This window comes from Mytilus californianus, unplaced genomic scaffold (assembly GCF_021869535.1).
Source record: "Mytilus californianus isolate M0D057914Y unplaced genomic scaffold, xbMytCali1.0.p SCAF_9, whole genome shotgun sequence".
Lineage (NCBI taxonomy): Eukaryota > Metazoa > Mollusca > Bivalvia > Mytilida > Mytilidae > Mytilus > Mytilus californianus.
The window spans coordinates 62,814,076-62,958,254 of NW_026262745.1; the positions used below are offsets into that span (position 1 = coordinate 62,814,076).

General features: G+C 32.9%; 4 protein-coding genes across 9 annotated transcripts; 1 reads left to right on the forward strand and 3 right to left on the reverse strand.

The window, feature by feature from the left end:
• Positions 1 to 27,068: 27,068 nt before the first annotated feature.
• LOC127716399 (myophilin-like) lies at positions 27,069 to 49,855 on the reverse strand. Its single transcript, XM_052222589.1, has 6 exons — positions 49,712 to 49,855; positions 37,575 to 37,644; positions 36,786 to 36,866; positions 35,979 to 36,052; positions 34,678 to 34,882; positions 27,069 to 32,969 (listed from the first exon to the last, which is right to left on the reverse strand). The coding sequence occupies exons 2-6, from the start codon at positions 37,623 to 37,625 to the stop codon at positions 32,787 to 32,789; spliced, it is 594 nt and encodes a 197-aa protein (XP_052078549.1). The 5' UTR covers positions 37,626 to 37,644; positions 49,712 to 49,855; the 3' UTR covers positions 27,069 to 32,786.
• A 2,833-nt stretch (positions 49,856 to 52,688) lies between these two features.
• LOC127714736 (replication protein A 14 kDa subunit-like) lies at positions 52,689 to 56,529 on the reverse strand. The gene is made up of 4 exons (XM_052220783.1): positions 56,349 to 56,529; positions 54,569 to 54,643; positions 54,085 to 54,196; positions 52,689 to 53,239 (listed from the first exon to the last, which is right to left on the reverse strand). Exons 1-4 carry the CDS (start codon positions 56,433 to 56,435, stop codon positions 53,160 to 53,162), a joined length of 354 nt encoding a protein of 117 aa, XP_052076743.1. The 5' UTR covers positions 56,436 to 56,529; the 3' UTR covers positions 52,689 to 53,159.
• Positions 56,530 to 62,251: 5,722 nt separating this feature from the next.
• Positions 62,252 to 80,692, forward strand: LOC127714662 (L-aminoadipate-semialdehyde dehydrogenase-phosphopantetheinyl transferase-like). Of its 4 annotated transcripts, none has more exons than XM_052220735.1 (6): positions 62,252 to 62,364; positions 65,434 to 65,596; positions 70,607 to 70,820; positions 72,433 to 72,554; positions 73,295 to 73,528; positions 80,531 to 80,692. In XM_052220735.1, the coding sequence occupies exons 2-6, from the start codon at positions 65,441 to 65,443 to the stop codon at positions 80,684 to 80,686; spliced, it is 882 nt and encodes a 293-aa protein (XP_052076695.1). In that variant the 5' UTR covers positions 62,252 to 62,364; positions 65,434 to 65,440; the 3' UTR covers positions 80,687 to 80,692. The 4 variants fall into 4 exon arrangements, with proteins under 4 accessions (XP_052076695.1, XP_052076694.1, XP_052076697.1 ...); XM_052220734.1 differs by having other exon boundaries at positions 62,252 to 62,338; XM_052220737.1 differs by having other exon boundaries at positions 62,252 to 62,338; positions 73,295 to 73,510.
• A 9,084-nt stretch (positions 80,693 to 89,776) lies between these two features.
• Positions 89,777 to 108,664, reverse strand: LOC127714657 (zinc finger and BTB domain-containing protein 17-like). Of its 3 annotated transcripts, none has more exons than XM_052220723.1 (7): positions 108,550 to 108,664; positions 104,241 to 104,362; positions 102,958 to 103,138; positions 102,291 to 102,422; positions 99,885 to 99,946; positions 93,901 to 96,546; positions 89,777 to 90,309 (listed from the first exon to the last, which is right to left on the reverse strand). In XM_052220723.1, the coding sequence occupies exons 2-7, from the start codon at positions 104,343 to 104,345 to the stop codon at positions 90,019 to 90,021; spliced, it is 3,417 nt and encodes a 1,138-aa protein (XP_052076683.1). In that variant the 5' UTR covers positions 104,346 to 104,362; positions 108,550 to 108,664; the 3' UTR covers positions 89,777 to 90,018. The 3 variants fall into 3 exon arrangements, with proteins under 3 accessions (XP_052076683.1, XP_052076680.1, XP_052076682.1); XM_052220720.1 differs by having other exon boundaries at positions 102,291 to 102,425; XM_052220722.1 differs by lacking the exon at positions 108,550 to 108,664 and adding an exon at positions 108,190 to 108,434 and having other exon boundaries at positions 102,291 to 102,425.
• Positions 108,665 to 144,179: the final 35,515 nt, after the last annotated feature.

The window sequence follows — 144,179 nt, forward strand, 5'->3', positions numbered from 1 at the left end:
TTTCTAGAATTATCCTGAATCAAAACAAATAAATTTAGGTGACGTCAACTGATAGCCACACTAATATTAGTAGATTTTGAAAACAAAATGTATGATCATTAGCAATTCAAACATAATATCATGTTTTCAGATTATTATTTTTTTTTTCAACATTTAATTTTTAATTTTTCTGTAATGTACAGGTTAAAATAGTCCTGTTTATCCACAGATATTTTAGTCATGTTGAAAAAATCTTATAAAGAGTTGCCACATATGCAACAGCATTTATCATAAACACATTTCTTATACTAGTACTCTCTATAACGATATTCATAATGTAACTGTAATGGCAGAATCGTATTGCTTAGTCTTACAGTTGTATGTTTTTTCGGTCTTTTTTCTTTTGCCATGGCGTTGTCATTTTATTTTCGACTTGTGAGTTTGCATGTCTCTTTGGTATCTTTCGCCTTTCTTTCAAAAGCACTGGAATAAGGATGTGACTTCTTAGAAGAGTTACAAGTCTTAAAGAACAAACAAATGAAAATGTCTTTAACAAAATGTAATGTCCATGAAAACATTACATGTCACTGCTTACAAGTGAACTAACATTGTAAATTTCTGTTCTGCACATTGGACAGCTTTGCACTGACGATTTACATCTATCTGCGCATCCCCTGCAAAACTAAAGCGACTCCACCGAAGCAACCCTACATGATTTATTATCGCAATGTAAAGATGCAAGGAAATAAGAGTCTGTAATAGAAACACACAGATCTGGTGCACTTCTTTCACATTTACATTTGATTCGAGCGTCCCTTTTGAGTCTTTGGTGACGAAACGCGCGTCTGGCGTAGACAATTTCAATCCCGGTATCTATGATGAGTTTATTCACTTGATTAAAGACTTCTGCGTTTAGCAGGGGATCTTAAATCGCTTTAGATACGACTTCCCGTGTCAACCTTGCATCACATTTCCTGCAAATACAATAATCTTCTTTTATGGTATGATTCTCAACTACATATTTATATTATGCAGGTAATTTATCCCTTTTCTGGCACATATGAGCATAACGCTTTGAATCGTCTGGATCCCTACCACTGTCTACTAAGCTACAATAGTTTTTTGCGTCATAGTGCAAAATAAATCATTAAACTATCAATAGCAATCAAATGCCACCTACAAATACTATTTATGTATTTATTTATAATAACAAGTGTGGACACAGATCAGTGTGGATAGAATGATTGGATGTTTGACAGTGTTTTATATGACAAAAGGAGTTCTATGTTTTATGTTTTCTATGTATTAACTGTGTTGCACAATGACAACCAACATGAGCATTAGGGGTGTTGTTTATGTAATATTTAGTTTTTTATGTTCAACACAGGCATGGAAGAGATACTAATTGCATTAATTACCAAATGATTATGATAGAATATATATGTTCCACATCTTTGATTTTGGATACATTTTGTAGCTAGGAGAGGAACACATAATAGGTTTATTTTTTTCTTAATGTGATTTTTTTATATGGGAGATGGTATCTGAGAACACGTATTTGCTTACTATTTGTATGGTTCTATTTATATTACTTTGTGGGGGATTGTCAGTATCATAAGTAAAAGATTTCGGTTAAATGTGGAAATTGTTTCTCAGTTTAGAAGACATCTAATGTTTTTTAGTAATGACAATGCCTGACATGATGATTGGGGCTAGATGAGCTAGAAAGTGAATTTCTGTGTTATTTTTTATTAATTCTTTGAAAATATCTCCTCCAAAGCTGGTCAAAGCAAAAAAACGTTTTGACCAGTATGAAAATAATATCAACAAAAGAACCTTTGTGATCATGCTTCAAAGACTCATAACTACAGAAGTCACATAATAAAATGTCAAGTGGATATTATGAACATCCACTTAATATGTCTAAATATCTAAAAAGTTTTAGTATTCAATATGAAAAAGCTATTGCAAAAGTATTCTCTTTTCAGTTTTTTTTGTTATATGGATACAAATATAAGTGATACCAATACAGTAAGGCAGTTTTGTTATGGTATGAAAGTGTAGTAATTAACATTTACTGTTAATTCACACAAATTAAGAAATAAACAAATGAATGATAAATGTTGAACATGTACAATGAAATATATTTTAGAAATCAATTAGGCCAGATAGGCCTTATAAATTTTGGTCTTTTTCTTAACATACTGAATGACCATTTACACTCAGGACTGAGTCGCCAGTAGGCAGTACAGATGTAAAAAAAATAAAGTGTAACAAAAGAACCTAGCATCATATTGCTAGTAGCGCCAGTAGCATTGGTTGGTGAATTTGTGCTTTTTTTTTTAGTTTGGCTAATGGACAAAAAATGTTTGGTTCAGATCTAAATAAAATGCTTTTATCTCCCTATTACTTACATTGTACATAGAATGGATACTACTTTGACAATTCCTTGTACATGAGAGTTGTCTGTCAAATCTTTATTTCACAAAGAATGAATTGCATAACGATGAACTGAGCTCAAAGCAAAGCACTTTAATAATACACTTAGACAATGAGCTCAATCCAGTGATATACTTTGTACTACAGGTCCTTCATGAACATCCTACTCGCCAAAACCATATCTCACAAACATGCCATACTACATGGTTGGATCAGAAGTCCTGAAAAAGACGAACTTTATTAACATATTTTAAGTATATACACCGGTTAAAACTTTAACAAATTTGTGGTAAAATCATTCAGTATCTAGCAACTATCAATCGCTTCATGCACAAATTGATATAGGTTGAGTACCACTCTGTCAGAAATAAGAACATACCTCCACCTAATTTTAGTTAACTGATGAAGAAACATTCAAAACTATAAATGTTATCTAATAGACTAGCTGCAATGAAATCCCAGTTTTCTAAAATGGTAGGTGGAACCTAAAACTCAAAAGATTTTAAACTATGCATTCTAAATATTGCAAATATACATGCAATAATAATAATTCTCAAAAATTCACTATATTTTTCCTTATTAAGTCTTTTGTTCGAGACTGTATATTGACCTCTAGATGTCTTTCAATTACATCCAGTTTGGCGTGGGTTGATGTTTGATTGTTGTACATGTTATATATCGACGTGGGATTTGTTTATATAAATTAGGCGTGAAATAATTTTGGTTAACTGAAATCCTTTAACTTGCTTCCAAATAAATGTTAATACTGAGGGAAAAAATTACAATGCTAAATAACCACTTTAAAACACATGCAAACTTTTTGAGAGGAAGTCATAATGCATGTAACATCTATTAGATCTTTTTTTAAACCGTTCTAAACTACTGATAAGTGATAAAGTTTGTTAACTGTTACTTACCTTCAAAAAGGGGGTTGCATTCACTTTACTACATATACATATAAATATAATCAACAATACTGAGTGCAACACCTAGGATAAATAGAGGATTGTTTTGTAAGAATAGTTGCTGAAATAAGCAGGCAATATTCAAAGTAGAATAAAAAATATTACAGGACTGTGTTTTAAAGTAATAAGCATTGTGCAGGGCTCACGTTACCATGCTACTGGGGCGACAAAGTCGCTTTCCCGGTCGCCACTTCGCTTTGACCGACCTTCAAAAGCGAAATCTAGCCGCCCTGTTGTTTACGATACTCAAATTCAGTCGCTTTTGTCATCGGCAATATTCAACATTTACCAAGTCGATGAAACAGCAATTTTTCATTTGAAAGTAAAGAAATTCAAAGACATAAATGATTTATTTTCTTTAGGAGGTTAAAGCATTGATTTTAAAGTTGGTTGCATGTTATTTTCATAAAGACAATTTTTTTATCACTTCTAGTACTTGTTACTCAAGCTTAGATAAAAATCATTCTTTAGGCAAAATAAGCTTGTTACTTCATTAGAACGTGATGAAATTAAAGATTTCTTGCTGTTGTGCAATACACTGTGCTGTTGCGCAATACTTAGTAAATCTGTCGTCAGACTATAAACAAATAAAGTTCAATTAATTCCCAGTCATATTAGAAATTTATAAAAATGTAAAGGGAGCTTGCATCAATAGATATAAACAATCACTTAAGTTTCATGAGAATTGCTGACAGCATTTTTGAGCTATTGTCCGAAAACTGGAAAATCACCCCTTTTTTAATGAATAAAACCCTATCACTCAGAAATGTAAATTGTAAAATTTATAAAATTCTAAACGGAGCTTACATCAATATAGATATAAACAATTCACCAAAGTTTCATACAAACTGCTGAAAGCATATTTGATTTTTGTCCGAAACTGGAAAATCCCCCCTTTTTTCATGAATAAAACCCTGTAACTCAGAAATGTAAAATCTAAAATATATAAAAATCTAAAGGGAACTCATGTCAATAGATATAAACAATTCACCCCAATTTTTTGCAAGTTGGTGAAAGCTTTTATTGTCCGAAAACTGGAAAATCCCCCTTTTTTTAATGAATAAAACCCCATAACTCAGAAACGTAAAATTTAAAGTTTATAAAAAACGAAAGGGAGCTCATTTCAATAGATATAAACAATTCACCAAAGTTTTATGCAAATTGGTTAAAGAGGTTTTGAGTTAATGTCCGACATGTTGACGACGGACAGACAGACGGACAACTGTATACCATAGTACATCCCGTAAACGGTCGTATAAAAATGACAGGGTGTCATACCACACCAAAACCTTCTGAAGGAAACACTAAGTTGGCAAACAAATTTTTTTTTTCATTGACAACCCTGTATAACCTTGCAGCAGTATCGAGTCTACATGCATTACTTTGTATATTTCATGTACATTGAACTTAAAAATATGTGGTCATTGTCAAAGTTAGTTATGTCAGTTATAATTTACACATTTACTGAAACATGCCAGAGAAGTGCATGTACAAACTTTTGAATTTGATCTGCAAACTGGGAAAGCTATCCTTTTTTATGAATAAAATTCCACAATTTATTAAATTGAAAGGGAGCTTGCATCAATAGATATATGTAAACAATTAACCAAAGTTTCATGACAAATGACAACTGCTTAAAGCATTTTCAAGTTAATGTCCGAAAACATGGAAATCCCCCTTTTTGAATGAATAAAACCCCTTACATTGTAACTGGATAATGTAAATTCTAAAATTCCAAAACAATCTAATGGGAGCTCACATCAATACATGAATACAATCCCATATAACTCTGAAACGGGAAACCTAAAATTTATAAAATAATCAATTCAAAACAGTTTCATGCAAATTGGTGAAAGCGTTGAAGAGTTAGTGAACAAAGCATTTTTAGAGTTAATGGGCCAACACCCTCTGAAGGAAACACTATAAGGGAGCTTCCTTTCCATTTTTATGGGGGGAAAAGGGGGGGGGGGGGGGGGGGGTTAGGTTGTGGTCATTGTCAAAATTATAATTTACAGATTACTTTTCCATTGCTTTCAATTTAAGATTAGGGCATTTTTGTCATTGGAATTGAGTTTTGTAGTCGGAGATTACTCTAACCTCCAACGACTGTTTTGCGACACCAGCTAGGGCAGTGGGACTTCAGCTGGTCCCATATCAGATAGATGATATTTGCCCGTCCAAAGTGGATGTGCTGCTTCGTTGCTTCTGGAGGCTACTGGATCCATATAAATCAAGCCTCAATTTATTCATTTTTCTCTTCATTTAAGTGTTTGATCAACCTGCCACCCGTTATCTTCTCATATTTGGACAGTTTTCACATTGACCCATCAATACTGGCATTTTAGAGGGTATGAATGCCCTTCACCTTCAGGCGTCAAACGGTCAATACGGCTACCGTTAGCGTCAAATATGTTAACATTTTACCGTGATTCGTCAACATATCCTTAACGTGATTCGTCAGAGGTCTCAAGTAATTATCGTTACCGTTATTTTTGGGAAAAAATTAACGTGATTCATAAAAATCTATCGATTTTTTTATCGTCTTGAAGAAAGTCTTCATTTTATCGTCATGCACCAAAAATTACCGTTAACGTCATTTGGCAAGATTTATTACCATTATTCGTCATGAAGGTACCCCCATTACCACCCTCATTTTAACTTTCACTTTGTAAGAATGTCACATGACCAACATTATGAGAACTGATTTGTGCAAATGACCCTTATCGAGCCTCAATTAGTTCATTTTTCTCTTCATTTAAGTAAGTTTAATCGACCTGCCACCCGCTATTTTCTCATATTTGGACAGTTGACACATCAATACTGGCATTTTTACTTTTAACTTTAAAAGATTGTGACATGACCAGCAGAAAAAGTAATTTACAATGCATTACGAGAGCTGATTTATGAAAATGACCCTTATTCAATAGGAAAACATAATCTAACACCTCGTTCATTTATGATGCAAATAAGCTGAATGGCCGAGTGTGTTCAATTTGAAAATAAAGAGTTAAAATGCCGGAATCGCAAAAACTGATGTTGGACATCAGAGTAATCTCGGACTATGAGTATGAGTTTTGGGCAATGTGTAGGGGGGGGGGGGGGGGGGGGGGGAGGGTTCAAGGGAAGCAAATGCTCTTTAAATTATGCATGTTTCAAAAATTGGGGAAAAATTACACAAGAGAATTGAGTCATTTTTGTATTCATTAAATAATGACTAATGTAGACTTACCTTCTAATCCTATAAAAAAAATTCACAACTACTGAACAGGAACAATCATGGTACTTTTTTGTCTATGAAACTACACTATGACATCTGATCTGCAAAACCTACAAACAGACACAGAAATATCATCAAATAGTGAAATATAAGATTGATTGCACCTTGTTTGGATAGTTCCGACACGTGTTACATGGGGAGCCCGTTTGTTTACAAATAATAATGTCACGTGATCACGCACTGACCGTCACAAATTTTTATCCTCCGCCATTATTCATTACACAATATTACTGTACTTACACAATTCACAAATGCATAACCCATTTATCTTGCGGACATGCAATGGGAATGTGCACGGTTATCAAAAACTACAAAAAAATTGCATGTACAGTTAATGAAGAAGTTATTTCATCAAATAGATAAGATTTTAGCTCATGACACAAATCGACTGGGTGTCATCGCCATTGGTGATAATTGATAAATGGGATTAAATTGACCGCCAAGAAGTTGTAGAGAACCACCTCTGGAGAACCTTAACATTGATAAGTAATACTCACCAAAATTTCTAGATAATTAACGCTATTTTCTGTTGGAAAATTTCAGAAAGATGCTGATAAACTTATTTTGTGACACAGATTATTTTCTTGTTTTGGCGCGAAATAAATTCTTACTCTTAAGAATTATATTTAACTAAAGCTCAGCGTAAATATGCAGAAGCATGACAATACATTAATGATAAAATGTGTAAATATTTCTGTAAAAGAATATAATTTTACTTTACCAGTATACTTCACTTAGAATTACATTTGAGCGCAAGAAAATCTCTATGTGAATCGGCTGAAGGTTACCTCGGCTGAATCCCGGGGTCGAAGTTCAACATATCAACGGAAATTTTTGCGTGTGCTTGCGTTGCTTTAGATCGAGGCCACAGCTTTTCAACCAATCGGGGAATGTTTACTTGGGGCATACATCTATTTTTACTGCAGGTTTCGACATGTTTAAATCGGGATTATAGAAAAATGGAATGTTGTTGGTAGATACAAAACAGAAAATGATGAACACTTTTAGCAAAAGATAAATTGGATCGGGGGTCTGTGAATTCACATTATTTGTACAAATCTCCTTACTCTTGGGAAGCGTGTGCTTTACATCGAGGCTTGCATTGCTTTACATCGACGCCATAGTAGTTCAACCAATCGGGGAATGTTTATTTGGGGCATACATCTATTTTTACTGCAGGTTTTGGCATGTTTTAATCGAAATTAGAGAAAAATGGAATGATGTTAGGAGATATAAAACAGAAAATGATAAATATTTTTAGCAAAATATGAATTGGATCGGGGTTCTGTGTATTCACATTATTTGTACAACTCTCCTTACTGATAGCAAAAAATGGAATGTCCGTGACCTAAATGGTTCGCGAAAATTAATATTTTTATATATATATATATAGTAAATACAATTAAAAAAGAGAGACAACCACGTATTAATATGCATGTATGTATATCAATGAACGGGCTATAAAGCGACCTAAATCAGTTGAATTTACACAGATTTTTGTTAAGACTGACAATAAAACTCAAAAACTCGCCTGTGCACTTCGTAGGTTTTATAAAGTTTGTTTTTACTGTTATTAGTATTGTATATATAGAAATATAATGAAGATATTGCTACTTTTTACGCCCCCGCTGTCTGTAGTCACTTATACCATTCTCGAATATGCCCCTTTATAATTGGAAAATTTGCTGAAATTTTCGTTTCCGTACTGTTCCTTTACTTTGCTAATTACAATAAATCACAGATCAAGTTTGAATTTGTGTGGCGTCACTTTTACGTTCTCTAGTTATGTCCCTTTGTTATATGAAAGCGGGGGGCATCATCTGTGTCCCATGTGAACATTCTCCATTCATTTCTGAAAAAAATTGCTTATACAAACCTCCGTGAGCAGTCCTTTTTAAAATCAACGTGGTTATGTAACGATTGCTGGTAGCGTGTAGCAAATTATATAACAGTAAATGTCATTGGATTATCCGTATTGGACCCATTGGTGGCCTTGGGGTGTGTTTTGCTCTTTGGTCGGGTTGTCTCTATTCTATTAGTACTGTATGTTTCAGTTAATTTAATGTTTTAATTTCCTAAAGAATGGGACATAGACTGTGAAGAAAAAAATACAGGTGGCACTGGTTATTGGCGTGAACATTTTACAAACTGGTACTTGTTTTGTGTTGACCTTTATTTGTCAAGTGCAGGCGTTAGTCGTTTATCTGACATGTAGATAAAAATTGTGTTCCCGATTAAATAAAGTACAGTTTTCGTCAAGTAAACTGAGGGTCCGTTACCAGAGGAAATGTTTAGTAAAATTAGGTTTAACATAATTTTATCTTTCAATTGTCCGGCAAAACATTGATTGGACCTGGTTGCAGATTCAATCATTAGCAATCATTAGGGAAACTAAAAACAAATCTATTCCATAAGCATAGAAATGGGAATTAAAAAGAACAAGTTTCATACTCTCCTTGACTCTACATGATCTGATTAATGAAAACGTTGGTTGTTTTCAGGGACTTAAAAATGATCTCCCGGTCAAGTCTATATCTAGATATGATTTATATATCTTAAGATTCCATATTAAAGTGTTTTGTCTCGAAAATCCATTTTCTTATAATTGTCTTGCGTCCATTGTGTCTTAAAATAAGTAAGGAGCTGGCCATTTTTTACGCTGCGATTGCTCTGCGTCAGGTTCGAGTACACGCTAATAACGTTCGCGATTTATATGCGATGTAAGACCATCGCAAAGTAAGATTGTTTTTATGAAATGGGATTTTCGCTACGTGTGCGATACGTTAGGTTAACGATCTCAAACGTACGATAACGGATGTTTAAATTTTATGAAACGGCAGCCTGAAGCTTCCTTAAACTCGGCAGCAGGACCCTAAAAAGAGTCATTGGGTGTTAAGCAAGCACCAATCAATCAATCCAGTGCAGGTTTAATTACCTCATCTTGGTCGAGAAAGTTTACAAGCCATGGATCGCTGGGGTGTCGAATTATTGTCACCTAGATTTCTTCCGATTCTGATTGGATGTAATAAAAAAAAACGCAGCCACGTCCTGTTGAAATGAGGACGTTGTTTCGTGTCTATCTTTTATACATTAAATAATAACTTGCACTCATGACATTGGTGGCTATAACAATCGATTCTCTGCATTTAGGAACATCGTTGTCAATATAATGGAATTTGATGCGACTGTCATACAAGTGAGAGGTTTAGCTAGCTATAAAACCAGGTTCAATCCACCATTTTCTACATAAGAAAATGCCTGCACCAAGTCAGGAATATGACAGTTGTTATCTATTCGTTTGATGTGTTTGAGCTTTTGATTTTGCCATTTGATTAGGGACTTTCCGTTTTTAATTTTCCTCGGAGTTCAGTATTTTTGTGATTTTACTTTTAACATGAATAAATAAATTATGTAAACAAACGATGATAGCCATTTTCCACTTAATTACTTTGATAAAATTTACATGAGTACATTTCGTAATAAACTAAAGTACATATTGTTTTGCTCTTTTAAGAAATAAATTGTGTAACAAAAAGATATCAGACATGGAAGTTTTTCCTCCCAATTTCAATCGGTCTTAACCATTAAAAAATGTGCATCCGTATATCTATTAATCTTGTAATGCAATTAACTATTTAGACAACGTAGCACACGTCAAAGGCGTAACGTCATAAAACAAAAAACCTGAAAAAGTATAATTCAAAAGAGCGCAACGTTTCATAAGTAACTAGTGAAATGTTTATATTCTTACAGCAAGTATGAATGAATATTAGTTTATACATTCAGCAATTAATGATAAATAAGTAAACAACATATTACAGTAACTATAAGTTTCATTTTATATGAGGTAAAGTTCTTTAGTTCATTGTTAAAAGTCAAAAATAAACTTCAAGGGTGACTGGGGAATAGAAATGTGGTCACTACAGGTCTTCTTCCGACCGACATTAAAACCTTTGCCAAAATGGGGCGTCCGTCTGGCTGTGCGGGATGTACAAGTACGCAGCCACGTCCGGTCAGAATGGGGACGTTAACTACGATGCCTCCTGTAAAGAGAGTGCCACGCTCTATGCACGTCAAGAACGCTTGTAACAACTCTTTGAGGGGTCCGTATGTATCCTGGTGCAAGGCTCAATTTCTGTCCCTATCTTATATACCCTCTCTTAATCCAGTGGCAGTCTAAATTATCATGACCTTCATCCCGGACGCCCTCTATTACAGGACCTACCTATTGTATTTATTATTAATTTTATCTCGTCCTAAACATGCATGAAATATTTGCCATGGGACGTTTAGCAACCAACAATCAATCAAATCAAATTGAATTTTTTGAAGCATCTTTTAAAATTCCAATTTGTTTTTCGAACATTATTATCCTGTATCATGTAAGCCCGTGTGCAACTGGATTCATTCAAGGTCTGATAAAACATAACATCAAAAACTTGTTTCGTTATTTCTCTACCTATGAAAATACGATGAAAAAATGAGCTTTTTCAACAAAGTAAGACCTTGCATCAACTTGAAACATATCCTTATAAGTAGCCGTCTATGTGTTCTCCTTGTTCGACACTTTCTTATAATACGCTTCGTCAATAACCTTTTACCCGACCTATAGCAAATAAGATTAAAGTTCCTGAATTTTAGCATGTTTATTTATTATCTCCCGTTATTTCCCCGAATCGGAAGCTGACGACTCTAGAACATAACATGAAAGAGGGTACGGATGGTGTTTACTGGACATTTAACAGAATAAGCGTTAATTTTAAAAATAATGAAAAATGCCCCTTAATTTTGAATTTATACCCAGACTTCTGTCTGAATAGACAACACACAAAGTTTGACCATCTGTTTCTATAAGGAAGCAGCCTTCTTGATAAAAAGTTGGCTTTATTATATTGACAGTTTTTATTTCGTTGTCAGATCCATGCCTCACCCTAGATTTAATTTCATCCAAGTGGGCTAATTTCTACGTTCAACGACATAGCCTATCTCTAATTTCAAAATATTCATGGCAATCGAGTGGCAGTATAGACTGCTACCAGTAAGGGTATCGACGCTAATATCTATCAAATTCTATTTTCCTCGTTTGATAACATTGCAAAAAAATCTTCCTGTCCCGATTTTCGATGTCTATAGTATTAATATTTCTTGCGTTATATGACGGGTCCCTTGCAAAATTGATCGACACGCATCATGTTATATACAAGCGTTGAATTGGTTTATTTCGTAAGAAATTTCAGTGATATTTAGCCTATACCATAAAACCTGTAATGAAAAATTGATAAACTAATGTTTCTGGTTTGTTTTAATGCGTTGTGTCATATTATCGAGAATGTTTTATATGAAAAAAATAAAGCATTAATATATTTTTCATAATTAAAAACAATGCTTTTCTATACGAACATTTGCACTCGTATAAGACTATAACTATAGCACTATCATTCTTTTAAAGTGGTTATGACATATTAAATTCGAACACATTTAATATCCATTCCACTCTCTTTGCTTTATGATTGTCGTAGTCGTAGAAATGTTGATGAACTTATCTAGACTAGGGTATTCCGACTTTTTGCCGAATAAGTTTATTATTTAAAATGAAATTATATGGTTTATCAAATAATTTTTGTATTATTTACAGAGCCACTTTCAAAACAAAGCAATGTGTAAAGATTATTAATATGTGCAGTTATTACGAAATTATGTTCAAAGGAGTTCCTCAAGGTTTTATACTAGAATCTATGTTTTTTCTTATATTACAATTAATGATTCAGTCTGGGAGAACATGATTTATTTATTAGAAGTTATTGGCTTTGAAATACCGAATACTATTTTATCGGTGTTTTGTATAAAAAGAAGATGTGGTATGATTGCCAATGAGATAACTCTCCACAATAGACCAAATGACACAGAAATTAACAACTATAGGTCACCGTAGGCCTTCAACAATGAACAAAGCCCATACCGCATAGTCAGCTATAAAAGGCCCCGAAATGACAAATGTAAAACAACACAAACGAGAAAATTAACGGCCTAATTTATGTACAAAATAATCAACGAAAAACAAATATGAAACACAACAACAAACGACAACCATCGAATTACAGGTTCCTGACTTGGGACTGGCACATACAGAATGTGGCGGGGTTAAACTAGTTTGAAGGCGCCAACCCCCCCCCCCCCCCCCCCCCCCCCCCTAACCGGGGACAGTAGTGTAACAGTACAACATAAGAACAAACTATAAAAATCAGTTGAAAAAGGCTTAACTCATCAGATGGATACAAATAGAAATACATCCAGCAAAAACACAAAGTGGACGTCGACGGGTACTTGTACATCCCAACAACAAAAAAGACACTTAGCACAGATCTGAGAGTACTCGCAGTTACTGACAACTTGTTCAAAGCCAATAACAACTAATAAGAAAAATCATGCATCTAAGACTAAATTATCAATCAGTACACATCCAATGGATTTAGTGCAAAGACGTCTTAAACAGTCAGAGAAAAACATGACCTTTTGCAATGCCAAGATACAGGTATCGACTGATTGTAGAGCCATGAATGTGCATATGTATATAACAATAATATTTAGTTTGATTTTAATTTACTGATAACAAAATCAATATTAATACCAATAAAAACAATATTCAAAGATCTAATTACAGTGTTGAATTGGTAACCTCTTCGAACAACTTTATTTAAAGGATCGATAAGTTTACCGGGATCGTTTCTAAATTTCCGGGCTCGAAAAATAACATCTCCGTATAAATGAGGAAGTGCTATCCCGTTTGAAATAAGTTTTCTACAGGAACAACCAAACTTCAAAACCAAATCTTCATATCTATGGAAGAATTTAGTAAAGGTTTTAAGTAATTTGTGGTAACGAAATCCCCGACTTAATAATTTACCAGTTATACATAGATTACGTTCATTAAAATCCAAAACGTCACAACAGACACGGGCATAGCGAACGAGTTGTGATATATAAACACCATAAGATGGTGTCAAAGGAACATCACCATCCAAAAGAGGAAAATTAACAATAGGGAACGAAAAATCGTCCCTTTTGTCGTAAATTTGTGTCTTTTATTTATTTTATGCGAGTTGTGTTTGCGCGTCGTAACGATCTTTTGAGTTACGCCAATTCCAGCTGATTTTAACAGTTATTTCTTATGTTGTGCTGTTACATCGTTGTCCCAGGTTAGGGGTAGGGTTGAGCGCTCATTTAAAAACCCTGCCACATTCATTATGTGTATGTCCCAAGTCAGCAGCCTGTAGTTTAGTTGTCGTTGGTTTATATCTGTCATAAAATAATATGTTTTCGTTACAATTGTTTTGTTATAAACTAGGCATTTAGTTTTCTCGTGTGAATGGTTTTCATTCACCGCGAGGTAGCGACAGTGAACTAGCGGTGGTTACGTGAGAGTTTTAATTTTGTTTACAAATGGATGCGATAGTCACACGTGGACAAAAAGGGACAAAAATCCATTTACCTTTCTAAAACAATGCAACGCAAACAACATAGACTCGGATATGTCCTGATACAACGAACAATAATATAAGTATAAAAGACTGAAAATAACAAAGATATTACATTAAATGACTACGAAATTTGCATTGGATACGGGAAAGACAAAACTAACTTTGAAACAAATTGAATAGAATGCAATACATGTAGATGCTAGTGACATTGTTCCTGTGCAGGTATGAATTATAGAGACTATTCAATACACAACATACCATATAAAATACTCGTGCATTTTGCATAATAAAGAAAGAAAGCATATTTGAGAGAGCTTCAAACATCACTGAAAAATGTGATAATCAGCCAACAAATACAAACATGATATATCCAACCTCTCAAGTCGTCACTGTAAATACTATAGATGAAATCTCAAAACAATTTGGTAATACTAGTCCTGAACCAAAATCAATGAAGAAGATGACAGATTGTATACTAGAACTTATTGTTGGCAATATCAAAGACCCAGAAATGTGTAGTAGCCGTACAGATATCAGAAAAGAAAAGGGATCAAATAAATTCAATTTTCATATAAGCTTCCCTTAGGAGGGGTTGCCCTCTATTTACCATCTAAAGAAGAAAAGAAAAAAATCAGACAGAGATGCTTTAGAAATATTTGGAGAAAAAAGTGTTGCACATAGTCCAGTTAATTACTTTGAGGACCATATCGTAATAGGTTTTTCTAAAAACGAACCATTGTCACAACTGTGGATCAAATTCCTGTTCAGAAATTTTCTGTACAAAACCAGTTACATGCTGAAATTGAAGGATATCATGCATCTTCATCATCTCACTCGTTAATTCAGTTGTTTTATCAACCAACAGAAATTTAGAAACTGCATTTAACCATTTAAAGTTATTCAAATACTAGACTCGATGAAATTTATGAAAAATATAACATTGACATCTTGTGTATAAATGAACCATTTGAAGTTGAAAAATGTCCACTCTCTTTTCGCGATTGGAAAGCTATTACTCATCGATACTACATAAAGCAAGCGGAGGATCTGCTTTTTTTAAACCAAAAATCCATTTTATATGACAAAGAAAGAAACAATAGGAACTGAAAAAAACACGCATTGAAATTGTCAGTATTGAATTAAAATACAGCAGAAATAAAACATTTCACCTTTGGGTACCTTATATACTACCCCGATACACCAGATGTAATGAAAAACCATGTGGAACAAAAAGATTTAAACAATCTAATATCTGGTGATGTAAATGCTAAATCCTTGGAATGGAATACTGCAAAAATAAACATGGAGAACACCTCAAACAGTGTATGACAACTGGTAAGCTAATATGTGTGAATGATGAACAGGCTACTGGAAGACAGTGTAATTGACTTTTTTCTAGTTTCAAGAGAATTATATAATAATGTTAAAACATGTATAACATAAACCCACGATAAAGTGCACTCAGACCACAATGCATTATTACTTGACATTAATGCTGGAAATCGACATGACGAAAACATAACAGAAGAAGAATATTGGAATATCAGACCAACTAAAAAACGCCTTCTTTAAAAGACATCATGTATAGGCAAATAATTTTGATCTACAATACTATAATAATATCAAAGAACAATATATCAATATTGGCACTTCTAATCATAAAGAAGATACAGAAAATACCAAATATGATAGACTAATTTACAATGGAAGAGTGTAAATGATCCATCTTCAAATTAAGAAAAGAAACAGTTCAAGGTCTAGATTTCTTCTTCACAGACATGTTCATTAATAGTGGAACACAATAAAAAGCTAAAAGATCACTAGGAATCATAAGAGATGAAAGGTATAGCATTGATACCAAATAAAACTCTGGTACAAATTTATGTTATAGAGAAAGTCCAAATAACTGTCCATTCCTGGGAAATAATGGAGCGGAGGCCCATAGGGCCGACGCCCATTATTTCCCAGGAATGGACAGTTAGTTGGACTTTAGCTAACTTAAAATACACCTTAAATATTAAGAACGAATCTTTAGATTATAACATTTTAATGAATTTTATTTTATTTTGTAATGGTTTTCTTTTCATTTCCCCGTGTGTACCCAATAATCCACAGGCAAAATTTAAGATCAAGCTGACCATCTTCTCACTTAACGAAGTATTTATGAACAGTAGAATAATTACTGTAAAAAGATCTTGAATTAAGTTCATCCAGATGTATGTTTTAAGCCATTGGATACGCACGTCTTTCTTGTAGTGTGATTGAAAGGATATTTATTTGTGTCTTTAAGTTGTATTTCGAGAGAGAGAAAAAAACTAGTATTTATTCATATCTTTCTAAAGGATTATGTGTGTTTTTCGTTTGATAAATCCTGGATGTAGAATTGTCTGATAAAAATCACTTGGTACAACTAGAATAAATTTCCAGGTATGTATATAACACTCTAGTATAGATTAGTTAACTAATGAGGGTGTGCTCGATTATAAGTCATATTTGAAACAAAATATGATTCGACATTTCAAACCATTCTATTAGATAGCAGTGTTTCATGTTTCATGCATAACCCAACATTGTTTTCCCTTTGCTCATAACAACGAAAAAAAAATTATGTTAAGTCTTAAATAGCAAAACAATACAAGCAAACTGAAAATATTTTTCATTCTTCCCTATTATCAGAAAGGAAAGCAAAAAGTTTTAGAAAAAAAACCCGCGTGATTAAAAACATTTCTAGATTACGGGCCTCCGCTCCATTATTTCCCAGGAATGGACAGTTATTTGGACTTTCTCTATAACTTATCTCCACGGGTGAACACTTTTTAAGAAAGTGCCCATGGAAATATCCAAAGGGCAAAACGTCCGGATGAATAAAGATGAACAAAAAAAAAAATAACTCTCCATTCCTGAAAAATAATGGAGAGTTTGAACAAAAGATTTACGTCACAGGTATATTTTAAGAAAGCTTAGTATGTTCTATTTTTAATTATGCTAGTAGTATTTCGCTAACAAGCAACTCGTGTCATCTAGACAAATTAAACAAAATTTAAAGAAGAGGTTTAGTAATGGGCTTATAAAATAATCCAGTTTTAACCCACCATTTTCTTCGGAAAATGCCTGTACCGAGTCAAGAACATGGAAGTTATGTTACATTGATTGATAGCGTTTGATTTTGTCAGTTTTTATGGACTTCCCCTTTTTGAATTTGCGTTGGAGTTCGGTATTTTTGTTATCCGAATCAATGTGGGGCCAAATGATATACATATATAAAGTAAGAAATATGTTATTTTGCAAATGTACAAAATTGTACGGCCACGGCTTGACAAAGAATGGGAATGCCGAGAAACATAATTGGCAAGTCCCTACCTTGTTGTCCATTATTCTTATTCCTTATTTCAACATTATTGTTATTCCTTATAATGTCATTTCCTTATATCAACATAATATCCTTATTAACATTATTGTTATTCCTTATAATGTCATTTCCTTATATCAACATAATATCCTTATTAACATTATTGTTATTCCTTACAATGTCATTTCCTTATATCAACATAACTAGAACACACCCGCAAAATCGCGGGCATTTAGAGCGTTGTTGATGGTATGTAACTTGTTGTAGGATGAATTTTTGTAACAGATTTTTATGACTGGAGTATTTCAGGAAAGTTATCAAAAGTCAAAAGTACTTGGGGACAGTACAATTTTTTTTAGCCCTCCCCCTTTTTCCAAAGTCCGTTATTTTTTTGTTGTTTTCTGCTAATTTCAATTATATTAGCGTTTTTTTCTGTACACTATGAACATACATAATAACATATACTATATAAATACAGTTTATTTGGTATTTATTATCAATCCATGGAATTAAACTTGGAATTGATAGCAAATAGCAAATACACTGTATTTATATAGTATACATGTATGTTTGTTCATAGTATACAGAAAAACGCGAAAATAATTGTCCTGTCCTGTTGTTCCTATGAAAATAATGTGTAAGTTTAAGTCCTAAACGGAAGTTTTATCTATGACTTAAAACTCAGTCCGAGGACGGAAACAATATCCGGACGTCTTATTTTTCGTTTTTCTCCCAAAAAAACCCAAACGAAATATTTATAAGCGAGGATGACAAATGCGATTATGCATGGTACCTATAGGACATAAAAGCATGATGATTGATTTAATGTGGAAGGAAGAGAAGAGACACACAAAATAAGGTCTTCTTATTTAATAGTATAGATATCCTTATTAACATTATTGCTTCCAAAATATATCGGATGCTGGCCCTGGGAAACAGAAGCTCAGCAGATACATAATTCCATTATAAGAAGCATAATATATGTGCATATGGTGTGTCGCTATTTTCACCGATTGGTCAAAGTCTTTGTCTGAAGCCGTGCATGGCTAAGGATTGGGATTTCAATCGAAAGAAAGCATCAATCATTTAAACCTGGAAAATAGAACAAAAACAGCAGAAAAACGAACAACATGATATAACATATATACATATTTGTTACACTTTTTAAAATATAGTGGTGGGTGGGTGGGTATCTTTGAAACAATATTTGTTAATTCATACAGAACCCAATTTTTACGTCTTCTCTCTGCTGCAGTTTGGAAAAAAGAATGACGTCACAGTAATCAACGTTAAAATAATCAACGTCACTCATAATTCTTTTATTCCACCAAAGGCAATAGCGGGATAAATCCGGCAAATTAAGCCCACTTTCCTCCGATAACCGGATTTATTCTTCATAGGAATAAATCTTATTATACTTTTTTACAATCTCATTCAAGTCTTGAAGCTTTAGGAGTCATAAGTGAAACATTACCAATAGATTTAAGAAGAGAAGAAAGGGCCATCAAAGAATTGGGTAATATAAATTCCTACAGCAAAAATGTCCCAATTTAAAAAAAAAGAAATTTGGAAAGAGGAAGAAGTCCATTTTTCATGCGATATCTGTTTTCAATCGCAATGGTGAGTATAAAGATAGTTGTTAACAAACACGTGGGACGATCGACATGGAAGTTCTGAAGCAGGTGCGCGATTTAATATGTCAATAAAAAATACCATTACCGAGTATAAAATTAAAATACTTTTTTTAATTTTTTTTAACAAATGTTGACAAGTTGGATTTAGGTTTACTCCTGGCCCACATTTAATTATACCAATTATATATTAGTAAAGAAAGAAAAACGACGAAAGGCTTAATGAGCATACAATTGTATAGTCTGTTCCAACTTTATAGATGTATAGTTTATCTGGGTTTTTTTCTATATATTCGGGAAATTTTCGTTTTATAATTCCATTTTTATTTGTATATATAAATTTTAAATAAATGAAATTTTTTTTCTCAATAATTTAATATAAATTAAACTGATTTATTTAACAAACAACTAATGACAAAACAATGGCATTCATTTATAAAAAAAAAGTGTCTTTATAATGCATCAGTTTCTAAAGGATTATGATTTAGACACACCAATATATGATAAAGTTTTCTTTTATTGAAAATATAATTGATATAATTTATGAATATAATTTATACATGCATTGCAGAAGGAAATAAATAAAGCACTATCATGGTAAAAATAAGTAATATGGGGAACTATATGTATAATGATGAAAAATACAGCATTTTATATATAAGTCACAAATAAATATTTTATTTACAAATTCACAAATCATTATATTCACAAATCATTATATTCACAAAGTCACAAAACATTACATTCACAAAATCACAAATTACAATATTTCACAAAGTCATTCATTTCAAATGAAGGAGATACGATGCTGCGTCATAGTAGTCTATCACGTTTATGAGTCCTTGTTGTTATCTGTCTTTCAGTAGTTGGTGTCTATAACTCTGTATCGTCGTCTTTTGGTGGACGGGCTCCTCCAGCTGCATACTGGATAATGGTACATTCTGTTAGTGCCTAGGTCTTCTTGGGTAACTCGATGATCTCGTAGATGTTGGGTTGGGCATAATGGAGTCTCCTATTAATTGTGTGCCATCCTTCCAGGTGGTTGGTAGTGCGAGGTCCTTCGGTGAAGTAGTGGTTTCGTAAAAAGCGATATCCTTCAAACCAAAACTCTGTCATGTAATCAGTAAATGATGTAGCGGGTATGTTGTCAGCTTCACAAATTTCTTATAAAGCTTGGCTGCTGAACAGTTGCATTTATATTTTATTTGTTAGTATTAATTATTTTTTTTATATTAAATTTCAGAGTACAAATGTATTATAAAAATTAAAAATATAAATAAGGTGAATAAATAAAAAGGAACTTTAAATGTGACACTTATTTTATTTTTAATTTTCATTATTTTATTTTTTTACCAAATTTACCAAGTTTAAAAATTTTGTTGATAACTTGTCAAAAATATGAAAATTTTTGTATATATTTTTTTAATATTATCAAATTCAATACATTATCCTGGTAAATTTATAAATTATTTTTGCACATTTTCGTTGATTTAATAGTAGAATTAAGCATCTTTATAATCTTATAAAATTTTACAGATGAAATAAAGGTGAAAAATATGTCTATAATTCAAAAAAAAAACTACAATTGTAAAAACAACAAAACATCCTTTTTTTTTTATAAACCTGCAATTAAATGTGGGTAAACCAGGATGACACCTGATTATTTTATTTTTCCTTTGATTTCATTAATGGTTTGGTGGTAGTTGTCACTTTTTCAATTTAAAGATCAGATGCCTAATGAAGTTTGAATGTCCAAAAAAAATAGAAGATAAATTTTCAGTAAGAGATTATGAAATATTTTCGGTATAATCAAGTACAATTGTTATTGTTTTAAGTTCAGCAAGTAAGATTGATACATTGTTAGATACAGGTCTTTTTATTGTTTCTCCTCGGTTATTCATGGAAATCATAACTTCTGGATTTCACAAACATGACCCATCTGTAAAAGCGACTGCTGTACTTGATATTTGGGATTGGAGTCGTTCGGATATAATTTTCTTTCCTTTTCCTATTTGGTTTTTTGTCCTGGTTTCTTGGATTTTGAACTGCCGATATTTCTCCAATAATAAGGGTCCCTAACAAATGATACAAGACCTTGGTATTTATATTGAGGTTTTATTTTCTTTAGGTCAACCATTTCTGTATTTTTCATGTCCTCTGTTGGTACATTTTGCCCCAAGGTGAAATATATGTTTTTGACTGTTCTTCGTGCATGAAAAATAGACACTAGGTTGTCTGAAGATGTACAAATGTCCATTATTATGTTTTCACAAATGCCCGTGAAGACATCAACAAAGAAATGAACATTGCTAAGGCAAGTTGTCGCCGCATGTTGACATAGAAGTAAAAAATTAAAACGCTACCCAACCACAGATAATACAGTGGCGTCACCTGACGTACACAATTCCGTGGATGGAAACCATTGTTTTACATTTTCCATGTCGAGGCATTTTATGGCCCACTTTAAGGTATGGGTCTCTTAATTGTTGAAGGCCATATAGTGACCTATATCCACTTGTTTGAACTCAAAATTCTAGTTTGGTTTGATTACAATTAAATAAAAGTAAATTAATCCAGATAATTTCAAGATCTGGCAATTCATAAGCATAGTTTTAATCATGATATTGTCCGTGACATTAAGGTAATAGAATAAAGTGTTGAGTGTGTAAATGATGTCAAGGAGTTGCATTAGAATACAATTCAAATCTTGACAAAAATATGCATGTTGTATTTGAGATTTGTAAAATGGCCTCTCGTCAACTCAATGTTCTGAAACGTATTGGTAGATATCTAAATTGGTCTTTTAACAATTATTTATTATTCTTTTATTTTGTCTAATCTTAATTACTGCCCAACAGTATTCTGACATTTTTGTAGAAGAAAAAACTACAGTTGAATTGAAAAAAAACTTACGACTTGTTTATGAAGATCCTTTACATACTAGTACACCAAATCTCCCATCTCTTAAAAGTCAGAAGATTACAAGCAATACATGAAGAAACATTTACAATTATAATCTAAAAAAGAGTCCATCTTGCTTGTGTGATTTTGATAAATGTTAATTTTTACAAATATTCTTTCAGACCAAAAATGTAGCTGAACAGCAACAGTTAAGAACAACAAGCTTTGTCATCAATTGCTTTCGTTACAGATCTGCAAACATTTGTAATTTGATAGTCTAACAGTTTAAGAGAAGAACACAATTTGTATCAATTTTCAAAACTTATTTTTACCTGGTTTGATACTAGTAGTTCATCATTGTTCATGTCAATAAACAATCTCATCATAGATACCAGGATAAATTTTCTACGCCAGACGAGCGTTTCGTCTTCTAAAGACTAATCAGTGACGCTCAAATCAAAAACATTTAAAAGGCCAAATAAAGTACAAAGTTGAAGAGCTTTAAGGACCCAACATTCCGAAAGGTTTCATCAAATATAGCTACAGTAATCGATTCCTGGGTAGAAATCCTTAATATTTCGAAAAATTCAAAGTTTTATAATCGGGTAATTAATGATTAGGACCATATCAGTGATCGTTCATGCCAACAACTGTGATATGCCTGCAGATAGTTAATGCTATAGGGCTTTTTCTGCTTTGTGTGCCTTAACTGTTAGTATGTGTTTTAAACGACTTTATCTGATTTAAAACTACAGACTCAAAAGAGCCTGTGTCGCTCACCTAGGTCTATGTGCAATGAACATTTTCAAACATAATGAACATTGTAGACTAGAAAATAATTCATGACTATAATCTCTTTTTTGTTGATTATTTTTTCGGTTTCAATTTCTCCCAAAACACATAAAGGGTAAAAAAAAATCATTTAGAGGAAATTAATCTTAGAAGAACACTGACAATTTCATCAATGCTGTTCCATTTGCAAATTTTGTCTTGCTGATCATTTTTGCTTATTAAAGTTTCTATCTATCTATTAAAGTTGTCAAGATGATAGACACAAAATTGATAAAAATCATCGTTTGAGAGCAATGACTCCTATAGGGAGTCAGTCAACTGGCGATTTCAGTAATATTGGCTGATTGGTAGATCTTGTCTTGCTGACTGTTTTATGTTTAAAGCTGTTATCTATCTATTACAGTTTTCAGGATAATAGGCAAAATGGTAAAATTCGTCATGCAAGGGCAATAACTCCTATAAGAAGTCGTCTGACATTTTTTTATGTAAATATACAGTAGATAAAGCTCAACATTCTGAAAATGTTTGCTCGTCAGATTGTTTTCTTATCAATAGCGGTTTTCAAGAAAATAAACAACTTGCAGTTTACCCCAATCTAATTAAAATATAGAACTCGGATTTCTTTATACTACAAACGAGTAAGTAGTATAACGAAATCCGAGTTCTATATTTTAATTAGATTGAGTTTATCCTTATGTTCTATTTTCAGCCATGTCGGCCATGCTGGTTGGCAGGTGAGGTCATCGGACATTGAACAAGATACCCCAATAATGAGTGTGGCCAGGTTTAATTAAATTTGGCTCAGTAATTTCAGAGGAGAAGATTTTGTAAAGTTAACAGACGATGACGGACGCCAACTGATGGGAAAATCTACCACTGGCCCAAAAGCTAAAAGTGAATACATTTTCCCCACAGACATTTATTTAATGTTCAGAAATATTGACCACTCAAGTCCTTGGATGCTTGGCATGGTCAGTGGGTGTAGACGTGAAGGAGACGCAATCATACAATATGAATAGAGCCGATACGGGCTATACAGAGCAATGAGACCGCTACCCTATATGACAGTAAACTGTGGATACAGATATGTGTCCTGCCTGTTTGTAAATTTGATATATAATGCAAATGTTGGAATTTGGAATTAAGATGGCAACACTAAAACATGTAAACTATGCAATAACATTAACGGTACAAATTTTTCTGCACCAGATGCGCATTTCGACAATAAATGTCTCTTCAGTGGTGCTCGAGGTCAAAATATTTGAAAATCTAAAGCTTAATAAAAAGGAGAAGAGCTATAATCCAAAAAGGACAAAAAAGAATAGCCAAAGCCGGGCATGGAATCAGAGCTTTCCATGAGGGAGATATATTCCTCAATTTAAAATAATTTCTAAAAAATTTTAACAACAAATTTTAATAACAAAAAATCCGTATTTCCATGCCAGTACCGAAGTACTGGCTACTGGGCTGGTGATACCCTCGGGGACTAAAAGTCTATCAGCAGTGGCATCGACCCAGTGGTAGTAATAACATTAACGGTACCAGGAATGTTTCTGCACCAGATGCGCATTCACAAATTAACTTTAAAATGTCAATGAACGATGGTCCAGGACGCAGGGCAAATAAATATCCATGGAAATAAGATAGATGCAAAACTAAGGCTATAACAACTGCATAGCAAATATCAATGACTTATCATTTATGGTTCCCCTTTAACTAACCATGATTTGTATTAGTTATTGGCTTTGAACTAGCATTCAGTATGCGTCTGTCTCAAGTCCGGAGACATTATTTTAGTAGTTGTTGTCATTTTGGAACTTTTTATAGCTTTGCTATGACTATGTGGTATGAGTTGTGCTCATTGATGAAGGCCGTAGAGTGGCCTCTAGTTGTTAAAATCAGCGTCATTTAATGTCTGTTGGATAATTGCCTCATTGTCAATCATACAAAATCTCCTTATTTTAAGCTTTTAACGATGTAAACTTTGCCGAAGTTTCAAAGTTATTGAACCATGGCTGAGGGGGCAGGCCGTATCTCTATGGAAATGAAATGCGCTAATTCTTATACATTTCATGCTGATATCCAGTTGCCAAAAATAAACAAAGTAAGTGGAACTCTTTACTAGAGAAGGTAAGCATGGCCAATAAAGTTGGTATATTTGAATTGTTTACATGCATCTGTTTCGATGGCCTTTACAAGTTTATTTTAAATGCATAATTAAGGACTGTTTGCAACTAGTATACGTGTTTATCTCAAATTATAGTGTGGAGCTTTGGGATATTTGTATACATTTAAGTTAAAGACATATTTTCACAAAACAGATTATGGTAGAGGCAAATACCTATCATTAACTTACAAAAGAGAGGCGAAAGATACCAAAGGGACATCCAAACTCACAAGTCGAAAATAAACTGACAAATTAACGCTATGGCTAAAAAAAGAAAAAAAGACCAACAGACAAACAATAGTACACAAAACACAACATAGAAAACTAAAGACTGAGCAACACGAACCCCACCAAAAACTGGAATGATCTCAGGTGCTCCGGAATTTATGGTTCCCTTTAAACTGACCTTTTCACAAAGATTAACAAATTGCTAAAGCCGTCACCTGAACCAGATAGCCTAAAAGAGGGACGAAAGATACCAGAGGGACAGTTAAACTCATAGTTCGCAAAACAAACTGACAACGCCATGGCCACAAATAAAAAGACAAACAGACAAATAATAGTACAGATGACACAACATAGAAAACCAAAGACTAAGCAACACGAACCCCACCAAAAACTGGGGGTGATCTCAGGTGCTCCGGAAAGGTAAGCAGATCCTGCTCCACATGTGGCACCCGTCGTGTTGCTTATGTTATTACAAATCCGGTAAATAGTCTAATTCGGTAAGTCACATTCGTGAAAAGGGAGGGTATTGTAGTTACGACATAAGGAACATATCCGATATCATCTGTGAAACGATTATTCCATAACGGTCAACCAACTCATGATGGCGTCCGTAAAATTTACGAAGGGATGACTTCAACTTCACCATTTGGAACTCTTGGTTTAATAGCTTCCTTGTGAGCAGCAATCCTCTATCAAGGAAATCATGATAGGAAACACAAGCCCGGGAATATCGTATCAATTGGGAGATATATACTCCGTATGCAGGCGCTGCTGGAATGTTGCTACATAGAAATGGAAAGTTCACAATTGGAAAGCTGAAATCATCTCTTTTGTCGTAAAGTTTTGTTTTCAACCGACCCTCATTGTCAATTTCTAGATGTAAGTCAAGATATGAGGCAGACTTAACTGTATCTGTAGTATCCTTTATCTCCAGTTCGATGGGATAGATTCGTTCAACATAGTCACCAAATTTTGTATTATTTAGTGAGAGAACATCATCTATATAGCGGAACGTAGAGTTAATTAAAAGGATATTGCTAACTTCTTATCTTTCTTCCTAAGAAGTTCCTGTATGAAGTCAGCCTCATAATAATAAAGAAAGAAGTCGGCAAGAAGAGGGGCACAATTGGTTCCCATTGGAATTCCGACAGTTTGTTGAAAAACACGTCCTCCAAACGTAACAAATATGTTGTCAATCAAGAAATCAAGCATCTTGATAATGTCAGTTTCAGAGAATTTTTTGTTTGAATCAGAGGGATTCTTTACAAAGTAGGATTTATCCCTCCCCAAGACAAGATACTTGTATCTACGTTCGCCATTCTTTTTAATGAAACAAAGTAATACCAACTCTTTCAATTTGTCTTTTAGTTTGGAATGGGGTCTCGCCTACACAACTTTGAGGTGAGACAAAAAACCAAAAGGATATATATATATATATAAGTCTAAATTGAAAACAACGTTCAAAACTATGATTGCGTTGGATAAAAACCGCAATTTTTATACGTGTGCATGCAAAACAAATTTCTTGGTAGACGGGTCTAAATACAGCACAAAGAACATTTTCCAAAAGACCAAAAAAGTGAAAAAGTATATTTAAACAAAACGCATTTGACTAACAGGTCGAACAACAGATGTTCTTAAACCCTGCTGACCGCCATATATATATATATATACATAAAAGGTCATGGTTTTTTTTTTTATTTAAAGTTTTTGATATTTTCCTCAATTATTATATTAATGGTTTACGACAAGTTTAGTCTAAATTGAGATCAATTTTTAAACTTTTCAACAAACAGCAAAATGTTATAATACAGTGGAAGTAGGCCAACTAACCCTGTAAAGTAGAAATAAGTAAAAGAATATTAAGTGTGTATATAAAATTTATTAACAATATGTAAAATTTCAATAATGAACTAAAATTGTTGACCATGATGCATATGGATATATAAACTTCAAAACAAAAGGATTTGTATACACAAAATTGGTCCCACTATCATACATAAGCTGCAATTGAAATGAAAGTCTGCTTTTTCAAAGTGGCACATAATATCAAGACATGCATAAATCATAATATTTGGCAAGAAGAATTAAAAGTATGTTAAAAATTTGAAGAATGTTTAGTATGGACTCTGCTATTCCTGTAAAGTGATATATTGTTGGCTAGTTCAATAAAAAAGCAACCAATGCTATGAGGGTCTGAATGGGGCCCTTCATTTCTGTAATTTTTTAGGCCATTTTTCTCTATTCTTTATAATTTTTGCCCATTATTCTCTATTCTTTATATTTTAGCACCTCATTATTCTCTATTCTTTATTTTTTGGTCCATTTTTCTCTATTCTTTATATTTTTTGCCCATTATTCTCTATTCTGTAAACCCCCATCCACACCCTCATGCTATCATACAAAGAAAAGTATTCAATAACCAGTCAAGCATTAAATATAGAATGAAAAGTTTGCTGAAATGTGTTGGATACATGCACAAATTTGTATGGATTTCATCTAGACAGACTAAACTAGAGGCTCTCAAGAGCCTGTGTCGCTCACCTGTATTTACTGATGCTATTGAAATCATGTAAAATAAGGTTAAAATCATAATTAATAGTATTAGATATTAGATATTATAATGATATCTAAGATAATAACAAATAAATGTGGATAGTGTCCACATGTGGACACAGATGATACCCCCCCTTGCATATCATATAGTTATAAAGGGACATAACTGAAGAACGGTAAATTTCGTACTTAATCTGTATTATGTAGTAATAAGCATTGTGTATAAGTTTCATAACATTTGGTTGAGGCAAACTAAAGTTAGAAAACGGAAACAAAAAATTTGTACTTGATTTTTAAGTTTTGTGGGAATGAATATTGTGTATATAGGTTTCATAATGTTTGGTTGGGGCAAACTTAAGTTACAGAATGGAAACTAAAAATTTTGCAATCTTTCGATTTATAAAGGGGCATAACTCAATAATGGTTAAAGTGACACTACCCTAATTCAACTTGATCTGTGTTTTAACAGTGGAAGTCAAAATTAAACATTGAATTGTATAAAGCATTGATTGTAGTTGATTCAACTATAATCATGGACAAAGGAAGATAACTCCAATTTTAAAAATTACTTGAAATTTAGAAGAAAATACAAATTTTGCAATTTTTCCCTTTATAAAGGGGCATAACCCTAGAACGGTTAAAGTGACGCCACCAAAATTCAAACTTGACCTGTGTTTTGTGGTAATAAGCATTGTGTATAAGTTTCATAACATTTGGTAGAGGCAAACTTAAGTTAGAGAACGGAAACTAAAAATTTGGAAATTTTTCCATTTATAAAGGGGCATAACTCTAGAACGGTTAAAGTGACGCCACCAAAATTCAAACTTGATCTGTGTTTTGTGGTAATAAGCATTGTGTATAAGTTTCATAACATTTGGTTGAGGCAAACTCAAGTTAGAGAACGGAAACCAATTTTGGGACGTACGGACGGACGTACGTACAGATGGACAAGGGTAAAACTTAATGCCCCCACCGCTACGACGGGGGCATAAAAACTTCAAAATTTTTGTAAAATTACTAACTCAGGGGCAGCAACCCAACAACGGGTTGTCGGATTTGTCTGAAAATTTCAGGACAGATAAATCTAAATCTGATGAACATTTTTGCCACCTGTCAGATTTGCTCTAAATGCTTTAGTTTCAGAGATATAAACCAAAAACTGCATTTTACCCCTATGTTCTATTTTTAACCAAGTCGGTCATGATGGTTGGAAGGCGGGGTCATCGGACAAATTTTTTAAAATAGATACCCTAATAATGATTATGGCCAAGTATGGTTAAATTTGTCTCAGGAGTTTCAGAGAAGAAGATTTTTGTAAAAGATTACAAAAATTTACAAAAAATTGTTAAAAATTGACTATTAAGGGCAATAACTCCTAAAGGGGTCGACTGACAATTTTGGTCATGACAACTTATTTGTAGATCTTACTTTGCTGAACATTATTGCTGTTTACAGTTTATCTCTATCTATAATAATATTCAAGATAATAACCAAAAACTGCCAAATTTCCTTAAAATTACCAATTCAGGGGCAGCAACCCAACAACAGGTTGTCAGATTTGTCTGAAAATTTCAGGGCAGATAGATCTTGAACTGATAATCAGTTTTACCCTGTGTTAGATTTACTCTAAATGCTTTGGTTTCAGAGATATAAGCCAAAATCTACATTTTACCCCTATGTTCTATTTTTAGCCATGGCGGCCATCTTGGTTGGTTGGCGGGGTCATCAGACACATTTTTTAAACTAAATACCCTAATGATGATTGTGGCCAAGTTTGGTTAAATTTGGCCCAGTGGTTTCAGAGGAGAAGATTTTTATAAAACGCTTAAGACGACGGACGACGATGAGGACGACGACTATGGACGACGGACGACAGACGCCAAATGATGAGAAAAGCTCACTTGACCCTTCGGGCCAGGTGAGCTAAAAAGGGTACATTCACAAGTTTCCACAAAATTAAAGGACACTGATCTATTCATGCAGTTTGTTTTCAATTTATATTTTTTTCTAATATCACATGCCTTAATGTAGAAAGGCCACTCTTTACTGCATGCATAATTCCAGTTAATAGATATAAATTCTCTTAAGCCTAAAAATATTTTCCATTTATTGTGACATATTTTTTATTACATATTCTTCTGTGTACAAATCTTCCATTAATGATTGTCCTGAATATGCATGAAAAATTGCATTTGGTATTAAGCCTAAGCAACAATCAGTCAATCCTATAATGACCACATAAAATTTTGGTCATTTCTGAGAAAATTATAAAAAAATATATTTAATGAATAAGTTACATACAGGGATAGAGCTAAACCAGTGAATGCCACAATATCACAACTTGCATAAAAATGGTAGGCTCAGAAATTTTCTTTGCCAACACTTTCACATACAGTACTATTAATAACTTCAGCTGTCAACAATTGTGAATCAATACATTTGAAATTTTACAGGAATGTTTGCTCAATCAAAAATAATAAAATTTAGATTAAAAATAATAATCATCAATATTAATTGCAATAAAAGAGTCAAAATATTTAAAACTTTTCGATGTCGCTTCATGATATTGGTTAAAGTATCTAAAACAAAACAATAAAAGAATCCAAACTTTAAAAAAAGAATAATATTGAAAATTCATGTTTTGCTTTGATGTTAATGTACAGTATTTTAAAACCTTTATACAAAGCAATAACTACCAATGTTTAGTTTTATTCCTCTAAGTTTAATTAAAAACAAAGATAAGAACTGGATTAAAAAGTTATTCTTTTTTTGCAAGACCGTACATGAAAATTTATTATGTATGATTTTGTAGCCATCTTGCAAAAATGCATCCGAGATTTTTATTTTGAGATTCTATATATATATTTGTAAAAGCTGAATGATGCAATAATGTAGTAACAATACTAAAAAACAGGACTTAAATACCTGAATTACAAGAGTTTTCTCCCCCAGAAATACAAAAGTTAGAATTCTATAGAATTGCATACAATATTTGAATTGGTTCACACATAAAAAACATAATCAACAGAAAAAATCTACATTTGTACAAGATTGCTCAGTACACAGTTAAACATCGAGTGATACTTGGCAGTTTTTTTTATAAATTGAAGAATTACATTTTAACAACTTTTTTTTATAATTTGCATGCATGTATAAGCAGATGAGCACTTTTTTTAGTGTTTACATGTTCAATGGAAAGCCCGTATAGATGGTTTAAAATATTTTATTCCTTACAGAATTTAAAATAAATAACAAGTCACAAGAAACAAAATGAAGCCAGATTTTTTTAATCTAAAATGAAACAATTTGGTAGATCAAATTTCTTTCAGAAACAGAACGTTAGCTAGTATATAAAAAATGAATTTGTCAAACAATAATAGTATGTGATTTTATTTTTCAAACTTCAAAAACTAAAATTACTAAAAGCAAATACTGCAGATATATTTCTACAGTAAAAGGCAGAGAGTACATGTAATTAAAAAACAAAGCTGTAACAAACATTTACATGGTTAAGGTACAAGACAGATCAATAAGAGTTCAAATACATTAGAAAAATCTATTAAGCACATGCATTAGAGCATTTAAACAAAGGTCTTTAACACAATGGTTTGGTTGTAAAAGAAAATAAAGAGAAAGCAACAGAATTGTTGGTATAGACTGATTAAACCTTTGGAAACTGGAATAGTCAAAAATTGCTTTTAATAATCTTAATAAACTGTTAACACAGAGATATGTCTCGCCTATTTGTTATTTTGATAATGCAAATGTTGAAATTAAAATAGCAATACTTTAACATGTAAGTTATGCAAATATTCAAAGTCAATGAACCATGACTGAAGGTACAGGGCTAAACAATCTCCATGGAAATGAGATGTGCCAATGCTAATACAACTGCAAACCAAATACCATTGACTTTTCATAAGTCTTTCCCTTAGCTTTAAACAAACCTAAACACAAACATAAACTTGTAAACTATGTAAAAGTTTCAAAGTCAATGAACCATAATTAGGGGGTTGGGTTATTATTATTATAATCTCCATGGAAATGAAAATTGCAAATGCCAATACATTTGCATACCGAATATCATTGACTTAACATTAGTGGTTCATCTTAAACTGACCTAATCACAAACTTATACATGTAAACTAAGCAAAAGTTTCAAAGTCAATAGACTATGACTGAGGGGTAAGGACCAAATATTCTCCATTGAAATGAGATGTGCTAATGCTTATACAACTGCGTACCAATTATCATTGACCTACCACTAATGGTTCCCCTTAAACTGACCTAATCACAAACTTATACATGTAAACTAAGCAAAAGTTTCAAAGTCAATAGACCATGAATGAGGGGGGCGGGGCCAAATAATCTCCATGGAAATGAGATATGCCAATGCTTATACAACTGCATACCAAATATCATTGACCTACCACTAGTGGTTCCCCATAAACTGACCTAATCACAAACTAATACATTGTTGACGCCGCCATCGTCGTCGTCATCGTCACCGACGCCGGAAACAGCATACCTATGTCTCGCTTTTTGACTCCGTCAAGGCGAGACAATGATTATCATATTGATTCAAAATTATTAATATCAATCATAATAATCATTTGTTTATTTTTTGTGAGGTAACAATGCATATGCAGTAAATACTATGAATATATTTTCTTTGATGGGGAACCTGATCTTGTGGTTAATCAAACCAACTATTAAATCTAAAATCCACCAAAAGTTTTTGGATTATTTAGTCTTGTTCAAAATAAATACTATGAAATATTTTCTTTTATGGTGTACCAAATCTTATGGTTAATCATAGAAAACAATATCCAACAAATCATTTTGATTATGTACTTCTATTTTGTTCATGCCTAAAACCAAGATTAGTTATCTTAGTGAACCAATGCTTTGAAGAAATCCACCAAAACTGAAATAGGCAAACAAAAACTCTTCAATAGCAAGTGATTTTTCTGCATATTTCACATTGTCGAAGCAGCTTTTTATATTTCATTTATACTAGTTAATTAGTCAATAATTGACCGAGTTTTTCCAAAATTCATGCCAGCTTGTGAGGCTACTTTATTTGTTCCTGCTTGAAGTCCTATAACAGTTTGTCCTGCTTTTAATTTCTCTTCTGAAAAATTCCTAGGATTGGATTCTGATTCCCTAACACCCAAGACTGGTCCTGTGTAACCGTTTTTCTGGGCCTGAAATGTTCATAATTTGTATTAAGCAATCATCTATCTAATATTCTTTGTGAGTTTATTTTCATTTTATCTCATTTTTTTATTTGAACAAATATTTGAAATAATGTCTAGCCTGCTTTATTCGAGCATCACTGATGAGTCTTTTGTAGACAAAACACAAATCTGATGTACAAAATTATAATTATAAATAAGAAGATGTGGTATGAGTGCCAATGAGACAACTCTCCATCCAAATCACAATGTATAAAAAGTTATCAATTATAGGTCAAAGTACGGCCTTCAACACGGAGCCTTGGATCACACAGAGCAGCAAGCTATAAAGGGCCCCTAAAGGACGAGTGTAAAACAATTCAAACAGGAAAACCAAAGGTCTAATCTATAAAAAAAATGAGAAATGAGAAACACTTATGAACCACACGAACAAACGACAACCACTGAACAACAGGCTCCTGACTTAGGACAGGTCATAAAAATGCAGTGGGTTTAAACTATTTAATAGGTGCCAACCTTCACCCTAATCTGAGACAGTAGTGTAACATTACAACATAAAAAGCCTGGTTTGTTTGATGAGTCTTTTTTTGCTGATTTGAATCCAAGTGGAAAGTCTAAAGTTTTACTACCATTACCACAAAAACATCACATTATCAATAAACTAAAGAAAATGAGGTCATGGTCAGATGAACCTGCAAGATGGACATATGTACCTTACAATCATTCTATACACCAAATATAGTTGAACTATTGTTTAATATATCCAGGAGACAGATCTAACAAACAAAACTGAATATTGACCAATGAACCATGAACATGAGATTTAATAAGGTCAGATGAACCCCACCAGACAGACATGTTTACCTTGCAATCATTCTATACACCTATTCAGCTTATAGTATCTGAGAAACTTGCCTAACAAAAAAAACTTAACTAATTTGACCAATGAACCCTAAGAATGAGGTCAACTGGTCTGATTAACCCTGCTAGATAGAAATGTACACCTCACTATGTTTTCACACAACAAATAACCTTGACATTTTTCTTATATTATCCGCCTACATTTCTTTAGCAGGACAGGATACTTTTTTCAGAAATATTTATCAAATGTTATAAAGGATAAATACCGAATATGAATGAGCTTTTAACTTTACCCTAATGTCAAACATTAAAAATATCTTTTTAATGAAATGAAGATTTTTATATTCATATTGCCTTTTGCCTACAAATCTGAGATGCTTCCCCTGCCTTGTCTATTTCCCCTTTTCAAAAATATAGTTTTACATAAACATAAAATTCTTTTCAGATTTTTTATTTTTTGACGCTACCAATGTTTTAGTTCACCATTCGTTTATTTATATTAAAGATTTGAAGTTACATTTCACTAGTCCTGAATATTCATGAAATATTAGCAACTGGATTTTAAGCAAACAGCAATCAATTAATTTAAATGTTTTTGATGAAGGCTAATCCATAAAAAAAAAACATCAGTAAATTTATTCACAACTATTTAGATTTAGGGTGATTGAGAAATTGACATACTGTTTTATAAGACATATATGTCTATTGTAATACACCCCATGTTTTCTTTTAGATTTTGCATTTTTGTTCCATTCAACTGCTGTTTTATTGTCATACACTGAACATTCAAACATAGCATATCTAGTATGTTTGATTTTAACAATTTAATTTTGGTAGGCAAAACAAAATTACTTACTTTTCTGCCTAACGCATGTATTGCATTTACAACTTGAACCATATTTTGTCCTTCATATAAATCTACAGTTTGAAATAAATCATGACGAGAGACACCATATTTTTCTATAGCTGTTAAAAAGTTTGAAATATTTTCCATCATTTTAAATGCCATTTTCCCCTCATTCAATTTTTTCACAGCACCTGGACTTAATGTATTTATTAATCTGAAAAAGAAAAGAAATGGTTATAACATATCTAAATAATTGCTTCTTTTATTATGACTTATTCATTTTATTTTTAAAATCAAGGGTAAACACTGTTACTTTACATAATTTTTGTAGTACTAAAAGTCCTTGGATCAAACTTTACTCAAATCATCTTCTTAAATACCTTTGAGATGACCCAAATTTTAGATTTTTAAACAGGATTATTTCCCCTTAAGAGATAAAATTACAGATTGTACATTTGTTATGTTTTCAAAGGAAATCATACAGAAATAGATAATGATCATAAAACCTAAACAACTTTTATATTATTTATCTGTTCTTGCAAGCAATCCTGATGTTTTAACCTTTGTCAATCATATTTATTGAACAGAACAAATATTCATCAAAATCAATTATGTTGTACATAATTTAGATCTATGAAGCACCACTTCATTTCACAAAAGAATATGGGTTTTTCTCATTGTTGAAGGCTGTATAGCCTATACCTATAGTTGTTAACTTCTACGTCATTTGGTCTCGTGGTGAGAGTTGTTTCATTGGCAATCATACAACATCTTCTTACATTTATACTATTAGGAGTAAAATAATCTAGTCTTGCACACTTCAGTCATTGTCAGTATACCAGTAAACAATCAAATTTTATCAGAATATTTTTTTTCAAAGAGCAGCCATACTAATATATGTTACAACTTCAACTCTGCAAAACCTGGCTTCAGAAATTAACCACATATGTAAAACAAAACATCATTTTTCACTATACACAAAATCTGATATAGTACAACAGAAACATTTTAAAACCAATTCTAGAAGGAACTCTTTCATACTCAATACAGTTTTTTTTTTTTTAGTTGGTATATATTTGAAAATCAAACTACTTTTATTTTTTTTTATTTTGACAAGTGACCTTATCATCTTCTGGCAACCTCTGTCCTGGAAAAATGATGTTTGGCCATGCAAAAATCTGCAAGGACTATCAAGAAAAGTTCTCTTAACTAGCCATTTATAATCATTTAGCAATAAATTTTTGTTGTAGATTGCATTCCATCTGTAAATTAATGATTTTTTATTTCATGATACAATATAATTTACTTACTGACATAATATTTTACCATCTTTCAAACATTGTTGAAATTCACTTTGGCCTAGTGCTTGATTTGGATCTGCTCCCTGTTCAAATTAAAAAAAAAACATGAATAAGATGAACCTTGCTTTATATGGGGAGATAACTCAGATAACTTAGTTTTATAAATTAAAAAGAATTATCTGTAAATATATCTTTGGTGTTTTATATGGCAAATTAAAATGAGTATGATATGATGACCCCACTTTTCTTTTCTGAAAACATTTTCTAAGAGATATATTTTATATTTTTATTTAAAATTCTATCATTAGATTTCTTTCTAGTAACATAATGCGTATTATACTGTGTATAATCCCTATAAAATCTAAGAAGTTGCACAACATATTACATGTATAATTTGAAAACAAGCTTAGTGACATATTTTTTTCAATATATATTTTCAAAATATTTTGAAGTTTATTTTATAAAAAAAAAACACTCATTCTATTTAGACTCCTGAGTGATCTCTCCAATTTATTTACCCAACAAAGATTGTTTAAAAAAGATCACATGTGGCTATATTTTCTGCCCAAAGTCCAACATACCCTCTTGATTTACTGTTCTTGGCTTTTCCTGAACATCCATGAAACCATGATTTGCCACTGAATATTAAGCAAATAATATTTTCACCCTATCGATCTTGTTATATTTATAATTACAATCTTTTCCATCTTTTTTTTTTTTTATCATACTGAATTTACAATATATTCAATCTTATCTGTCAAGTCTTGTTTAAAATGACAATTGTAAAAACAGTTTTTATTCTACAAAATAGGTCACCTCTTTTAACTCTAATTGAAGGACATCTTCAATCCAGATTCTGGCCTCTTGTTCTAAATTTATATCATATTTCCCTTTAATCTAAAAACAAATAAAATATTTATATTATTGTCTAGAAATTCAAATTATATAATATATATGTAATTTAATAGAAAAGTTAATCGTATCTGACTCAAAACATGTATTTGACCTTAAACATCCTGAGGATTTATATACCTATCATGTATTCCTTTAAGTCTATATACTTATGCAAAGTGTGCATTTCAAAATGATGACATACTTGTATAAATATCGTTTATCTACACCTTTTGAAGTTTAATCATATTTTTCGTCTATTATGTCAAAGTGAGCTAGAAAACTGATAGCTCAAACAGGAACAAAAACTTCCTTTTTAAGAACAAAAATAATAAAAAGAAGGATGTTTATATGTTGATGATTTAAATGGATTGAATGTGTACTTTTGTATTCAAACAAAAACTTGAGAAAAGTTCTTGCTTCATAAAACATGGGACCAAGACTGTGCATGTTTCTATCCTTTTTGTATTGACTAAATGATAAATTCTTTTTTTTTTCTTCAAAATTTAACTGTTTCTCAAGTCAGACTAATTGTACAATTGTTTTATGTTTACTACTGTTCATGTTTTTTTCAATAAAAAAGACTGATGAGAGAGTTACCCAACAAGACGTTTAAATAAACAAGATGTATGCAGAGTTCTTTATTTCAGTCCTGTATATTAAATAAAAAAGGTATTTGGTATATAATTATTTGAAGGCTTCAACACCACAAACCTTTCGTTGAACTTCTCCCGTCAGACCATATGCCATAGGTCTATAGGCCATCACGTTGATTTTTCTTATTCTGAAACATAAGAACAAACTTATACTAGATATCATTGAGATGGGAGCCATCTCTGTGAGCCCCGCTGTGAATAATTTGTGGTAAAAAATTTGTATCTTTATCATTGGACATGGGGTTGTCAACTGAAACCAAAGTTTTTGACCTTGACCTTTGACCTAAGAAGTTGTACATAAATTATGACACACCCTCTGGTGTTGGTTTATATACATATCAAGTATAAACTTTGAAATCATAACGGTTCTCAAGATATAGAGTGGACACGATCTTTACCATAGGATATGGGGTTGTCAACTAAAACCAAAGTTTTTGACCTTGACCTTTGACCTAGGAAGTTGTACATACATTATGACACACCCTCTTGTGTTGTTTTATATACATATCAAGTATAAACTTTGAAATCATAACGGTTCTCAAGATATAGAGTGGACATGATCTTTACCATAGGACATGGGGTTCTCAACTAAAACCAAAGTTTTTGACCTTGATCTTTGACCTAGGAAGTTGTACATACATTATGACACACCCTCTGGTGTTGGTTAATATACATGTCAAGTATAAACTTTGAAATCATAACGGTTCTCTAGATATAGAGCGGACACAATTTGTTAAGGACGGACGGACGGACGGACGGACGGACGGACGGACTGATCACTATAGGGCGTCCGCCTTTCGGCGGGGCCCTAATAATTTCATATATTATTTTCCCCCTTTAACTCACCCCATTCTATTATTTCAGGGCAAGATAATGTCTACAGAAATCCTGAAAAGTACAGTTAGTGGACCAAACTGAATTTGTAGTTTAAAAAGAGAGGCGAAAGGTACCGAAGGGATATTAAAACTATGTCAAAACAAGATTGTGTCCACAGTACACGGATGACCCACTCTCACTACCATTTTCTATGTTCAGTGGACCGTGAAATTGTGGTCAAAACTCTAATTTTGCATTAAAGTTAGAAAGATCATATCATAGGGAACATGTGTACTAAGTTTCAAGTTGATTGGACTTCAACTTCATCAAAAACTACCTTGACCAAAAACTTTAACCTGAAGCGACCAAAAACTTTAACCTGAAGCGACCAAAAACTTTAACCTGAAGAGGGACAGACGGACGAACGGATGGACGGACGAACGGACGAACGGACGCACAGACCGAAAAACATAATACCCCTAGGTGAGGCATAAAAACGATCAAAAGACAAATAACAGTATACAAAACACAACATAGAAAAATTACGACTGAGCAACATCAATCCCACAAAAAACCGATGGTGGTCTAAGTTGTAAGGTGAACAATGTAAGGGTAAGCAGATCATGCTGCACAAAAAAGGTGCACATATTGTACCTGTCGTGTTGCTCATTAAAATGAGGTTCCTCAATGACAAAACACGATAAGTACCGTATATCTGGAAATTTTCGCGATGTTCGCAAATCTATTTTATGGTGAAATTTCCCTTACTCAAAAACTCTACTGTTCATTTTTTAAAATGCATTGAACAAGGTCGTGAATAATACAGTGATGTGATGGTCCCAGGTAAAACGGACGTCTCTCGTCTGGCAGTAAAGCTCTTGCTAAAGTGGGAGCCCGGACGTTATTTCGGCTGTGCGGTATGTATAAATACGCAGCCACGTTCAGTTGGAATGGCCACATTCAATTCGATGTTGTGTATATATGGTGAGCGCCACACTCTCTACATGTTAAAGAAACCTTGCAACAACTCTCTGAAGGGTTCGTATATAGGTGACCTTTCCAAATTTTCCAATATTTTAACATACCCTCATTTTCCAGAGGCAATCAAAATTTACAACTTTTCATTTCAGTTGACTTATTTGTTAGAACCTACACATTGCATATATTAATTGTTAATTTGTTCTTGTCTTGATTATGCATGAAATACTTGTCAGTGGACGTAAAACAAGCCATGATCAATCAATCATATAGATTTTGTAAAACGTTTTCATCCGAGAAACAAAAGGCAGTAACAATATATATCATTCACCAAGTCACAATACTTTTCTCACACATTTTAAATATATATTATTATATACAATCCGCTTTGTTCATCTTAAGGTAAGTTTTAACTATACTACAAAGCGAGGTATCTATAGTAAATGTTTGTCTAATATGCATCCTATGTATCATTTATCAAACCAAATTTCTTTTTAAGTCTACACAATGCTTTCTCCTCAAATGTCTACTACAGTTAAAAGTTTAAATGGCACAGTTTACAATAGAATGATTTTATAATTCAGAAAAATAATAAAGAAGGTGGAAAATTATAGTCCTTTACCGTTTATCAACGATCAAATTCTCGAAGAAGTGGTAAATTTAAATATCAAATCACCTTTTATATATATGTACAAAATTAATGTAGTGTGTGGAAAACAGACCGTAGCTAAATAAACGTATAGTATAGTTGAAATTGCAAATGTAAGACGAGAGCGGGGAGTTATATCTACAGTCCGATAAGAATTTGTCACTCACGATCGAGTCAAAAGAAATAATGCGGTCGTTGATTTTTAGAAGGGTATGGTATAGCGTGATGGACCTCAAACAAAGAATTCTGCATGAACCAGATACTAGGGGCCATCTTGAACTTGCAATGTGGTGCGAGTTTTTGCTCCATGTTGAAGGCCTCACTGCGACTGAGATGAAGAACCATTAAACACGCTGTTCTGTGATGTTTTGTTTTTAAACTTGTGCATGTAGTGATTTTGTGACACTATAATTGATAACACAATATTGATCAAATCAAACATGAATTTCAGGACATTGCTACATTATCTCTTTCCATTTGATTACTATAATATACGCACATGCAATGTACTGGGACCGCCTCGGTGGTCTCATGGTAGCGTGTTCGCCTCGAGTGCGGGAGTTCGTGGGTTCGAACCCCGGCCGGGTAAACCGAAGACTTTAAAATTGGCATTTGCTGCCTCTCTGCTAAGCACGCGGCAATAAGGAGTAAGAGCAAAGACTGGTCGGCTCGGAGTCAGAATAATGCGTCCGGGTAAGGTGACATGTCTTCCTACTGACTGTTACCTGGTGAACTAGCACGTTAAAAATCCGGCTCAGCGTGTCGGTCTAGTACAAAGCAGGGTTAATATTCATATTACATAAACATGTTCTCGTCCTGAATATGCATATTAATTTGCCACTGGACGTAAAGCAGCCATCCATCGACACCATGCAATGTACTGGGCGTATGTGAAACATTTGAACAATTGAGGACCGCTACAGGTTGTATTGTATCCTGTATAGCTTGTATCACAGGATAACTCTCGTGCATATTATGTGACAGACAACATTTGCTCGTGCTTATCCTATACCAGATAACATTCATAACATTTTCTCGTGGGCATCCTGTACCAACCAGATAATATTCTCTCGTGTATATATTGTACCATATAACATTTTCTCGTGTTTATCCTATACCAGACAACATTCTCTCGTGCTTATCCTATACCAGACAACTTTCATGTTTACCAGATAAAATTCATAACATTCTCGTGTGCATATCCTCAAAGAATATACAATTCCTTGATATCCTGTACCAGATAACATTCGCTCGTGCATTTATTGTACCATATAACACTTCCCTTTGCATATATTGTACCAGAGTAACTCTCATTTATATATCTTGTACCTAAATCTTGCCTGATCCAAGTCGATATTCGGCATAGTTCCTTTTTAAAACAATATTAACGATAGTCATCCCTTTTCATATTCCTATAAATTATCTTTTCGTGTAATCAATACAACAAGTTTAATCAGTTGCTATTAATTCTGATGATTTCCAGGATGTACGATTGTTTTATTGGAATTTTATTGAACGATCTGATGTAATTACGGCATTTTAATTTGATACGAGTCGATATGGTCCTCAGTTTTATTGCGGTTATATATGTAATGATCCTACAGCACGAATTAGAATGGTACTGTATTCTATGTTCTGTTTGCGGGTATAACTAACTTGAGGTTTGCGTAGACCGGGATTGCTCTAACGTCTCGTGGCCTTTTTAGTATTTGCTGGTGTCGTGAAACTCGCTGAATAGTGTTTGCGAAGATGCTAAAGCGAAGGCTTCAACCATGTACGTAGTTTAGCCTGTTAATCATGGGTTTCTGAAAGTTTTAATAATGATTGTGGTCGTGCAAGGTTTCTTTAGTGTTCGTCACTTAAGATTGTGTGCACGTGTTTGTACAGCTTTGAACAAACTACATGCCTTGGTATTTCTAGAAATTTTTGTACAGTTTAAACTTTAGTAATTGTAACGAAGCACTAATACTCTCGTGAAACTATTATTCTTAAGAAAATGGATTCCTGACTTGTGATATGTAAGAAAAGTCACAATTCGTTAGTACTAAGCTGATATCGTGAATCCAACAACAAAACCGTATAAAGTCTCTCACTATGCAGTCGCAATTACGATACTGCAGTATAACTTTGAAGTGACAGGATTTAGTGCTCTAAAAAGTATTTCAACCATACCACAAAATAGTGTGTCTGTCCCAAGTCAGAAACAGGTTGCAGTTGAGTTTTATCATTAATAACATTGGTTTTGATTTTTGATGGCAGATCTTTGACTGCTTGATTGTTGCTTGACAAGAACAAATTAATAACTAATACAATAGGTAGCTAAGTTTTGTAAGGAATGAAGGGCGGGAAATTTGGACTACCACTGGAAAATGAGGGCCGGTTGGATAAAGGTGTACATTTTTCCTTGAGGTATTGCTACGGTTCTTAAAACGTGCAGATCAAGAGCATAAAAGAGAGGCAAAGGATACCAAAGGGACATTCAAACTCACAAGTAGAAAATAAACTGACAACGCCATGGCTAAAAAGAAAAAGACAAACAAACAACAGTACACAAAACACAACATAGAAAATTAAAGACACGAACCCCACCAAAAACTGGGGGTGATCTCAGGTGCTCCGGAAGGGTAAGTCACAGTCACACTACATTGAGCATCGGATTCAACGTCCCCATTCCGACCGGACGGCAGATATTTGATGAACATGTTTCCGAGACCACTTGTCTCTCGTTGAAAAGTCTATTGACCTCTATAGGCTTTTGGTTATTCGGTGTTGTCTTATTGTTGTCTCTGTGATATCTAAACCAGTCGGTGTTTTTATTTTCACATCGCAAACATGTAAAAGCATTACCTTAAAGTTTACTCTTTTCCTGCATAACAATTAAACATTAAATATTCATCGTATATGGAAAATGTTACGTCGACTGTACTATAAATCAACACGAACATAAAAATCGCTATATTACCATTTAATATAAGCCAATGTAGTAAGAGATTAGCCTTTTCATATATCAACCAAAAAAAAACATGACAGGGAAATATTTCAAATAACATGTGTTAAAAGTGTGATGTAAACACGTTCCAAAAATGTGAAATTTTATAAGTTAATTTATGGAAACGAAATAACATACACAAATTCGTACCGATGGTGCACGGTGTTCTACTTTGGAGTTCGTGTTATACAAGTATGTTATACATTCTTATTCGATCCCAAGCCACACCGGTGCATTTAAACAGTTACCAAAGTACTCTTTAATTCGTAATGTTAGCTGTTATGTCGCGAACATCAATAACATTTCTCTATTTCCTCTAAAAGGAATTTTAGATATTAACACTCAGTCCCCTGATTATGAGCTATGGTTAGGCCTTCTGATAATATGTCGTATTTTGTTTCTGCTACCAAAAACTCGACTGCATGTTTCTACTGATACTGAAGGTGAGAAATAAGATTTTGGGAAATTCTGGTATTGAATCATTTGTACTATACCACTGTATTTAGTTATTATTATTTACTAGCACTGGGTCAATACCACTGACGGTGGACTGTTATCGTTAGCTCAGTAGTAAGTGCTTTGGTACTGACATGATTTATAGCATTCTTCAATTTTCCTAGTTTATGAAGTAAGAAATTATTAAAAAAAACTAGGTTCTGAATCCCTCGAGCAGAGTTTAACTTGGAACCATTCGGGCCCTTCATGTTCTTTTTAGTCATATAACACCTGATGTTTAAGGTATTCATAAACCCTGGCTTTCAAATGTTTAGATATGAGCGTTCCTGAAGAATGTAAATCCAGAAAAGTCTTCGAATTCCGGACGCACGAAATTTAATTTGTATAAAGTGTTATTTCATTTATTGAAACGAATATAGTCGTTCTGTTCGTACCAGATATTCCCAATTTAAGCACTGCATGGTCGATCCAGGAGGGAATTCATGAAAAATTAAATAGAATTAACCTTATCATAACATTTAATATTAATGGTATACAAATAGCATACGAAAATCTCCTTAGTTTGACACCAGTATCAAGTGTGACGCAACAAGTAGATTTATGTATATTAAAATGACTTATTAACTAGTATCAAAGTCATTTTTATCAGGCTAATTAGTTATTTATCATAGTAAGTTCTGATATGCAATCTTAGTATAACCTAGAAACGTACTGTTTGGAATTTTATGGTGTAAGATGACAAATAACTGTGCAGGTCTATCCACATGAAGTCGTGAAAACTTTACTTTCATTCAACACCCGTATTGCATGAGTGAATGAAACACATAGGCTGCTATTCACATGAAGTCGTGAAAACTTTACTTTCATTCATCACCTGTATTGCATGAGTGAATGAAAAAATAAAGGTTGCTTAAATACTTACATCTCTTATTAGGGTAGATAGTAAGCAACATGAGGAAAATAAAGAGGAAAACAGAGGTCGAGGAAAGAGTTAAGGGATGAATGGGAGAGGTCGGGGAAAGACTTTTTTCTGTACCCCTTCTGTTGAAAGTTTAAAACTTTTACTATCGTGGGTAAAATAGATGGATGGATGGATGGCTGTTTAACGTTCAGTTGCAAATACAATACATATTTTGAACGACAACACGTTAATATGATCAATATGAATATAAAACCTGCTTTGTACAAGACCGACACGAAGAGTAGTATTTTTAACGAGCTAGTATCAAGATAAGTGTACACAGAAAGCATGTCACTCTACCTGGATACATTATTTGGACTACGATCAGACCAGAGAAGCAGCAACTACCAATTTAAGTTTTGGTTTGATCTGGCCTTGGATCGAACCTACAACCTCCCGCACTCAAGGTGCACACGATACCAAGAGACCACCGAGGCAGTTGGAAAAAAAATGGAGAAATATATATATATATATTGAGATAGGACAAGATATTTGATTGTCGTTTGCTGAACATCCAGTGGCAAATATTTCAATTGTTTGTACTTTGTATCTTATTGTTCTTTTTTTTTTTATCTTAAGGTGGTACCTAACACTACAGGGAGATAACTGTAAAAATCAGCTAGACGTTTTAATTACGATGTATTGTTTAGGAAATATTAAGCTTCTCAAAGATCAAAATAAGTGTTTGTCAAACTGCTACATACCCAATGAAATTTTTCTGATAAAGTGGTTGGTTGAAATTTTTTGAAATTTTTATATTTTTGTCAAAGGGTCAAAGTAAACATTTTGTCAAAATTTTATGAAAATTAAACGAGCCAAATTAATATTAGTCAAGGTGTTTGGTACCACCTTAAATAATGTCTGATACCATATTGTACTAAAGTCCTTGTGACCCCATTTAGTAAGTGGAAGATATCTTGTTTCCTGTTTCGTGCCGAGTAAACAAGAAGGGAAGCTGATACCAAGAACCCCCCACTTCGACACATCCTCAATACTTTTAGTCCCGAATGCTGATTTAAACAAAGGTTTTTAATACATGACAAAGCGATCAACTTGTCATGTTACTTACTCTAGTATTATGTTGGTCTGTAAAAATAACATCTTTTATCTAATCCACATATTTTTACAATGAGTACAATAGTAACACTATATGGTGTATTGACCCATTCGTGACCTGAAGTACTTGCTTAGGAATTAATATTCTCAATTTACATTCATCAAGTGGAATTTGGAATACTGTCAACCATTTTAATTTCTCATTTAAAACTGTGAGAATCCTTTAAATAAATAACAGATGGTATATTTTTGTTGTGATTTCGAATTTGTTTTTATTAGCCTAGCAAGGCGTCGGGAGAGTCATAGTTGTTATCTTCAAATTTGCGAATTAAAATTTTATCGAATAGGTGCTACCCAGGCGCTGGGGCGATTAATCTAAAGGAAAATTGATTTTCTGGAGTTTGAACGTCCCCGTTCATGTCTCCATGCGTTCCATCTGACAGTAAAAAAAAAGTTCCCCTGCTATCAGTGCTCTCCCTGTACTGATTTTTATCATAAAAAGGAAAATAATAAATGTTGTATGATTGCCGATGCGACAACTGTCCGCAAGAGACCAAAGGACGAGGATGAGGGTGTGGATGGGGATTTATAGAATAGAAAATAATGGGCAAAAAAAAAATAAAGAATAGAGGAAAATGGACCCCAAAAAAAAGAATAGAGAATAACGGGATACTTAAATATAAAGAGTAGAGAAAATGGACCAAAAATATAAAGAATAGAGAATAATGACTTCAAAAATTTGTAAGGGGTTCCGCGGAACTCTGCGTCTCGCCTACGATTGCTGCTGTCAGTGTAAAAGTGTAATGTTGACTTAAAAAGTGAGTCAATTTATCAGTAAAATACAGAATTTTAAAAAGATTCAAACTTTCTCTTTAGATGCTATTTCTTGGTCTTGAGGATAAGCTTCTGTCCAAGTTTCATAACAATCCATGAAGATTAACAAACTTATCACGTAAAAAATTTTTAATCCCAGACTGTCAGTAAATTTTAACTGTAGAAAAAGCCCATCTATCAGAAAAATACTGAAATTGAAAATATATTTTCAAAAGTGTGCTTCAGACATTATCCCTTAATCATAAAAAAGTTACATAAAATTCTATGAAGGTTTGACAAAGTATTTGATGTGTAACAAACTTTAACCCCAGACTGTATCTATTTGTTAAATGTTAAAAAAAACTAAGTCCATTTATCAGTAAAAATACGGAAAAATGAAAACAATTATTCATTTAAAATTTTGATCTGGATACTGTATTTTGGTCATAAACAAGCTTCTGTCCAAATTTCATCTAATTGCATGTAGGTTTGTCAAAAATATTGATGTTCAAAAAAACTTTAACCACACACCGAACCTAACTGTTGACGCCGCCGACGCCGGAATCTAGGACCGCAGGCTCGACAAAAATTGAAGAATACAGAAATGAAGGACCCCCTTTCCAGACCCTCATAATGTAAGAAACTGTACGCTTTCAACAATCGAGAAAACCCATTCCGTATAGTAAGCTAGAAAAAAGGCGCGGGATGAAAGTAAAAAAAGCTGTGAATAAATTGATAGATCTATCCAAATAAACATTCTCCAATTAACTAAAACATAAGGATATGATGTGATATATAGGGCTATAGTAGTTGTTTTATAGATCTAAACCATAGCTCATTTGATAATATAGATTCCACCACTACATCAAGTGTGTTATGATATTTCTCAACTTGAGACAGTTAAATTTTAATATTTAAAGCGCGAGGCCTGCCGAGCTTTTTAAATAATTAAAATTCAACTGTTGAGAGTGGAGAAATATCGTAATACACGAGTTATAGTGGTGGAATCTGTTTTTCTAATGATTTTATAAGACGATATCTAAACAAAGTTTTTCCTTTTCAAAGATTTGCAGAAAGTTGTGTTCTTTATATGTAATGTCATCAGGCATGGTCGTCTTTTTTCATGACGTCACAATAGGAAATTCAATATAAACCAAGAAAATTTGACGTCATAATTAAATTTCGACCAATCATTTGCCGAGAACAAAGTTTTCTCTAGAGATGAGAAATATTTTTCTCACACCGATCGGGAAATGTGAAAAATCATGTAAATGAGAGAACGACCAATAGACTATCAGAAGGTACATAAAAGAACATGCATGTGGATATTATAAAGGTCTACATATTGTATACATTGTTGGAAACTGTTTCATGTGTAAGTTGGCCTCTAAATGTCTTTTGATGGTTTCTGTAGTTCGGTCGCTGTCTCATTGACCTATAATCCTCATGATCCGTTTTATTCAAATGTTCATGCTTCTCAAATCCCAATGAGTTTTTTCATGGCAAAATTAAAAAGTTTATATATTTAACATGTTTATTGAGTGCGGTCAGTGATGCATAGTGCAAGTCATACTCCGTTGTACTTTTTAGTTGAAATCTGCAATCATGCAGACCACAGACACAATCGCCTTTGTATGCACGTCACCTTAAACGCAAATTCTCCGAATATTTTAAAATTTAAGTTCAATATTAAGAGTAACTTCCATGAAATACAATATTATAAATTCAAAACAACTCTGTGAAAGACATAATCACAAAAAAAAAAGATATTCAAATGCGAGATATTTCAAAAGGAAAATACATCACATATGAAAAATGGGAATTAAATCTATGATTTAGATAGTTACTATAATCTATGCAGCGATAATCGAACACTATTTGGACTGTCATGCAACAGTCCGACGAAGCTAAGCTCTTATATTTATTAAAGATCAATGGTTTGTCCTGTTAGATGTGTATTTACAAAAGGATGAATAGAAGTTCTTTGAACCCGATAAGATTAAATTATGTTAGCCTATGAAAGGGGTCACTGAAATACAAAACAAAATCAAATTCATATGTCAAATTAAGACAAGTATTAGGAGGGCCTTGATGGGAACTCCGTATGGGTCTTATGAAACACGCAAAGAAGACGAAAGTACAAAAAAAAACTCCTTGAGCGGGGAAGAATAGATACCCTCTAAACTAGAACAAAAAAAAAAAAAAACCGTTATCCCCAGCTCCACTGCAAGAGAAAGGTTCATTTAACATTTCAGTAAACTTCCCCCTGATCAAAGCATGGTCAAACTGGTCAACTTAATCCAGTAATAACTGGATATCTTTAATAACCTACCTGTTTATGTGACTCAGTAAGTTTTGACAATGTTTACCTTTGATATATAATGTTAGGTATTATTATGTTTGTTTAAATTTTATGTGTAAACAGTCATTTATCCCCATAAATTTAAATGTCCTGGGGAAAGTTTTAAGGTGTGTAAGTCTTGTTCTGTAAGCTTTCCGGATTGACAAATGAGACCTAGATCTTTGACAATTTGTTAAAGTAAATTGTGCACATCATAAATGTTCTATTTTAAGTTCTCTATAATCATTAAACTTGAATGTAATGAAATGGAACGTCAAGAGAAACCAAAATTGAAGAGAGATAAACATTTCGTTTTAACTTTCATGGCAGTATTGCGTTTAGACAACCAACTTGCCATGAAACTGGATCTGGCAACCAACTTGCATCAGATACTGGAATATGTGTCATTAAAGTTTTTCGTTCCCCTTTTGTCTTGACTGACTTCTTGACTACTTTCAAAGTTCTATTTTTTTCGAACTTTTTATTCACCATTTTTATAATTATTGAAACAGCAGAGACATATATAGTTTTGTATAGGTATAACAGTAATAAATAATTCTTTAAATTATTAAATTACTAACTGGTGGTGCGAAATAATTTATGATCTTGACCACGTGTTTGTGTAAATCTTAACTTAATACACCAACTGATTTTACTACCGATAAAAAGTACAATAAATTTCATTCATATTAAATCTGGGAGTGGCCTCACCTTTAAATTTCACACACATAAACTATAGTTTAACAACTTTCTTGGGGTCAAATGGCACAAAGACAGGCTAAATTAAATTTGAAATGGTTCCTCATCAGGCTATCGGACAGTAAACTAATTAGGCTTATCTCCTATTGTAATTGTTTACATTTTTACTTATTCATGTATTTACCTGGCGAACAGGTGAAAATTACAGGTAGCAGATTTCAACTTTACAATTTAACACAATAAAACTATTAGAAATAGTAAAAGCTACATGTAATATGAATAAAAACACAAATTCTAAAATGAATCTGCTTCCGTATAAGTAAAATAAGTATTCATAATGTACTGGGACACCTTGCATATTTGTGGTCACAGGTATGATTGGAATTTACGTTTTAATTATTGATTAAAATTAATTAAAGTTCAAGACAAAATCTTACCTTAAATTTTAGCAAAAATGCCAGTTTTTTTTTCAATCCAAAAGAAAATCCTAATTCTTGATAACAATATGCGCAAAAATACTAGTCTTCTGGCGACAGTGTGACCGATAAAGCCGGTCAGAGTGATTTACCTTACTTTCTTACCGTTAGAGGGCGCGCATAACTTCCTGATTATAAACCATGGGCTTTCTCAAAGTACACATTGGAAATTTTCTTTCCAGTCCATGTGAACTTTCATTTTCACAATAAAAACACACCAAGTATAATTGCAAATTTATACAGATATTAATTTATTCAATAAACTTATGTACTTGGGTGTAGATTCAGAAATTTTATAAAAAAAACAGGAGGGGGGTGTCCACTTGCAAATCAAAGTGTTTGTGTGAGCACTAAGTGGGTAATGATTGCTTTCAGTTACATGTATTGTGATAACTGAACCTACCATTAAACATTGCATTAAGCAAAGAAGCAAATGTCAGCAATATTCTGAGTTATGACCCCTGAAATTTACATATTTTTATAAAGTTAATTGCATGCATAGAATCTGGCATTTGATTATAAAAAATATGTACAACTTCTGGTGTGTTCCTTACATGTAGGGCCATTGTATGAAAAAACATGGGCGGGTGGATTGGTGTAGGAACAACCAGCGGAAATATAACATTCATATTGAGATGAAAACATTTAATGTGAAATTAATATGAATCCTGCTTTGTACTGGAAAGCAATGCTCAGCCAGATTTTTAATGTCACTAGGTATCAGTTTGCAGGAAGACATGTCACCCTACCCAGACACCATATTCTGACTCTTAGCAGATAAGTCCTTGCCTTCACTCCAAGATGCAGTGTGCTTAGAAGAAAGCAGTTAATACAGATTTTCAATTCTGGGGATTGAACCCAAGACCTCTCCCCATGAGGCCAGCCAACTAACACAAGACCACCAAGGCAGTCTTGGGGGCCTCGGTGACTGTGAGGTCTAAATAGTCCAACAACTGTATTCCTAGCTTGTCAACACTAAGGTTGTGAGTTCGAACCCCACATGATGGCAGGTGTTTTTCAAACTATCTTTTATAATAGATATAATTATTTTATATTTCAGTATCACACTTTAACAAGAGTGCACACGCTGAAATGTCTCGCCTTCTTTACTAATCATTGATATTATGTTGAAAGTCCTAAATATAAAGCTTTATTACAACTGCCACATAAACTTAACATTAACCAAGTAAACTAAACATTGATCAATGAACCATGAAAATGAGGTCAAGGTCAGATAAACCATGCAAGGCAGGCATGTACAGCTAACAAATCTTCCATACAACAAATATAGTTGACCTATTGCTTATAGTTTAAGAAAAACAGACCAAAACACAAAAACTTAACACTGAGCAATGAACCTTGAAAATGAAGTCAAGGTCAAATAAAACCTGCGTGACTGACATATAGATCATAAAATATTTCCATACACCAAATATAGTTGAACTATTGCATATATAGTATTAGAAAAAAAGACCAAAACTCAAAAACTTAACTTTGACCACTGAACCATGAAAATGAGGTCAAGGTCAGATGACACCTGCCAGCTAGACATGTACACCTTACAATCATTCCATACACCAAATATAGTAGACCTATTGCATACAGTATAAGAAAAACAGACCAAAACACAAAAACTTAACTATAACCACTGAACCATGAAAATGAGGTCAAGGTCAGATGACACCTGCCAGTTGGACATGTACACCTTACAATCATTCCATACACCAAATATAGTAGACCTATTGCATACAGTATAAGAAAAACAGACCAATACACAAAAACTTAACTATAACCACTGAACCATGAAAATGAGGTCAAGGTCAGATGACACCTGCCAGTTGGACATGTACACCTTACAGTCCTTCCATACAACGAATATACTAGACCTATTGCTTATAGTATCTGAGATATGGACTTGACCACCAAAACTTAACCTTGTTCACTGATCCATGAAATGAGGTCGAGGTCAAGTGAAAACTGTCTGACGGGCATGAGGACCTTGCAAGGTACGCACATACCAAATATAGTTATCCTATTACTTATAATAAGAGAGAATTTAACATTACAAAAAATCTTAACTTTTATTTCAAGTAGTCACTGAACCATGAAAATGAGGTCAAGGACATTGGACATGTGACTGACGGAAACTTCGTAACATGAGGCATCCATATACAAAGTATGAAGCATCCAGATCTTCTACCTTCTAAAATATAAAGCTTTTAAAAAGTTAGCTAATGCTGCCGCCGCCGGATCACTATCCCTATGTCGAGCTTTCTGCGACAAAAGTCGCAGGCTCGACAAAAATCCAAGAAGGTTTAACAAGGGGAGATAACTTTTGAACACATGTCCAATTCAGGGGCAGATAATTAAAAAGGATATTCTTGCAAATCCTTCAGTTTTTTATTTCCTAGAATAAATCGGTTTTAATAAAATATCCTCTAACATAATATCATTTTCTATCAATGCATTTTTGTTTTATTCATCTTATATGATTATTTTCCCTACATAATCCTTAACAAAATACTGAAAATTAGAACTCCAGGCAATAATCTTTTTGGTCAAGCTTCATCGAGTGGTTTACAGACAAGTTTCAGAAACACTATGGCTGACTTCAATTTAGTGTTATAACTTTCATGTGCCCTCTCAGCTGATGAGAACACAGCTAAACTCATAAGTTTATTCATAAACAACTTATTGTACCAAGGGTAATGGTTCTGAAAAAGGTTTTAAAAGTACAAACAGTCAAGCAGCAAATACCAATTTTAATGTCTAGTTTGAGCTAGCAAAAGTATAAATCAACAAAGGTATTTCATATTAAGAGAAACTATTATCGCTAGAATCATTCGATAAAGATTTCAGGAAACCAATCTTCATTTTTTCTTATACCACAACAACAAAAAATCATAATTTAATCTACTGAAAATAAACTCTTCTGTAATTCATTAAGGTACACATAATTTTATTTCATAAAACAGTTTTGTGTGTAATACATCTCAGATTACCAGCATTGTCAACAACAAGATTACATAATTGATGATGTTACAATATAGTTTGCGAGTTGTATCTATCAGCTGGTTTGTCTATTTGTATAACTGTAAGATGAAAAATAACCAAACAATGAAAAGTTACAAATTGTGCCTATAATACAGATTATGTCACCAATCAAAGAGTTGTTCAAGAAAAAGTGAAATATATTATAATGCATTCTGGCAAAATCGTTTGGCTCTGAAAAATGAATTTTTAACTAGAAATCTCAACCCTGAAACTTCAGAATTCGTAACAAATACCCTTTGCTATTGATCTGATAACATAATTCATGTACATGTACAGTATCAGAATACAACTAATCATTCTGAACATCTATAGTTTTATTGCACATCACTTTTTTAACCCTATGTGGTGCTCTGTGTTACTGCTGTTGTACACCTTGGACATAATTCTGTGGAAGTCTGACCATTAATTCTACAGCTTCATTGTATGCTGCCATATCTACAGAACATTGAAATAAAATAATTTTAATTCATATATGGAATTTCTGGCCCTGTTTAAGTTTATATGTAAAAATGATTACTAAAACCTTAACTGGGTTGCTCAGACATCAATACAAAGTTAAATTTTGATTAAATAATTAAATTAAGAAATGCAACAGATTTAATTAACATTTTAATTTAAACATCAGTTACTTCAATTGAGGTTTGTGCAATCCAGTCCAATTAATCATGAAATGACTATGAATGATACTCCAAATAATTGTATTTACAAAGGTTAAGGGCCAATAGATGGATATATCTAAGTCAAAGATTTTTTTTTATAAAAAAAGGAAAATAAAAGGTGGCACTCATATTATATTAAATATCAATAAATAATTATCATTTACATTAGTATCAACTTTTCCAAACCCTCAAACATATCAAAGTGAGAAATCTCTCTTTTTGGATTTATTTTAGAGGAAGAGATGTCCAAGAACCTTTTTCCTTTGTTTTCATAATATCTTATCCTTCTTCTTTGGCAATAACTTTTTTATTTTTTTGCCATTCTTTCACCCTTAGTTATACTGAAAAAGCCCCAACAAATGCTTAAAAGAAATCTTGAAATATATGTATCATCAGTTTATTCTCACATAAGTTTTCATTTGCATATTTTGTTTTTAAGTAAAAGAAAACAGTGAAATATCCCTTGGGCCAAGTCTTGTGTATTTCTTGTGAACACTATCTGTCAGAAGACATTAATGAACCATGACCTATAGTTGTTGATTTCTACGTCATTTGGTCTCTGGTGGAGAGTTGTCTCATTGGCAATCATACCACATCTTATTTTTATATTGTATGACTTACCAAAATTATCAGAGGTTTCCTGTGGGAAGACAATATAGTTCTGACAGAGTATGTTGTTTTGTCCATCCACCTGACCATGTACTTCAGTCAAACCAGCTACATAGTCATTTACCTAAAATATAACAAAAATATCATTAATAAAATATTAAACTGCATTAGTGATCTTGTGGTACAAATGTAGCATGCTTGCCTCAAATGCAGGATGTTGGGCTAAATTTCTTACTAAGTGGAATAAACCATCCATTTCGCATATTTAAAATCTGCATATGGCTTTCAGTCATTTTAAAGGAATTCAGACTGATAACCTAAAAGTTGAAATAACATAACCAGAAAAGGATCACTTACATGACTTACACAAGGAAAAGTTTAAATTACAATTCTAGTAATATATACTGCTGTGTAATTCAGAAGTGGAATTACAATAATGCTTTGCACTTCTTGAAGCATTTCTTTATTTTTTTTTTTTTTATGAATTTATACTCACAGGTTCTTGCAAAACAACACGTACATCCTGGTTATCACTTGTTGTCAGTGTAAAGGAATTGCCATCATTAGCTACCTGCAACATAAAATAATTATAAACGTTAACATTATATATATCTAAAAGTTTGTTAACAGAAAAAGCATATAAACTAAGTTTTGATTTAGTAACAAAATGACATTTACAAGCTACGGTAGTACATGTAGATCCTTTTCTTTCTCACATGTTTTATTGAAAGAAGTAGAAATCTGGCTCAATCAATCATATAATAAACTTTGACTTCCTCTTGCATTGTTTCTGCTACATTGTTCACTAGACATTGAAATTTGAAATTCTATAAAACTGCTTTTAAATAAAATGGCATTGTGAGCTTCTACTTGACTCCATGACAACATTCCTAGAGTTCACAGGTCAAGCACATTTTGTTAATTTTATCTTCTACTTCTATGGACTGCTATTATGATCATGGCTATGCTTAAATCCATCAATTTGTAAATAAACAGTGGAAGTTCAGAACAGTCTTTTTTTTTGTTCATGACTAACCGTCAAATTATGTTTTATGTTAAAATTATGTTTACAACTGGGCATTGGGTTGTTTGACACATTCCCTGTTTCCATTCTCAATTTTATTACTTAAGTTAGATGAAAACCTTGTATTTGACCTTGTGGCCAAACAACGTCAAAGTATAACTGTGAACATCTCCTTTAATGACAAAGATATTTTTTCTGAGAATTAACAAAAAAAAAATGTAACACATCAACAAACGACAACCACTGAATACAGGCTCCTGACTTGGGACAGGCACATACATACAGAATGTGGCAGGGTTAAACATGTTAGCGGGATCCCAATCCTCTCAATAACCACGGACAGTGGTGTAACATGACTATATTTATATACTGCATGTACTGGTTGTTTCTTTTGTATAAAGAAATAGCTCAAGACTACCTGAATAATCTACAATATTTAGAGTTATATGTGAAATTTTTTTCTTGCAATTTCATTATTCTTAGTCAAGGATACCTTAACAGACTATCCCCTTCTTTGTAGAATTATTTAACAAAATGATGATGAAGAGCCTGCAGTAAGCAAAGCTCTGATACCCCACATATTCCTTATTTAAGAGATAAGTTATAAGAGACTTAGTGACATTGTTATTTCTGTTACTTAAAGGCTGATCAAATTCTGTAGATTTAGACAATAGTATTGTTATACTAGTTTAATTACAAATATAGTGACACCATTTATACACCCAAATTTCAAGCGACTGGAAGCAATAAAATGAAATCTGGTCAATAGTATTGTAAAATTGACGCTTCAACAGCGTCATTTTACAAAAAACTTAAAAGAATCCAAATAAATTTTAATTGCATAAAATTTGTTTAGAATGAATGCATATTTTTTACCGGAAATTTGACAAATGGGTCAATTTCTACATGTACATCTGAAATTTTTTTGTCACTTTTATTGTAAAAAAAAAGGTGTATGGAAACTTGAAATCATCTGCCAGGAGAGGTCTAGAATGGAAGATTTGGCCTCATTTACCCCCAGAGGCTGAGGCAGAGCTTCTATGACTATGGGCCTTAAGCGTCCCCCAAACCCCCTGCCGTAAGTGCGACGAGCTTTCCCCCAGTAAAATAGACCCGAAAATATATATTGTTTTTACTTTGAAAGCCTTAAAGCCTTTCTAAAAGAGGGTGTTTTAAGATAGGGACATGCGACTGTTCAGATGTCATATCGGATTGAGGCTAACTATAATTACTAACGTGAATATTTCCTTACATTTTTAACTTTTCCTAAAAGACAAACATTTCTGCCTCTGTGAGAAGGTAATTTTGAGGCATTTACACGTGGTTTTGAGAATTCCATGATTGTATGATGACTTCAACAACTATTTTCTTTGCAATCACCCGCGCAATTATACGCTGGTAACCTTTACTCTGAAACTTTCATGTTGTAGGAGGCGAAATAAACCGTAAAAATAAAGGAACCAGAACAAAAATGTCTTTGTAGCAGGAGTGTTTTGAAATAGTCTGTGTATTTTCGATCCATAACAAGATCGCCCCGTAGCAAACGCATAGATACTCGGACTAAAGAAATAGAAATAGAAATTCTTTATTTGATCAATTATGGACCCTTGCGGGTTTTAAATTTCATACTATGATTACAATGATTTTTTTTTATGACAATGAAAAAGTAAAATACAACATAATAGGACAATGAATAGTTAGTGCATGCACATGGAAGTAATAGTTACTAGGGGAGACAATCAATTAATATGTAAGGACTTAGTCCAAATAATTATGACATCTAGAAAGTCTATTTTATTTTTTGCTTTGACGCCTTCCTGCGTATAGACTGTCCCTGTTTAGTTTAAGATATTTCAGATCTTTGCTGAAGATGATGATGATGATGAGTGATGGTGAAAATGACAATAACACCCTGAAAGCGCTTTTCTGGATTTACCTTCAACAAGATCACTCAAATCCAAAATCATGAAAGCCATGTATCTCTCTAGTTTTCTGTTCCAGATCATTATATACAGTATAGCATGGATGATTGCTCTTGTCTCCTACAATCCTGAATATCTTAGCATCATCAGCAAATTATTATTATTATTTACAGTAAAATAAAATTGAGAATGGAAATGGGGAATGTGTCAAAGAGACAACAACCCGACCATAGAACAGACAACAGCAGAAGGTCACCAACAGGTCTTCAATGCAGCGAGAAATTCCCGCACCCGGAGGCGTCCTTCCGCTGGCCCCTAAACAAATATATATACTAGTTCAGTGATAATGAACGCCATACTAAACTCCAAATTGTACACAAGAAACTAAAATTAAAAATAATACAAGACTAACAAAGGCTAGAGGCTCCTGACTTGGGACAGGCGCAAAAATGCGGCGGGGTTAAACATGTTTATGAGATCTCAACCCTCCCCCTATACCTCTAGCCAATGTAGAAAAGTAAACGCATAACAATACGCACATTAAAATTCAGTTCAAGAGAAGTCCGAGTCTGATGTCAGAAGATGTAACCAAAGAAAATAAACAAAATGACAATGATACATAAATAACAACAGACTACTAGCAGTTAACTGACATGCCAGCTCCAGATTTCAATTAAACTGATTGAAAGATTATGTCTTCATCATATGAATATCAGGCACAATCCTTCCCGTTAGGGGTTTAGTATCATACCATCATAACATATATGAGAAGAACATAACCCGTGTCATGCCAACAACTGGTTTTTAAATAAATGTGTTTAGTTCCGATGCAAAGACCTTATAAGTGAATCAATATTTACGCCAAAATATGCAATCTTTAATGACCTGACAACAGTATCGTAACTATATCCCTTCTTAATAAGTCTATTTAAAGGTTTTGTTAGCATCAGAGGTGAATACTGACATTTTTGTGCTTTATAAAGAATATTTCCATAAAAAATTGGATGTGAAATACCTGAACGTATAAGAAGTCTGCATGTTGAGCTATATTTACGAATGATGTCCTTATACCGATGATAAAATTTAGTAAATGTTTTGACTAGTTTGTGATATCGAAAACCCTGGTGTAATAATTTTTCAGTAATACATAAATTTCTCTCGTTAAAATCTAAAACATTGTTACATACACGAGCGAATCGAACAAGTTGAGATATATAAACACCGTAAGATGGTGACAAGGGAACGTCACCATCTAAAAATGGATAATTTACAATATATAAGTGTTTATATAGCGCATATCTAAATACACATTTACTCTAAGCGCTTTACAATGCATAAAAAAAACCAACGATACAAGTACATTATATATATATATATACAAACAAAATTAAAAAAGAAAATCTATGTGTCAATGTTGCAATAGAATCAAAATAGAAACCGTAAAAAATACAACTCAATATAGGAAAATTAAAAAATTATTCATCAAAAATAATTTATAAATATAAATAAATTTTGAAAAAAAATATTAAAAGAACATCAACACTGAGAAGAGCTTCAATTTAGAAATTGGACTAATAGCTTTATGTCTAAAAATAAAAAGAGTAAAGGAAATAAAAATGCAATAAAAAATAAGTAAGTATGAGAAATGTCTAAAAATAAAAAGTGTAAAGGAAATAAAAAGTAAGTATGATACATTAAAATATATACTGAGATATAATACAAGTCTAATACCGTCCGATTATTAATTATGTGGAAAAGCCTGTCTGAATAAATAAGTTTTAATGTTTTTCTTGAAAGCATTCACAGATTCCATGTTTCGCAGTTCTTTCGGCAATTAAGTCATTCCATAAAACGGCGGCCGCTCTATCAAACCGTCTCTCTCCGTATGTTTTTGTTCTAACTGTTGGTTTGACTAGAAGCATGTTGTTTTCTGACCGAAGAATTCTTGTTGGCTTGTAGATGTTAACTAGTTCTTGAAGGTACACAAATAAGTAAGCATCTGATTTAACACAATCTGGTAGGTCATTAATGTAAAGAAAATACCGGGGCCTAATACTGAGTCTTGAGGTATTCTTGAAGTAACCCCCTTCCAGTCTGATGTTTCACTATTTAATTATACTCTTTGCTGTCTTAATGTTAGAAAAACTCTAACCCAATCAAGTATTGGATTAACTCTGTATGCCATAGTTTTCAATTTTCTTTAAAAGTCTCAGATGCGGTACTTTATCATCGGTTTCCGTGAAGTGTGCCCTTGAATTTTTACTAGATAACATTTTTGTTCGCTTTGGAGATTTCGTATATCGTCAGGTTATCGGAATTCCAATGGGGACTAACTGTGCACCACTTATTGCGGACCTTTTTTTTTGTATTGCTATGAGTTACAATTTATGACAAAAATCAGCAAAGACCCATCGAAACAACATCTGATACACAAATTTAATAATACTTTTAGATATTTGGATGATATTTTGGCTCTCAATAATGACGACTTCAGTATGTATACTAAAGAAATTTATCCTGTTGAACTTACTTTGAAGAAAGCTAATACTAACAATGACCACTGTCCTTTCCTCGATCTTGATATCTATATCATTAATGGAAAGCTTAATACTAAAATATATGATAAAAGAGATGATTTTTCATTTCCTATCGTTAATTATCCATTTTTAGATGGTGACGTTCCCTTGTCACCATCTTACGGTGTTTATATATCTCAACTTGTACGATTCGCTCGTGTATGTAACAATGTTTTAGATTTTAACGAGAGAAATTTATGTGTTACTGAAAAATTATTACACCAGGGTTTTCGATATCACAAACTAGTCAAAACATTTACTAAATTTTATCATCGGTATAAGGACATCATTCGTAAATATAGCTCAACATGCAGACTTCTTATACGTTCAGGTATTTCACATCCAATTTTTTATGGAAATATTCTTTATAAAGCACAAAAATGTCAGTATTCACCTCTGATGCTAACAAAACCTTTAAATAGACTTATTAAGAAGGGATATAGTTACGATACTGTTGTCAGGTCATTAAAGATTGCATATTTTGGCGTTAATATTGATTCACTTATAGGGTCTTTGCATCGGAACTAAACACATTTATTTAAAAACCAGTTGCTGGCATGACACGGGTTATGTTCTTCTCATATATGTTATGATGGTATGATACTAAACCCCTAACGGGAAGGATTGTGCCTGATATTCATATGATGAAGACATAATCTTTCAATCAGTTTAATTGAAGTCTGGAGCTGGCATGTCAGTTAACTGCTAGTAGTCTGTTGTTATTTATGTATTATTGTCATTTTGTTTATTTTCTTTGGTTACATCTTCTGACATCAGACTCGGACTTCTCTTGAACTGAATTTTAATGTGCGTATTGTTATGCGTTTACTTTTCTACATTGGCTAGAGGTATAGGGGAGGGTTGAGATCTCATAAACATGTTTAACCCCGCCGCATTTTTGCGCCTGTCCCAAGTCAGGAGCCTCTACCCTTTGTAAGTCTTGTATTATTTTTAATTTTAGTTTCTTGTGTACAATTTGGAGTTTAGTATGGCGTTCATTATCAATGAACTAGTATATATATTTGTTTAGGGGCCAGCTGAAGGACGCCTCCGGGTGCGGGAATTTCTCGCTGCATTGAAGACCTGTTGGTGACCTTCTGCTGTTGTCTGTTCTATGGTCAGGTTGTTGTCTCTTTGACACATTCCCCATTTCCATTCTCAATTTTATATTTTATTTTATACATGCAATCTATCTTGTGTCTTTCATCTAAGGGAGCTACCATTTGATATTTATGGGGGGACTAGGATGAAAAATTTTGTCCTGCATTTTATTTTATTTGTAATCTCTGTCCTGCCTTTTTATTTTTCACTCTATTCGGTCCTGCCTTTTTTTTTTTTTTAGTTTATCTTGACTTTTTTTTTACATATTTTTTTTGCAAGGTGTCTCATCCTGCCTTTTTTTTTACTCAAAACTCCTGCCCTGCCTATTTTTTTTTTCAAATTTCATCCTAGCACCCCCCCCCCCCCATAAAAATCAAATGGTTCCTCCCTAGGCTTCTGTCCTTTTATCAATTACTTCCAATAGTTGTAGAGTAGTCGATCTACCCGAAATAAAATAATATTGTTTTTTTGGAGAATAGTTTGTTGAGCTTCTGTGTTCAATTATATGTTCTATTATGATTTTTTCCAATATTTTACAAACAACTGAAATAAGACTTACAGGCCTGTAAATTTTTGTCTGTGATTTATTTCCCTTTTTTAATATAGGAGTAACTAGAGCAATTTTCCATTCTTTGAGTACTGTTTGTGTGAATAATGATTGACTGAAAATTAAGCTCAAGAGTTCAGTAATACCTTCCTTTACCATGTTTACCTCATGTAACAATCTTGATGTGAATCATCCGGGCCTGTGGATTTATCCATCTTTAATTTTTGTAGATGTTTCCGTACAATGTCGTTGCTTATGTTTAATTCATCTAATCAAGTTATTCTGAATAGAAATTGGTTATGGTTCATATGGAATTATTTTTTAAATCATTTGGGAAAACACTGTTAAAATATTAGTTCGGTTTTTAGACTTTACATATTCTAGATCAAATCAACAATACCTTTTCTCGTTTTTTATTTGGATTTTATACAGCTCTATATGGCTTCGGGACTTTCTTTGCATTTTCGGATAACCCTTTTTCAATATTTTTCTTTGCCTTATTTACTGATGATTTTGCTATGTTTCTTACACTATTGTATTATGTTCTATAATCTCTGTTCCTTAGTTAATTATACAATCTTTTTGGAAAGTAGATTTTTCCTTCTAATCACATCTCTTTTTCTATCTATTGGGAATGAGTATTTTTCCTTTTCCCAGTTCGGATCACATTTTTTGTTAATAAGAATCAGTGTTCAAAATCTTTTAGAATGGTTAACATCACAGCCGAGTGTGGCAAGTTAAAGTTTTTGTTTTGTTTTTGTTTTTGTTTTTGTGTGTATGGTTGTTGTCTGTATTGGTTTTTATTATTAAAAAGGGGGAGGTAAACCAATACAGAATTTTAAAGTTAAAAAACGTTAATACGAACTCTTTCACCTTATTTCTATAAATAGATAATGGAGGTCACAGTTTGTTAAAATAATAATCCGAGATTGTTTTGGTCTGAGCTTTTTATGGGCCGAGATAAGCTTTTGTTTGTCGATTTCAAACATTTCTTTGACATTGAGGAAAACTAAAAACGAAATCAATAACGGATTAAAACAACCCAAAAAAATTCTAAAACTTTGGTTCCTTTACCAAGTGTTAACTGAGTATGATGGTAATGACAACACATTAATCAGATGGGTATTAAACTTTAGAACCCATCGAATAAATATGACAGTGTGCAGGAGTCGGAAATTTAGTTAATAATAATAGTCCATTTTTTTTTTAGTAAACATCCCTACCATTTGCCCGGTACCGGCGGTAGGTCTTTTTACCACCGAACACCACCGCACACCGCCGAACACCACTGAACAACTAATATCGTTCATCAGTAATAGATGTGAAATGATTCTTATATACACACAATGTAATCCGGAAAAATAGTGATGAATCCGGAGACGTTTTTCTTTATATTGATTATATTGATAATCGACTTTAGAAGAAAAATAATGCATTTAAACATCTAAAAAATTGTTAAATTAGACGTAATTTAATTGATTTTACTGTTTTATTCTATAAAATCACTGATTTTCTTAGTGGTTGGTGGTTTTTTTGGGTGTTCGGCAGTGTTCGGTGGTGTGCAGTGGTATTCGGTGGTGAAAAGACCCACCCCCATTTGCCTACCGCCGTAACGGATGGGATGGACAGCGTATCCCTGATTCGCACTGCCCTGAAGAAAATCCGTCAAAGTAACTTTTCCAACATATCCCTATTGTTTACTCCCTTAGCTCTTCTCCCGGTTCCCTCCCTCTTTGCCCCACTCCCAGGACTTGTGGTCCGAATGGTTTGGGCTGGAACGACTTGGGCCAAATCGAGTTCCAATTTTCATCTGTGTTTAACTCCGACAAATTTGAAGACAACATCGAATCAATGGGTAAACCGACATTCCCGGATATGCTTAACATTTTTTATAAACATCAGGTCACAATCCATCATCACTGTCGACAACACTGGGCAAACAGATGTCATACTTTTGGACGTTTCCAAAGCATTGGACGAGGTACAGCATTTAAGACTAATGGATAAATTATATCATCATGGGCAATCTTCACAGCTGGATTAAATATTCCCTACACGAGAGAGCACAGCATGTCGTCCTCGAAAACGGAAGATTCATCACTGCACCTGTCCAGTCTGGATTTCCACAGGGCATCGTCCTGGATCCCATATTTTTCCTACTATACATTAACAAGCTATCAGATTACACAGTCAACAAATCATCAGTTTGACTATTTGCCGATGATTCTGTCCTGTACAGGGAAATAAAAAAAAAAAATAGAGACGCAGAACTACTCCAAGAAGATCTGGAGGCCCTGCTAGCTTGGGAGAATGACTGGCTCATGGAAATCCATCCCAACAAATGCCAAGTCATACACATTACCAGCAAGAGAAAACCTATAGGACAACCATATAACATCTATGGCCATGTCTTAGATGAAGTTGAATCTGCTAAATACCTGGGAGCAAAAAGCCAAAATGTGGCTAAAAATTTTAAAAAAAATATAAAATTTATGTACATTGGAATAAAAAGAGATGTGTATTATGTTTTTTTTTTTTTAAATTTGATAAATTTTATATAGGATTCACACAGAGCACATGCATAAACTTGATACCTAATAAATGTACATGGAACTGTGGAACACTGACAAAATGTTATCTAGGATTTTGATAAATGTTGTAATATCACAGGCACTTGGTCTTGGGGCATGGAGCCCTGATTTGTTTACAGTTAATTTTCTTTTCTTTAATTTTTCAGTTTTTTTCCCTCTTTTAATATGTTCTTGCTCTGATATCCAAATATACATGCTATATAACTTTACAATAACAGCTTCATATAAATGATGCCCTCTCCTCTCACTTACCTGAAGTGCCTGTGACTTCAATTAAACTCCTGGCTTATATATACATACATTAGCATTAAATGTAAATTATTTTGATTTTAGGCCCGCCTGTACACTATCTGGTTCCAATGAAATATAAATATGTACTATTAGAAGCTAAACAATTTTTGTGTGTGGGAGTGGGTAGCAGTTTTGTTCAATTTAATAATAAAAAAAAATTGCTCTTTTTTTCAGTAAGACACATAAACAAGAAATTTATCAAACTGAAACATTTTGATTTTGAATTCATATTATTTTCAAAAACACTTTTTTTTTTACTAACTTTCAAAAGCTTTTACCATAAACATGTTAAATACATTTGTTAGAGCATACATGAAAAAGTGCACAGAATAGTATATTTAATGTATGGTAAGGCCACAATTAAAAAATGTGTTTGTTTCCCCTCCCCCTGCCATTAATATTGGAGCTGACCAGGCAGGCAGGGTATAATTTTTTTTTTAGGATAGTAATTCCACTTCAAATTGTTTAACAATTGAAACAGATTGGAATGGCTATCTAAATATCATCAATTCATTCTATAAACTATAGACTGGGTGAATACAATTGTTGTACTCAGTTTTTTTATTCACAATTCTGACAATCACAATAGAAATATATTTTTTGGGTGTGTCATTAATGGCATTTCCTAATATTTAATACTTGTATCTTTTTATTAATATGTATTGCCAGATACGTTGAAAGACTACAACATATTTTTATGGTCATAGAACACTGAATTTCTATGGTCTTTGGAAGAATTGATATATGAAACAGAATATTTATTAAACAAGTGACTAGAATCAAACAACTTTGACATCATGATCAGAATAGTGTAAAACTTTGACATCATGATCAGAATATTGTAAAACTTTGACATCATGATCAGAATATTATAAAACTTTGACATCATGATCAGAATATTGTAAAACTGTTAAAGATTATTTTTTTGGATTTCGTTTGGCAATGTCCCTTTTAGCAGCAATGCACAGGTCGCACACATCCTTCCAAGTATCCTTTTTGGGAAAAGAATATAATTTGTTGTTCACTATTTTTTTTTTTAATTTACCGGTGTCTGAATATATTTTTATAACAAGGTTATCTTACCATCCAGCTTGAAATCTTCAGTTTTTTTTTATAAACGCAGATAAAATTTTTGACTCTGCTGCTTTTTTAAGACACGGCACAGGGCGAGGGGAAACAAAGTTAATTTTAATTTTGGCCTAATACATATACATTCATTGAATGTATCTATGGGAACACTTTCATTAGTCATGTTGGGGGAAATAAGTGAGGTTTAACAAGTGTTCTTTATTGATTTTATATTTTTCAGTAATGATATGAGAAAAGTCATGGTTCATGTCAGGTGGGCTTTTAATTTCACATCATGGAGACCAGGACAAACAGAATGGACATTCTGTAACCAGTGTATACAAAAGGAAGAAAGAGAAAGAATAAAGAAATTCTACTTCACAAAAGATGCAAAAGCTGCCATGGTAAAATATTGATCTTGCAATTTACTCTGTCAATATGTAAAATCATTTTTTGGGGTTACAACTTTCAATGGATTTCAAGATTATCTTAACTTATTTAATATACTATATCCTAGGTAAAAAAGTCTGGGTGTATATATAGGAATCCCCCTGTCCTTTTGTCTGTCCTTCTGTCTGTACATGTGCCTTGTAAGTACACTCCTCTTAAACAGCTAGGCAGGAATATTAACCTTGTACAACATAAAGGGGAGATAATCAAAATTAATTTGATAGTGGCATCTCTGCTGTTTTTCAATAATTTATACAGCTTTAACTGCTTGTATAAAAAAGGTTGTATTCAGTTAACTTTGCTGCAGTACTGGGTGTATTCAGCACAATCTGTGATTAGGTCCTAAATATGCATGTAACATTTGCCATGGGATGTTAATCAATCAACCAATCCATTTCTTCATATGTATACTGTAAATTCAGAAATTATTGCAAGGTTTTTATTAATGTGAATAATGGGACTTGATGAGTATCGAAATAATAAGAACACAATTACTAATCTCGCATTTTCGTAAATTATACAAAAATCGCAATAATAAATGCACGCAATAATTTTTGAATTTACAGTATATGAAGAAATGGATTGGTTGATTGATTAACATCCCATGGCAAATGTTACATGCATATTTAGGACCTAATCAAACTAGCTATTAATACAATTGGTAGATTGAACTGGATTGATTTATTGCTTGTTGCTTAATGTTCAGTGGCAATTATTTCATGTATATTTAGGTCGAGAAAACTATTAAAGATTAATACAATATGTAGTTTCTGCAAAGTGGGACGACAGGAAAGAACAGGGAGGAAGAGCGATAAACTTGTTTGACTGGTAAAAAAGGAAGACATGTCTCTCTGCTTACGTTTCTGTTTTTCTTTTTCATAGATATTGTTTAACGTTTGTCTTTAAAACTAAGAGTGAATAATCAAGTTTAATTCTAACAACATTTTCATTACTGATGTTGGTTCAGTTACCATGGTTACCTTGTTAGTTACTCGGGGGAACAGTTAGAAACACTGTTCCTTTTTTATTCTATTAAAAGTGCTCATGTGATCAATGAAATTTGTTCACCAATGATTAGAATTAAAAGTAAAATCTGAGTTGTTTTACTTTCTCGGACTTAACATTATTAACTGTTCACTCCTTAATTGTTCAATAAGTGAAGTTATAAAAATCTTTTAGAATATTTGTCACCAGGTGCAACTGTTTTAGGACTGATCCATTTCTGGTCACATCACCTTCATTATAATGGACTTTACTGTGAACACAATTCCAAACATGGTTTACTGTTTTAAGTGTACTGGCCTGGACTGCCATTACAATGTTATGAAGAATAGTCCATTCTAAATGAAATTCACCTATCAAAAATGGACTTAACATTAAGTAGGGATAAAACATTTGGAAATAAATAAGATTTACCTAACTTTACATGGACTGGACTGTGACAGAATGTTCCAAGATTGATATACTACTAAATCTTTATTTTTATACGACCGCAAAAAAATCTTGCCGTCGTATATTGGTATGACGTTGGCGTCGTCGTCGTCGTCATCATCCGAAGACACATTGGTTTTCGCACTCTAACTTTAGTTTAAGGGAATGGATCTATATGAAATTTTACCATAGGGTTCAATATAACAAAAGGAAGGTTGGGATTAATTTTTTGGGGGTTATGGTACCAACAGTTAAGGAATTGGGGGCCAAAAAGGTGCCAAAAATAAGCATTTTTGTAACTTCCAGACAAAACTTGTGTGTTTGTGTATGGATCTCTCTGACATTGTACCACAAGGTTCAATATTACACAGGGAATGCTGGGATTGATTTCAGGGGTAATTGCCTCAAAATTTTAGGAATTAGGGGACAAAAAAGGGACAAAAAACAAGCATTTTTCTAGTTTCCAGACAATAACTTGTGTTTAAGTGTATGGATCTCTCTGAAATTGTACTGCAAGGTACCATACCACAAAGGGAAGGCTGGGATTGATTTTGGGGGTAATTGCCTCAAAATTTTAGGAAAAAGGGGCCAAAAAGGGGCAAAAAACAAGCATTTTTCTAGTTTCAGGACAATAACTTGTGTGTAAGTGTATGGATCTTTATGAAATTGTACTACAAGGTTCCATATCACAAAGGGAAAGCTGGGTTTGAGTTTGGGGGTAATTGACCTAAATGTATAGGAATTTGGGGCCAAAAAGGGGCCAAAAAACAAGCATTTTTCTAGTTTCCAGACAATAACTTGTGTTCAAGTGTATGTATCTCTCTGAAATTGTACTGCAAGGTACCATACCACAAAGGGAAGCCTGGGATTGAGTTTTGGGGTGATGAATCATTAGGGGGTTCAAAAAATTTGGGGGTGATTTTTTTTTCCTTTTTTTTTCTTTAAAATTTACCATTTTAAATTGGTTATTTCTGATTTATATATAAAAGCAAATAATAATGATATGGTTTGAATAGGTAAATTAAAATTTTTTAAGTTCTTAAACCACAATCATTCTGTGTCAGAAACCTATGCTGTGTCAAATATTTAATCACAATCCAAATTCAGTTCTGTATCAAGCTTGAATGTTGTGTCCATACTTGCCCCAACTGTTCAGGGTTTGACCTCTGCAGTCGTATTAAGCTGCGCCCAGCGGAGCATTTTATTTATTTAGTTATGGTGACTTAAATCCCCAATTTCTTGTTGTTCTTTTTTTCCATTAACAAAATGCGGAACTGTTATTATACAGATTGGCACAGTAGCAAATAGAAATGTTTTCATTGTAGAGCTAACATCAATAATAGTCACAGATTTGATATATTCTTTGAGCTGTGTTTGTTTATTCCACATTGGCTAGAGATCTCACTAAACATATTTAACCCTGCTGCATTTTTGCCCCTGTTCCAAGTAAATAACCTCTAGCCTTTGTAAGTCTGGTATGTTTTTTAAATTTTTGTTCATTTGTATGTTTCTGAGTTTAATGTGGCATCCATTTCATTGAACTAGTATACGTTATTGTTTAGGGGCCAGCTGAAGCCCACCTCCAGGTGTGGGATTTTCTAGCTGTGTAACGAAGACCCATTGGTGGCCTTGGACTGTTTTCTGCCCTTTGTGCGGGTTGTTGTCTCTTTGACACATTCCCTGTTTCCATTCTCTATTTGAGGACCAATTTAATGATGATCTGTTTTCCGTTTCTTTAGTATTGTTTAGAAGTCTGCCTAACTTATATATCAGCAGAATAACAATTATTTTTTGCATTGCATACATTTGCTGTTGTCTGTGAAGAGAAATAAAAACAGTAATTGTTGATACATGTCACTGTTATCAGATAGAACATTGGTTTAATTTATCAAGGAGTATCAGCTTGGAGTTGGTTGTTTTTGTACAGTCTTTTTTTAAATGTTTTATTTTGATTTTGTTGTTGTAAATTTCAAGTCACTTTTGAAAAATGTAAAGTGGACTAAAAATAGACTATTCCTGATAGTTATGATAATAGTCCAGTCCAGTCCATTTTAACAAAGTTGAACCATGTATTCCAGTTTGCAAGTAGGTAAAGTTGACTAAGAATGGAATATCCCTTATGAAATAATGACAACAGTCTAGCCCAGTCCATTAGAAAAATTCAACCATGGATTTCTAACAGTAAAGTCCATTTTAAAGTAGGTAAATCTTGCCAGTAATAAATTAACCTCAACAATTCAGCCCAGGTGACTGATATTCTTAACAATATTTGAATACTGATCATGCTGATAGAATAGTTTGTAAAAATAGCAATTTTCCAGAGAAATTTAATAAATGATTTTGATTTTGATTTGATTTTTGGTGTTTTAACGCCACTTTTAAGCACCGCTTTTGGGCTATTTCGTGGCGGCCAGTTTTTATTGGTGGAGGAAGCCGGAGCGCCCGGAGAAAACCACCGACCTTCGATAGGAAAACTGACAATCCTAGTCAATTAAGATTGGAGTCGAGTGCACCCGCACGAGCGGGGTTCGAACTCACAACCTCAGTGTTGACTGGCTAGTGATTACAGTAGTAACTACTTAGACCACTCGGCCACCGAGGCCCCTTTTAATAAATGTATTCACATACATGACATAACTCTGCTTCTACTGACCATTTCAATCAATAGTGAGCAATTTTCAATGATGACTTGAGGACATGTCACAGACAGATCCGTAAAATGTAATCTTCCTCACTGAACAGTGTTTCTAATACTTTTCTCAATGAACAGTCCTCCATAAGATGGAGGGTCATAATTGAATTATATTCACATTGGAATTACTTAATAACCTTTTTATCAAGGAGTATTTTTCAAAACATCTTTTTCAATATGAATTATAATGATCTTTATATTGATCTGTATAAACATTTATCAATTTTCAATATATTCACTAGTAAATACAATTATTTATTCTTATAATGCCCCGTAGAATGAGGACATTGATTTTGAGGTCACCAATGCAACGTTCAAGTTCACAGCAACAATATAAAAGTGAAATTGGGGCCACATTTTGTTGTTGGGATTATATATTTTTAACCATATGTCAAACATTCACCATACTTTGCTTGAGGATGACCCTTGAAATGAACAAAACCCTAATGTTATATGTTTTGGTCAGTAGATGAAAGGTCAATGTCACAATATTTATTTTACATCCATCTACAAAAAGGATTGTCAGTTTTCCTGTCCAAAGGTGGATGGTTTTCTCCAGGCACCACAGCTTCCTCCACCAATAAAAACTGGCCACCACGATATAGCCAAGAGCACTGAAGGTGGCATTGAACACCGATAATCGAACAATATTAACCACCGACTGGATTTAAACATTCACAGACACATTTTTACATAATGCCATTGTGCACCTCTGATTATGTTGATCTGAATAAATTGACTGACATTTCTATTCAAATTTGGAGCAAAGGTATGAATTTGTGAGCTCTGCTTATTTTAAATTATTTTTTACATTTTACCAATATCATTTTGTTTTTGTTAGATAGGTCGACTGCTGATACGAAAGTTAGTAGCTGAATACACAGATATTCCATACCAAGACATACAGTTGTCTAGGACAGAGAAAGGAAGGCCTTATGTTGTGAATAGAAGCCTTCCTTTTGATTTTAATGTATCACATCAGGGAGATTATGCTGTGATAGGCGCTGAGTCTGAAACCATTATCGGAACTGACGTTATGAAACTAGAACCACCTCGTAAGTTTCTGCTTTTTATGCCCCCGCCGTAGCGGTGGGGGCATTAAGTTTTACCCTTGTCCGTCTGTACGTACGTACGTCCGTACGTCCCGAAATTGGTTTCCGTTCTCTAACTTGAGTTTGCCTCAACCAAATGTTATGAAACTTATACACAATGCTTATTACCACAAAAGACAGATCAAGTTTGAATTTTTTTGGCGTCACTTTAACTGTTCTAGAGTTATGCCCCTTTATAAATGGAAAATTTGCAAAATTTTTAGTTGCCGTTCTCTAACTTAAGTTTGCCTCAACCAAATGTTATGAAACCTATACACAATGCTTATTACCACAAAACACAGATCAAGTTTGAATTTTTTTAATTTATAAAGTGTTATATGAATAAAAGTATCTTGAAAGCATCATATGCTGAATTTAAGTGACAAAAAAATGTTTGATATGATGGTAAGCATGGTTAGTCAACATGTATATCTGCAAGAGAACTCATACCCAGCGTTACAATGTTTGTTGTGATTTATTAGAACAACCCTTCTTATGCCGAGCCTGACTCAGCTAGTTTAACCTAAGCGCTTTATTGATTTGATTTGATTTTTGGTGTTTTAACGCCACTTTTAAGCACCGCTTTTGGGCTATTTCGTGGCGGCCAGTTTTTATTGGTGGAGGAAGCCGGAGTGCCCGGAGAAAACCACGACCTTCGATAGGAAAACTGACAATCCTAGTAATCTCCGCACGAGCGGGGTTCGAACTCACAACCCACTTAATTGCAAACTCAGCAAATTATAAACATAACTATTGTATTTGAAGATTCTGAATTATAATTCCACCAGAAGTGATACAGCCATTGTTTGAGTGGTAAACTGAAAGAAATGAAAATACAATATTTGCAATATGTACGAATGAAATATATGAATGTTTAAATGCAAAAATTATATAAATAGAACAAGTCAAATACGAAAGTGGAATTTGCAGTTCAATTCAAAGTCATGTATGTCAGTGATAATAGTTATTTATTAGAACTTAGCATACCATACTAAAGGTGCATGCCATTCCTAATTCTTTTAAAATCAGTTAAAAAATAGGGAAACCACTGATGACGTACATCTTAAACTTAGCAAGATTGTATGTAGCCAAACAATGAATTGGAGGATTACCAGGAAAATGACATGCCAAGAGTATAAAATATCTCTGATTTCTTTGCCCTTTTCTTAAAAAAATGCTTCTCTGTCTCAAGTTAATCATCAGACCTACAGAAATGTGTCTTTAAAAGTTCATGAAATATAAGAACTAACTATTGTTCAATTAAAACAGTCTTTGGTTTACTTTATTGTTGATATGTTGAGAAATTACATGGCATTCCTTTTTTTATTTTAAAAACAAGCGCATAGAATGGGAGACAACTCATGCTAAAAATTAAAAACGTACAAAATTTATTCTTGATTCATTGATTCCTGCCTCAGAATTTTTATTTTGAATTATTTGATGAATTATTCACAAAAACAAATATACAGTTCAGTTGAGACCTTTCTCATCTTTTATGTAAACGTATTAAAAAAAGAGCTGTCCAAAAATGTATTAGACAAAGAAAAATCTATTTCTTGTACATTTCTTTTGTTAGGATCATCTGGTGTTGGTAAATTTTTTGACACAATGAATCGACAGTTCTCAGAAGATGAATGGAAGATTATCAAGTCTCCTGCCATGGAAACAGACCAACTGAAATTATTTTTTAGACACTGGGTTTGCATCTTTTTTGATACTTAAAAAAATCTTCAACACAAAAAATGATATGCCTATGAATTAGAAAAAAAAAGAAATTAAATAAAATTTTGCTGGCTCACATATCCAGATCAGAGTTTATTACACTGATGCATGTTTAACAAAAACAGACTTTTTCAGAGGTGGATTGGAGGGCGGGGCTTATTGAGCTACATATATGGTTAATGCATAGACTTTTTACAAGTCTAACTCCTAATATTACTTTCTTGGTGCCCCAGCCCTTTTATCATAATCCTGGGCCACATCTGTCTGGTCTCATGGTAGCATACTTAGCTTGAACGTCAATGAATGTAGGAGGATATGGGACTCTTATAATGATATTTTCTACTTCTCAATGGTTATTTAGAACACATCAATCAACTCATATATGTGTTATTTGTATGCAGTTGTGATTTCATATTCAATTAAAAAACATATATTAAGCTTTTTAAAAATATCTTATCTATTGTAAATTCATAAATATTTGTGATGTTTTTATTATTGTCAAAATTGGGTTAAAAAAACATAAAATCAGCAATAAAATTTTGATGTTATAATTGGCATGCAGCATTTCCTGAAAGTGCAATAATTAATTTTGAAGTGGTTTCCACTAGTCACAGTAATAAATGCAAGCAAACATTACTGAATAAACAACATATATCACTTAATGCAGTAAAAAAAACCAAGATTAATTATTCAAAAATCATAATCTTATTTTGCAGTGTCTGAAAGAGAGTTATGTGAAGGCCCTTGGAATTGGTATTGGTTTTGAGATTGACAGGTTGAACTTCAAGCTAAACACATTAAACATCCCACCAGATAAACCTCTGACAAATACTACCTTAAAAGTTGACAACAAGGAAGAAAAGGACTGGATATTTGAAGAGCATTTACTGGACGACCACTGTTTGGCAGTGGCTTACAAAAAGACACAGGATGTATGTACAGTTTCTAAGGTTGCCACTTTTGATTTTGTATAATAATTGCAACTAAGTTTCCTTTCAAATTTGTGAATTCAACTTAGTCCAATATTTTCATTTGGATACTTAAACAAAAATAAATGGGGAAATGGAATACTGTGGATTCATTACCATTCCTGGGGTACAAATTTTCGTGGATTTTGTGGATACAGATGAACCACGAATTTAAATGTTCAACAAATTACAAATTTTCTATAGGCTTGTATGCAGATTGTGGCAAAACCACGAAATCAAATATCAACGAAAATGTAAGTATTCCTCAATCCACAAAAATTGGTACCCATGAAAATAAATGAATCCACAGCATACCAGTGTTTTCCCCAGGGCCTTAAAGGACCGCAGGCCCACGATGTATATTTTTTTACCGTGGTGGTATCGTTCTTACCGCGATGTATTATATTTCTCCGGTGCTAAAATTTTTGTTAAATCTTTTCCGTGCGGTATAAAATTCCAGGTGAAATTTGACCAGTTCAAACCAGTTCAGATTGTTTACACCACGTGATTGATTTACCTTTATGAGGTTAACCTTTGTTGATTGGATTTAATCGATGTAATTAACACTTGTAAAATGATTCTTTTGTGTTTTAATTAAGAGGTCATAACTTTATGATCGTAGATAACTATTTTATGGCTTCACTCACCACCTGACAAGTCGGCAAATACTTTGTACACAAACCGTGTTGACTCGATAGTTGTACACAGGACGGTACACATTTTGTACATTATAAAGTTGGCTCATTACGTATAATGACCATTATACACTTCTCAATACTTATATAATAGTATTAAATGTCTGATTAAACCATGGCCAAATTATCTTTAATTTTGACATAGTTTATATTGCATGATATTCCGGTTTCAAACTATCATAGTATCTGTCAACAAGTAATTCAAAGGGGACGGATCACATGACCCAGTTAGTTCGCATAGAATACCCAAGATTATTTACAATTAACTGCAATCTATTCTATTTTATAAATAAAATGCATGACTGTACCTTCAAACTGGATATCTATATCCATATGATAAGTAATGAATAACAGAAGTGATTTGCAAATTTTATCCATAAGCACATGTTAAATCTATTTATATCTACTTCCTGTCATTTAGGCGGGAAAATAGGGAGACTTAGTTGTTGACATTGAATAGGGTTACTTATAGATCTATAGAACTAGGATAAATTTATAGATTTAGGAATTCTTTTTAAATGGATCATGACAAAAAAAGATTTAGATTTCAATGCAGTATTAAGTCTGTATCTATGTTTGATTATCACTAAAGACAAGAAAAGTTAATATTTACATGAAATCTAAGGCAAAATGTTTTGAAATTTATGAAAAATTTCTGTTTATTAAAATTTAAGATAGAAACTGGTTCAAATAATAATACAATATTTATTCTTGTTAATTTTATATCTCCTTATGACAGGAATCCTTTCACAATACAACATCTTTCATTCTAGAAATAAGAAAGTTTATTAAATTGAACATTTTTGTTCTCTTTTGAATGATAATTTTTTCTTATTGATCATTGATTTTATAAAAGATTTAATAACTTTAAATTTAGATGAATATTTTGTAATGTATCATGTTTTATTTATTTTTAAAAAATATTAAAGTATACATGTCAAACTGTTTATTGATTTACTTCTTTTTTACCAATAATTTTCAATGTCTACATAATACAGTACCACAGTATTAAAACAAAACAGGAGACATAAAAACTACAGTTACTAGAAATATAGCTAAGCGACGTGACGCGGTGCGACACAACTGATTGTATGAATCATTTCACCAAGCAGTCCACACGTGTTACCCTGGTGCTATCCAAAAATCCTGGGGAGAACACTGCATACATCAGTATTATGAGACAGCAACAAAATTTCATGTATAACCAAAAGTGGTCATATACAGTCCTCAATAATAGACAGGGGTCGAAACAATTTGTCAAGATCTAAATCTTCCCAAATCTGTGAATGTTGTGAATAAATTCAACAGAAAATAAATGGACTTAGTTTTCTGCCATTGACATTTACAGACAATATGATTAAAATACAAGCTTTGCTCACAAGAATCTGACAACACTCCGGTTTACTTTCTGTTTTGGTTATTATTACATCAGCCAATGAAATTTCAGCCTTCAAATTCTTTTTATACGACCACAAAAAATTTTGCGGTCGTATATTGGTATGACATTGGCATCGTCGTCGTCCGAAGACACATTGGTTTTCACACAATAACTTTAGTTTAAGTGAATGGATCTCTATGAAGTTTTACCATAAGGTTCAATACCACAAAAGGAAGGTTGGGATTGATTTTGGGGGTTATGGTAGTTAAGGAATTAGGGGCCAAAAAGGGGCAAAAAATAAGCATTTTTCTAGTTTCCAGACAATAACTTGTGGAATGGTGTATGGATCTCTCTGAAATTATACCACAAGTTTCCATACCACAAAGGGATGGTTAGGATTTGTTTTTGGGGGTTATGGCTCAAACTGTTTAGAAATTAGGTGCAAAAAAGGGGGAAAAACAAGGGTGTCCTGGTTAATGGACAAATACTTTAGTACAAAAAATTTGTTTGTGGGGGAGGGGGGTCAATTCACAACAGTAAAGTGTATTGCACAAAAGCAAAAAATTGAATATAAATTCAAATCCTATAACCAATTCTAAGTTCTTTGACTACAGTTATTCTGTGTCAGAAACCTATTATGTGTCAAATATTTAATTACAATCCAAATTCAGACCTGTATCAAGCGCGAATATTGCGTTCATTTTTGCCCCAACTGTTCAGGGTTGGACCTCTGCGGTCGTATCCAGCTGCACTTGGCGAAGCAATTTATTAAGGTGTGTATTAATCCGACAAAACCAGAGGATCCCAAAAGGTATTTAACACAGAAAGTGTTTTTGACATGATAAATTTATAAACCTCAATGGATTATTTTGAAACTTGGACAGAAGAATTAAGCTAATTTGCAATATCAAGAAATATCATCTAAACAAAATGTTGATTTTTAAAAAAAATTCTGTATTTCAGGGAGCTACCATTTGATTTTTTTTTTTTGGGGGGGGGGGCTAGGATGAAATTTGAAAAAAATATGCAGGACAGGAGTTTTGAGTAAAAAAAAAAGGCAGGATGAGACACTTTGCAAAAAAAAAAAGGCAGGATGACAATTTATGTTAAAAAAAGTCAGGATAAACTTAAAAAAGAAAAAAGGCAGGACCGAATAGAGTGAAAAATAAAAAAGCAGGACAGAGATTGCAACTAAAAAAATGCAGGACAAATTTTTCATCCTAACCCCCCCCATAAAAATCAAATGGCAGCTCCCTAACTAATAAATGAACTCACTTTTTACAGTCAACATTATACTTTTCCACTGACATCAGCAATCACAGTGGAAACCTTTTTTTTTTTTTATGCCCCCTCTGTAAGTGAAGGGGTCATTAAGTGTTACCCTTGACCATCCTACCTTCCTTCTGTTCCATTTTCGTTTCATCACTGAAGCTTCAGTTTTTCCAGTCCAAATTTTATGAAACTGATATACAATGCTAAGAACCAAAACTCGCAGAAACAGATTTAATTTGGGCAGTTAGTCACTTAACTTTCAGAGTAATGCCCCTTTATATCTTTGAAAATTTCAAATGTACAAAAAGTATTTTCACATATTATAAACAAGCTTGAGCGGGGCATTCTTGTCCTCATACACTTTCTTCTTTTATTTCTCAAAGTTTACACACTTGCTTTGGGGAAATTGATTTTTACAAGTATTCCACAAAAATGCATCAAAGCACACCACACTTAATCTCACTAAAAGAACCGAAGTTTTATTTTTGTTGAGCCTGCAAAATTTATCTCGCGAAAGCAAGACATATTGATCTTAGGTTCCGTCGTCGGTGGCATCAACATTTAGGTTCTGTCTGTGGTTAAAGTTTTTTAAGACATCAACAAATTTGTCAAAAATGCAGTATCCAGAGCAAAATTTTAAAAATATTTATTTTCATTTTTCCGTATTTTACTGATAATTGGACTTAAGTTTTTTCACGCTTAACATTCAGATTCAGTCTGAGGAAAAAGGTTTTCAGTAATCAATAACTTTGTCAAACCTTCATGGAATCATATGAAATTTGGGACAGAAGCTTGTTAATGACCAAAATACAATATCCAGAGCAAAATTTTGAAAATAATTATTTTCATTTTTCCGTATTTTACTGATAAAATGACTTACTGTAAATTCAGAAATTATTGCGTGCATTTATTATTGCGATTTTTGAAAACAGATCAAAAATGCGAGATTAGTTATTGCGATTTCAGGAAAATATGCACACAGTGTTATGTATCGGATACCAGAATGCGAGTTCTTATTATTGTGATTCTCACCCAGTCGCATTATTCGCATTAATAAAAACCTCTCAATAATTTCTGAATTTACAGTAGTTTTTGTCGAGCCTTCGACTTTAGTCGAAAAAGCGAGACATAGCGATCCTACATTCCGTCGGCGTCGTCGTCGGCGGCGTCCACAAATATTCACTCTGTGGTTAAAGTTTTTGAAATTTTAATAACTTTCTTAAACTATCCTGGATTTCTACCAAACTTGGACAGAAGCTTGTTTATGATCATAAGATAGTATCCAGAAGTAAATTTTGTAAAAATAAAATTCAATTTTTTCCGTATTTTACTTATAAATGGACTTAGTTTTTCTGCCGGGAAATATTACATTCACTCTGTGGTTAAAGTTTTTAAAATTTTACTAACTTTCTTAAACTATCCTGGGTTTCTACCAAACTTGGACAGAAGCTTGTTTATGATCATAAGATAGTATTCAGAAGTAAATTTTGTAAAAATAAAATTCCATTTTTTCCGTATTTTACTTATAAATGGACTTAGATTTTCTGCCAGGAAACAACAAATTCACTCTGTGGTTAAAGTTTTTAAAATTTTAATAACTTTCTTATACTATTTTGGATTTGTACCAACTTGGACAGAAGCTTGTTTATGATCAAAAGCTAGTATCTAGAAGGAAATTTTGTAAAAAAATAAATCCGTTTTTTCTGTATTTTACTTTTAAATGGACTTAGATTTTCTGCCAGGAAACAACACATTCACTCTGTGGTTAAAGTTTTTAAAATTTTAATAACTTTCTTATACTATTTAGGATTTGTACCAAACTTGGACAGAAGCTTGTTTATGATCAAATGCTAGTATCTAGAAGGAAATTTTGTTTTCTTCCAGTTAACATAACATTCAGTCTGCAGTTAAAGTTTTTAAACATTTATTAGTTAATTAATAAACTATCCTGGATTTTTACCAAACTTGGACAGAAGCTTCTTACAATCAAAAGATAGTATCAAGAGGAATATTTTTATTGATTTACTTCCTCATTTTTGTTGAGCCTGCGATTAACAGAAAAAGTAGGCGAGACACTGGGTTCCGCGGAACCCTTACAAATTTTTTTTACAATTAACAAGTAGATAAAGTCAGGTTAAAGTTTGTTACACATCAAATACTTTGTCAAGCCTTCATAGAATTTTATGAAATTTTTTTATGATTAAGAGATAATGTCTGAAGCAAACTTTTGAAAATAGATTTTCATTTTCAGTATTTTCCTGATAGATGGACAGTCTGGGATTAAATTTTTTTGACATGATAAGTTTGTTAACCTTCATGGATTGTTATGAATCTTGGACAGAAGCTATTCTTCAAGACCAAGAAATAGCATCTAAAGAGAAAGTAATTTTTTTGTTTAAATTCTGTATTTTGCTGATAAATGGACTCAATTTTTGTCGAGCCTGCGACTTTTGTTGCAGAAAGCTCGACATAGGGATAGTGATCTGGTGGCTGCGGCAGCGTTAGCTAACTTCTTAAAAGCTTTATATTTTAGAAGGTGGAAGATCTGGATGCTTCATTCTTTTTGTAATGTTAAATTCTCTCTTATAATAAGTAATAGGATAACTATATTTGGTATGTGCGTACCTTGCAAGGTTCTCATGCCGTCAGACAGTTTTCACTTGACCTCGACCTCATTTCATGGATCAGTGAACAAGGTTCAGATTTGGTGGTCAAGTCCATATCTCAGATACTATAAGCAATAAGTCTAGTATATTTGGTGTATGGAAGGACTGTAAGGTGTACATATCCAACTGGCAGGTGTCATCTGACCTTGACCTCATTTTCATGGTTCAGTGGTTATAGTTAATATTTTGTGTTTTGGTCTGTTTTTCTTATACCGTATGCAATAGGTCTTCTATATTTGGTGTATGGAATGATTGTAAGGTGTACATGTCTAGCTGGCAGGTGTCATCTGACCTTGACCTCATTTTCATGGCTCAGTGGTCAAAGTTAAGTTTTTGAGTTTTGGTTTTTTTTTCTTATACTATATGCAATAGTTCAACTATATTTGGTGTATGGAAATATTTTATGACCTATATGTCAGTCACACAGGTTTTATTTGACCTTGACCTCATTTTCAAGGTTCTTTGCTCAGTGTTAAGTTTTTGTGTTTTGGTCTGTTTTTCTTAAACTATAAGCAATAGGTCAACTATATTTGTTGTATGGAAGAATTGTTAGCTGTACATGCCTGCCTAGCATGGTTCATCTGACCTTGACCTCATTCTCATGGTGCATTGGTCAATGCTTTATTACTTGGTTAATGGTAAGTTTATGTGACAGTTGTATTAAAGCTTTATATTTAGGACTATCAACATAATATCAATGACTAGTAAAGAAGTCGAGACATTTCATCATGTGCACTCTTGTTAAGTCAACATTACACTTTTACACTGACAGCAGCAATTGTAGGCGAGACACAGGGTTTCGGGGAACCCCATACAAATTTTTATTTTAAGGTTTCTAAAGTATGTCTATTTTATCCTTTACCTCATTTTGTTTTATTACAGATTCATAATAATAGCCAATGTACAGATTACTTAAGTTTCAGGATTTTGGATACATTAAAAAATTTCAACAGTATTTTTATTTTTATTTCAGGATCAGATAGAAACAAGTAAAAACTTTTCCATTCTGGATTACAGAACACTCATACAAGGTGCTGTCCCTTTATATGATCCTGAGGACCAATACTGGAATGATTTTTGTAATAAGCCAGAGAATCCTGAACTATTGAAAAAATCTAATAAATCTTGACATTTATATTAATTTGTCGTTATTGCCCACCCAGTTTGTTTTAGGCCATATGTTTTGCTGTCTGTACACCTGTCTGTCTGTTTTGAATCAGGTTGAATTTTTTGTCAAGATAGTTTATCATGAGTTTGGGGTCACACCAACTTGAAACTAGGTAGACATAAATATGAAAATAAGGAGATATGGTATGATTGTAAATGAAACCATGATACACCAGAGTCCAAATGATGTAAATGGATGCAACTATAGATCACTGTACTACCTTTAACAATGAGCAAAACCCATACTTTAGAGTAGGGATGTCAACGAGTACTCGAGTACTGGATTATCGCTCGGTAGTACCAAGTATCGATTACCAAAATGATACTCGACTAATCGGTTTCCTGTTAGAATATTGTTGCTTTCTTAAGCTTAAAAAGAAATATTTTTATTGAGAGCGCCTCCCGTGAAATCAAATATTCATAACAATGAATAAAAATAAAAATACGATTCGAATGTTTGCGTTTAACTGTCATCTAAAATCACTCTAAACAGAGGTAAGATATATGAAGAAGAGCACTTATTTATATGAAATAGAGTTCAATTTGGTCAAGTTGACTTATTTGTAGATCTTACTTTGCTAAACATTATTGCTGTTTACAGTTTATCTCTATCTATAATAATATTCAAGATAATAACCAAAAACGGCAAAATTTCCTTAAAATTACCAATTCAGGGGCAGCAACCCAACAACGGGTTGTCAGATTCATCTGAAAATTTCAGGGCAGATAGATCTTGACATGATAAACAATTTTACCCCATGTCAGATTTGTTCTAAATGCTTTGGTTTCAGAGATATAAGCCAAAATCTACATTTAACCCCTATGTTCTATTTTTAGTCATGGCGGCCATCTTGGTTGGTTGGCCGGGTCACCAGACACATTTTTTAAACTAGATACCCTAATGATGATTGTGGCTAAGTTTGGTTCAATTTGGCCAAGTAGTTTCAGAGGAGAAGATTTTTGTAAAAGTTAACGACGACGGACGACGACGAGGGACGCCAAGTGATGAGAAAAGCCAGGTGAGCTAAAAAGGTATAATTTTGTGTTTCCATTTTGTAAATGTTTTACCGAGTGATTACTCGAGTATCGCTCGGTAATTCCAACGAGTACTCGATTAGTAAATCTTCACCGAGTTGACATCAGCTAAACCCTCCACTAACATGGGACATGTTCTTTATGATGTGAAAATTTAAAATTATGAGCCAAAACAGGATTTTGAACTCTATTTCATATAAATAAAGTGTGAGCAGGTATCAGGTTAAGTTTTAATGTCAAGGTAGTTGAACTTGAAACTTGGAGCATGTGCTCATTATAATGTGAATTTTTGAATAACCGTTTATTTAACCTAAAAAAATATGGTGCAAGTGGGACATGGTGTCTAGGACTCAGATTCTTATTTCATAGCTTTAAATGTTTAATAGCTTGTTTACAATTATCCATAGTATAAAGGTAAATTAATCAAAGATAGGACATAGCTAATTAGCTCAGGAGACTTTGTTGACTGCATTTATCCCATTAAATTTGAAATAATAGTATTCTACAGCTATACTTAGGTCTGCTTGATATCTTGATATATATCAAAAGGAGATGTGGTATGTTTGTCAATGAGACAATTATCTTCCAGAAACTAAATAATGTAGATGTGAGCAACCAAGGGTTACCGTATGGCCTTCAGCAATGATCAAAACCCATAACGCATAGCAAGCTATAAAAGGCCCCAACATAACAAAATATAAAACAAAACAAATGAGAAAACCAATGGCCTAGTTTATGTATATAACAAACGAAAAACAAATATGATATACAGCACCAACCACTGAATAAAAGGCTCATGACTTGTGATAGGCACATACAGAATATGACTTGTGTGAAACAAGATTGCAGGCTGGTTCAGAACTAAACTTTTTGACGAGATAATTTCAATTTTCCCATTTTCTTGTTGCTCAATCTCTCGTTTTCTGTGAATAGTTGTCTGCTGGTACGGTCTATGTTTCTTTCACTTTTGGTTTTAGATTGGCCCATATGGCATCTTCTCTACCTTTTATAATGGCACTCAGAAAAAGCATGCTATTAGGACACTAAAAGGTGATTGTTTGACACTTATGGTTGCAGTATGTGATGCAGGGAAGGTTCACAAAGATATTCATATGAACTTTTCCATTTAGTCTAAATCGAATAAAGAAGACACTTGTATTGAATCTACCACTATTTCCCGCATCTTAAACCTAACTTGGGGAAATTTTGTGATATGACCCTGGCTTTTGTACATACTAGGTAACTACACAAACACATTGATAATCAAAACTTTTTTCTCCTCTAGTAGAACACATTTTTTTAGACAGTCACACTTTGACCCCTTTGCTGCTCATCTCAAATCCGTGTGACATTTACCAAACTTTAAATTTCTCTGTTTTCCTCAACAACCCTTAATCGAAAATATTGGCAATTCAGTGCTAGGAGTTTGTACCTTATTGATGTTCGTTGCAGTCCATATTTGTCCATTTTTATTATTTGGTGTTGATTTGAATTTTTAGATGAATGGTGGTTTCTTTAGAATTCATTCAAAATTAACGATAAGTAATAAGTACCATCAAGTCTTTAAAATGGAAAGCAGTTCAGAGGTATATGTAAATGGGGTTCTTGGTTTGATGACCAATTAGTATTTGGTTGCAGTCTCATTGATGCTTACAACACATTTCCTTTCATTTATTAAAAGTCTAAAACAGAATTCCATGATGCTGAATTTTATTCAGTAGCCAATGACAATATAAAGCGAGTCATATGACATTTATACAAAGCAAGTCAAATGACGAACTGATAACAAAGCTATTAATTGACTAAATCCATTGCTTTAAATCAATTTACATATACATTAAAATATTACAATACAATAGAACTATGAAAGTATTCTTGTTCATTGGGTGCAAATCTTTGTTGGTATCATGACAAGAACAATATTCATAATCTAGACTAGAGCTTTCAGTCATTGTTTTTTGTACACTGGTTTCAAGGATATTTTTTAAACTTGTGGTCAGAGAACTACTTTTGAAAAATGCTTATATGGGTGGATACAATAAATTTAAATTCTTGAGAGAATTGATAATAGCTTAAAAACACAACAGTATTTAGCCCAATCTTACAAAATTTAAATATATGAACTTGCTTTTTGACATACTACAAACTATCATAATTATACATTTAACATAACTTTAAATTTCAGAGAGGAGAAAATAAAAAAAATTATTTTCAGTAGAATATTAATAATTCAAATATGAATACATCATTGCAAATCTTTTTCTTTTGATAATTTATTTTAATTTAAATATTCATGATTCAAAAATGGAAGAATACATGATTCCAGTTTTTTTTCTTTTCATAAAATTATTTTTATTACTACACAAAAGTACACAACAAGCTATTAACATACATTTGTAAAGCTGGAAAGCTACTCTCATACATCTGTTCATGATAAAAATGCACAACGGCATAAGCACTATATTCTATTGACAATTTACCGTATTTGATAACAACAATAACAGCATGTGAGTTTAGAGGGATAATCTCAGAAAATTGTTAACAATATTTTAACAGAAAATACCACAAAGCATTTTACTTCTCATGTTATACAAATTGTCTCGATATAAATTTGATTACATGCAAACTATACCCTTACACCTGTTAACAAAAATATTTGCAACTTTCACTCTTTGTTGGAAACTTGACTCTTGAAGTTAGTTAAAAGTAGGTCTGATGCTGTATATATGACAGTGCTTTTCTGTCTTTTTGTTACCTTGAAAGCCTTCCCTTTAAGATTTCACAGAAAAATCAATCATACTGATGTTCTTTTTGTCTATCCACCCCCCCTCCCCCAATACCAAATCAGAAAACACTAAATCACAAATGTATTCCTTTATAAAATTTCTTTACACTTTTTTCCTTACAAATATAACATTTTTGGACACAGTGATGTACTTTTCAAAAACAATTTGGAAGGAGAAAAAAAAGTATAATGGTTTTTTTTTCATTTTTCAAAGAAAATTTCGCCTTTCACTATTAAAGTCTGTTATTTTTTTCCATTCACAATATCAATCTCAATCCCAAAGAACTTTTACAACTTCTAAAAAATGAACATAAAATGAACTTATTTATGTACAGATGAAAATATAAATTGTTGACCTTATTATTCTAACCACAACTATATTAAACACATAAAAAAATATTTTACAGGGTTGTTCCAAAATTTATCAAGTGATGGGAGGCACTCAACTAATTAAATATGGGTGGTTGCATTTTCCTTAGAATTAAGTAAGAATTTGAAGTAAAATGAACATTTTTATTTTAAAAGTGGTCAGAGTCTTAAAGTGCCTCCCATCCCCAATGCACTTAATTTTGGGACAGCCCTTTAATATATATTCTTTAGGTTCAACTTTAATTACCAGAATATTTTCATGATTAAAATACGACTGTTAAAATCAATCATAATAATCTTGTTCCGACCAAAAACATCATGCTTATTATTTCTTCAAGCTATTATGACATTAAGCAGTAGATACTATGATTACGGACAATGCGGACAATGCATTCTTATTTTTAATACTTTCACAATCACAATTTTGTATATCCTAAGCACAGATATCACTGCAACATCTTAATACAATGGAATGCCTTATGTCTATGCTATCTAGAAATTATATCACACATTCCTTTAGACTCACAATACACACTTAATTGTATAGCAGTTCCAAGTCTTATAGGATCATTTTTTAACATAACTGGTTCACATACCATGTCTCTTTAAAGGAGACAATATATATCATATTAATACAATTTGACTGTTATTTGCCACTTTAAGTATGTATGATTTCAATACACAAATTAATACTCATTCTCTGTAACCACTTAAACTTTTTCGGCACACATAGTCACCGATCTTTCTGAAAATTGGCTGATATGTAGATCCTATTAGACTAGTCAGAAAAATAATGTCAACCGATATATATATTGGTTGGTTACCATGGTAACAGCAGAGAAAGTTGGGATTTTTGAGAAAAATACAATATTTGGTGTAGTGTTGTGAAATCATGCGGCTACATCTATTAAAAAGAAACACAAAAACAATTAATTTCATTCTTGATTTAGTCAAAATTCAAAAAAAGTTATGGGGAATCTACCTAGAAACATGCGAAATTAATTTCTAAAAAATGATCATTGTGCAATTTTCCTCACAATACGAATTATCTCCCTTTGATGTGTTACACTTATGACTGGACCAAAACGAAAACGCTAATAACTTTTTTTATTTCTCAAAGGATTTATGTCAAATTTGAATTGTTATAAATTTAGACCATTCAATACATAAATATAAGAAAAAAAATAAAGAAAACTTTTTTAAATCTTTATTAAACGTGACCTGGCCAATGTTGACAATGCCAGGACCAAATGAAAATGCTAATAACTTTTTTATTTCTTAAAGGGTTTATGTTAAATTTGAAATATAATAAAGTTTAATCATTTAATATATAATTTAATAAAAAAATATAGAAAAAAATATAAAATATTCAGATAACGTGACCTTTCTAACGTTGACAATAACCTGACCAACAATAGCAATGACCTGACCGATGAAAATTTCTGTGTTATTTTATATTATTAAAAAAAAACAGGAAAAATATATGTTTTTGGTAAAAAAAACTTGACCTGACCAACGTTGACTGTTGTGTCCTGGTCGTTGTACTACTTAATACTTATTTATATCTTATTGGATTTTCTTTAAATTTATAAAAAAAAAAAAAAATTAGGATTGAATGGTAAAAAACTGGGAAAAACAGTTTAGGGTACTATGACGAGCACCGAATTATTTAAACTTTTTATAGTATTGAGTAGTATATTGTATTTAACTGTGTTGTAAATTATGTTGTATATTACCGGTTATAATTTGACACGTTAGATCACAAATATAAAGTAACTCAAAAGGTGTGTTTGAAGTAGGCCATACATACATGTAAGTTAATAAATCCAATATAGTTTGTTTTTTAATATTTTCTAACAGTAAATAGTTATTTTCACGTACTACTTAAGGCATGCGCGAGCCTTGTGCAGGATATCTTGGCAGTTTTTAATATTTTCATAAAAACAAATACACATTTCGCAGACTACTTGAGGTATGCCCGAGCCCCTGCATGCACGATATCTTTGTAGTTTAAAATATTTTCATAAAATATAAGTAAACATATTCGCGGACTTAACTTGAGGGTTACCAGAGCCTTGTCTTGTTTTAAATGTTCCCGAAAGTTTTAAAGCATTTTATATTTTCTTATTTGATAAAAATTAATGGTTCAGTCTAAGTGTTTCTATAAATTTGATGCAAAGCCTATTACATTTAGATAGGTATAAAGTCATTTTTCCTGGTCATGATAACGGTCAGAATGTAGGACAGAAAGTCACAGACAAAAAGTCACAGACAAAAAGTCCAGACAAAAAGTCGCGGACAAAAAGTCACATGTATAATATGTTATAAACATAGACTTCTGCTTCAAAGTAAAATCTATTTTTTTTTGTTTAAAGAAAGACAATTATATACTAATTTTGAGAAACATCTTTCTGTAATGGGCTTTCAGTGGACATCAAAGTATATGTACATGCATATAATTCTTTTAAAGTTACCCTGTGTAAAGAGTTATCATATTGATAAATATTTTTTAATTTGCTGCTAAAAATCTATTAAGATTACTGTTATTTTCTCAAATTTCAATAATCCAATGCCTTTTACTAATGTAAATATAGTGCTACCAAAGGCGGATCCAGGGGGCCATGAGGGCCCGCCCCCTCCTTTCATTGGAAACATTTGGTTGATTACATATGGAATCACTGAAGCATGAATGTAGCGGGCATCTCTTAAGGCAGTCAGTGGTACCCCTGATATGACAATTGTCTAGATGATATATTTTCCACCTGCTGCTCGTTGTTAGACCAGCAGTTATCCGCTGACCGATTTTTCGTGGGTCCTCTTAGGGAAACGGAACTTTTTGGAAAATCTCGAAAATTCCTCCCCGGCCAGAATGTCAGACAAGAAATGTGTCGGATGAATAGCAGGGACCATCGGGTCAACGGCCGACCGTACCCGCCCTTGCTTGTTACGCCCTTTTTTTAGGGGCTCCCTAGTTGATCTATTGAAATGTCTGTCCTTGTCCAATTGATCCCGATTTCTAGTGATATTTCAAATTGTCTGCCTTCATCCCAGCCTTCACCTATTGAAAGACCTTTTTGATTTTTTTGATTTTTTATAACTTTTATAAAAATGATCTTCATCTAGTGCTCATCATCCAATAAAACAATATTATTCAAAACGTATAGCTACATGTATACATGCTTTGCCATTTCAACATTGAGTTTAAGAATGAATAAGAAAAATAAACAGCTCATAATAAAGGTATTTTTTTCTTTATAGAAATGTTAGATGGTCAATTATCATTTATTTAGAGGATCAACGTCTGACTCTTTTGGTTCTATTTTTTATTGTGTTGAATTGTTTCAAATTATTGATTTCAATTAATTTTTGGTCAGTAGACTAGCACAGGACCTACAATGTTCCTAGATTTAGTCATTGTTTTTCTTGTACACTTTTCATGATCATGAAAACAGACTAAAATTTCTTCATAATCAGCACTTTTATCCAGATTAGAGAAATTGTATTTGTTTCATTCAAGTGGTAACACCATTATCGATATACTATACCAGCAAAATTATTTATATATACACATGTGTGTATACAGTGAAACTTAATAAGTGTTTTCGTTTTCCTACTTTTGTGCACATTTAAGAAACTAACTGAAACTTTTTCAAAATTGTTTTGAACTTGTGTATCATCATGAAATTGTTTCCATAGCAACACAGTTAAAACTATAATACCATTATGTATGAATATGTTTCAAATTTTGATGATAACAATCATTTCTACAAATTGTATATTTATTTATTTTTTTCTGACTGCAGAATTAGGTTTTAAAACATTTTTTTTCAAAAATTTTCAAATTTTTTTTTCTGAAAAAATGAAAACTAAGCATTTTGTATCCATGGTAACAAAAAAATGAGACATACTTCCCCATTACTTTTTCGCATCATTGATAAGATAAGACTATGGTATTTATGAATTGATGGTTGACTTTAACTCAGGTGTCCGCAAAAAAATATGGTGAGCATTCAAAAATAACCTCAAAAGGGTATTTTTTACCTAATGCAAACCACATAAAAAGGGGGGTATATGTGATTATGATTGAAAATGAATATGAAAATATCAGTTATTAAATTACATTAATAAAATGCATATATTTAATAAAATCATAAAAAAAAATCTTTCTTTTAATCATTAATTATGAAAAATTATGTTGAAAATAGCCATTTTCAGCTTAAAATCATAGATATCCAGAAGAGGTAAAACTGGTCATCGGTTGCTATGGCAACCGATATGCTTAGCAACCAAAATTTTGCCATTTTTTGTTTGTTTCATCAAGACTAGTAAGTGTGTGAAGTTTGAAGAAAATCCATGACCATGCGTGCCACACTCCCTATATAAAAGTTTAAATAGTTACAGAGAACCAGTATTAATATACCATTCAAAAAGCAAGGTGCATCTGGTGAAAAGTAAAAGTCTGATATCTAAAACACACAACTTAACTGTATGATAGAGACAACAAAAATCATAACACTCAGATTGTATATATATATAAGCATTCAGTATTTGACAAAATCAGATCTATAAAAACTTTACAATGTAAAGTAACTAATTTGCATTTGTCTGTAGCAAATAATGCAGGAATAACTATTATAATATATGTTCACACCATTTTTGATGTCCAAATTAAAATGGACTAAATCATAATTACTGCTCAAATTATCAATTCTACTTGATAAATAAAAAGAGTTATGTTTAAGACTTTTGAATAAGTAAACTTTGCACATGCTTACATCCACAAATATTTCTGACTTATATTTCATCTGACAGCATAAGCCATGCTGTGAATTATGCTACAATAAACTTACAGAATTTTCAGTAACCTTCAATTAAAAGTGAATGCTTCAAACTTTACATTAATAACAACCATCAAAACAAAACAAATGATGAATGATGATTACATTGGGTTGAGAATGGTGTTTTCTTTTATATTCTTTCTGCTTTAGAAAAAAAATCAAGCAATACAGAAAAATGCTGACTTGCAATTAAAAAATTTCCATATACAGATTATAACAATGCAATTGTTTAGTTTTTTCGTAACTGCAACATAAGAGATCTACACATCATTCTTGAATCTGTGCATAAATGTGTTGACCTCCATCTTCTCCAGGTTGTTGCATCACATACTGTACAGTTCCGTCCTGGTCTACAATGGCATGGGTAGCATTTTCACCCGGTTCTGCCGTCTGTACAATAATGATGGTCTCCTGACCACCCTCTGTCTGTAGCGTAGTCAATGCCTGTCCAGCTAGGAGTTGTGCGGCATCGGTCACGTTACTGTATGTTCCATCAGCACTTGTTACTACATATGTAGTGTCCCCAGAAGGTTCACCTTCAAGATGTACATTCTCAATCTAAAAATAGAATTTGCATATTTAATTTTGCAAAATCTTTCTACCACTTTTTAAAAAAAAGTTTTTTTTTAGGTTTGTAGGGTTTTTGATTTTATCCTCAGAAGTAGATTTATTTTAGGTATTATTTATAATGTTTTGTTCTAATGGTCACATATTTACACTCTTAATATGTCACATTGTAATGATGTAATTTGAATCTGACATTTATCTAATTTGATGCTTTTCTTTATCTTTTGTATTTTTTATAGCTACATACATGACATACTGTAGATCTATTTGTTTTTGTGGGTTCCAATTTTCTCAGATTTAGGAATGGTTGTATTTTTGTGGATACCTGACTTTTTCGTTTTGCAAAAGTTTGCATACAAGCCTATAGGTAATCAGTCCTTCTTTGAACACATAAATTATTTGTTCGTAAACCTATTTCCACAAAATTTGGTACTCCACACAATAATTATGAATCCACAGTACCATAAATTCATTTTTTCGTATCATAAAGAAGCAATTTTCAGGAATTGTGGAAAACAAATCTTTTGTGCATAGTTGATTCGGTAGTGTAACTTTTTCTGTATAAAATAAAAAATAAAAGGTGTATTTTGTTGAACACATAGATCTATATTTGTGATTTATCTTTACCTAAGAATTCCATGAAAATAAGTCACATTAATAATAATGAATCCAAAAGATTAAAACAAAATTAATACAATAAAGTTCCACTGTGTAAATAATTTTTTATGAATATTGTTAGAATTGCAATTTGAGTTAAAGTAAAAATGAAGTTGAGTTTCACATTATATTTTTATTTGCCATGTTATACTTAAAAAGTAAAAAAAAAATATACTGTAACGGTAACCTAACTAATTTTCAAGACTTCATGAGCAAAAAAAAAAACGTGAATATAAACAGTCGCAAATATGTTAATTTGGGATCTTTCATTAGTTGAATACTTCCAAGTAATTTTGAAAATCGCTTAATTAAATCACAGGCAAGTTTGAAAGTAAGGACTATACGAGAAATAATGTTTCCGCAGAAAATAAGTTAGTTTACCAATGTTTACAGTATAAACCTTTGATAACTGTTACAATAATGGATTACAGATCATAATAAAGGCTTGTGACTTAATACAACAGAACATCAGATGTAACAAAAATAAATGTGAAAATGGCACTATTAGAAAATTGAATAAAATGCTCAGCAGGGCGCAGCTTGATACGACTGCAGAGGTCGAACCCTGAACAGTTGGGGGAAGTATGGACACAACATTCAAGCTTGATACAGCTTTGGATTTGGATTGTGATTAAATATTTGACACAGCATAGGTTTCTAACACAGATTGAATGTGGTCTAAGAACTTAAAAATTTTAAATTGGACATTCACCTATTATGGTCCAATATCCAAAATCTAAATACATGGTTAGATTCAGCATATCAAAGAACCCCAAGAATTCAATTTTTGATGAAATCAAACAAAGTTTAATTTTGGACCCTTTTGACCTCAATGTGGACAAAGTTGATAACGGGGCCCAAAAATCAAAAATCTAAATACATGGTTAGATTCAGCATATCAAAGAACCCCATATATTCAATTTTTGTTGAAATCAAACAAAGTTTAATTTTGGACCCCGATTTGGACCAACTTGAAAACTGGGCCCATAATCAAAAAATCTAAATACATGTTTAGATTCAGCATATCAAAGAACCCTAAGATTTCAATTTTTGTTAAAATCAAACTAAGTTTAATTTTGGACCCTTTGGACCTTAATGTAGACCAATTTGAAAACGGAACCAAAAATTAAGAATCTAAATACACGGTTAGATTCGGCATATCAAAGAACCCCAATAATTCAATTTTTGATGAAATCAAACAAAGTTTAATTTTGGACCCTTTTGACCTCAATGTGGACAAAGTTGATAACGGGGCCCAAAAATCAAAAATCTAAATACATGGTTAGATTCAGCATATCAAAGAACCCCATATATTCAATTTTTGTTGAAATCAAACAAAGTTTAATTTTGGACCCTGATTTGGACCAACTTGAAAACTGGGCCCATAATCAAAAATCTAAATACATGTTTAGATTCAGCATATCAAAGAACCCTAAGAATTCAATTTTTGTTAAAATCAAACTAAGTTTAATTTTGGACCCTTTGGACCTTAATGTAGACCAATTTGAAAACGGAACCAAAATTTAAGAATCTAAATACACAGTTAGATTCGGCATATCAAAGAACCCCAATAATTCAATTTTTGATGAAATCAAACAAAGTTTAATTTTGGACCCTTTGGACCTCAATGTGGACCAATTTAAAAACGGGGCCCAAAATCCAAAAACTAAATACACGATTAGATTCAGCATATTAAAGAACCCCATGAAATCAAGAATAAAACCCCATTGAAATTGGTCAAGAAATAAGTAATTTATAGGAAGTATCTTCTTTTGCACAATCCTGTGCTATTAAATATTTCTTGCTATTGCGCAATACTGTACAATTGACAATTTCTTGCTATTGCGCAATATTGTGCTATTGGATATTTCTTGCTATTGCACAATACTGTGCAATTGAAGATTTCTTGCTATTGCGCAATACTGTGCAATTGAAGATTTCTTGCTATTGTGCAATACTGTGCAATTGAAAATTTCTTGCTATTGCACAATACTTATTATATAATAATTTACACATCCTGTTTGGTGTGTATCTCCTACCATATCATTATTATTTGATTTTAAATATAAATCAGAAATAACCAATTTAAAATGGAAAATTTTAAAAGAAACAAAAAAGGAAAAAAAGAAAAAAAAGGAAAAAAAAATAAATCCCCCCCCAAAATTTTTTGAACCCCCATTATGATTCATCACCCCCAAACTCAATCCCAGCCTTCCCTTTGTGGTATGGTACCTTGCAGTACAATTTCAGAGAGATCCATACACTTGAACACAAGTTATTGTCTGGAAACTAGAAAAAAATGTGTTTTTTGGCCCCTTTTTGGCCCCAAATTCCTAAACGTTTAGGGCAATTACCCCCAAACTCAAACCCAGCTTTCCCTTTGTGATATGGAACCTTGTAGTACAATTTCAGAAAGATCCATACACTTACACACAAGTTATTGTCATGAAACTAGAAAAATGCTTGTTTTTTGCCCCTTTTTTGGCCCCTAATTCCTAAAATTTGGAGGCAATTACCCCCAAAATCAATCCCAGCATTCCTTTAGTGATATGGAACCTTGTGGTACAATGTCAGAGAGATCCATACACTAACACACAAGTTATGTCTGGAAGTTACAAAAATGCTTATTTTTGGCCCCTTTTTGGCCCCTAATTCCTTTACTGTTATTACCATAACCCCCAAAATCAATCCCAACCTTCCTTTTGTGGTATTGAACCTTGTGGTAAAATTTCATAAAGATCCATTCACTTAAACTAAAGTTAGAGTGCGAAAACCAATGTGTCTTCGGACGACGCCGGACGACGACGACGCCAACGTCATACCAATATACGACCACAAAAATTTTTTTGCGGTCGTATAAAAATTAATAAACTTAATCTTTAATTTTTGTTGTTGAAACTCTTGATACTAAATTCTAAACCTTACCTCTGCTACTTCTCCTTCTTCATATTCCTCTCCCTCTGCCTCAATGTCCTCATCGTTGTCAGCATGTAGATCATACTTCCTAATGATGGCTTGGGCTGCCTCTCCAGCAGTCACATGGATCCTACCAATATGCTCCAGCAGTAGTTTCTTCCTCTTAAACTGTTCGTGGCACATGTCACACTGGTAAGGTGACAATTTCTTGTGGACCAATTGGATGTGGGACATCAGATTTGATTTATTATTGAAGCAGCGGCCACAGTCGTTACATTTATGCGGCTTTTCACCAGTATGAATCAACATATGTCTGTCGACGTGGTATTTCTTGGTGAAACGTTTCTCACACACTGAACAAATGAAGATTTTCTGATTAGGTGACTTCCATCCTTCATGCACACGTTTTGTGTGCCCAATCAGAGCTCCCAATGTTTTAAATGCAGCCTTGCAGGTATTGCAAAGATATTGCCTAGTGTGGAGATGCATTCCTTTAATATGGGTATTAAGATTGCCACGGAAAGCTGATGCATAGTCACAGTGTGGACATTTGTATGGTTTCCTACCAGAGTGGACAGTTCTCATGTGAGAGCTCATACCAGTTTTCAGAACAACTTTCCCACAAATTGGACAAGGAATTTGCATCCTGTTTTGCTGATGAAGTTCCTGGTGACGTTTCATATTCTTTGTAGTCTTCCCACACTCCTGACATTGCTCCCCTTCCTCTTCTGGTCCCTGGGTTGACACTTTCATTATCTTTTCTCTCCATTTTGCATTTCTCATTTCCTCTTCATAATCCATTTCATCTCTGTGTTTACCTTTTATATGCTTGACCAGACCAATAAATGCTTTGTCACAGAAGGGACAATTGAGAGCCTCCTCAGTGTTACGGATTGTTCTACGCTTGGGTTCCATATCCTCAAATAAGGCCACCTCATCACTTCTTCGCTTTTTTCTCCCACTCCCATCATCCTCCTCCTCAGCAAAACCAAAATCATCTTGACCTAATGGTCCAAATTTCTTTTTCTTAAGTTTTGGATCTGTCTGGGTTAGCACAGATCTTCTTTCCGGGGTTTCAATGACAGTCTCAACTTCAACAAATGGGATCTCAACTTCTGATGTGCTGGGTTCCTGATCAACTTGTTCTATGTTATAAACATCTCCCTCTACATTTTCATGAACAATAAGCGTGTGTGGTCTATTAGATCCTGACACAGCAGAAATAGTAATATTGGGTAATACCTGTGATAACAGATCTTCATGAGGTTCCTCTTTTACGATCATTCTATCATTAGGTCCAGCTGAGGAGTCAGTCATTACTGGTGGAGAAGCCTTTGGTTTTTTCTTAACGGGTAAATCTGTTGGTGTGGTTTCTACCGATTCTTCAACTGGTCTTGCTCGTTTTTTCGATGGAGTTGCTGGGACAGTTTCTTCAGCTTCATTTGTTTCGTTAGTACCAGTTATATCCTTTGGAGAGTCAGCAGATTTTGGAGGGCGTCCACGTTTTTTCTTTTGTTCTGGTTCAGGAGTTTCCTCTGCCTCCATGTCTTCTTCAGCTTTTACTTCTTCATCACCCACAGTTTCTTCAACTACCTCTTTTTTTGGTCTACCTCGTCCTTTTTTGGGAGTGTCTGTAGGTGTCTCATCTTTCTTTTTGCCACGTTTCTTTCCCTCATCTGGTGGAGTATCTGCACCTTTTTTCTTTCCAGATTTTACTGCTTCTTCTTCATCATCATTATCCCCTTGTTTAGTTTTTCCTTTTTTACTTGGAGTCTTAACTTTCAATCTGACAACAGGAGTAGAACTTTCCGACTTAGATGGTCTTCCTCTGCCTCTTCCCTTCTTTGGTTCAGGGGTGGCTTCTTGTTCCTCCTCTCCAGATTCTGCCTCAGATTCAGCTTCTTCCTCCTCTTCCTGTTCAACTTCCTTTTCTTTTGACTCTTTCCTTGGTCGACCTCTACCTTTTGATTTTGTCTCAGGGGTCTCAGTATCTTTTTCCTTTGCAGCCTTCCCTTTTTTAGATTTAGTGTCTGGGGTTTCTGCAGTTTTATCATCAGATACCTCTTTAGGAGCTCTTAGACTTCTACGTGTTGGTCTCACCTCTGAAACAGTTCCACTTTCACTTGATTTGGAATCCTTTCTTTGTCTTTTCTCTGGTGTAGAAGCAGATGCATCATCTGTTGTCTGTCTAGCTGGTCTTCCTCTTTTCTTTGGCGTAGCTTCTTCTTTTTCCTCAGAATTATATATAGTTACAGTTACTGTTACTTCCCCTTCTTCATTGAGAGTTGACTCAATCTGAGGTTGTGAGGTCTCAGTTGTGTCTTCCATTGCGGCTTCGTCCTCCTGATTTTTTGTTGTTTCTACTGGTAAAGATTCCTGTTCAACTAAATTTTCTTCTGTCTGGTCTACCTGGTTTTCTTCAAGGGGAGTAAAACTTTCAGGGACAATGACTGGTTCCTCAACTGGTGTCTGAACTTCATTTTGTTCCTCTGCAGAAACCACATCAGATTTGGCAGAAGTTACTTCTACTGACCCTATTTCCTCCTCTAAAGGAGTGAAATTTTCTGGGACTATAACTGGTTCATCAACGGTCGGTGGTTGGACATCAGTGACTATAGGACTACCTGTTTCTATTACTACTTGAACTTCTTGGGGCTAAAATATAAAAATAAGGTACATTTTATTATCAAAACATTATGTTTTAGGGGTATTAAATTAAAATCAAAAAGACTGAATGAATATTTTTAAATTCATAACTACTTCTTTCAAATTATGAACATATTGACTTGGCCATGAACTTTCCACTTCTGCATAGGATTATTTAATCCGTTATTTACCAATGCTTAGCATCCACAGGTGAATAGTCTGTAAGTGTGTTACTTCTGAAGACATGTACATTTTAGACTTTTATGCTCGATAGTTTCAGATATTTAAATGACGAGCAGGTTTCCTCTGAGTTATTTATTTTTTTTCATCAAAGAGATTATTTATTAGCAACATGAATATGTTCTCACCAAATAAAAAAGCATCACTAAAAACTATTTATTTTAAACTGAATTTTATTGATGTGATAACAATAAACTCATCATAAATACCACGATTAAAATTTTGATACTCCAGATTCGCGTTTCTTCTACAAAAGACTCATCAGTGACGCTCGAATCAATAAAGTTAAAAAGGTCAAATAAAGTAAGAAGTAAATGAGCCTTGAGTATGTTACACTTCATACTGTTTTAAGACTTTTGTCACAGTCAATTTGTAAACCATAAGTCCTGACTTTGTACCCATTTTTTGCTTGTTAAAATTCAGTTTTGGAATTGTAATTCATTTTTCTATTGAATGTGATTTTCTGAATTCATATAGAAAGACTAAGATACATGTATCAGACAGTTCATTGAGTTCAAGCTTTCTTGGGTGTTATTATTGCAACATTGTAGTGTCCTGTAAAAGGTCTACAGATTTCAAAACTAAAGTTTTGAAGAACTGTCCCTATTTATATCTTAATTTATACAAAACATGCTGTCAATTGCTGTTAATAGTACAGACATTTTCTCCCCAATTTAAAGAAATGTATAAAAACCACTACTTTAGTAATATTTCTACTTTGTATAATTAATGTCATTTAATAAGTTCTTCAGGTAACAGTAGGGAGCCATTTAACAGATCCCAGGTACAGGAAACGGTAATCTAATTGCTTGATTGGAAATTACCGGTAGCCATCTCATTATTGATTTTCTGTCATTTTCAAATTACTTGACATGCTAAACTTTGTTATTGGTTAATTCCTGAGAACCATTTATCATTTTTGTTTCAAAATTTTGTTGAAATCTAAATGTTGACAAAATGAAAATTGCAACCTCAGTGAGGAAAAACCAGAAACAGCTTTTCAACCAATTATTTCGCCAGTTATGAATTTTTGGAAAGCCAGCAGAAACCCTTAATTTGAAAGCATTTGTGTATGTTACAATTTTTGCTTAACATTGTTACTTATTTTTCAGTGTCTTTATGAATAAAAGGTTTAAGGATGCACTTAGGACAGGTTTAGGAATTTTTGTCAGATGTTAGGACTCCTTGGTTTTTTTCCTATGATACAGGGTAAAATATTTTGCCCTATAACACCCATTTTTCTCTTCAATAGCTCATAAAAGGTCATTTACCAAAATTTAAGCAGATTCTAGATATCTTTCCTTTTGATTTGAGACCCAATTAATATCAATAAAAATACAAGTAAAACTGTGAGCAGTAGCTCACTGATGATACCCCCCGCTGAAATATTTCTGTAAACAGGAAGTTGTTGAGTGATGAATCTGATAACGCATCACACGGTGTAACTTACTTATATAAACCCTGAAACCAAATTTCAGAAATTCTTGTCAAGTAGTTCCTGAGAAAAATGTGACGAAAGTTTTCAACTTGGCTATCATGTGTAAAATAATACAAGTGTTCGGTAAACAGGAAGTTGTTGAGTGAAGAATCTGATAACGCATCACACGGTGTAACTTACTTATATAAACCCTAAAAACGAATTCAGAAATCCTTGTCAAGTAGTTCCTGAGAAAAATGTGACGAAAATTTTCAACTTGGCTATCATGTGTAAAATAATACAAGTGTCCGGTAAACAGGAAGTTGTTGAGTGATGAATCTGATAACGTATCACACGGTGTAACTTACTTACATAAACCCTGAAACCAAATTTCAGAAATCCTTGTCTAGTAGTTCCTGAGAAAAATGCGACAAAAATATTCATGGGACGGACGGACGAACAGACAGAGGTAAAACAGTATAACCCCCTTTTTTAAAGCGGGGGTATAATAAGGTAAAAGTCTGAGTCAGCCTTTTCCAGCCATTTTAAAAAAAATTAAATATCTCGAAAATTAGCTCCATAACCTATCAATATTTTTAGCTTATTTTGTTCCTTAACTTCTTATCTACCACAGGTACCTTTACAGTTCACTACTACACACTGCTGATTAGTTAGCTACTGCATCTGAATTGTAGGTTAACTACCAGAGATAATTTGCAGTGAGAGAATTTTTCACAAATTGTTATGACTGTGTTATGAGTTCTCTAATTAAATGTTCATTTAATTAGTATTTATTGTATATTAATTGAAAAATAAAACAAATACAAAATCGATTGCCTTCTTTTCCTTATCAAGCTTGAAAGCTGCCGTAAATGGACGTAAAAATTATTTGTCCATGTTTGGTTTCTTCATCCTCGGTAGACTCCCAATCTGGTTCCGACAAACTAAACTATCCCTTCCTATACTTTTAACTTTGCTTTCTAATTGCATAAATCCTTCAAATTCTTCACTTTTGCTATCCAATTTGAACAAAGAAGCTCATTTATCCGCCATTGTTTAAATCGCATTCCGAAATAGTGTAAAATTCATCATAGTTAAATGTAAACACACACCTTTTAATGAAAAGGAATGTACGAGTTGAAAGGTTATTCATTTCTAAAACCAAATTTCATTGCTTCATTTCGGGATTCCCCAACAGTTTTGTCCAATCTAAAGGGTTTTAACAGTGGTATATTTTACGGAAATATCTGTCACCGGGACTGCGCAAGTGTATGTTTACAGCGGATCTATCAGTCACTGGAAATACACGCTTGATTATGCAAGCAGATTTATCAGTCACTGCGGACAGAACAATGATAAAAAACGTGTATATATCCGTCAGTGGTAGATAAAGAGTGTATATATCCGTCAGTGGTAGATAAAGAGTTAACTAATGCTCTTCTGACTTATGATATCAATTTTTAATTTCACCTAAGTACATCCTTAAAAATCAGGAAGAATAAAAAAAAAAGTCATATTGTTGGTGGCAAGATTCACATCTTTTATTTAAATATAAAATTAAATCAGCAACCTTTGCAAAAATGACAATATATGTACCTATATTGTATACAGCTTTATGATTAAAGATTTTATTCTGAAAACCCATAATATTTATCCATAATGAGCTATCAGTGATATGTTTGTGTATTACCTGGGCTTCAGATACTACTTCTGTATTTCCATCAAAAAAGTTAGCTGGCAAACTGTTATCTGCTAAATATAAAATAAGTTAAAAAATTTAAAAAATGAAAACATACAAAAAAAAAAAAAAAAAAACTTTCATTATTATATTACACATAGTCAGTCATGTGACGAAAAAAGACGCAACAAATATTTTAATGAAACGTCACAAAAAAGATTAAAATCTCCAATATTGACATATCGTCAACAGGCTTTCATCTCATCTTATTCTTTGAAAAATCAAATAGCAACGTAAATATGTGTGAACAGATGAAACATGTTAAATTATAACAATATGGGGAATCTACATCATGCTTTATCAACAGAGAGACAAAAATTTTTTTTTATTCGATAAAAGATCACAGGAATGAAGGTTTCATTTTCAACATAAATTCACAGTTATGATATTACTGACAGCTAGCAAAGACAGACAAGGGTCTAACTTAAACAAGTTATTACAGAAAATAACAGGCATACTGTTATTCTGGGAATTCTGAGAGAGTTATCTCCTCCTGTCATGAATTGTGTTGATTGATTGATTGTTGTTTAATGCCACTTTCAACACTAATGTGCTACTTCGTGGTGGTCAGTTTTTATTTATGGAGGAAGCCGGAGTGCCCAGAGAGTACCACGACCTTCGGTAGGAAAACTGACAATCCTAGTCAATTAAGATTGGAGTCGAGTGCACCTGCCCCGTGCGTGATTCAAACTCACAACCTAAGTGTTGACTGGTTAGTGATACAGTCGTTCGACTACTTAGACCACTCGGCCACTGAGGCCCCTGAATTGTGTTGAAATAACACATGTCTGTTATTGTACAAAATGCCAATGTCTGAAATAACGACTTTCAGTTATCACAGACATTTTCGTCGGGTGAAACGTAAATCAGATACTTTCAAATTTACCACTTTTTGTTTTGTTGTTAAGATCTTGTCATTTCAACATGTTTACATTATACGCGCCATTTTCGGTGAAACAACGTGGGCACAGTGATTACCAGTTTGTTGTATTTCAATGATAACTTCGTCTTAAATATTTTTGTTTTAGCAGAATTAATTTAATATTTTCACGTATTTGGGATTATTTTAGCAATTTGTCAATGATAACTCTGTCAGAATTCCCACAATAACAGTATGTCTATTATTTTCTGTAATAACTTGTTTAAGTTAGACCCTTAACTGAAAGAATTCACCTTAAACCTACATGCATGCTACGAATCCCCTTAAACTTACAGTCCAGTTTGAGCTTTTGTTCCCTATTTGAAAATTGGTTTCAAGGATTTTAGTATCATGAATTATACACCAAATAACTTCTTTTCCATTATATATTTACTGCCACATCAAGAAGCAATGAATGCTTCACAGAAATTTTAAAATCAGAAAAAAAAAATTTTGTAAGTGTTTGTACTAATTTCAAGTTGGCTGAAACACCAATATTATTAGATAAACTGTTAACACAGAGATATGTCACGTCTATTTGTTATTTTGATAATGCAAATGTTGAAATTAAAATAGCAATACTTTAACATGTAAGTTATGCAAATATTCAAAGTCAATGAACCATGACTGAAGGTACAGGGCTAAACAATCTACATGGAAATGAGATGTGCCAATGCTAATACAACTGCAAACCAAATACCATTGACTTTTCATAAGTCTTTCCTTATAAACAAACCTAAACACAAACATTAACTTGTAAACTATGTAAAAGTTTCAAAGTCAATGAACCATAATTAGGGGGTGGGGTTATATAATCTCCATGGAAATAAAACTTGCAAATGCCAATACATTTGCATACACATTTGCATACCGAATATCATTGACTCAACATTAGTGGTTCATCTTAAACTGACCTAATCACAAACTAATACATGTAAACTAAGCAAAAGTTTCAAAGTCAATAGACCATAACTGAGGGGTAAGGACCAAATATTCTACATGGAAATGATATGTACTAATGCTTATACAACTGCATACCAATTATCATTGACCTACCACTAACGGTTCCCCTTAAACTGACCTAATCACAAACTAATACATGAAAACTAAGCAAAAACTTCAAAGTCAATAGACCTTGACTGAGGGGGCGGGGCCATATAATCTCCATGGTAATGAGATGTGCCAATGCTAATACAACTGCATACCAAATATCATTGACTTACCACTAGTGGTTCACCATGAACTAGACCTAATCACCAACTAATACATTGTTGACGCCGCCTCCACCGCCGGAACAGCATACCTTTGCCACGCTTTTTGACTCCATCAAGGCGAGACAAAAACCAATAAATCATTTCTTAACAATAAAATTTGCCTTAAACATTTTTAATATGAGATGTTTAATATGAGATAAAAAGACATAAATTGTGGAATATTACCAGTTTTATCATCTACTGCAGGCTGTTGTACATTTTCTACTTGATCTGGTAATTCTTCTTCTGCATTCAACATGGCCGTTGCCTCTGCCTCAGCTACTTGGGACACTTCACTGATCTTTTCTAATACCTCTTCTACTAAAAAAATTTAGAAGGCATTGTTGATAATTATACAACAAGAGATCTGATATTAATGCATAACTTACATTTTAAATATCTTGCAAAATTTTCAAAAACAAAATCTTCATGTACAGGTAAGTACTGCTTTTTCCAATATTCTCACCTACATGACATAAATCTTATTCCAGACCAGTTTACCCTATGTTTTTTTTTGTCAGTATTCTTGTCGTTGACTTTCTTGTCAGTAAAATAGTGTTCAAATCCTGAAAATATGCCATGATTATGATGAAAACTATAAGCAATTTGTTGTCAACCATACTACTAAAGATGCTTTCCCGTCTAGTACATGTAGTATCAATCAAATCATTATTCATAAACATGCTACAAAAATATAAAATATTCAGAAAAGCATGATTATAAATCAATTCAAGAATCTAGGTTTTAAATACAAACTCGTAAATACATTACAATGAATTTTTAGACATATTTTCCCAAAAATTTCTAGAGAAGAATCTAAATGAAAAGACCTGAACTTTATACATGTTTCTACCTGATGCTTCATTTTCATTAGTTTTTTGCTCAGCCATGATTTCAACAGGCATATCGCTAGTCTTCTGTTCAGCCATAATGTTAACAGGCATAACACTAGGCAAGGACTCCATGCTGTATCCACCGTTAGCCTGAGGGGCTGGATCAGCTTGGGGATACACTCCTTCTAGTGTCTCTACTACCTGCAATGATACATATTTTATTAACAAGTGATTGATATTGAAAATTAATGTGCATAATGCTGATATTTTTGGAAGCAGAATATTTAAATGTACAGTACTATGATAGTGAACATTTCCCATTACTGACAGCTAATACTGTGTTAGTTATTGTTACACGTTACATGTAGCAGAGATTTTACCTTGGGTACAGGTATTGAAAATATCTCTAAGTGTTCCTTACTACTAGATTAGTAGTTTTAGTGTTTAAAATGAAAAGCCTGACAGGATAACACAAAATTACATGTTGTCCAGTCATTTTTGCAATATCGGCATTACCCTGTAATAAACATAGCCACTTTTATGACAGTATTAGTTGAATACCAATTTCAGTAGATTTCAGGGGTACAGGTGTACCACAAGTTTAAGTGTTCAACGAATTACAAATTTTCTATAGGCTTTTTAGTTTTTAGTGTGAAGGGTTTTACATTTGTCATTTGGGGGTCTTTTATAGCTGACTATGTGGTATTGGTTTTGCTCATTATTGATGGCCTTATGGTGACCATAGTTGTTAACTTCTATGTCATTTGGTCTCTGGTGGAGAGTCGTCTCATTGGCAATTATACCACATCTTTTTATTTTCATTTGTATGCAGACTTTGGCATAATCACAAAATCAAATAGACAAAAGTGGGTCTAGTATCCGCTCAACCCTATCTGTCCATCCGAAAGAAAACGTGTCGAGGATTTTTAGGTTCTATAGATGAAAAGGAATGATTTAATATTTGGTGTACAGCTTTTGTTTTGTAGCGAGTAAGCAGTTTTTACATCTGCCATGTGTCCACTTCCTGTTTGAAGATAGTTTAAAATTTTACAACACTCATTGTACAAGGAAACTATTCGTCAAAGTTTTCTCGACTACATATACAGTGAAAAGGATTGATCAGTTATAATCCTGATTATATGTTACCTTAATCAATTGCACGCAGTGACTCAGTCCACACCCAGTATTGACCTCATTAAAATTAAATTTGAAAAATATAAACTAAGAAGCATATATCAGTGTGTATATCATGCATATATATATGTATATACAGTGTATCTGAACTGCAGAACCATAAACAAACCTGAGTTTCTGATAGTTTAACTAAGTCTCCAACATCACCAATGACAATTCCATCTCCTCCCCCACCTCCTTCTGCCACCTGCTGTAAAGCATCATCTGTATCCATGGTAACCAGTATACACACTGAAAAAAACATTTTTAAATCACAAGAATTTCATGAGGAGATATTATCAAGATATCTAGTTTCTCTATACATGCTATGAGTGTTACTTCAAAACTTTTCCATGCTTGTGCAAAATTAAATAATTTTAAATTTGGGAAAAGACAGATCTAAGAAATTGAATTTAAGATGTGAAAAATTGTTTTAAAATACATGTTTTCCGATCCCTAATTTCTTAATTTGAGTACAAGTTATTTAATTATCATGTTTATATCAGACTAACTTGTACCATGATACATATATGTTTAAATTTGGTTTGTCAGCATGACGACCAAGGGAAATAACTCTCAACTCAAATTAAGTCAACAGAAAACTATCTTTTTAAGGACTTTTTTGTACAGAAATATAGCTTTCTACCACTAAATCAAATAAATTATTATATAGACAAGTTCTTTTTCTGCATAGTCAGCATAATAGGAGCTTCAGTACTGAGTAGGGTCACAATGTCAATTTTAAAAATTGCCACAGGTCAAACAGTCACTTTTAAGCAAATTTGACCATGTTGAAGTCAATTACTGTACATTTTATTGTAACTTGCATTAAATATCTCAGTTAAGAAGTTGCGGGTATAACACTTATTCCAGTATGATAAGGGATTGATTGATGATTACTGGAGTTAAATACCACTTTCACTCTAGGCTAAATCACTAAAGCAAGTAGTTGGTGGCAGAAGCCTATATACAATGTACAGCCGAACACACCTCGACATAAACAGGCTTCAAACTCAACCCCTAGTGTTGATTGGCTAGGGATCACTATTGATGAACAAATTAGACCACTTTTAAGAAGGGAGTTTCATAAACAAATACAAACAGAACAGTAGCTTTGATTCTTTTCATTGAACAGGATAATACACACCATGCTTACATTTTGTAAATATACTGTTTCAAGACATTGTTCTCCTCGTTTTAAATTTTTGAAATCAGAATGATATTGCATAAACATTTTGCAGTGGCATGCACGAGGGTCTGGGTGGGGTTTACAGAATTGAGAGTAATGTCCAAAAAATATAATGATTCTACTAAAAAGAAAAAATGAGCCAATGAAATAAAGAATACAGAATAATGGGCTGCAAAAGAATAACTGTTGAAAATAAAAGAATTAGGAAAAATAATACTGATTACAGAAATGAATGATGTACAGAAGAAAGAATTCATAAGATTATAATTAAATTTAATAATAAAATCATTTTCATGACAATTTTACAGACTAAGAGTATTCTTTAAAGACAAAGAAAAATGTCCCAAAAAATTAAAAAATACAGAAATGAAGGACCACCCATCCAAACCCTCATACATACTTCCCTGAATCCACCAGCAGATTCAAGTACCAAGACACATTTAAATAGGCACTTGCATGTTTTAAGAATAAACCAGGCTTATTACATTTTTAAGGGGAATATCTAAAAAAAATACAGGGTTATTTAAAGATCTGAACCCTGATCCTGCACCCAGAAAATATTACAAAGAACTGTTAAAAAAACTACTTGCAGAAACAAAGAGTACACATTTAAAGGATAAAAAAAACTGGCATGAAGAGACAAGTTTACAGAACGTTTTGACCTCAGGGCAGGATTTGCAGGGCATGGCTACATACACCTATTTATCGTTCAGAGCTCCAGATAAGCTGCGTATTTGCGTGATCACGCAATAAAAATAATTAAAAACCCAATGCAATTGCCCATTGCAGGGTTCAATAACCCAATTAATTCAAAGGAAAACCCAATTATATGCCAAAAACATGGGTTCTTAACGCTTTTATTCGCTATCGTTTGCGTTATTTACCCTTACTTGATTACAGTCGTCGCGTAAATCTATTTTTATAATATTTATAATTGGAAATGTCCTTTCGTTCTAAAAATAGAGCCCTGCATCAAGTAGCTGTAATGGGTCCTTGTTTGAATTTTCCGTTGCTCAAAAGGTACACGTGTTTATGAAAACATTTCGATCTTCTCTTGTTTATCCAATTAGCGTGTGACATGCTGTCATATTTTTTCGAATTGCTCGGGATTTATCATAACATACAATGAATTAAAACGAAAATAAATGTCCGGTAAAAATATTGAATAGAAGCATGTTTTCGGCTTCTTTTTGATAGCTGAGGGAAAGTTATGATGATAAGAAGACTCAGCTAGTGATTTTAGGAAGCGGCCATTGAACGCACGGGCGTGTTTGCGTACCATAACGAGAACATTGCTAGAGCGATAAACACGGGGTACCGTCAAAAACGAAATCAGTTGGAAAAAGTGAAAGGCCAAATCAATTATGACATGATATGTAGTTTAAAGCATCGGAAACCAAAAGTTCTGATAAGGGACAACTTAACCCAGATTTATGTAAATTGAATTAAATGAAAACAGTTTATATATTATTTTTTTCATTTTAGTTGATGAGTGAATACACATATCCGTTTTTTACGTCAATGCAGCTTGACACTTTCTTTGTTTTGGTCTAATTGTTCTAGATGCTCAAGATAGTTGTCTTATTGGCAAGTGCAGTATAACATTGTCATTTATTTACTTGATGTTGCAGAATTATTTGTAAATTTAAGTTGAATGTGGTCTCCGTCATTATAAACCACCCTATAAACCTCAAGGTTTTGGGGTATATCTTAAATCTGGAAACTACTTTTTATTTTTATTAAAAAGTAGATCTGGCAAATAGGTGAAAGGACTGGCAAAACTTTCTTACAGCACCTAAATTTCACATATATTACACAAAAATCTAAACACTTAGCCACACCTACACCAACTATAATTAAACTGTAGGGTGATCATATGGGATCTAGAAAGGCAATTAGTTCCTGTCCAACTAGTGACACCAGCTGCAGTTTACATAAGTTTTGAGAAAATACAAAACTGACAGAACGTTTAAAACGGGACACAAATTAAATGTACAATTGCTCGTCAGTGAATAAACCAAATAAAACAGCTAGCACATATTCTACAAAGAAAGAAACACATTTAAGATGGAAACACATCTGGGGTTGATATAATGTGATTATAACATGCCTAAATATTCAATATTGTGTTGATGAAAAAAACCCAATACATTAAGGAGCTTGGTGGTGAAAAACCCAATTTGATATTTGCTTGAGGGGTGAATTGGAATTGATAATGCAATTAAAAAACTTTATCACCCAATTACATAAAAAAATGGTGGGTAAAAACCCCAATTTGTGAATTCTTATCTGGAGCTCTGATCGTTATTTGTCCACAATTACTGGCCATCACAGATGTTCCAGTAAAATTTTGACACCATAAGAGAAAATGTCCAAAACAACAATACACCTTATCGCTATTCCCGTTTGACCCGAGAATCTGTCCCTCTCAAACTTTTGACGTCACACAACAATCACTTTTCCATTGTGGCGTCAGATATTTTCTATTATGACGTCAAAATTTAACGGGAACTTGTGTGATGTCCAGTAATGGCGGACAAATAGCGATAAGGTGTATTCAAAAGTGATTGTTGTATAATGTCAATACTTCAAGTGTTGGGTATTCTGAAATAGTGATATAAGGTCTTTACTGCCCTGGACCCGAGAGAATTCAAAATGCCAAGGCAAATTTAAGTTTCTTAGAGTGAATACAAGCTAGATCATTTTTGGCTTCACTTTGCTATGGACACTATCTAATGATTTAAAGAAGACATGAACTCTTGACCCTCAATAAATGATATATACTCTTTACATTTTTCATTTCTGTGAATTGGTTATATACATGTTTTTATTTAGTTCTTTGTTATGTATGATATATCAAGCTTTAATTATAATAAGCTGATGATTTTACATTAAAATTATGGATCTTGTCTGGTGACGAAAACACTGCATAAATTTCCACTCCGCCATTTTGAATTTCTTAAGATCAGGAAGGGTTTCGTCGGTTACAAGGCCAGAATGTCATATGCCTGTAATTTTATCGGTTGGCATTCAGCCGTTATACAATGTAATGTCTCAAGTTTATCGAGTTGGCATTGCGGGGTCGCAAACAGGGAAAATTGTCGCCCTTGTCCGGTTTCTAAAGGGCAGTAATCACAAAGGCCATTTTTCTGCTTCACTTTGTGGTTATCGCCCGTTAAAAGAGAATTCATCGGAAAATCCTATTTAAATTGTTATAAAAAATGTGACAGTTGCTTCTGAGGATACCTACCAATACAAAGTTAACCACTAAATGTTCTAATTAAAAGAAAAATATGAATTTCTTCCCCAGTATCTCATCAACAGTAAAGTTGACGCACGCCGTCCCAGATTTTACCCATGATCCTTCATTCTATCCATGTGACCAAGTCGCGGGAATTTCAATTTTGCGCTGTCTTCGTATTTAAAAGTTAGAATTTTTGTATCTCATTAAAGATTCAAAATCAAATAAATAACCGCATTACAAATAAACAATCATAAATACCAAAACATTTGTATTTCCCCATTCAAATATATGTAGAACATGTGCACATTTTTTTCAAAATTATCAACCGTATGTGACTGCACTGGGACTAGTCTGAGACTACTATACTAAAAAATCCCAGAATGTGTCAGTTCGAAAATACACCAACTTCGTATATATGGTATATATATATAAAAATTGAACGATTTTAAAAACATAATAAATTGATATGTTTTCCAAACAAAAAAGGGGGCGTACGCCCTCTACGTCCCTGTTATCGTTCCGAAAATGGAACTTCGTATATGGTATATAATATATATATATATAAATTGAACGATTTTAAACATATTAATTGATATGTTTTCCAAACAAAAAAGGGGGCGTACCTATGCCCCCTGAACCCGCCACTCACGGATAACAGCGACATATATACATATGGAGGGGGATACATGTATTTTAGCAAAAGTCATAAGTTCAATCAACTTATAAAGCTGTTGAAAATAAAAGAGACTATATCAATTTAAATGGAGCAGTTTAAGAATTTATGTCTGAAAATTTTCAAAAAGTTTTTATAGTTTTCAGAATTAAAATTTTTAGCAACGGCATCCATCTTGTTAGGCTGGCAAAGATCGTTATACTAAAAAAAACACACTTTTAATGGATAATTTCACAAAAGTTCGTTAGAATGAATGACAGTTTGATATACTTTATATGTGATTAACTAAAAAAATAAAATTCAATTTGCAATTAAGTGAGCATGCAGACAGGAAGAAAAGCTGGGCTCTTCGAGCTTTTCTTTTCAAGTGGTTCCTGTAGATAGTAAGCCAGTTATTCCCAACGCAGTATTAGTATGAGTTGTTGGGTATACAGTACTGTAGTCTAAATATTCATATATCAACCATGGGATCAGGTATGGGCTGCTATATCTATGAAATACAGGAAATGCATAATGGTTTACTTTTATAAATTTTGACTTGGATGAAGAGTTGTCTCATTTGCACTCATACCACATCTTCTTATATATATGTCCATCCTGTTACCGATACTAGATCGACCGTTAACTATGATTGTTTCTCCCTATGAATATAGAGTAATTCAGTGATGATTTCAAAAGCATAAAGCATCCACAGCACGTTTCTTGCATAACAGTGTAGAGAAAAGAAAATTCAAGACATTTAGTGCATGGAAAAAAATAGTGGGTACCCTTTTATCATGTCAATGCTATACCAAGTCTTGTAAAAATTTAAGTGCGATTACGTGTTGGAAGCAAAAAACACAGTAGACAGTCAGGGATAACATGGTAAACCATGACCAATGAAAGTGATAGTTTTCCATGACCCATTATAAATACAAAGTCATGGAAAACCATGACTATGAACTATATTTAGGGTCAAGGTAGTAATTAGTTTTAAAAACTAATACAAAAGTCATGGCAATCCATGACCCTTTTATTTTTTTCAGTAGTCATGGAAATCCATGACTAATGAAATGAAGCAAGGTCATGAGTTTTCATGACTGTTGAACTCCTCAATTACACAAATTGACCTTGCAAATGTCATTAAGCACTTAATTGCAACAACAATAATAAGCATGCAAAATAAATAACAAAAATAAATTGCGCCGTAAGACCATGATACGCCCTTCCCAAGAATGGAGATGCTATGAAAATGTCAATAATAACTCTTTTTTTCATGTTTGTAGGCGGCCATATTTTAATTGAGGATTTTGATGCTTGAAATAAACTCCCAAGACTTATATATATCTACTTATACAAGAGGTACACTAAAGTATGTCTCGCCTGTTCCAACTATCAGAAACGAGCTATTCAACTATGAAAACAAGATCAATGTCTGACTGATACCTTAATCTGTAAACCAAATGTTATCAACTCTAAGGTCTTTTAGTTCTTGAGACATACATGTATATTCCAACATGACACATATTCAAAAATGTTGGTCAAAGTAGAAACAAAAGTCAAGGTGAAATTTCAGGCACCAGACTGACATCCCCTGGTAATGGGATACCTTTATACCAAATATCATTAAACTAGGCCTACTTATTCTTTAAATATTGATTTAATTGTAACATTTGGTTGCATAATTGTCTGTCAATCAACTATGAGAACAAGGTCAAGGTAAAAAAACAGGTGTCAAAATGACATCCCCTAGTAGTAAGGGACCTCCATGCCAAATATCCTCTACCTAGGCCTTCTAGTTCTTAAGATATGGACTCAAGCAGTAAACTCGAATGCAACTTGAAATTGTCAAAGTCAATAAACCATGAAAACAAGGTCAAGGCAAAATTCCACCTGTCAGACTGACATCAACTGGTTGTGGGGGACCTCCATGTCAAATATCATCAACCTAAGCCTTCTAGTTCTTGAGATATGGACTTAAACAGCAAACTTTGTTGCAAAAATGACTAAGTTCTTCAGGGTCATTCAAGCATGAAAAGTAGGTCAAGGATTAATGACACATGACAGACTGACAAGTACTAGTTGTGGGGCATCTGCATGCCAAATATCAAAAGCCTACTCCTTATACTTCATGAGATATGGACTTAAGCAGCAAACTTTGTTGTAATGTTAACGCCGCCGCCGTCGCCGGTAAAACCATACCTATGTCTCGCTTTTGCTGCGCAGGCGAGACAAAAACTAATTTCATCAAAATCAGAGCATTTTTATTTTTCAGATACTATTTTGAATCCAAAATCGCTGTAGTAACTTTTGATACTGGAAATAAACTTGCCACACCTTTATCTACTTGAGTATCAAATTTCATCTACAACAGAGCATTTTAAGATTCTGGAGGCCATTTTGAATCCAAAATGGACACCAACAATTTCAATGTCCAAAATAGACTCGCCAAATTTGTGAGTTGGTGTTGTCTTTGTGCCATTGACCCATAAATGTTCTTCTTCATATTGCATGTATATTCTAAATTTCATCAAAAGTGGAGAATTTTAAGATTTCTGCCGCCATTTTGAATCCAAAATGGCCATCCTATTTCAGATAAATTGCTTCTCCGAACGCAGCTGGATACGACCGTAGAGGTCCAACCCTGAACAGTTGGGGCCAAAATGGACACAATATTCGCGCTTGATACAGGTCTGAATTTGGATTGTAATTAAATATTTGACACATAATAGGTTTCTGACACAGAATAACTGTAGGCAAAGAACTTAGAATTGGTCATATGATTTGAATTTATATTATTTTTTTTTGCTTTTGTGCAATACACTATGCTGTGGCGAATTGACCCCCTCCCCCCCAAAAAAAAAAGACCCCCCCCCCTTTTTTTTGCTTTTGTGCAATACACTATGCTGTTGCGAATTGACACCCCCCCCCAAAAAAAAATTTACTCCCCCCCCCCCCACCTTTTTTTGCAAAAAAAAAATATTTGAAGAAATTTTCTTTAACTTAATTTCTGAAATCTGAAATGAGAAAAAATTGTCCCCCCCGCCCCAATTGTTTTCGCCTCCCCCCCTTTTTCCAAAAAAAAAATTCTTTCCCTCAAGATATGGTCATAATCTCAATTCAAATTTTCCAATGGAGTTTGGAACCATAATTACCCATTTAAATACATCATAAAAGTCTTGAAATAGAAAATGACATACATAATCATGGCTAAAATTAATATTTCTTAATCAGCATTTTTAAATAGTAACTTCTAAAAAAAAATTAACAGCTAATCACCTCAAGACAATACAACATTTCTTTATACATAATTCAAAAGCAGTGTAAGGGAGGCAATCCAAACATAACATTGTACTTTTTTTTAATTGTCCATTAACAAAGGAAACACTTGTTTTTCCCCCTTTTTTGCTCCTAATTCCTAAACGGTTTGAGCCATAACCCCCGAAAGCCAATTCTTACCATCCCTTTGTGGTATGGAAACTTGTGGTATAATTTCAGAGAGATCCATACACTGTTCCACAAGTTATTGTCTGGAAACTAGAAAAATGCTTATTTGGGCCCCTTTTTGGCCCCCTTATTCCCAAACTGTTTAGACTATAACCAACAAAATCAATCCCAACCTTCCTTTTGTGGTTATAAACCTTGTGTTTAAATTTCATAGATTTCTATTTACATTTACAAAAGTTATTGTCCGGAACCAAATGTCTTCGGACGACGCTGACGACGACGACGACGTGATACCAATATTATATGACCGCAAAAAAAATTTGCGGTTGTATAAAAAATGGTAGCAATATAGTTCGCATATTTTCATGCTATCAAGGGTTGGCAATAACCCAGGTTTTATTAATATTTCCAGCCAAAAATGTTGGTCAAAGTAGAAACAAAAGTCAAGGTGAAATTTCAGGCACCAGACTGACATCCCCTGGTAATGGGAGACCTTTATACCAAATATCATAAAACTAGGCCTACTTATTCTTTAAATATTGATTTAATTGTAACATTTGGTTGCATAATTGTCTGTCAATCAACTATGAGAACAAGGTCAAGGTAAAAAAACAGGTGTCAAAATGACATCCCCTAGTAGTAAGGGACCTCCATGCCAAATATCCTCTACCTAGGCCTTCTAGTTCTTAAGATATGGACTCAAGCAGTAAACTCGAATGCAACTTGAAATTGTCAAAGTCAATAAACCATGAAAACAAGGTCAAGGCAAAATTCCACCTGTCAGACTGACATCAACTGGTTGTGGGGGACCTCCATGTCAAATATCATCAACCTAAGCCTTCTAGTTCTTGAGATATGGACTTAAACAGCAAACTTTGTTGCAAAAATGACTAAGTTCTTCAGGGTCATTCAAGCATGAAAAGTAGGTCAAGGATTAATGACACATGACAGACTGACAAGTACTAGTTGTGGGGCATCTGCATGCCAAATATCAAAAGCCTACTCCTTATACTTCATGAGATATGGACTTAAGCAGCAAACTTTGTTGTAATGTTAACGCCGCCGCCGTCGCCGGTAAAACCATACCTATGTCTCGCTTTTGCTGCGCAGGCGAGACAAAAACTAATTTCATCAAAATCAGAGCATTTTTATTTTTCAGATACTATTTTGAATCCAAAATCGCTGTAGTAACTTTTGATACTGGAAATAAACTTGCCACACCTTTATCTACTTGAGTATCAAATTTCATCTACAACAGAGCATTTTAAGATTCTGGAGGCCATTTTGAATCCAAAATGGACACCAACAATTTCAATGTCCAAAATAGACTCGCCAAATTTGTGAGTTGGTGTTGTCTTTGTGCCATTGACCCATAAATGTTCTTCTTCATATTGCATGTATATTCTAAATTTCATCAAAAGTGGAGAATTTTAAGATTTCTGCCGCCATTTTGAATCCAAAATGGCCATCCTATTTCAGATAAATTGCTTCTCCGAACGCAGCTGGATACGACCGTAGAGGTCCAACCCTGAACAGTTGGGGCCAAAATGGACACAATATTCGCGCTTGATACAGGTCTGAATTTGGATTGTAATTAAATATTTGACACATAATAGGTTTCTGACACAGAATAACTGTAGGCAAAGAACTTAGAATTGGTCATATGATTTGAATTTATATTATTTTTTTTTGCTTTTGTGCAATACACTATGCTGTGGCGAATTGACCCCCTCCCCCCCCCCAAAAAAAAAGACCCCCCCCCCCTTTTTTTTGCTTTTGTGCAATACACTATGCTGTTGCGAATTGACACCCCAAAAAAAAAATTTACTCCCCCCCACCTTTTTTTGCAAAAAAAAAATATTTGAAGAAATTTTCTTTAACTTAATTTCTGAAATCTGAAATGAGAAAAAATTGTCCCCCCCCCCCCCCCCGCCCCAATTGTTTTCGCCTCCCCCCTTTTTCCAAAAAAAAAAATTCTTTCCCTCAAGATATGGTCATAATCTCAATTCAAATTTTCCAATGGAGTTTGCAACCATAATTACCCATTTAAATACATCATAAAAGTCTTGAAATAGAAAATGACATACATAATCATGGCTAAAATTAATATTTCTTAATCAGCATTTTTAAATAGTAACTTCTAAAAAAAAATTAACAGCTAATCACCTCAAGACAATACAACATTTCTTTATACATAATTCAAAAGCAGTGTAAGGGAGGCAATCCAAACATAACATTGTACTTTTTTTTAATTGTCCATTAACAAAGGAAACACTTGTTTTTCCCCCTTTTTTGCTCCTAATTCCTAAACGGTTTGAGCCATAACCCCCGAAAGCCAATTCTTACCATCCCTTTGTGGTATGGAAACTTGTGGTATAATTTCAGAGAGATCCATACACTGTTCCACAAGTTATTGTCTGGAAACTAGAAAAATGCTTATTTGGGCCCCTTTTTGGCCCCCTTATTCCCAAACTGTTTAGACTATAACCAACAAAATCAATCCCAACCTTCCTTTTGTGGTTATAAACCTTGTGTTTAAATTTCATAGATTTCTATTTACATTTACTAAAGTTATTGTCCGGAACCAAATGTCTTCGGACGACGCTGACGACGACGACGACGTGATACCAATATTATATGACCGCAAAAAAATTTGCGGTTGTATAAAAAATGGTAGCAATATAGTTCGCATATTTTCATGCTATCAAGGGTTGGCAATAACCCAGGTTTTATTAATATTTCCAGCCCTGTGGGAAATACTGCGAAAACCCGGGTTTTACTGGGTAATAGTTGGTAATATGGCAAAACTTGCCAGATCCCTTTTAAAATACATTATATGTAAAATTCAAGATGTAAGAGAATTAAACAAGAGGTTGCACATGTTGTTATGCTAAGACTAATAAGTTCTTACACGAGTGAGGATCAAAGATCCAGCTATCTTTCGTGAGTTTTAGAAATTCAAGTCTTATTCACGTTCGAGTGAAGCGCAGCGGAACGAATGAAAAGACCAATAATTTCTCACACGAGTGAAATATAGCTGGATCTTCTATCTTTAACGAAGGTGAGTACCTGTTTCTCCCAGAAAAATACATCTTCCTTCTATACTTCCTTAGAGATCATTGATGTATAAAATGTATCCATGCTACATCATTTCTGGTATATAAGAAATGGACCTTTATTAGGCTTAACAGAAAATTGAAACAGAGTCATTCATGCATCAAATGTAGGTCAAAGTGAACTTATTATTAGTGAGCCCTGTAGTGCTTCCCAATACCTATCCACCTGACCAATTATCAATGCTACACCCTGTCTAGCTGGCATCTGACAATCTGATAATTGGACTTTAATAAGTCATTCATGAATAAAAAGTAGGTCAAAGTGAACTAATTAATAGTGAAACCTGTAAACAGACCTTTGGACTATTATAAAAAAAAAATTTGTGTAAACTTTGGAGTATATTGAACAGGGCATTATCAAGTAAAGGTGTGCCACTGTGCCATGGTATAAATGAATATTGCCCCCCCCCCCCCCCTTTTTAAAATAAAGTCCCATGCAGCGGGTTTAAAAGTTTTAATGGTACCAAACCTTCACCCTTTTTCTGAAACAATAGTGTAACATCACAACATCAAAGACTATCATGGATATATTTATTTGTTGTATCCACCCTTTTCTAGCGTTGATGACGACGCCGTATACGACTGTTCACCCATGTGTTAATTGCAATGAGCGACAGGGCATTTTCCACAATAGTTCTCTTCGTTTTTATAGATGTTCATGTTTGTTAATATTTGGTTTGGTTATTAGCGTGATTTTTTGTTGTTTTTGTTTGCTTATATTTTTCTTATTGCAAGGTTCTATCTTTAGCTACTAGTATGGCAGCATGTTTGTTGACTGGATTGGAAAAAAATACTATAGTACGTAAACTAGCTACCCTACGGATCCAATCTAATTAATATATCGATCAATCGTAACTCCGTCGTACGAGTATAACGACATCAGAGATCTATATTTTAATTAGATAGCCTACGGATCATCTGTTTCAAAGAGTTTATGGCAATCTAATTAAAATATAGTTCTCTGATTTCGCTATACTCATATTTATTTGCCTGACATTCTTCCAGTAATTTTTTTTTCTAAATTTGGAATCACATCGATATCCTTAATTTGAAATCCAATAATTTCCTATAAATTTTTAAAGCTTTGGCTAATAAATTTTTCCAAAACGTATTGATGCTATATATATAGGAACTTTTTAACTGTTGGTATGAGAGTCTTTCCGAAAATTTACTAAAATTGAACATGTTGGAATCGGAATAAATTGTTGAATAAAAAAGCTTTGGTCAATATGTTTCCAAAATATACTGTTCAGGTTACGTACTTTTTTTTTTAATTTTGGCATCTGAGAGTCTTTCATGAAAATAACCGGAATCACATCATCAGGTCATAACATTGCGATTATAGATGAGGATCTGGATAGGGGTCCTTCATTTCTGTATTCTTTAATTTTTTAGGCCATTCTTCTCTATTCTTTATACTTTTTGCCCATTATTCTCTATTCATTATACCTCAGCACCTCATTATTCTCTATTCTTTATTTATTTTGTCAATTATTCTCTATTCTTTATATACTTTTTGCCCATTATTCTCTATTCTGTAAACCCTATCCACACCCTCAAATATTCCTGTCTTGGCACAGGATCTTAAATAATAAAGTGTGGTTTAACATTTTTGTCGGTCCTAACTTGAGACGGGGGTGTGACAACACAGCATACGAGCAAAGTGTAAAAGAAAATCAATTGGAAAAGACGTGACTCATGAAGATGGATATACTAAGCACACTTGTTTAAGGCACAATCAAAATAAACAGCTGCGCCATGAGCGCATGATACGCCCGTCGTCTTGACAGTTGTTTGTGAATTTTTATGCAATAATCATAAATAGTTTCTGACATACGGCGCGACATGCGAACCCCCCCCTTTTTTTTTTACAAAAAACTCAATATCTCTAAAATAAAATTTTGAATCAAAACCAAAAAGTATACAGATCTTTAGATTAATATAACTAAGAAGTGTGTAAAATTTCAAGCAATAATCATAAATCGTTTCTGAGATACGGCGCGACATGTGAAAACCCCCTTTAAAAAAAATCAATATCTCTAAAATAAAATTTTGAATCAAAACCAAAATGTATACAGATCTTGAGATTAATATAACTAAGAAGTGTGTAAAATTTTAAGCAATAATCATAAATCGTTTTTGAGATACGGCGCGACATGTGAAAAAACCCTCCCCTTTTTTTTTACAAAATACTCAATAACTCAAAAATAAAATTTTGAATCATCACCAAAAGGTATACAGATCTTAAGATTAATATAACTAAGAAGTGTGTAAAGTTTTAAGCAATAATCATAAATTTTTTTTTGAGATACGGCGCGACATGTGAAAAAAAAACACACACACCTGTTTTAGTTACTAAGTCCCGTAACTCAAAAAGTTTTAATCTTATTTTCACCAAAAAGTATACAGATCGTTTGACCATCATAAGAAACAACTATGTTAAGTTTGGATAAGTCGTTCTCAAGTTACGGTGCGACATGTTTACGCCGGACAGACAGACGGACAGACGGACAGAAGGATTGACGACATTTGTATACCATAATACGTCCCGTCAAAATTTTGACGGGCGTATAAAAAGCCACAAAGACACAAAGTAACGATCTAAGAGTACTTGCAGTAATCATTTGTTCAAACAATATCAATATCAACTAACAGACAAACCAAGTTCTAACATCAGTATCCATCCCCAATGTATGTATTGTAAAGTTGTCATAGGCTGTTTAAGAAAGTATAACCTGCGTAATGCTAAAATTTAAGTGTTATCGCCTTTTGTGTTTTTAATAAAGTACTGTAGTGTGTCCTTGTCTGGTTTAGGAGTATTTCTGAGTAATTATGCTCATTTTGATTAGAAGCATTTTCAAACATATAACTTAATCGAATAATTGAACAGATAAAATAAAAATATGAAGATGTGGTATGATTGCCAATGAGACAACTATCCACCAGACATCAAATGACATAGATGTTTACAACTATAGTTCACCGTACGGCCTTCAACAATAATCAAAACAAATACCGCATAGTCAGCTATATAGCCTTCGAAAAAAGTAAAATCACAAAAATACTGAACTCCGAGGAAAATTCAAAAAGGAAAGTCCCCAATCAAATGGCAAAATAAAAAAAAAAAAAAAACACATCAAACGAATGGATAACAACTGTCATATTCCTGACTTGGTACAGGCATTTTCTTATGTAGAAAATGGTGGATTGAACCTGGTTTTACAGCTAGCTAAACCTCTCACTTGTATGACAGTCGCATCAAATTCCATTATATTGACAACGATGCGTGAACAAAACAAACTGACACAATAGGTAAAAATGTCAAAAATAGGGGTACAGCAGTCAACATTGTGTTATCATCTTAATCACTATAAAAACAAACAAATGTAACGAAGAAGCACAAAAAGGCATACATCAAATTTAACATCCTCATTTTGCTTATATTATACGATTTTATTTATCTTTTATTTTCGAAGTTAAATTTAAAGCAATTCAAACGAGAAAACTAACGGCCTGATTTATGTACAAAACAATGAACGAAAAACAAATATGATATACAGCAACAGATAAACAGATAAGCTCACTATAAACGGAACTTTACTTTTTCATTATTCTGTAGTGTCAAAAATAAGTGTTCGTATGTGACCTATACGTATCAGCAAATATTAATAGTATGACAGAGTATATCTATAAATATTCTAAACACGAATTTTTAAAAGAGAAAACGAATGAAACTTCCTAGAATTTAGGTAAAGCGTCTTTACAGTGTCTTTATTTTCTATTATTTCAAACTGGAAGAAGCTTCTATAAGGAGAAAATGTTCATGCATTGATAACTACTTCCTCGCACGTATCCATTATGTAAGCCTCTAATTCTTTATTTTTCTTGCACCTTTTCTTTGAGTTATTTTTTCCTTTCTGCTTTTTTCCTTTCCACTTCTTTCCTTTTATGTGTCTTCTCAGTGCTCCTCCTCCACTTTCTTCACTGGAACTGCTGGAAGACGAGCTTTCTGAACTTTCATCCTCAAGGATTTCTAAGAGATCGCCACAGAAACCTGCTAGGGTAACTGAAGGTGTTGGTGTACAAGGAATACCATTTTCTATCATAGGACAACCATCGGGTATATCACATCCGACAGGAAGCAAAGAGGGAACTAAAAATCAAATGCTTTTGTTAAATAACTGTTTTGATAATTTTATAGAGTCACAAACCGATAACATGTTAGTATTGCATATAGTTTAATCGATTATGCCCATTTTGGATCGTAAGAATGATTTTGATTTTCGCTAATTGTACATCATGAGCAGCATATATTTTTGCTTAAATGCAACAGAATTATCTAACGGAAGTAAATGAACATATATTTGTTCAATACTTTCATGTTTTCATCTAGTATCTCTTTGAATGACTGAATGACACTACATTTTGATATTATATACATTAAAAGTGAGCTGCAATCAAAGTACACTGCTGACACAAATTTAAAAGAGTCTGAGCGTTAACTTGACCTATGCCTATTAACAGTAAAAAAACAATTTTTAAGAAACACTATTGAATGATAATGTAATGATAACACTTCGTGTGCTCCTGCGTCGAATACACTAACTTTCTAGGCATAGTGCTATGATTCTGAACGAAACTTCTCATATAGCTCTTACCATATGGAGCTTTCCCATCTTTGAACGTTTATAGGTCATCAATTCAAATTTTTCAATCATGTTTAAGCGTGTGAGTCAAAATGAACCGCTGTCAACTTGATTGACGACAAATGCCTTACTCAAAGCTTTGTTTTATGCTTACTCTACATGATCCTGGAGCACCTGACACCACTTTTGGTTAGTTTATGGGTTTTTGTTGTTTCCTGGGATTTACTTTTAAAGATATTTCGATTTTCTTGTTTCATCTATTTCTACTGAATGATTTCTTATATCTGCACTATTTGAAATGCCTTTTCTTGATGTTTTATAATCAATTTCTAATTAGTTCTATCATATTGTCTAGATGGGGAAAATAAGGGGGGGGGGGGGGGGGTTGTGCGCACGTTAAACTGGTTTTAATTAACCCAAGTTTGTGCCAATACAAATCAGGCTATCTGTATTATGTGTTGTTCGTTGCTGTTTGTCTCACTCTGTTTGTATGTTAGTTTTCACAGAGGGATTGGTGGTCTGTTGTTAGGCGTTTTATTGTGGGTTGTCTGTTGTTAGGCGTTTTATTGTGGGTGGTCTGTTGTTAGGCGTTTTATTGTGGGTGGTCTGTTGCTAGGCGTTTTATTGTGGGTGGTCTGTTGTTAGGCGTTTTATTGTGGGTGGTCTGTTGTTAGGCGTTTTATTGTGGGTGGTCTGTTGTTAGGCGTTTTATTGTGGGCTTATTGCTGTTATCCTTTTGTATGTATTGTCAAATTTGGAATTAAAAATAAACCCATTTAAGGTGTTCACTTAGAAAAAGATAATAAATTGTTAATTACGAACTTACATTGCAGCTTTGAGTTATATTCTGAAAAATATCATGACGTTTAAAACTTTATTGTGTAAGAGGTAAAAATCATCATTAATTCTCGAAAACATCTTAACCATAATAGATATTTAACTATCGAACCTTTTTGTGCTGACAAAAATAGACAGGCCTGAATTGGTGAAGTAGTATAGCTTGCAGCACTTTAATACAGCATCCTACAACTTCATATTTGATTTTGCATTCCAACTGTTTTGATTCGAGCGCCACTGATAATAATAAATTCTTTATCTAAAGAGGGAAACTCAATTAGAACTAGTCTAATTTTCAATGATGAGTATTATGTAGACAAAACGCGCGTCTGGCATACACAAATATAAGCCATGTATCTAATTAATATGTAAGTTCTATTTTCCATTATGCTAAACATTTTAAAAACAATTCATAAGCTTCATGGCTAGTTTTTATTGAAAACGTGTATGGTTCAAGCATCATTTCCGGAATTAGCCGATTGGCGACGTATTGTCATACAATTACGTACAACGAACAATTATACAATAACAATCAGAAGTAGTTAAGGATGTACTGAACACCTCTGAGGAGCCAAAAATTTCTAGAATCAAACTTTTTTTCTTAACCTGATTTTTGGGTTTATATAACGGTAAGAAAGTAATTGATGAAGAAAAAAAAAACATATGGTGGTGCACTACTTTTTTTTTGCTACGGCCATTTAAATGTACCCCATTTTTAATGATTTCCCCATTGTTCATCAATTTTTACCCATTTTTGTGCTATTGTCATGAAAAAAAAACATTACAGTTAAACTTTTTTTCATACTTTCACCAATGATGAATCGGATCAATTTGAATAAATCTAACTTAAAAAATAACTATAGCATGTATAGGTTGGTGTTAATATTAGAAAGTTGTTGCTTTTTCGTGTCAAATTGTAAATTTGTAATTTTTCTCTCTTTTTTTTATAACAAAAAGCATATTATTTCAACTTCATTGTTATAAATGATTGACAAAATACATATCTAAGAATTTTGAAAAGAAAAAAATTGATATGGGATGTACATATTTTTGGTAAAATTATTCCTTTGAATGTTTTCTCAACATTAGTGTCTGATGACACTGACCGGATTGGTTATAAAATTTGAAAATCTTATTACTCAAAAACTACTAATTGTAAGTACACAATTTTTTTCACAGAGTTTAGTTTGATTATAATATTTTTTAAATTCATTAATAAATTCCACTTGTATTACATTTTTTGGAAATAATTCCCGAACGAGATTTCAGCAAGACTGAAACATCAGAAGAATACATACAGCCTTAACAATGTTTTCATACTAGCACGCTATGCAAATCTAAAAAGATATGATCTCAGGATACTTGTATACAGCGTCTAGCATCAACCAGCAGCGTAGAAAACCTTTGTGACATTTTTGCATAAGTATAAAAGTTGCAGTATATGTAGAATTTAAAGCGAAGTTGGGGAAAATAATCTCTTTAAAATAATGTATTGAGTTGATGAATATACTTTGTAACAAACATCCGGCTTTAAGTTGTTGTATCAGTTTGTTGAAAAACAAGCAAGAACATACGTTTGCTCAAAAATGAATTAATGTAAATAAACTAATAACTTACTTCGAAACAGGATTGGCTTAGGTGATGTGGTCATGCTTGCACATACATCACACAAACCTGGGGTTGAAAGTTGTAAGTTGCGGGCTACAAATATAAAAGACAGAATTTTTAATTCCGTACACAGGTACACAAATATAGTTGATACTGGGCAAACAATATCCAGTTATGAGACAGTTGATGTAATAGAAAAATAAACATCCACGTTTTGCTTTGCATTTTATCTTCGATTGCGTTCGAATAAAAGTTTAAAATGAACACATAACAAACTTAAAAAAAAAAATTCAATGATAATGTTGTTCTCTGTCTTTCCTAGACTACTTCATTTTTTAATTAAAGATGTATGAAAGAAGTTAATAATCAGGAAAACTTTACAATTTATTTGTTTATGTGTATAGTTATAATATTGCTATTCTTATAAATTCTACATCATTATGTAACACAATCGTACAATCGTATTGTCATGTAAACTTACTATGAAGATCTTATTATCTTTGTTTATTCTTATAAAAACTTACATGGTAGCGGTACATTTTCACTTATATAACCTTGTGGTGTCAAACTGTTTCTTGAAGTCAATTTCAAGCAAAAAGATGTTTCTTCGCTTCTACAAAGTAAATTGCACATTATTACTATTCAGTATTACAATTTTCTAAAAGATAATTCACAAATGAAAGGACAACGACATTCCTACGTCATGTACGTGTTGTAACCCAAATACACTCTAGAATGATGTTGGCCAAATATAAAGCAGAAGATGTTGGTACTCTTCTTGGTTTAGCGCTATTTTCATTGCATACATTGAAACCTGCACAGTGTGTTCAGAGTACTTGCTTTTAATTGTAATTGGTATTTTCTGTCAAACAATTAATCATTATATTTCAATTAAGTAGTTTTCTGGATTTGTTTATATATATATATCCCTTTATTTTTTCCTGTCTGGAATCTGTTTCTAGTCTTCAAGGGAGATAATCATATATGTTTTAAATCCTTAAACATATTTTTACTCAATAAAAAGTCAGTCAGGATTTTTTTCTATACGTATAGTTTCCTTCCTCTACACTGAATGATGAAAAGTCGAAAAAAACCTAACTACATAAGATGCTTTGCATGATGACAGACTTATCTTAATTCAAATGTAAGAGATATTCGTGGACCAGGTTTATATAAAAACTTATCAATATAACAATTAGGTAAACAATGTCAATTAAGTATTTGGTGTCTTGAAATGTATTTAAAAAAAATGGAAAAAAAAGAAAAAGAAATAATAACGGTTAATTGTAATATTTATTTATTTATGACATGGGATGTTTTATACGAAAGCCTATTAGGGTCACAAAAAAAATATTTTTATCTCGTAATTACGAGAAAACTATCGCGTAATTACGAGATAAGATTTTTATCTCGTAATTACGAGATAATCATAGTTTTATCTCGAAATTACGAGTTAATTATCGCGTAAATACGAGATAATTATCGCGTAATTACGAGAAAACTATCGCGTAATTACGAGATAAGAAGTTTTTTATTTCGTAATTACGAGATAATTATCTCGTAATTACGAGATAACTATCGCGTAATTACGAGATAAAAATTCATTTGACCAAGTAGATTAAGAGGAGAGAGATTTTTGTAAAAGATTAAAAAAATGTACTTAATTGCAGAAATGACTTTAAATGGCAATAACTCCTTAAGGGGTCAATTGACAATTTTGGTCATTTGACTTATTTGTAGATCTTACTTGGCTAAACATTTTTGCTCCTACAGTTTATATCTTTCTATTATAATATTCAAGATTATAACCAAAAACTGAAAAATAATCATAAAATGACCAATTCAGGGGCAGCATCCCAACAACGGGAAGTCTGATTCGTCTGAAAATTTTTACCCTGTCATATTTGCTCTAAATGCTTTAGTTTCAGAGATATAAACCGTAAACTACATTTTACCCCCCCCCCCCCCCCATGTTCGATTTTTAGCCATAGTGGCTATCTTGGTTGGTGGGCGGGGTCTTTGGATACATTTTTTAAAACTAGAAACCCTAAGGATGATTAAGGCCAAGTTTGGTTCAATTTGGCCAAGTGGTTTCAGAGGAGAAGATTTTTGTAAAAGTTAACGGACGACGACGGACGACTGACGCCATGTGATGGGAAAAGATCACTTGACCCTTTGGGTCAGTTGAGCTAATAAAAACGGGCGTTTTATCAGGTGCCCCGGAAGGGTAATCATGATCTGTATATATATATATATATATATGTATATATATGTAATTTATCTCGTAATTACGAAATAGTTTTCTCGTAATTACGTGATAATTTTGTCGTAATTACGAGATAAAAAATGATTATCTTGTAATAACGCGATAGTTTACTCGTAATTACGCGATAATTATCTCGTAATTACGCGATAGTTTTCTCGTAATTACGAGATAGTTTTCTCGTTATTACGAGATAATTTTCTCGTAATTACGAGATAAAAAATGATTATCTCGTAATAACGCGATAGTTTACTCGTAATTACGCGATAATTATCTCGTAATTACGCGATAGTTTTCTCGTAATTACGAGATAATTTTCTCGTAATTACGAGATTAAAAATGATTATCTCGTAATAACGCGATAGTTTTCTCGTAATTACGCGATAATTTTCTCGTAATTACGCGGTAGTTTTCTCGTAATTACGAGATAATTTTTTTTTTTTTTTTTTTTTGTGACCTTAATAGTCTTTCGTAGTTTTAATATAAAACAAAATCACATAATTATCCCTTTCTACGTTCATTAGAAAGATAAAGCGATTAAACTTTTCTCAGTGATAATAAATAACAAAATAAGTTGGAACAAGGAATATATATAATTGTGAAATGATGGCGGTTTAAATGAATTTATTAAACTGATTATTCGTTTGTTTGCATGAAGAAAAAATAAAGGCTGGATAATCCCTAAGACCTGTTTTAAATAGGTAAATATATTGACCAGTTCTTTTATTTCAAATGTAAACAAAAATGTTGAAATATGATTGGGACTTACTGTAGGTATGATCATTTAGATGGATCTTCGTATGGATCACATGTGCATTTTAATAATGTTTTTGCTCTAATATTCTGGATTAAAAAATCAGAGATGGCAGGTGACATGTGATCCGTATAACATAAAAATTAGCTACATATTTCTTTTTAGCAAATGCTCATTTGATATTATTAAAGCTCACCTGTCACCTACCGGTTTCAACTCTAAAAGGCAAAATTGGATTTAGATGGATTTGGCTATTTTTAGGTCCTTTTTGGTCATATATCTCTTCAACTGTTTGGTTCTAATACATCATTGGCTTTCAAATATTCGACTTTAAGTGTTCCTGATGAAGGCAAACTCAGGAAAGCGCTTCGGACGTTTGATATTTATGAAGTGTTATTGACAAGTTTTTACTATCGGAGGACGTGAAACATGTCTAAACAGGAATTAATTTCAATAAATCGTTGTCAAAGCCTATCCCAGCACCCCCAACTCCATAGATCACAAGGTGTTTCGAACATCTATTTAGACCAATTAGAATAAACTAATTGACCATGGCCATGTCCATCGTCAGGAGCCCAAGCCATTGCATGGTGACACTTAATCTTAAAAATACTGTAATTTTTATAAGGGGCTCGTCACCTCGTGATCTGTTTGACTAATACTTGTGTTATCAAACAGTGGAAGTATAATTGAAATATTCTGTATCTGTATAACATCAAGTCTAAGATTGCACATGTAGCAAACAATCTGTGTACCTTTTTCATAAGTGCCGCTATAAAACATGTACTTTTTACAAAAGCTTTTACATGTTTGAGACTGCTCATGATTTGACGGTAGGAATATTATTATCGTACCCTAAATAATTCAAGTGTTGTATGGCTTACCGTAGCAAGAAAAAATCGCCATTCTTATCTACATGATCTATGCAATCGTAGGATATACCCTGGTCAGTGCTTTGAAACTGTGTTCCCGAAAATGTAGCACTAAAAATTGTTGGATTTGAATCAAAAGTAACATCATATTGTATTCCGTTTATTTCTTGAGGAAAGTTGCAAAGACCTGTCATAATAAATATAAAATTATTCTAAAAAATTCTCTTGTCATGCGGTATAGGCGATGTTAACTATAACATACATTCATGTTTATGAACATATATAACATATATTTGTGTTATTTTAGTGTCAGGTTTTATACGCAGTTTTGGTTCTAGAAGGACATAGCGCAAATTAGTGGTACTTTGAAATTCTCCGATATTCCGTTTCCTTGCTGTGATGATTTTAGATGCATCTTCTTCTATTTTAGAATACTCCGATTATTGTGATTTTTTCGTCCATTTTTTTGTATTTGTACAGCATTGCGTTAAATGCCACTACACTGAAGGACGAATTTTACCCGTCTTAATAATTAGTTATAAAAATCGAATAAGACCGCTGCATAATGCTAAACGACGTGGTGGAGAAGTAAGAGGGCAAAATGCTGGTTGGACATGCTGTAACCATTTGGATCCGGTTTAAAAATGTAGGTTAACACATATATCTGACTCAAAAGTAACTAGTCTTTGCTCTTACTCCTATCATCCGGATTCTTAGTAGAGAGTCAGCAAATACCGATCCTAAAGTCTTTGATGATACTTTCGTGGATCGAACCAAATAACTCCCCAATTCCAGACGAGTACGCTAATTTGACATAACAGTACCTAACCAAACAAATTAAATCGGAAACACTATATTCACAGTTTGGTCTTTTATGTTGAGGTTCGATTATCAGTCAAAAATATATACCAGCATTTATCATTCTATAATCATGTCTACCGGAATACTTCATACTAAAAATGAATTTAATTTAAAAATCACGACTACCGATTCATTTGAATGTATTCATGACTAATTTGGAATAACTTGTATTAGTTACATTAAATGATACACGTTCTGATGATTGATTGATTGAATGGTGATTGCTTCACGTCACACCATAAACGTTAGGAAGCCAAATGGATAGGGTTTATATCGAAAAGATTAATAAACCCATTTACAAGAATGTCGAAGACTATCTATATTAAACGTCTACATGTTTGCACCATTAAATAATTTGCACTATACAAAATTTTATTTATGTCTTAATTCCATCTGCTGAGAAAAAAATTGATGGAATAAAACTCGATACACGTAGTTTTACCCACATATTCTTTTATAAGTATATAAATATGAAATACGCGATATTTGAATAATATCAATTATTAATAAAGTCTTCCGTTTTTTAGAAGGAGAACTTGCTAGTAAATTATCGTTGGCTATTAACATGACGTGATCAATATAACATGTATAACTAGTCTTACCTTGAACAACCGTTATGGTCGCCAACAAAAAGAAAACGACCAAACGATTCATCATTCCTGTTCAGTGTAATAAACAAAGTAAGAAATTTCCATTTTATAGCATTTTATTGGAGCGTTAACCTATCAAAAAGATGAATTTGTATAGAAAAGATGTTTCTCGACCAATGAGAACTAACACGATGTACTCAAATTTAAAAACATACAATTTATACTAAACCATTCCAATTATTAATATGTTTTTTTTTTTTATGTATATATGAATGTTGAATTGGGTGTCTTTTATTTCTTGATAGTTTTTTATTTTGAAAAAATGAACTGCTATATATAATTAAGAAGATGTGGTATGAGTGCCTATGAGACAACTCTCCATCCAAGTCAAAATGTATAAAAAGTTAACAATTATAGGTCAAGGTACGGTCTTCAACACGGAGCATTGGCTCACACCGAACAGCAAGCTATAAAGGGCACCAAAATGACTTGTGTAAAACAATTCAAACAGGAAAACCAAAGGTCTAATCTATATAAAAACCAGAAGCGAGAAACACCTATGAACCACACCAACAAACGACAACCACTAACCAACAGGCTCCTGACTTAGGACAGGTGCATAAAAATGCTATATGTGTATCAGTTGTTAATCATGATAGTGACAACAGTTGAGTAGTGCTTAACTTATATTTACGTAATAGTTATCACATGAGGACGCGGTGTGTCATTATAAGATCATCCCGATGGCCGGAGGTATGACTCGTGGGTCTATATGCTAAAGGTGTTAAGTTCGATACCCAGCATTGCCACTGGATTTTTTCAAATTAAATTTTGATAGTTAGTCTTTCCGTATAAATATTTTTAAGTTTTATTGTAGATTTGACATTCCCGCCAAAATGTTACAGAACAAAGGAAAGCATGCAGAACAAAAAACCTCAAGTTAGGGTGATCTGGTAGGGCTGATCTGATCACCCCTGGAAGAACAAAGGAGCTGAAATGTAAAGCCTAATTAACAAACAGTTGATCGAGACAGATTTTGAAACATTTTAGTTAGCTACACAAGATATATTTTAGGATATCACCTTCCTATGTTTTGAACTACAATGTATCTGACAGATATCTTATTCTGCCTCATCACATTCTTTTTTTATGTCCCACCTACGATAGTAGAAGGGGCATTATGTTTTCTGGTCTGTGCGTCCGTTCGTTCGTCCGTCCGTCCGTCCGTCTGTCCCGCTTCAGGTTAAAGGTTTTGGTCAAGGTAGTTTTTGATGAAGTTGAAGTCCAATCAACTTGAAACTTAGTACGCATGTTTCCTATGATATGATCTTTCTAATTTTAATGCCAAATTAGAGTTTTGACCCCAGTTTCACTGTCCACTGAACATAGAAAATGATAGTGCGAGTGGGGCATCCGTGTACTATGGACACATTCTTGTTTTACATCATACCTAAAGTTGCATGTAAATACTACTAAATACCGTTGTACATTTGGAAAGATATATATTAACTGCATAGACATCTTTACAGATATACAGATTATATACATTTTCATTGAAGTATAGTTTATATGCATCTGCTCGGATGTATATATTATATAAAATATAATATAAAGTTTTACAGATGTACAGTTTAAATGCATTGTAACCTGTATACAGTTTATATTCATCTTTATAAATATACATTAAGAAAACTTATACATAAGTGACCGAAAAACAACGCCAATGCAGACTAAAAGATTTTTGAATTTCTAGCCAAAAAGTTTCAGTGGTCATTGTTATGACCGAGGTGCCTATTTTTGTACAAGTCAATTTGATCATTTGTAGGTCGGATTCCTCGACCCCACAAAACGTTGTCGGGCACTATAAGTAATATGGTAATATGGCCATATTCATTTTGAACAGATGAAACTTATTTTGGTCTTTATAATATAATCTAATATATTTGATACTTATTATAATATCACTTACTGTTTTTCATATTCTGAATATTTCTTATATTAAACGTTTGAAAGCAGTTAGAATTAAGTCGCTGCATTTTGCCGCCGAAAATTAATACAAAACTTTATCTTACCTCCTATACATTTCTAGGAATATCATTGGTTAAAAGCGACCGCGTGGAGACTCTGTATATTTGATATGGGGTTAGTGGGCGTAGTTTATTTTAATACACGGTTAGTAATGGTGTTACGTCCCTTTATAAAAACACAGCGTTGAGGAAAAATCTGAAACGTTTCGCCACAACAGATGAAGAAACTGATGATGAACGATTGAAAATAAATGCAGAGATCACATTACAAAAGTTTTTAAAAGCTAACAAGTTGTTATTGTTGGCATTTGTTTTTGTATAAACCAATGAAAGCAAGTTCTTTATATTGAAGACTTGATCACTTTAATAGGCCACTAGTCTAAATCCCCGTATTAAGATAGTCGGTATGACAAATTCGTTACAAAGTGCGCCAGTGATCTATTACGATATATATGGGGTCGGTAAATTCCATGTGGGATTCGAGCTTTGCTCTTCGCTCTCACCCCATATGGAATTTACTGACCCCATATATATCGTATTAGGTCACTAGCACACTGTGAAACCAATATTATCTTTCTTCCAAAACGATACGCAATTTATTACTTGCTACATATTTTGCGAAATAGTATAGTTAGAAAAAATGTACACTTTAAGAATATAATACACATAGACGAAAGAGTAAAAAGGATAACTATTTCATAAAAACGATTGGAGTACAGTCAGGATTTGACATGAAGCAAAGTTGCAGGGATGAAAAAAGCAGGGGTGCTTAATCGGACATGCAAAACAGACAAATAAAAAGTAATCAAATAGATTGTGTTGAATCACAAAGTATAATACTAAAAACTTATTGATTATGAACAAGGTTTAAAGCATAAAAAGACAAAGCATCCGTTTTGTTTTCAAAAAGGATGGCTTAACGACATGGAACAAATATCCTTTGATTTAACATACATGACATCTTTATAGAAAATGAAATATTTCATAATTATTATGTAGGAACTATTTATTTAATTATAAGGTTTATCAGTAACGAAGGTGTCAAAAACTTAGTATATTGTTCTTTTTTACTGAAATATTCTAACTCGAATTTTAGAACTTGGAAAATTATCGTTGACGACAAAGGAGAAAACAATTCTTTTGACGCAAAACCTAAAATTGCTTTAATATAAGCCTTCCGAGTTACAATTTAAAAGACGCTGTTAGGGAAAAGGAATATTCTGAAAGTCATTGCTAAAAAGTAGTTTTACGCTCTTTTCTGTGACGCTTTATTAACTGATACATAACAATAAATACATGAAACCCCACAAAAAAGCCGGGGATAATCACAGGTGCTCCGGAAAGGTAAGCATATCCAGCTTCACATGTGTCAACCATCGTGTCAGTCATGTCAGTATACACCCTGTATAAAGTCTAATTCGGTTGGTCAAATTGGAGAAAAAGAGGACGGGCTAGTGGTAAGGGCAATTGGAACATATCCGTCGTAATCTGTGAAACAGAACGGTAAACCAACTCGTGATGATGTCAATAAAATATTTGAATGTGTGACTTTATTTAATAACGTCAACGGACAATCATTAGAGTGTCCCTGTATCAATATCATTACACCTTTTATTTATCCATTACAAATACTTGGATGCATGGAAATTCTTTTAATTGAAGGAAACATTTTAATTTATGATTGCAGTTTTCGTATTCAATAATGTTTTTTTGTTACTAAGAAAAAGATGAACTCCTTATTTAATATACCAATGTAAGGAAATTGTATTAATTTGATTACAACATAATTTCAAAATACATTGTGACAGTTTATCATGATTTGTAATGTGAGATATTGAACTACAGTTAATCGAACCCTCCATCATTGAGAAATTTACACTGACGTTTATTGAAAAATTGTAGATTTATTTTTTTTCTGCACCAGTTCTTTCTTTATGGTCGTTTAGCCAAAGTTTATTTCATTTAAATACTCTGTTTATGTTGCTTTCAATGTTCACGATCACCAAATTACGTGTGATGAGTGCAAAGACCAACTTATACCACGGACTATAGGTTTTTTTGAAAAAAATATTGATATATGTAAATAAATGGAGAAGCAGAGTTGACGTAAATAAGACAGCATGACTTAATCTTTTTATTCACATAAAAAAAGAATTTAAAAAAAAAAAAGATGGTGTAGTTATATATAAGTATTAAAGAGGAAAAATGTCAACCCAATTCATGTCATGTCATAGCCATGCATATGAATAAAAACAAATGTACAGTACTGATCTTTGAGTCTACCACCCATATTGGCGGCATGGACGATTACCTTTTAATCGTATTAGTATTTAATAATATCTATTTCAATTATAGAATGAAAAGAAATATATTCATTTCAAACCAAAAAGATTCAATATTCAACTTAAAGTCTTTTGATGTAGGTTTAACCGACATGATAGTATAGTTCGCAATAACAATCATATCTAAATAATATCACGTCAGTGGAAAAATAGTCCAACGCTATATGTTGAATACTTGATCAATTGGGGAAATACAAAATTTGATTTTTTTTTAAAGAACTCATTAGTACTGCATAAGACTGCAAATTAACAGCACAAAAAGACACCTCATTGTGAGAAAAACCAAAAACATTAAAAACGGACAAGCAACCATATGTTGCAAGGGGCCTCGGTGACCGAGAGGTCTATTTAAGTATATTTACAATAACAAATAGCCCTGCTCGTTCAAGGTGCATTCGACGCCTAGCTTAAGGTAATTCATGGTATACCGCCATCTTGGATTGTACAACCGCAGTACACGTCAATCGGTCTAGATCTTTTCCCAAATTTGCAAATTTGGAGACAGATAGACAATTTATAGGTAAGAGTGTTTATTTAATGAAAGAAAACTTGGTGATTTATTGCATTATTCAAAATGCTTAAATAAATACCAAATAATTGTGTTTTTAGAATCATTTTTTCAGCTTTACCATTTAGGGGGAGATAACTCTTTTAGTAAAAATTTTATACTGGACTGATAGGGAAATTTTAATTTTTTACTTGTAGCAAGAAAACAAGTTCGGTGACACTATTTTTTCTTTTTATTTTCTTAAGGCATATTATAAAACCTATCTTCTCATATTTTATTTCAAAATTCTATCTCATAGATTTCTTTTTATGCACAAAAATGTGTTTTTTCATGAACAATCTAAGCAAATTTGTGCAATTTCGTACGACCCGTAGCTTGCAAAATAGCACGGTGACCCATACTTTTTATTATATTTTTGGAAAAAGCATAGAAAAATCTTTATTTTGGCAAAGTATAAAAAAAATCTATCTGAGGAAATATATACCTATGATCTACCTTAATTGACTATGATTGCTAGCTTTTCTGTCGAAGGACGGTGAATATCTCTTTGGTATCTTTCTCCACTCTTTTAGAAATAAGATAATACTTTCTACACATAAATCTATATTAAACAATTTACATTATATGTTGCAGTATTTAAAAAGAAGAATGCACAATGTAAAAGAGAGGCGAAAGATACCAAAGGGACATTCAAACTCATAAGTCGAAAATAAACTGACAACGCCTTAGCTAAAAAGAAAAAAGACAAACAGACAAAATACAACACAGAAAACTAAAGACTGAGCAACACGAACCCCACCAAAAACTGGGGGTGATCTCAGGTGCTCCGGAAGGGTAAGCAGATCCTGCTCCACATGTGGTAATAAGACTAATTCGGTAGGTCACATTCGGGGAAAAGGGGACGGGATTGTAGTTACGACATTTAGAACATATCCGCTATCATCTGTGAAGCGGATATTCCATAGCGGCCAACCAACTCGTGATGGTGTCTGTAAAATTTACGAAGGGATGATTTGACCTTCACAACTTGGAACTCTTGGTCTAATAGCTTCCTTGTAAGAAGCAACCCTCTATCAAGGAAATCATGATAGGAAATACAAGCTCTGGAATATCATATCAGCTGGGAGATATATACTCCGTAAGAAGGCGCTGCTGGAATGTTGCTACATAGAAATGGAAAGTTCACAATTTGGAAGCTGAAATCATTTCGTTTGTCGTAAAGTTTTGTTTTCAACCGACCCTCATTGTCAATTTCTAGATACAAGTCAAAATATGAGGCAGTTAGTTTTCCACTTAAACATTTCTGGCTTTCTTTATGTATAGATTTTAAATATGGCTTTAAGCAAGATAAAGACGTTCATAGGTTTCAAGCATGCAGCAACAATTGGGAGTTCTCGATGAAAATGATCCAAATTTTGATGGGGGTATAAAAAAATTGTAAATGAACATAAAAAGGTATGTTATGACATCATTGCGCACATAACGTAATTCTATTATGTTATGACTTTGGATATTTGTACACACTATACATCATTTGAATTTTACCAATAAAGAAGCACTGGATACTGCGCGGAGGCACCACGAAGAAGCCATCCGGTGCCTTTACACCTTTTGTAACAATAGAATATTTTTGTGGACATCTGATAGGAATTCTTAATGGTGATAATTCCGAAGATTCTTCTACCAGTTCAGACGAGGACATAAGAATGATAAGAAGAGGCAGAAAAAGTAAGCAGAAAGCAAAGAATAAGTACAGGGATATATATATCTAGTTTAGCCGTTAGTTTTCTCGTTTGAATTGTTTTACATTTTTCATTTCGGGGCCTTTTATATCTAAATATGCGGTATGGGTTTTGCTCATTGTTGAAGGTCGTTTTATATTAATCAAACTAATGTATGTCTTTCTCATGCTAAGATACCATATAATTATATTTTGCTATTAATCTAATGATAGAAAAACGAACCTTTAAAAATTTTGTATATTTAGTTTCGTTTTAATTTGCAAAATATCCCGATTTCAAATCAAGTGGCGCTAGATCTTTAATTGGACCTTTACAAACAATTAGGTCTTTGACAAACACTTAAATGCAGAAAACAAAAATAGAAACAATTCAGTTTTCATCATCAAGCATGTATGCGAACATAATATTCAGATGTATTTTTATTGAAGTTTTACTTCAGTTTGTTTAGAAAAAATACATATATGGATATATTAATGAATAAACATTGGGAATTTAGATAATAATTTTATCAGGATAAAGACATTCAAATTATTTTGCAGATAAACAGACGTCCTGTAATTTGCTAATTTAGGTCAAACTGAGGTATTCAATTTGTTTTTAAAGAATGGTACTTCTTTTTTAACTGTTAAAATCAATTATTTCCTGAATGATCTAAAGTTAACAACTTAAACTTACTTCGATTTATACCTCATTAGTTGATCTGTAAATGTTTGAAACATAGGATAATCCCATAATACAAATCAACATGTATGTCGTGAAGGAGGGCACCATACTGAAATATCAGCCATTATAATTGTCCATTAGTGCTATTGCGGCTTATATTGATAAGCAATCATTAACCAAATCATTGTTTATATTTAATCCTCATAAGCTGCATTCCATTCTATAGCTTGTTCACAAGGATTTATTTAATCCTAAACTGTTGGAGCAAATAATTCTAGATAAGAGAGACGAAAGATACCACTGGAGCATTCAAACTCATAAGTAGAAAATATACTGACAACGCAATGGCAAAAAAGCAAAAGACAAAAAGACAAACAATAGTACACAAAACACAAATAGAAAACTAAAGACTGAACAATACGAACCCCATAAAAAAACCGGGGTGATCTCATTTTCTCCGGAGGGGTAAGCAGATCCTGCTCCAATAGAGGCACCGGTCGTGTTGATCATGGTTAATTATGAGGTATGAGATGCGGACGGATTTTCATCGCGCCTACAGCCGTCCATGTACAAAATTGATACACAGATATTTAATATTAAGAATAGTTCACGAACAGAGGGTGCAAGAGATTTAAAAGTAGCAGTTAACTTTCATTTGCAGAAAAAATGTGCCTTTTAACATAATTATCAATGTTGTATAACTTAAAACAGGTTTTGTTATTCAGCTTGTTGATATTGAATCAAATTCCACTATGCTGTTTACGTTATGCGACTCATGTTTACTGTCGAATAATGATACTGGAATTTCATTTCCACTGTAGGGCAATTCATTTCTATTGTACATGCGATGCATTTTCACAGAAGGAAATTAATCAATTTTCATTATGTAAAGTCTTAATTCAGCCGAATCTCTAACAAAATCTATGAAGTCAGAAGGATTGATAATATATACATACACTCATACCACATCTTCTTATATCTATTTAGTGAGTGAAAATCTGAGGTAATATATCAATAAATTCCTTAAAAATGGCATTTATTGCTAATATAGTCAATTCTGTTTTCCTCTAATAATTTGTCCAGATCCAGATCTATATGTAGGATAAAATTTATCCTTTCCAATGACACGCCATCATTGAATACATATATCTTGGACAGTTAGGCCAATCCACGTCACAGAAAAAGCAAAGTTTCTGTTTCGGTCTAAATCTACATCGCATACTAATAAATTAAACGTTATTAGAGCTATTTTCCTAATGCATGTAGTTTAAAGGTGTGGTTGGTTTGCTTGCTTTGTTTGTATAAATGTTTGCTTAAGCATTGTAATTAAGATTGAGCAAACACTTATACAAAAAAGCGAGCAAGCCAACCAAACCTTTAAACTACAAGCATTAGGAAAATAGCTCTAATGGATGCATTTTAGATAACAAAGAGCATTCACAAAACGGTCTTCATTTCACGATTGAATGAGTGGAAACGTTTTCATCTTGCACAAACAATTGTCGCTTGGATGACTGGATAATTGATATGTATCATGACATTTTGTATACGTCTAATACAGTAAGGAAAGTTCAAGCAACAGTCGAGTCACCTTAATTTATGTTTTAATTTCTTTTAAGTCCGTGTTTTAAATAAGCAAATACCCAATTGTAAGAATACAAGGAAATATTGCAAACAGTTTATTGTTACATGTTTAAATGGTTCTAATGTTTTAATTTTACAAATTGTGACTTGGTTAGGGAGTTGTCTCATTGCCACTCATACCACATCTTCTTATATCTATACCACGTGGTATAACCGCCGTACAGTTGATTCCGGACGTTAATCGCTACTCTTTGCGATGTAGGTAGATAGACCGTTTTTATATTTTCACCAAAGACTAATCGACGCAATGTTCAGATAAGTATTCAATGTTTACTAAAACAAAGTTTACTGCTCCTGGCAATATTGTATATTATTCATATTACATGAACACCATGTGACTATTTTAAATAGACAGGTCTCTGAATTATTTGTAAACATCGCGAAACAAACACTCTGTGTAACTCAAACTTGATTAAACTACAAATAGAGCATAGTTGGTTGGCTCTTACACTAATGCGACCCTGTATTTTGTGATTTGTTGTTGTCAAAAATACATAATGCGAATGAAAAACCCGTTGTTTTAATAAATTTTTGAAGACATTTGCTTGAGAAACTGACCTCAGAATTTTGGCACTGTACGATTCATTCTCTTTGTAGTTTGTTTATTTTCTTTAGTACCCTTGTGCAAAAGCCTATCAATATGGTAGAAATATGTATGACACGGCGTGAATCATTTTCAAAGCTTTTTTAAAGCGAATTCTAAAACTTTTAAAGGAAAATTCGCCGTAGAAATACGTTATATTCATGAATATTCTGCTCCAGTAAATTTTCGGATCCATGACAAGCTAATAGCAAACTCACCAACAATATTGGAATATGAATGATATGAACGTGGTGATACCCGTGTATATTCAAGTAGGCATCTAGGACCAGCTTGCATTTCAAATTGTAAATATCATCAAATTGAATATTAAAGTCATTTAAACACTATTTTCAGTTGTTGCATGTCGAATTAACATATAAAACAACAATGAAAATTCATCGTACCTTCAAAAATTCTACATCAGAAATGATTGCACTTACAGTAATAATTCATCGCATCTATAGTTAAAATGAATCGCATACAAAAATTCATATTATGGATTCTGCTGCTTTAATTACACTTTTTTGGACTTTAATCCTGTTATTATACATTAAAAAGTTATAGTCATATGAAATTGGGTTAAAACATACATTAAAATCAATTATTTTGTATTTTCAAAAGGTAAACAAACGCAGTTTTTCCCATCATCCTTTATTCTACAATAGACATACTCGCATACAACAGTGAAAATAAACTAACTGGATTCGCACTTTATATACGCTGATTTTGATGTTAATGTACACATTATAAATGTTATCTACTTTTGTTTCATTGTTTGATTTAAACACCAATTTGTGATTCATTGAATATGAATATGAATTGTTCGAAGTAATCTTAAATCAAGAACAAATATATTGATAAGGTATAAAAATATGATAAAAGTTAGTTAAAAATTGGACAATATTGAAAATAAATTGATAGATAAAGTTAAAAAAAGACCAAAATCCTGTAAATTTTTAATAACTATTTTTGGAAGATAATAAAGTATTAGCTTTATCTTCCTATAATATATGGGCAATATATTTAAATATGCAGATTGAAGAATACGTTTTACTTAATGCTTTCTTATTATAACCATAAATTCGCTTTTACAAAATTTCCATTTTAAGATTGTTCATAGGATCATACAATTGTACACAATTTCTGGCTATCCATGATAGTCTGGATCAGAAATTATGACATTTTCTTGCCTTTTAGCGCAAAAGAAGTAATGTTTGGTGTGTCTTAGGATATTGTCAACTGTAAAACAGTCAATAATATTTTGTTGCTATTTAAATACTATACATAGAAATGTAGATATATTGCCCCCCCTCCCCCCACCCCCCCCCCCAAAAAAAAAATGATGGGATTGAATTAAAATATTGGTAAATAGATATAGGAAGATGTGGTAGGAGTGCCAATGAGACAACTCTCCATCCAAGTTACAATTAATAAAAGTAAACCATTATAGGTCAAGGTACGGCCTTCAACACGGAGCATTGGCTCACACCGAACAGCAAGCTATAAAGGGCCCCAGAAAAATACTCTGTATGTTTCTTAACCCCTGCACAAAAAGTTAAAATATATCAGAAGTGGCAAATGATAGAAGCATCATTTAATTAACCAAATAAATTCTTATATATCTTATTATATCATTATGACTTGATCAATCTTACAAATATTATTCAATTGTTATACTTTGTGCCTAATACTGTAGTTTGTAATTCTACATGTTTGATTATGAAACAAGAAAAAAAAGGACAAGAAAGAAGAACAAATATAAGGTTTTCATCTCTCAAAAAACCTCTCAATATATGTTTGGTATTAAATTAATTAAGTACCACCTTTTCACAAATTACTTCTCAATATTTTAAATTGGACGGATGACAAACATGTATATTCTATCTAATGTATAAACTCGTCAAACACAAAGGATTTAAATAGCCTCTTTTCATATTTTTCGACAGGGTATCTATAGCTACTCGGTGGTACGACATTCTTGTACTTGGTCAAGTAAGAACAACTACGTACTTGGTCAAGTAAGAACAACTACAAGAAATAAAATGAAGCTCACAATTGATTCAATTTTGGGAAACAATTAACCGTTTTCCGATGATTTTGTCATGTATTGAAAACATATAACAGTTAACCCCCCTAAATTGCACCTATTGTAATAATCGCAAAAGAATAAAAAAGAAAATTCTAGTATTGAATTAGAAATGCAGTAAACAATGACAGCGTTCACTTATCAAATACGTTTGTAATAAATATTAGTTTGAATTTGTACATTTGGAAACATTCAAGAAAAATATCAAGATATGAAGCAGATTTGCTGATGACAGTGGTACCCTAAATGTCAAGATCACAGATGCATATGTTCGAGGATTTGCGGGTTATAAAGCGAACAGACATAATAAAAACATCTGAACGACGTCATTTTCACCTCCACTGTAGTATAAAAGTTTAAAATGACTTTTTACATTTTACATAATTCAAACTCCTTATCATATGTATTGTGATATACGATAAGCCTTCTGGAACAAGTTCATTTCTTCCCGTTTATAACAAAGGGAAAAGTAATATACTAATATCAAAATAATTATTTGTTTTCTGGGAACAAATCAGAGCATTGACTTTATAAACGATATTGTTCTGAACATCATCAGTGGATAGAAGGGAATTTGTAGAATGAAAACAGTAAACAACGTCTTAGCCTAAGACAAGAAATACGACTTCTTAAGATCAGATAGTGGAATTATATTAACAAATAATATTGTGCGGAATAAAATCATACAAGACGATTATGAAATATTGAAAAATGACGACTGATTAGACTATAATCGTTTTATAATTCGAAAGAAAAATATAGAGAAGTTTGAAGTATTTGATTTAACATTTGCATTTTCATTATAATGTTATTGTTCAAATATGGAATTTACATACATTTACAAGTTCAAAGAAACAAAGGCATAGAGATTTACTGTTCGACGTGAAACATCCAAACATTGAAATGTGTAAAGTATTTATTGATAATTGAATGTTGTTGACTAATAAATGAAAAACCAATTTCGCAAAAAATTATTTCGTAGTCGATTAGACATTTATGTTTATGTAAGACCTGTAATTACAATTTATAATCTTTGTAAAAGAGAGCACTATATACTATATATCTCTTAACACATTCTTAAGACTTATAAGTAACGAATAAGTCATGCAAAATCGTTTCAGAGACGCTGACACCTTCTATATAACAATAATGGCCACTCAATTTTTTTATTTCATTTTCGTATCTCGATTCATTTTCCAGTTTTATAATGGTTCAAAAACCCATGTTTTATCACGATTTGTATATATTAACCAACCTTTGTAAATTTAAGCTAATATGTTCCTTTTGGTCGTATGGTTCTTGACGTGAACCTGTATTTATGCATCCAACTATCAATTTTTTGATTTTAGCCGTTCCTAGTGCAGGTGGTTGTGATTCGGACGCAACAGGTTTTTACAGTGTTTTTTTTCAATTTGTTACCCTTGTTTTAATATTTCACTAAATTTGTTCTTTATCGATAAAGTTATAACTATATATTGTATGTAAAAGAGGGACGAAAGATACCAGAGGGCCAGTCAAACTCATGTACTATCAACTAGAAAAACGTTTTTTGTTGGTGTCTTTGGAAAGTTTATTATCAACTGCAACAAATTACTGTTGGCGTCTTTGTTATATTTATTTTAATGAGTGTGTGAACTTTTTAGTCAGTTGTGCTGTATGTCTGTCATGTATGTTTACACAGTATTGGCTGCTGATTTCCAAATATTGTCACCTTAACATAAAATTACTGTTTGGGTTGCTCACCCAATATAACGGAACTAAAAACAACTGTAATACAACTGGGATGTTAAGTTAGCTATAAAACCAGGTTTAACCAACTTTTTTCTTTGAAAATGCCTGTACCAAGTCAGAAATATGACAGCTGATTTCCATTCGTTCTTTTGGTTGATAAGTTCTAACGTTTGATTGTTGTCAGTTTCTATAAGAACTCCCCTTTATGAAATTCACCTTAGAAATCTGTATTTTTGTTAATATTTTTATCCAATTAAAGATAGCCCATAGCCATAGTAATAACCATCCTGATATCGTACAAATAACCAGCACTGTAACTTTGTGATTTGTGTTTTGTGGACTGTTTTTCTTTCGTTGAAGGTAAAAAAATACCTAACAGCCACGTATGCCCATTCCGTCGTGCCCAACCCATTGTGTTTTTGTAGTACAGAATAGGACAAAATATATGATTTATCGTGGTTCAAATGAAGGGTGGGTGCTTCTTCTTGGGTCCTGACCCTATCCTTCATAGTTTTCCATGGTTTAACGAGCGAGCTAGTCAGTATAAACTACGATGTCTATTTTAAGCAACTATTGGAAATAGTCCCCTAAATTTCGCATTGCACAGTAGTTTTTTTTAAATGGTTACGCAAAGCTTTATTTATATTTCCTAATGAAAAGTAATATTTGGTTACAAATTCTAGCTGCATCTGCTTATCAAATTGATGTGTAAAGCGGAGTAACTCCGATCGTTCGATGTTGAGAGCTTTACTTTGCTTAAGAGTTTGAAGTTACAAATGGTATTTTTAAACTTCTTTTTGTCACTGTTATATCGATGGTGGCGAATAGTTTCCCATTTAATAAATCCAGAAGAGACACTTCCTATCTAAATACCGATTATTTTAGTAAGTTTATTGTAGCTGTTTATATAAAGAATACCGGAGTTCCTTAACCTCTCCCCATTTATGTATGACTGTATCTAGAAAAAAATATTTTTTGTTGTTGAAATTTTATAAGTAAACTTTAATAAAGGCTGATGATCATATGTCTTTTCAAAGAACGATTTTACTGAACTTAAAAACTGGTGTCAATTTCTACGCCTTATTTATTGTTAGCATTTTAAATTACGTTGCTGTATTTAATTCGAGGTACAATGACAACACTTTTACTCATACAATAGTTGGGGGGTTGCAATACAAATATTTCTGCAATTTTATATGTGAGGTATCATTTCAGATTTTTTTATCAGTTTCTGCCGAGATTAATTATTCTGAGACAGACGGAATCTTAGTATCTATGACACCTCAAACATATGTTACCTATACTTGATAATTTAAAAAAATAAGAAAATGTGGTATGATTGCTAATGAGACAACTATCCACCAATGTTCAAATGAAGTGGATGTAAGCAGTTATAGTCAACCACACGGCCTTCAACAATGAGAAATTGTTTGAAATTAATCATATAAGTGCCAAGACATGTTAGAGAGTTCCCGTAGAGATTAAAAACCCATCAAAAAATATTTTTTTATTGAAATTAAAATTTACCATTCTATTCCAGTATGCTTATTGACAAAATCATACCACTGTCGACGGAACAGCTATTTTGTGAATTTATATTCATTAAGATATGATTACCAGTATGCATTATAGAAATGTACCCATACATTTACTTATGAAACGTTATTTAGTACACACTGATATAAGAAGATTATCCTCCTAACATGATAATTGCGTTATATACCTATTATATCATGTATATTCTTAATTGAATTTATGAACTGCATTATCCATCATATGAGAATTAAAAAAAAATGATATTGAGGATAAAAATTTAATCCCTTGTATTAAACCAAAATCGATCGCAATACAATACGAATGAATCGTTTTCGTCTATTGTCTTTTGAAATCAAGAACACGATTTACATAACTTTAACATAAAAGAGTAATCATTATCATATCTGTTTACTCAGAAATGTAACATTATTTACGAATACACATAAAAAAGGCATTTGTTGAATCACAGAAAAGAAAGGATTTAAAAAAAAACATTCGGTTAAAAATTGATATGATGGGATCACATCTATATTTAGGGTTTCTTTTCACAAGCAGTACTAAGAAAACATCGTCCAAATGAGACTAAATGCACTTCAATGTTATACTATATGATCTTTAGTTAGTTTATTACAATTTAACACGGTTTGATTACATATGAACGAGTTAAGGACGTTCCAATTGCTTTCAGTAACTATGTTCAGTCTTGGCAGATATTATTTTGTTATAATTGTTTGTTTGTACCTTTGCTTTTATTGTGTATTATATCATTATTTTAAATGTAGCTGATTTTAGTGTATTACTTTTTTCTGATATCATTTTTTTATGTTCTTTTGGTTTCCACTTTTCGAGCTTAATATAAATAAATAAACATGTTTACCAATCCACAAGTGCATTTACATTTCCCTTGTCGGGAACCGCGTTTTTGGTTGATTTTGGCATGATATCGCAATATGCATTTTCTCATTTTTGGGAATTTGGCGTTAAAAGCAGATATTCGATATATATATACCTGTTTGTCCAAGGTTATGGTATCTTCTTGACATTGTTTTACATCTAACCCCTTGTATTATTATTTTTATAGTTAAATTTTGTCATAGATCGAATTTATTCGTTCAGTGTATGTTCACT

Excerpts from the sequence above, each read along its gene's own strand:
- LOC127716399 (XM_052222589.1), bottom strand. The coding sequence starts at position 37,625 with ATGGCCTATAGACCTATGGCATATGGTCTGACGGGAGAAGTTCAACGA. Across the intron at positions 36,867-37,574 it reads CGGGAGAAGTTCAACGAAAG|ATTAAAGGGAAATATGATAT; the intron begins GTTTGTGGTGTT and ends ATTTGTTTTTAG. Across the intron at positions 34,883-35,978 it reads GATGGTAAAATATTATGTCA|ATTAATAAATACATTAAGTC; the intron begins GTAAGTAAATTA and ends TTTCTTTTTCAG.
- LOC127714736 (XM_052220783.1), bottom strand. The coding sequence starts at position 56,435 with ATGGAATTCTCAAAACCACGTGTAAATGCCTCAAAATTACCTTCTCAC. Across the intron at positions 54,644-56,348 it reads TTTTAGGAAAAGTTAAAAAT|GTAGCTAATGATGGCAATTC; the intron begins GTAAGGAAATAT and ends TTTATGTTGCAG. Across the intron at positions 54,197-54,568 it reads GTGTTGTTTTGCAAGAACCT|GTAAATGACTATGTAGCTGG; the intron begins GTGAGTATAAAT and ends GTTATATTTTAG.
- LOC127714662 (XM_052220735.1), top strand. The coding sequence starts at position 65,441 with ATGAGAAAAGTCATGGTTCATGTCAGGTGGGCTTTTAATTTCACATCA. Across the intron at positions 65,597-70,606 it reads AAGATGCAAAAGCTGCCATG|ATAGGTCGACTGCTGATACG; the intron begins GTAAAATATTGA and ends TGTTTTTGTTAG. Across the intron at positions 72,555-73,294 it reads AATTATTTTTTAGACACTGG|TGTCTGAAAGAGAGTTATGT; the intron begins GTTTGCATCTTT and ends CTTATTTTGCAG.
- LOC127714657 (XM_052220720.1), bottom strand. The coding sequence starts at position 104,345 with ATGGATACAGATGATGCTTTACAGCAGGTGGCAGAAGGAGGTGGGGGA. Across the intron at positions 99,947-102,290 it reads TGCAGTAGATGATAAAACTG|CAGATAACAGTTTGCCAGCT; the intron begins GTAATATTCCAC and ends TTTTATATTTAG. Across the intron at positions 90,310-93,900 it reads AAGAAGGAGAAGTAGCAGAG|ATTGAGAATGTACATCTTGA; the intron begins GTAAGGTTTAGA and ends TTCTATTTTTAG.